We start from the raw sequence: 144,179 nt of genomic DNA on the forward strand, positions 1-144,179 counted from the left end.
AAATACATACAATGGACAATTGTATGAAGATAAGAAGCTCCCAGGATTTTCTTGCTCTTTTTCTTATTTGAAGCATTTTCAGTATTTGCCTTAAAGAGAAACTCCAACCTAGAATTGAACTTTATCCCAATCAGTAGCTGATACCCCCTTTTACATGAGAAATATAATGCTTTTCACAAACAGACCATCAGGGGGCGCTGTATGACTGATTTTGTGCTGAAACCTCTCCCACAAGAAGCTCTGGGACCACGGTACTTTTGGCAGTTTGTTACAATGTAACAAGGTTCACAGACAGGAAATAGCTGTTTACAGCTGTCTCTAACAGCCAAAACAGCTAGGAGCAGCTACATAACCTGCCCACAGTAACAATGTCACCATGTAATAAATGTCAGAATGTAAATCGGGGAGAGGAAAGATTTTACAATGAGCAAACACTGACTAAATCATTTATACATAATTATGGTAAAAATGAAGCACTTTTTTTACTACATTATTTTCACTGGAGTTCCTCTTTAAAGAGAACCTGAACTGAAAATAAAAAGTCAAAATAACTATACACAGGTCATTCTTACCTCCCATGTAGTCTACTCCTCAATCTCCTTCTCCTCTCCTGCAGCCTGTTTGTCCACTGTGATCAATGGAATTCTCCGTCCTCCATTTTAAAAATGGCCATTACCCCATAACAGCTTCCTGGCCAGCACACTATTAAACTGTAATATCACCCACTTGAGCCATATCTGGAGACAAAGTGGGAGAAAGCGCACTCAGTGTGTGGATTATGAAAAGTGGTCAGCCGACCGTAGAATGATCTCACCTCAGTGTAGTGCTGGTTAGCCCATATGGGTGTACCAGCTCGCAGGCTGTGTCCCTTTGAGCCAGGGACCAGGCTCCTGGCAACCGGGATTCCTTTGTTCCTCTCCTCTCGCAGCTGTGGATAGCACCACTCGCCGTGCAGTCACCAGCGTTCTGCACTAGGCAGGTGCTCAGTGGCCATGGCGGGCGCCAATTGTATGAGTATCTTCCCTTTTGTAGAGGGATCGCTGTGCAAGCTGTCTTCCACCTTCCAGCACAAGCGTTACCTGCACTCTGCGGGCGCTTGTTAGCTGGTAGTGTATAATGGACATTACTTGCACATTCAGTTGTAACTGACAGCTGCTGAAATATGAATGACAGTAACTGGTATATTTCAGTTCTCACAAAATATTGTCAGTACTGGAAGGGATCACTGTAAGAAGCAAATGGTGAGCTTCTGAGAGGAACTGATGGTGAGGCTAATATGTAATATTACTTTGCAGCTATGTCATGTGTTTATTTTAAATAATTGTATTCACTTCAGGTTCCATTTAAAGGACAACTGTAGTGAGAGGGATATGGAGGCTGCCATATTTATTTTCTTTTAAATAATACCAGTTGCCTGGCAGCCATGCTGAGCTATTTGGCTGCATGCTTGTTCAGGGTCTATGGCTAAAAGTCTAAATAACCAAGCATTAGAGGCAGAGGATCAGCAGGATAGCCAGGCAACTGGTATTGCTTAAAAGGGAATAAATATGTCAGCCTCCATATCCCTGTCACTTCAGTTGTCCTTTAAGTATATGGGCAGCTTAATGGTGCAAAGTGGTAGAATAGATAAACAATATCTGCAGTATATAGACTGTTTAGGTGCCCATACAGCAGGAAATATTTGTGCAGATCAACCAAGACCATGACCTGTCCCTGTGATCAAATCTGATCAGAGAGGGATCTGCTTCCTGCCCATACACTGCAGAGCAATTTCCGATAGCTTTCAGGATGACATCAGAATCCATCCTGGTGCTGCCCCCCCCCCCCCCCCCAGTTTACAAATGTCCCCTCAGAGTCCCTGCTTCCTGGCCATGTCTGATGTCACAGCGGTTGCCTGTATCACATGACCCCAGGCTTGTGTGTGATGTCACACGTGCGGTTGGTGTCACGTGGTACAGGCTGTTACGATGAAAGCAGTAGTCATGGCGGCAGACAGGTAAACCTTTAATGTACTGCACATGGGCACGGAGGGACATTTTATACTTGGGGGGACACCGGTCGGTGAGACTGTCGGTTATATCGATGGGATATTGAACGCCGTTACTGCCAGGCACCCTATCGAACACTTGCGACCAAGATTTTCCAGCATGTCCAATCAATCAATTTGACCTATTTCAGCCCAGAATCGTTTAAAACATTGATTGGGCTGATATGTTGCGGCACAGTTTTTCCTCCGATTCGATAAAATTATCGAATAATTAAATTATTACCTTGGTGATTGTAGACAGGTGAATCTTAAATGAAGGCAAGAACCATCCCTAATTTCTGAGCACACGGGCTGGGTTTTAGCACTTTGCTCGGAAGATTGCATGAACTGTACATCATTCCCTTTCGAGGAAACACAAGTATAGGCAAAGGCTGGAATTCAATCTTTCGCATTTTATGACTGTAGGGCAAAAAGTCAGCATTGTCTAATCAGCCAAGGAATTATTAATCAGCAGAAACCTCGGTAGAAGAAAAGTTGTTCCAGTGATGGTGTGCACACAACTTAGGCCCAGTGCACACCAAAAACCTCTAGCAGAACCGCAAAATGCTAGAGGTTTTTGAAGCAGATTTTCAGAGCGATTCTAGGCATGTTTAGAGAAGTTTTCTAAACACGTCTAGCGTTTTTCAGAGCGGTTTTCCACTTTCCCATACTTTAACATTGAGGCAGAAACGCCTCAGAAATCTAAAAAGTGCTGCAGCCCCCGAGTTTGCATTTGTAGAAAAAACAAACCGCTCTGGTGTGCACCATCCTATTGAAATGCATTACCCAAGCAGTTTTTTTAAACCGCTAGCGTTTTTAAAGGACACCTGAAGAGAGAGGTATATGGAGGCTGCCATGTTTATTTCCTTTTAAGCAATACCAGTTGCTTGGCAGCCCTGCTGATCCTCTGCCTCTAATACTATTAGCCATAGCCCCTGAACAAGCATGCAGCAGATCAGGGGTTTCAGACTTTAAAGTCAGAGCTGACAAGACTAGCTACATGCTTGTTTCTGGTGTTATTTCGATACTATTATAGAGAAATAGACCAGCAGGGCTGCCAGGCAACTGGTATTGATTGAAAGGAAATAAATATGGCAGCTTCCGTATACCTCGTACTTCAGTTCCCCTTTAAAAACGCTCCAGAACCGCTCTGGTGTGCACCAGCCCTAAGGCCCCGTTCACACTGCACGCGTTTCCAGCCGCGTTTTGGAAATGCGTGCAGGTGCCCGACACGCACGACATCAGACAGTGCATAGAGTGCACTGTCTGATGTTCACACTGCATGCGTTCCGGACCTGTGCGGTCCGCGAACGCATGCTGCACGCATTTTTTGCCAAACCGCGTGGCTCTCCCATTCACTTTTCAGTGATGGGATCAGCCACGCAATGCATACAAACGCGGATGGCGTGCGTTCGCGTTGCGTTCCACGTGCGTGCCCGTCCGCGTTTGTAATGTGAACGTGGCCTAAGATTGTAAAGCACGGGGGATATACCACAATGACATGTCTTCTATCAATTTTACAACTGTTGTTGAACAACATGGGCTTCTCATGTGAGATCCTGTTGTAACACATTGGGGTCAATTCATAAAGCATTACCACATTCAGTAATGCAGAAAACAGCTGACTTTACCGAGCACTTAGGAAAATGTCAATTCATAAACCCTGTTACCGCATGAAAAACTACAGTTAGCAAGCAGTGAGGTAAACTACTGACTTGTGTGGTAATTACCTCAACACGTCAGTAAATGTCAATTCATAAAAGTTAGTAAAGCATAGGAAAATTACCATCAGGTTTAATGTGGAGAAATCAGAGCGGAGTCTGTGCGAGACTGTGCTGGGAGCCGTGACTCTGAAGCAGAAGCTTCTTTGAGCTATGATTGACAGGAGCAGGGAGCCAATAGAAAGAGCCCCTGTCTCCTGCAAGAACCCTGTAATCATATCTGATTGGACCCGCAGGCTTCTCCGGTGGGTCCTTCATTCCTACCCCCCACGCAGCTAGCAGAGAGAACAAAACAAGATGGGGTTGATTCACTATAACAAATAACGTGCCTTATCAGAGTTAACATGCTTTATCAGAGTTAACACGCCTTATCAGAATAGCATAGCGAGCACGAGCATGTCAAGTTTCCTGTCAAGTAACAGGCAGCCTATTGGGCCAATCAAAGTGTGGGGATAATGTCCTTTAAAGTGATTGGACCCACAGGTACTTAGGGCAGGATGAGTGGAGCGCTCGTCATTGCCAGTTAGCAGGCATAAGGTCGTAGTGTTCGCTGTGCTACTCTGATAAGGCAGTTAACTCTGATAAGGTGTGTTAACCCTGATAAGGTATGTTAACGCTGATAAGGCACACTATTTATTATAGTGAATCAACCCTGTTGCCCAGGGGCGTAACTAAGAGCGCCCGGGGCCCCCTGCAGAAATTGTGAGCGGGCCCCGTTCCCCCCAGGGCCCGCTTGTGGCTGTTTTGGGGGGCTGGAGGGGTTGCACCATGAGGGGAAAGCTATGGCCACACTTGGCGCGGAGGGGGGAAGGTCCCCCCCCTCCCTCACCTCGGGCTTTCCCCTCTGTGCTCCCCTCCAGCTTCTAGCTATACAAGTGCAGCGAGCGGAGCGGCTGGCAGCGGCAGGCAAACATACCTTCCGTGCGTCCGGACGCTTCTCGCTCTAGTGACTGACGCGACTTCCTGTTTTATACAGGAAGTCGCGTCAGTCACTAGAGCGAGAAGTTTCCGCGCTGGAACGCACGGAAGGTGTGTTTGCCTGCCGCTGCCCGCCACTCCGCTCGCTGCACTTGTATAGCTAGAAGCTGGAGGGGAGCACAGAGGGGAAAGTCCGAGGTGAGGGAGCGGGGGGGGGGGGGGGACACCTTCCCCCCTCCCCGCCGAGTGTGGCCATAGCTTTCCCCTCATGGTGCGACCCCTCCAGCCCCCCAAAACGGCCACGAGCGGGCCCCAAGGGGGGGGGGGGGCCCGGGCCCCCCCGTGGGCGCATGGGCTGCATCCCCTATTGTTACGCCCATGCTGTTGCCTCTTACTATTGTAATGCTGTTTCTGCACAGAATAGCATGCAACAACATAGACAACTCTCTTTCGCTGTTACCGACAATGGCCTTCGGTAACTTACCGAACTTCTACCGCACCTGTGAAAATTTTTATGAATTAGCACACAAAAGTCTAAAAGCACCACACTAAAGGTGGGTACACAGGTCAGATAAAAGTCTTTGGAAAATGAAAGATCACAGACCAGTTTTACCCCCTTCCATGTAGTATAAGAGCCATACTCTACAGTCTATTCTATGGAGCTGAACTCCCCATCAGATAAAAATCTTTGCAAGATGCTGCACATGAAGATGCTGTACACATGCAACAGATCAGTATCTGAAAAAGATCAGTTCCTGCAAAAGATCAGTTCCTGCAAAAGATCAGTTCCTGCAAAATGCATTCATAGTCTATGACATCTGCAGATCCTCATACACACCTTGTTGAATGGACATTCATCTGCAGATCAGACAATTATCTGCCGATCTGAAGATCCAACCTGGTGGATCTGATCCACAGATAATTGTCCGCGAAACAAGGTGTGTATGAGATCTGCAGATATCATAGACTATGAATGCAGTTTGCAGGAACGGATCTTTTGCAGGAACAGATCTTTTGCAGATACTGATCTTTTGAATGTGTACAGCATCTTTGTGTGCAGCATCTTGCAAAGATTTCTGTCTGATGGGGAGTTCAGCTTCATAGAATAGACTGTGTAGAGTATGGCTCTCATACTACATGGAAGGGGGTAAAATTGGTCTGTGATCTTTCATTTTCCAAAGACTTTTATCTGACGTGTGTACCCACCCTTATCTGCTGATCAGATCCACCAGGATGGATTTTCAGATCGTCAGATAATTGTCTGATCTGCAGATGAATGTCCGTTAAACAAGGTGTGTATGAGGATCTGGAGATATCATAGACTATGAATGCATTTTGCAGGAACAGATCTTTTGCAGGAACTGATCTGTTGCAGATACTGATTTGTTGACTGTGTACAGCATCTTTGTGTGCAGCATCTTGCAATGATTTTTATCTGATTGGGAGTTCAGCTCCATAGAATAGACTGTGTAGAGTATGGCTCTCATACTACATGGAAGGGGGTAAAATTGGTCTGTGATATTTCATTTTCCAAAGATTTTTATCTGATGTATGTACCCACCTTAATTGTGTCACTAATATGCTAAGTAGAGAAAAGTTATTTTATTTGCAAGGCTAAAGCTGGCCAAACGTACCGATTTTTACCTGCAGATTCGATCACTCTGATTCTCCTGGGCAACCATCATAATTTTGATCTATCGGTGAGTGGCGACAATAATCAATCGAAATTACGATGGGACCGGATGATACATTTTAATCAAGTTGATGCTGGGGTTAACACCAGCAGATCTATGGCCCATAGCGTTGCAATGTATCGAGCAGTGCAACATTGCAATTCAATAGATTTTCTACAAGGTGAAATGAATCTATTGAAAATTTGTGTGCATTGCACTGAAAGGGGGGGGGGGGGGGGGAGCTTTCAATTCCTCTCGGAACAGATTCTCTAAATGTGTATGGCCACTTAATGCTGGGCACACGTTCTGGTTGGGATTGCTGGATGGTAAGTTTGAGTAAAGCGATTACATCCATGACAATCAATTTAGATAGTTTTCAATTGTTCTAAGGGCAGCGCAGTTATTATTATTATTTAGTATTTATATAGCGCCAACATATTACGCAGTGCTGTACAGTATATATATATATATCTCTTGTCACTAACTGTCCCTCAAAGGAGCTCACAATCTAATCCCTACCATTGCCATATGTCTATATTATGTAGTGTAAGTACTGTAGTCTAGGGCCAATTTTTTAGAGGGAGCCAATTAACTTATCTGTATGTTTTTGGAATGTGGGAGGAAACCAGAGTGCCCGGAGGAAACCCACGCAGACACGGAGAGAACATACAAACTCTTTGCAGATAGTGCCCTGGCTGGGATTTGAACCAGGGACCCAGCGCTGCAAGGCGAGAGAGCTAACCATTACGCCACCGTGCTGCCCAGTTGCTGTCGACTTTCTTGTGTTTCTTGGCACACCTCGTGCTCCTCAGAAACGTGGAATCAACCCCCTTGAGGAACTCATGTCGCTGAGATTAGGGCTTCTTGATGCCATTTCTGTGCAATTTGCGAGACTGATTGTGAGTGGTGCGATTCTTGAATTTTGCTATAATGAATCCGACTCCTCAGTAGCCACCTATTTGTTTATCCTGTCTTTTGTTGCATAAAACACTTTTGTATATATATAAAAAAAAATTGCATATTCTGGTCATGGAAGGCCTACAGCAAACACTTTTGCAATCATATTGCCCATCCCTTTTGGCCAGTTTGAGTAGTAACTTCATCTTAAACTTGGCATGACCTGTGATTGCTCAGGAAATCTCATAATGGATGGCATTAGGGTAAGGATATCTCATCAGCAGTGTCCTCAAGAGCTATACAATGATTCAGATTGTCAGCATCTTTCTAAACGGGTACGTTTTTCTTGTTGCTTGGTGATTAAGCCCTAAGTTTATACAGACCTCAATAAAGCATCCCTATAACACTCATGTGAATGCCCCACTCATGTCAGTGTACCAGTACATGAGGCATTTTTACAGGGTTACCGTACCTTTCATGACATTTACCCAAATGCAGCACCCTCCATCCAGAGCCCATCTCCCAAAGCTGCATCCAAACATATGCGACCACTTATTGGATGTCCAATCGTTTTATGAAGGCTGAAAAGGGCTTGTTCATTTCTGGGAGATCCTAAGGCCTCTTTTCCATGGATGTCTCAACTGCTTGTTTGGTGAGCAGTTCAGCGCCACCCACGACTGCCATTCGGGTGCAATTTAAATGCAGCTGAATGGCAGCGGTTGTAACACCAAGCGTGTCAAGCGCTGGCACACGGTGGCGTCACCATGCGGCATAAAACCGTCTCATCTGAGCAGCATAGCAACTTCCGTGCTTAGATGCAACTGCATGTTTGCACTAGCAAGCACCCAGCCCATGGACAGCAGCATCTGACAGGCAGTCAATTCACTGCCTGTAAGATACTTGTGGAAAAGAAGCCACAAGAGATGAACCGATTTACTATTTACTCTCATCAGATCATCCATTCTTCAATGATGTGATAGATTGTCATACACTCAAATTGCCAGAATCCTATCTTCCACCTTATCTTCTATCTTCTTGTATGTACATTAGATTTTCAAAATGTAACGCTAGTAGCATGAAACCACATACCCATTGCATAGGCACTGTTGTCTTTAAAAATGAACCCCCAGTAACAGAAATTGCATATTATAAAGCAGGAAACACCTACAGGTAAACTTCCATCAGGTTCCAGAGATGGGAGGAGATAAGCGCAGCAGAGACAGTTGACATGGCCAGTAAAGCAATCACCTTTCAGCCTGGGGCCCACTACAAAGCGCAATCGCTAGCAATTTGTGGTAGAGCTTTGGAAACGCTCCCAAAATGCTGCATAGATTTCTCTAATTGTAATCGCTCAGGTGCAATCTGCTCCATCTACTTTACATTAGCAAAGCATTTGGGGAAATCGCTAGTGATTGAAAGCGATCCCAAAAACTCTGCCAAAAAACTCTCTAGTAGTTGGTCCCAGCCCTTAATCACCTTAGCAGTATGAACAAGCTCAGCTCGTCCATGACTGCCGCGGTGGATTGCTCAGGCCTTGTGGGCCAATTTTCACAATTTTTTTTAAAAAACACGCAGCTAGCACTTTGCTAACTGCGTTTGTACCGCTCGCCGTCGATGCGCCGCTACCTGCCGCGTTACAGGCCCCCCGCCCGAGACCCCTTGCACAACCTGGCCAATCACCGCCAGGCTGCGCTATAGGGTGGATCGGGACTCCCTTCCGACGCCATGACGTGGATGACGTCATCCCGATCGTCGCCATGGCGATGGCGGAAGCCAAACAGGAAATCCCGTTCTGAATGGGATTTCCTGTTTGCTCTGATCGCCGGAGGCGATCGGAAGGGGTGGGGGGATGCCGCTGCACAGCAGCTATCATGTAGCTAGCGCTAGGCTAGCATGCAGCCCGCGAGTCAGACAAGAGTTGAATCATCTGAGATGCATGCTCATTCTGGGGCTGGGACTTTTAAGTTGCCCTTTAAGGACTAGAAGTGGACAATGAGACTAATTCCAGCTTGTGTACAAATACAGTAGTATGCAGTGTGGAAGCTGTCTAATCAAATACACTTCCTGCAAATTTTGACTGGTCCAATTCCAAACTGGAATCATTCTAACATCTCATTGACCATCTCTAATTAGGACCAAGACCAATTACAGATGACTACATTTTCTATCCACCAACAGTCAGCTTTAACCTCCCTCCGCCGGGAGCTCTATGCAGAGTATAGCGTGCAGCGGGTGTTTTTACTCACCTCCCGGGGGATCCAGATGTCGGTAGCTGTTCTCCTTTCTGTCTTTCAAGGCTCTGAATCACTCTGGTGAGATCGCCACCAGTAATCTCACTAGTTACAGCACCACCCTGAGGATGGAGGTAAAACTGCAGCGCTGGAGCCCAGGGAGGTGAGTGAGAGCAGGGGCTGATGCTGGTTTCTGACAGCATGATTATTTTCCTGATTTTAAGGTCCAAAAAGTTTTTTGAAAAGACCCTAAAATCCATAAATAATCGGACTGCCAGGAGGGTTAATGACTGCTGCTTGTAGTGATTTGACACGATCGCTAGGGTGACAATTCAGGACAGGCTGGCAATAATGTCCAACTAGTAATGAAATATGGCATCTGTGGTTTCCTTTTGCACAGGAAGAGCCAAATAATTTATTTTGAGGTGTTTTATAACTGTGGGACTTGTGATGTGAAAATGCTGAGGGGTGAAAAATAAAGGGGAAAAAAAAGGTATTTTCTGAATTTATGGGCTATTCCCCCAACTTAGGATGCCTTTACCCTGGTGAAACTTCATTTACTTTACTTGTGATCAAGTGCACATAGGATTTCTGGGCAGAAACACAAAATGCTCAATGCTGTAATCACTGCAAAACACACTAGAAAACAATAATAGAGTAGAAGATATTTGTTAGTGCAAAAAGTATCTGTAGAAATCCAACTCAGAGACTGTAAAACATCCAGTGAAGAGATGGCAACAAACAATGAATGTGGACTTCAGCTTTCTCTAAATAGGTACGGCATGTTTTAGGGTTGTCCCTAAAGATTGGTCAGTGAGACGCTAATAATTGTGTGTTGGTAACTTTTTTTTTATACATTGTATGCAGGTTGAAGTCAAACCCATCCACTACAGCAGCAGATGGTTTTGATTGGTTCAGTTGCAAGCTGCATAAAATTTGCATCAACTTAGAATGATTAGCATCTTCTTCCTAGCGGTCACCATAGGGATCCACGGCTCTGTTCATCCCTAAAGTGATAAGGTGGGGAAAACTAAGGAATACATACAGTAAAATAGCAAAGCAACTTTACAGGAGTGCTGTCCAACTGGGGGCTCGCAGGCCTCACTTGCTTGTTCGGACTATTTTATGTGTCAATCCCTCTATGGCAGGCCCACCTCTTATTCAGGTATGACTCCACCACCTCCAACCAGATTCCAGCATTCCCCTTGCAGAAGATGGAGTTTGAGGCAATTTTGAGACCATGAATTTTGGGATATTAGAAACTTTTTTTTTTATTGCAGTACAACCAAAAGGGAAGCTAATGAATAGGTGGGTGGTAAAACATTCATGCAAATACAATTTCAAACATGAATACAGGAAAAGGGGAGCACAAAATATAGTATATGGCTGGTAAGGGGAAAAGTGATCAGCCAGGGATGTATACCGCAGAAAGGAGAGCCAGTGTGAACATGCTGAATAGTTGTGAAACAGATTAATCACTAGCTGGTTCTAAAACAAAAACAAACTGGTCAGTTGAAAGTCATCTTAAGTCCAATCTACACAATACGATTCTTTGTGCAATTCAATTACAATTCTATTTCCAATCCGATTAAATCAGACATGTCCAATCGGGATTCGATTCACCATTGTTTTGAAATGGCAAATCGAATTGAATTCCGGACATGTCAGATTTAATCGGATCATAAATAGAATCGTAATTGAATTGCACAAAGAATCATATCATGTAGATTGGGCTTAAAGGGAACCAGAGATGAACGATTCACACAAAATAAACATATCAGTTGATAGCTTGTAAAGAATAAATGCTCTACCTGATAATTTCGCCACTCTGGTGTGCCTTTTTGAGTGTTTTTTATCCATTATTGCTCCAGGAAATATCCAATATGGCCACCAGCTCATATCCCTTCTGCTTCCAGGTTATAAGCTGTTCTGGCTGTGCTGTCTAGCCTCTATGAGACTATAGACAAGCAGGGCTGCTGCAGACTTTCATCTGTCTGCTTTCAACCTTATTATTCTGGTATGCTGTGTGGCTGCCTGTAGGAAGTGTCTCTCATAGAAATGAAACAGCATACAGTAGATGACTGGCTGCACAGTGCACACAGATACACTTGTCTGTTTCAGAGCTTCTTACTCGGCAGCAGCCCCTCCCATGTCAACAGCTCTGAGTAGGGAATTTGAGCCAGGAGGGGGCAGGCTTGGGCTTGAAAAGACTCCACAGAAGAGTGACTCAGCTATAATGATTCCAGGTCAAACCTAGACTGAATCAGTCGGTGGATTCTTATCACAGTTGATAACAGATAGATTAGACTGAGAAGAATAAAACTAAAAGCATGATCGGTGTTTACTGTCATGTTCCCACTGATAAATGTAATAAAATGCATGAGGGTTCTTCGTCTCTGGTTCTCTTTAAAGGTGCCATTATACACAGATTTTCTCTGTTCAATTCCCTGCAGATTCAATCACTCTGAATTGGATGGAAATCCATTCCATTAAAATGTTTGTTTAAAAGTCAATTGATTTTGACCAAAAATTGGACAGGTTGGAAATTCTAGGTCAATCCGGGGTAGGGCAGGAGGAGCAGCAGCAGATCGATGGCCCACAGCACTGCGTCAAATGGAGGCTATTGTGCTGTGTACGGTAGGTATTGACTCATCGTTGGAATTCTATGCAAATTGCCAGCTTACTGTCAAGCTTTTTTTTAAACCTGATATAGTAATACCCATCTTACAGAATCTCTTAGGGAAACAAATAAAAAAAATGCCTATCTAGAGCCTGGATTTCTCATTTGGTAGAGCTTGTGCCTCTTGACACCACTGTTGGAGGCTCTTGCCTAGAGCTACAGTACATACTTATGCTAGATTCGTGATCTGCAAACCTGGCTCTCCAGCTGTTAAGGAACTAGAAGTCCCACAATGCATTGCAGCAGTTTGACAGCCACAGTCATGATTCATAAAGGCAAATGCATTGTGGAGCTTGTAGTTCCTTAAAGTGAACCAGAGACGAAGCACCCTCATGTATTTTACCATATATATCAGTGGGAATATTAGAGAAAACACCTACCCTGCTCTGTTTCATTATTCACTGCTCAGCCTACTTCTAATCAGCCCCGATAAAATTCCCGACTGCTCAGGAATCATCATAGCTGAGTCTGTCTTCTCTGATGTCTTTTCAAGCCCAAGCCTGCCCTTTTCTGGCTCTGCTATGACTCATCTGTAATGATTCCTGAGCAAAGCCAGACTACATGCTCAGTCTGGGATTTTATCAGGGCTGATAACAAGCAGGCTGAGCAGTGAATAATGAAACAGAGAGCAGGGTAGGTGTTTTCTCTAATGTTCCCACTGATATATATGGTAAAACACATGAGGGTGCTTTTCTCTGGTTCACTTTGATCTGCAAGCTTGGCTCTTCAGCTGTTACTGTGCTAGAAATTCTCCTGAAGCAATGTGACAATCTAACATGTACAGAAGTCTCTCCTGTTCAGCAATCCACTGATCCGGAACATGTTGACAACTTCTATTGTAGTTCTCAATGCACGTCAGCAGCAGATTCTCTCCAGCCACCCAATATAAGGCTGTACAGGAATCATCACCAACCTGTCACCTGAAATAATCTATTGAATACACCCCACTCTGTGCTGTCACTTACCAGGTGTGTTGGGATTGGGGGGGGGGGGGGGGGGGCTGGGGGAGCCTGTATTCTATTCTCTGAAATCATGCATCCTGGAGAATTTTATTGCATTCCAAAGGGGTCAATAGAATATTGTACAGAACACTGGGAGGACTCGTGTGCAGTGATGGGCTCACGAGTAGTTACAAGTGGCTAAGCACTCAAATTCGTGATTTAAATGAGGCTTAATTGCCTCAGGTGTGCATCAGAGAAATAAGGGGTTATTTACCCATAAGTCCGTGGTATATCATGCGCTCCAAATACATGCGTCCTATTAGACGCGTGGCAAGCCTCACTACGCTCACTTCCTCCTCCAAGCCGGAACACCTCCACACACCTGAAACAATGAAGCCTCATTTAAATCACAAATTCGAGTGCTTAGCCACCCATAAGTACTTGTGAGTGGCAGTTTCCACTTCAGCCGCACGCGTCTGCTAGATGTGCGGCAGCACTTCCGGGTCTGCGGATCGGCAGACGAATCCCATCAGCTGTACCATGCACGGCTATGGGATTCGCTGCCTCCCGCACCAATTTGGATGGAAATGCCGGCCGAATCGCTAGAGCAAGCGATTCGGCTGGCAGCGCCATTGTCCCCTATGGCAGAGTTTCCGTGCGATTTGCCTGCGGGGAAACACCGCGGATTTGGCCCGGTTTCCAGCCCATGCCTGCTCATGTGTGTGGCACAGAATAGGTAGAATTAGTTGCTGTTGGGGAGAAATGCTACTAATGTGACCACAGACCTTTATGCCTTGGACCCACCAGCAGCACTTTTGATTTGAAAAGCTTTTGCTAATGTAATTATGTTATGGGTGTGATCCCACTTGAGGGACATTTTTTTTTTTTTAATATCCCTCATAGCATTACATTAGCAAGAGCTTTTCAAATCGCAAGTGCTTAGAAAAGCACTGCTAGTGGGTCCCAGGCCTTCGCATCCACTCACATGGGCAGTGACAACAGCTCAGGACAGAAGTCAACAGGAAACCAGTGATGTGCCTGCCAGCATGCTGCATGTAGGAGTCGCATTATACTGACAGCAGGAAGACCCGCCCAGTGTAGCAGAAGAAGTGGATTCTCTACTGAATGAGCCCTAATGGATTTGTAAAAAGGAAAAGTATAAGCAGGTCTTTAATACCAAAAAGTTAGCCACCGTCTGCTTTGCCAGCTGCCTACAAGTCTTAGCATGAGTAGATAAGTGCATTTTAAAGGAGAGCTCTGGAGTGTGAAAATGAAAGTGTTTAGGGACGCATTTATTGTTCTTGAAATTGTCATGCACAAGGCCTGGTTCACACTACAAGAGCTTTTTTTCCAGCTCTAGTGATTTGAAAAGCTCTTGCTAATGCAATGCTAGGGCTGATTTTTATCAAATCACATCGCTCCAGTGAGAGCAAACTCACAGCATTACATTAACAAGAGCTTTTAAAATCACAAAGCGCTTAGAAAAACCTCCAGCAGAGTGAACCAGCCCTAAATGAACTGTTTTTGCTCAACTCTGTCAAAGAGTGAGTTGGAATAGAAAGTTTAAAACTCCTGCAGTTCAGAAATAAGGCCCCGTTTCCACTTAGTGCGCTTCTATCCGCTTCTGTCTGCTTTTTATCAGCACATCAATGTTACAGATTGATACATGTTGCTGAAAAGCAAATGAAATAAAACGGGTACAAATTACAAATGAAACTCCTCGTGAAGGAGTACTGTGAAGGCGTTTGTGCCCCCCCCCCCCCCCCCCCCCAGACTCCTGAGATGTAAATCTGGCTTTGGCCATAGGGGGCTTTCGGAAAATTCCAAAATAAATGTAGACACATGTGGAAATTGACAGAGGCGTGAGGCTGAGACAGACACTTATTGCTGTATGCTCCATCCCCTATTGCCTGATGAAGTGTGGCCACACCTTCGAAACGCGTTGCCATGACCCTTTAGAGTGAGAGTGTGTATGTGTGTACTACTTGATAGAATATCAACATATTTTTGTGTCTGTTAGGAGGGGGCAAGTCCACCACTGCCTCCCCCATTTTTTTTATTTTTAGCTACTTTCATCCTTTTGGCGCCTCTGTTCATTTCCACATTGTTCAAGTCCACCCCTGGTGGAAGGGTGTTAACCCCTTGTTTCCAGATCTACAGAGAGCGACTTCTTAATCCTGAGTGGGGACAGGTCTAATCTCCCCACCTGCCCTTATAATGGTTGCCTTAGTGGTAACCCATGTTTGTATTACTTTACATACTTGCCTCTCATCACCCACATCAATCCAGTACATACTGCACTATACTGGGCTCTTGGTGTTTCTCTCGTTTTCTGGTTGCATATTTAGACACATGGTAGAGACTAAGGCAGACAAGGAAATTACTCCTTAATGAGTGTGTTTGTCAAATCAAGCTTTATTGATAAAATGGAATTCAGAGCTCTCTGTAGCAGCAACAGACCCAGCCAGTGTAGTAATAAAAAGAGGGAAAAGAAAAAACTACAACAAACCACACAAACTGATTACTCGTGAACAAATGTGAGTGTTTAATCTTGGTGTAGATTTGTTCTTAAAAAGACTGCGCTTTTCAGTCACTTCCTTATCAAAGATTTTTTTTTTAATTCATTTGCCATCCACTTATCAAATCTGACAGGATTGAAGGCTGTTTTTAGTCCAAGGAGAAGAGGAAAAAAAAGGGGGAAAGAGGGGGGGGGGGTAGAGGAATAATAACCACTGTACACTAATCTTACAATTCTATAAACAATTTACCAGGGACCCCAAGCTGGTTATGTTGCTGCTTTGTGTCCAATCTAATACCACCACATGAATGTATAGGGTTAGATTATTGGTTGCATCACATAACAAGCTAGATTTCCTATAACCTTTAGAGAGAGATTCGCGGTCCATAATTAAATATGACGATTTTGTACAAGGACAATTGCACTTTACAAAAAAGAAAAAAAAAAAAAATCATACAACAGAATTTTGCTGGAGTCTGATTTACAACATGTATTCTTTGAAAGTACTTTAACAGAAAATTCAATTTTACAAAAAAAAATAATATATATATGAAGAGAAAGTACTAGGGAACGCAGTACAATAGGGGCCGTAGTACTGTGGATTTAATTTTTTTATTGTTTTCATCAAACTCATCCACATCAATTTCCCTTCTTTAAATGAAAAAAAGGTTGAGGATGGATGCTAAGAAGGATCACTGAGGTTGGGCTGTATGTTCATTGAGGATGGATGTAAACTCCATTGCTAAACGGATACAGTTACCACATGTCGTCTGTTGACGCAGAATCCTTCAGGAACAAAGAGGAAGAAGACAAAAAAAAAAAAGTTAGGTTTTACCCACTTCTGGAATTTAAATATTTCATGAACACAAAGGCCTCAATTCTGGTAAGCTTAGCGTCCGCTTCACCGCATACACCATATTTTACCGCAGGCGGTAAAAACAGTTTGCTGTTCTGGTAGATTTTAGTCAATTTACTGCGTGCGGTAAATTACGTCATAAATTGGAGATATTTTCAGAGAATCTGAATTAGTACATATTAGCACAAAATTTTCGGATCAGTTTGAAAGGGCTGATTCACACTACGAGAGCTTATTAACCCCCTTAGTGGTATGCCCGACATGGTGTCAGGCATACCACCGGCTGTCCCCGGGAGTCCCCCAGTATAATCGTTTTAGATCGCATAGTTGTAATAGCTTCAGCTAGCAGTAGGCTAGCTAGCTAGCTAGCAGTGGTGGCATTACCCCCCCCTGGATCCAGCGATCGCGCAGCCTCCCGGCTCAGTCTCCGGTCTTCACTACGGGGAGGATCGGGTCTGCGCATGACCTCATGTTCGATCCTCCCCATAGAGAAGAGTGGAGCTGTCCGGGGAGGCTGCGCCGATCTCTGGATCCAGGCTAGGTAATTCTATTTAGCGGCGTTCAGAGGGATCAAAAGTAATCGGGGTATGACAGCCACCACTGCTAGCTACCCTACTGCTAGCTGAAGCTATTACAGCTATCCGATCGCTGGATCCAGGCTGGGTAATGTATCTAAATACATTACCCAGCCTGGATCCAGCGATCGGATAGCTGATCGGGGGTATCAAAAGTAATCTGGGTATGACAGCCACCACTGCTAGCTACCCTACTGCTAGCTGAAGCTATTACAGCTATCCGATCGCTGGATCCAGGCTGGGTAATGTATCTAAATACATTACCCAGCCTGGATCCAGCGATCGGATAGCTGATCGGGGGTATCAAAAGTAATCTGGGTATGACAGCCACCACTGCTAGCTACCCTGGTGCTAGCTGAAGCTATTACAACTATGCGATCTCAAAAAATTATACTGGGGGACTCTCGGCTGCAAACCCTCCTGAGCGGCTTAACGCTCAGGAGGTTAAACACCACAGATTTTAAAAGCTCTTGCTAATGCAATCCTATGGGAGATTTTTACAAAATCACATCGCTCCAGTGAGAACACACACACACATAGGATAACATTAGCAAGATCTTCTTAAATCACAAGCGCTTAGAAAAGCTCTTGTAGTGTGAACAGCCCTAAGACCTGTGTGTACCTGGCGGTAAAGTCAATTTAGTAGTGTTTAGTGGAGTTTCTATTCAGGCTGTGTAATAGGAAAGAATAGTAGAAAAAAAACTCCAAATATTTGCTGGATTTTTTGTTTTTTTTTTTAAATAAGGGATGCCAATAAATATACTTTTCATAGGTTGCTGTATAATGAAATACAGTAGTCTTTTTAAATGGAAAAACACAGTATAATTTATTTAAAAAGGTGTTTTTGCCCATAGGAAAGCATTGAATGCAAATCTCATGGGGTTCGCATACAGTAAGCAAAATGAGCATCCAGTTGTTGCACATTGGAAAACGCAGAGATATGTATTTTACTCTGCTGCCCATAGAATTCTATTGTGTGCAACATCCCATGCCTGTTCATGCACCCCTGAAAACCGTATGCCGTTCTGCCAGGTGCGCTCCCAGCCTGACACTCCTAGCTGCAGTAGTGTCTGAATCCCACACCTAAATCAAGCATGCAGCTAATATGGCTGCACTTTCATCACCTTAACCCATATTTATACTCATTCAGGGATGATGGCTAGTTTCACACTGCAGCTTTTCCTTGCACACACTGTATAGAAAGGATTGCAACACAACGAAGGGAAAATGTTGCATCAATCATTACAGATGGGATCTATACAAGTAAACATACAGAACATGAAAAGTATGCTTCACCCAAACTGTAAATGTGCACATCAGCAAAGCACAGCGCACCCATGTGAAGGTACCATTACAAAAGCGCATTGTGTTTGCTATGTAATTGCAACGTGTTAGTGTGAAATTAGCCTTAGGATCCGTTCCCACTCGGGTGATTAGCGGGTGTTTACCGCTATACGCCGAATCTCCTAGCACATTGTTAACTAAATGGCAGTGATCCCACTGCCGCGAATGCAAAACTCGCTACATGCAGCATTTTTTTTTTTGCGATTTTAGAGAGAGCACAATGCTAAGAAGCCTTAACTACAAATCGCTTTATATAAAAAAAAAAAAAAAAAAAAAAAAAAAAAAAATCGCAAGTGTACAGTGAAATTTACATGTTAATCGCATAAAAATCGCCCTTGCAAAACGCTAGCACTTATCGCTGCCGTTTTGCATTTGCAAGTGTGAATGGGCCCTCAGAGACACAGGATCAGCAGGACAGCCTGACTTATAAGGGGTGGAAAAGGCAGCCTTCACATCCCTCTCACTAGTGCCCCTTGTCTCTTCCATCACCAGGTGGCGCTGTTACGCTGACAAGGTCTCCTGTTCACGTCATGTGATCGGAACTCAGAAGACCTGTCAGGAGCTCAGAGCCACAGGTGGAGGAAGAGAAGAAGCCATCCGGAACAGGTAAATATAACTGCTCCCTGCCATCCGGCAGAGGTTTACATTGCACAGGAGTCTTCAAATGCTAATGGGTTAATACTTCTCCAGCCAAAACACGTTTGTATCCTATTTACTGCTGTCTGTGACCCGGCATGAGATAATTCCTTTCATTTCCCCTCCCTGTGACAACATGGGCTACACAAAACTCTGGGAATTGTTTAGGGTAGAGTCAGGCGTTGAGCATTTTCATCACATGGCTGAGAGGACAGAGCTGTAAGAAAACATCAATGATTGCTGTGTCATAGCTGCATCCCCTTGCCAATTCCAGCGACATCATGGGACTTGTCCTAGGATGACTGAACACTGCTAATAGAAGGAAAGAGGCCACACTTCCTGTTAGACGGAAGGTTTCAGTCTTAAAGGACATTTATCCGGACAGTAATACTTTTCATTAGCACTGCAGACTTTTACCATCATTGTGAGCCACAGAGAAGACCGTTTTGCTTTGCAAAATATGTGGCTTTATTCCCTAAAAATCTTTCGGTCAGTTTACCTATGGAAAATGTTATGGAAACGGGAGTGGCATTAGCAGTAGGGAGGAGTTCAACTTATGCAACCTTTTTCTGCTGTATGTGAAACCTGCAGAAACATTTGGTAATCCGCATTTCATATCAGTAGTGCATCCCCCCCCCCCCCCCCCCCCGACACACACTACTCTACACACACTGCTTGCAAAGGATCTAAAGAACATGCACTATTTGTATCATCCATCACCACTGAACTTGATCCTGCAGATGAGACTGTGGGTAAGGGGTGCTGTACAGATGCCCAGCTCTGATATACCAGAGTGAAGCATACTGTTGCTATGGGGCATGGAGGAAAGCTCACATTGGGACAAAGGGTAAACCAATACACTTGGGGGTCATTTTAAGATCTGGTGTGCTGGATCGAGCTTGGGGGGACAGTTCTACACACATCAGATTCTTGGCCAAGATGGTCACTTGGATAAGTATGTGGTTTATATGAAAAAAAGACAATAAAGACCACCATAAAGGTCATTCCTACAACTTATGGCACAGCCCTGTTAGCGCTCCACTGAGCTCTTCCACAGAAAGACGGATAAAGGGAAATAATTTGCAAAGTGTCCTCTGACTGTGCCAGTGATGGTAATAGTACACAGTACTAATGAAATGTAACATTTTCACAATAGATGCTGCCCTTTAATGATGGCTTAAAGCCCTGGCCCTGTCATTCTATATGATAAAGTCTAGCCATACAGAACGGTCACTTTCAATGGTACATGCATGCGGTCTAAGAATGCCCAGGCCTGTGCTTGCATGTGCCAATACCTTGGTTATATCTCAAGGTACATTTAAAGAAGGCCAAAAGCAACATTTTTGCTTACAAAACTCAAGCCAAACGAGCAGGATGAGTTCCCTTATATTTCATATAACAAAAAGAAAAATGCTATAAAAGGGAATTTTTTTTAAGTGACATTTAAAGTAAATCTTAAAGGGTACCTGAGACAGGGGAAAGAAAAAAAAATGACACCTGGGACTTTCTCCCCCTCCTAGATCATCATTGGCCCCTGCAAAGTCCTCCGGTCTGGGGCATACAGCTGGTCATACGCAGTACACCCCAGACTGGAGGACTTCGCGGGGCCAATCTAGGAGACGTAGAACGCCGACAATGGAGCGATCGGCGTGGAGGGGGCTGGAGGTATGTATATTTTTTCTCCACTGCCCATCTCAGGTTTACTTTAAAAAGGGGGAGCAAGTTCTTTTTTACTTACTTGGGACTTCTTACAGCCCCCCTTGCCCCCCTTACAGGTCCCAATTTACTCCTTGATGCTGCTGAGCATGTGCTCCTGGCCATGGTGCAAGATCAAGGAGGCACACTGCCGGGGCTATGCATGCGCAATAGCCCGCAACTGGTACAGTCCGCAAACCTTGTGAGGGCCGTAGTGGTGCAGACTTGGAAGAAACAGAGGAACCTCTTAAGACTACAGGGGCTGGAAGAAACTCCAGGTAAGTAAAATTTTACTTGTTCCCCCTTCTCAGGTACACTAAATAAACATGAGCAATATAAGTAATTTGTGAAGTCACCCGCCACAAGAAAAGAACTAAAAGCACAACAGGACGTGTCAAAAAGAGGGGAAGGGAGGCCAATTTTGAGGGTGCATATTGATTTGCCAATTCTACAACTTCCATGTTGAGGGGAAACATATTTTGAATACTATTACGGTACCAGATTATGGAAACTAGCTCTTATACTATGTAGAAGTGGTAAAATTGCTTTTAAAAATAAAGAAAACCCTGAGACCCCCCCCAACGAAGATGGGCTAGTCCAAAATCTGTCGGTAATGTCAGATTTTTTACTACTTACTGTAAGTGACAGCATTATTGGAGAAAAGTAATTTATGGCTCATTTTACTCTGGAAGAAACGGAATTCTTATTTGTATATATTTACATGTATTTAAAATTTTAAGATTTTTGTGACAGAGGTCCTTTAACAAATATCATGCAATTTATAAAAAAAATGTTGGATCGTGTACTTTGATATATTCAGATCAACTTGCTCAAGTTTGCATTAAATTTTCACATTAATCGCACAATATTTTCATCAGATGCGATCTTTCGACGCCACAGCGCAGTGTTCTTTGGTCGAATGGAACTGAAAATTCCATCGATCTGGGAGTTGGATTTCACAATCTTAGCTGAAGAGAGAAAAAGCCCTCATCGACCTGTTTATGGGAACAATCGATAATTACCTTCCGATTACTTTCGATTATAAAAAGTGCATCGAAAGATCGCATCTGATGAAAAAATTGTCACTCTAAAGGTGCCCATTAAAGGTACAATTAATGTTCTCCATTAGCGCATGTTGGCTTAGAAGAAGTTTAATTTTCCTGTCAGATCTATGGGTTGAATTGATAATTTCTGACAGGTCCATTCAGGCTTCCAAATCGATTTCATACCGAAGTGATCGGAAAAAAATTTCAGAAACCTGATCAGACCAGTCCAAAATCGATTTGACCTGCCGTGGCATTGTATGGAGTGGACCAAGCATTAGTATATAAGGAACAGACAAAGCTGCTTTTGGTTCAACATGGAAAAATACAAAATGAGGCCAAACCAGTATTTGCTGCTCAAAACTGCAATATTCAAAAAATTCCTAAAACCGCTCACCCAATATTATACAAAAATGTCATACAAAAATGTCAGCGGTATCACTCCCATTACATCAGAGATATACACGTTGGAAAATATGTCGCTATATTGGTGAGCAAAAGATCTCATCTACTGATGCATGTTCTAATCTGATTAGGAAATAAATGTAAAAAAAAAATGACATTTTTGTATTATTGGGCGAATGGTTTTAGTTTTTTTTTTTTTAAAGAGACTCCGTAACAAAAATTGCATCCTGTTTTTTATCATCCTACAAGTTCCAAAAGCTATTCTAATGTGTTCTGGCTTACTGCAGCACTTTCTACTATCACCATCTCTGTAATAAATCAACTTATCTCTCTCTTGTCAGCCTGTGTCTGGAAGGCTGCCAAGTTCTTCAGTGTTGTGGTTCTGCTATGAACTCCCCCTTCCAGGCCCCTCTCTGCACACTGCCTGTGTGTTATTTAGATTAGAGCAGCTTCTCTCTTATCTTTTACAAGCTGGATAAATCGTCCTCTGAGCTGGCTGGGCTTTCACATACTGAAGAATTACAGACAAGGGCAAAGCTGTTTGCAGGAGAAAAAAGAGCAGCCTGAAACTTCAGTGCATGAGAACTGCAGGGGGAAAGAAACACACAAATGAACTCTTGAGATTCAAAAGGAAGGCTGTATACAGCCTGCTTGTGTATGGGTGTATTTTCTATGTGTGGACATACTGTACATCAACCTACTTCCTGTTTTGGTGGCCATTTTATTTGTTTATAAACAAACTTTTTAAAACTGTTTTTAACCACTTTTAATGCGGCGGGGAGCGGCGAAATTGTGACAGAGGGTAATAGGAGAGGTCCCCTAACGCACTGGTATGTTTACTTTTGTGTGATTTTAACAATACAGATTCTCTTTAATATAGAATATTGCAGTTTTGACTGATTGTTACAATTAAAAAAAAAAAATCTGCCCAATGCACCATACACACCTATGTTCAATTTTCCCCAATCAAAATTGAAAGCTCAGAAAAAATGTATTGGAACTGTGCATCAAGTAATGGACAATCCATCAAACACACCATACAATTTTTGATAAAGTTGGTCTGAAATTTCCAATATGTCCAATCTCCCCAAAAAAATAAACACACACAAAAAATATATGGGAAATGTTATCAGATTTATCGAATACAAAGAAAAGCTCGATTTTTCGGGACAACCGATCAAAATTATCAAATTGGTAAAAATAGGATCTTTTCATTGTATGGTGTGTGGCCACCATTATGCAGAACTGGCCACATATGAGGTAAATTTAAAGGTCCCTGACAGAGGCAGAAGAAAGTATACTTACAGTGTCATCATTTCTATATGGATTCAGTCTGTTGTAAACTGCTTCAATCACACTTCGCCTAGATCAAATTGAAAACACAAATCATGACAAAACTTTTTAAAATCAATTAAAGAAAGAAAATGCAGCTATAAAGATTTCCGAGCATATACAGCAAAGCACAAACATCCTCCTCCCCTCCACCCCGCAGCATAGAAAAGACAAAGCCTCCAGACAGTGTCTTCTAGCCTTCCTGTAGCTCCTAGCAGCTTCCTGGCATCTCTCTTGTACGGCTCCCGGCATGTCACATGACTCGCGTCAGGCCTCATGACATGCCTGGAGCCGTGCACGGACACCGGCAAGCTGCTAGGAGCTACAGGAAGGATGGAAGATGCCGCCCGAAGGCTTGGTAAGTATGTTATACCCAACAACCCCCCCCCCAAAGCACTTATCCCCTCAGGCATGTCGATTGGTTGAGATGTCCGCTTGCCTGAATTCCGGATAACGGCGACTTTGCTGTATATGTCTGACCAGAGGGACGCTTTATGGAGATGAAGATTTCATTTTTCAGCATGACCTGGCACCTGCTCACAGTGCCAAAACCACTGGTAAATAGTTTACTGACCATGGTATTACTGTGCTCAATTGGCCTGCCAACTCTCCTGACCAGAACCCCATAGAGAATCTGTGGGATATTGTGAAGAGAAAGTTGAGAGACACCAGACCCAACACTCTGGATGAGCTTAAGGCCGCTATCGAAGCATCCTGGGCCTCCATAACACCTGAGCAATGCCACAGGCTGATTGCCTCCATGCCACGCCGCATTGAAGCAGTCATTTCTGCAAAAGGATTCCCGACCAATTATTGAGTGCATAACTGAACATAATTATTTGAAGGTTGACTTTTTTTGTTTTAAAAACACTTCTTTTATTGGTCGGATAAAATATGCTAATTTTTTGAGATAGGAAATTTGTTTTTTTTTATGAGCTGTATGCCAAAATCATCAATATTAAAACAATAAAAGGCTTGAACTAGTTCAGTTGTGTGTATTTGAATCTAAAATATATGAAAGTCTAATGTTTATCAGTACATTACAGAAAATAATGAACTTTATCACAGTATGCTAATTTTTTGAGAAGATCCTGTATGTGTTATTTTTATTTTTTATAAGACTGGAGTCCTAAAACTGTTTAATGCATTTGTGTAGAGAATTAATTTTAGCTATTGAGTTACCACCTTCCAAGCACTATTAGTTGTCACAAACAAGGCTCTGTTCCGGGGTTCACGAGAGTCTCTTAAAGGGAGCCTGAAGTGAGAGGGATATGGGGGCTGCCATATTTATTTCCTTTTAAACAATACCAGTTGCCTGGCATCCCTGCTAATCCTCTGCCTCTAATACCTTCTTACAACCTATAATACAGTCCCTGAACAAGCATGCAGCAGATCAGGTGTCTGACATTGTCACATCTGACAAGATTAGCTCCATGCTTGTTTCCGGGGTTTAGACACTACTGCAGCCAAATAGATCAGCAGAGCTGCCAGGCAACTGGTATGGTTTGAAAGGAAATATGGCAGCCTCCATATACTTCTTGCTTTAGGTTCCCTTTAACCTCCCTGGCGGTATGAATCATTTTCTCACTTTTTTTTTATTTATTTTTTTAGCATGTAGCTAGCCTAGCGCTAGCTACATGCTTCCCCCCTCCCGCGGCGTCCGCCCGTCCCCGGCGATCGCCGCCGCTTGCCCATAAGGAAATCTCCTTCTGAACGGGATTTCCTTGAGGGCTTCCCCCGTCGCCATGGCGACGAACGGAGTGACGTCATAGGGAATGCCGACCCACCCCATAGCGCAGCCTGGCGCCGATTGGCCAGGCTGTGCAAGGGGTATGCGGGGGGGGGGGGGGGGGATCCCATGTATCGCGGAGAGTAGCGGCGCATCGGCGGCAAAGTGCTAGCTGCGTGTTTGAAAAAAAAAAATGATGCAAATCGGCCCAGCAGGGCCTGAGCGGCACCCTCCGGCGGCTTACCCAGTGTCCAGCACGGGGTTACCGCTAAGGAGGTTAAGCTTTGTACACACTTGCCATGAAGTTTGGACGTCGTTAGTAGATCTGTCTGTGCCATCTGATAATTTTTACGAATGGCGGTGCAAGATTACTATACACGGCTTTATTTCCAGCGAGACCCACACAAAACACACCTTTTATTGTAGTTTGCTAGCTGGAACTGTGATAACATGAGAACTGTGATAACATGACGTCTGCAGGGACTTTTCTTTGTTAACCACTTAAGATCTCAGTCGTTTTCACTTTATGCATCTGAGCAATGTTCACCTCCTATTCATTAGCCTATAACTATCACTACTTATCACAATGAACTGATCTATATCTTGTTTTTTCCGCCACCAATTAGGCTTTCTTTGGGGGGTACATTTTGCTAAGAGCTATCTTACTGTAAATGCATTTTAACAGTAAGAATAAGAAAAAAAATGAAAAAAATTCATTTGTCAGTTTTCGGCCATTATAGTTTTAAAATAATACATGCCTCCATAATTAAAACCCACGTATTGTATTTGCCCATTTGTCACGGTTATTTCACCGTTTAAATTATGTCCCTATCACAATGGATCGCGACAATATTGTATTTGTAAATAAAAGAGCATTTTTTCTGTTTTGCATCCATCACTATTTACAAGCTTATAAAAAAAAAATAGAGTAATATTTCATCTTTACAGATATTTAAAAAGTTTAGACCCTTAGGTAAATGTGTGTTTTCGTTTTTTTTAAGTAATTTTTTTTTTTTATTAAACATTTTATGTGGGTATTTTTGTGAGGGTGGGATATAAATAGTGTTTTATTTGGGGAAATATTTGTGTATTGTAATGTTTTTTTACTTTTAGATGTAGTTTTACTTTTTGGCCACAAGATGGCAATCTTGAGTTTGTTTACAATGACGTCACTCTAAGCGTACAAAGTACGCTTAGAGGGACAAAGCGTCAGAAAAAGCGTAGCTTCAGAGAGAAGCTGTCGCTTTTTCAGCGGGGGAGAGGAATCAGTGATCGGGCACCATAGCCCGATACATTGATTCCTGGGCTACCAAATCCGCGGCCGGGAGTGCGCGTGCACGATCGGCCGCGGGAGTGCGCGCGGGCGATCGGCCGCGGGAGTGCGCGCGCGATCGGCCGCGGGAGTGCGCGAGTGCGCATGTCCTCCTTGACGTTTTTATACATCAAGGAGGACAAAGTGGTTAAGAACACTCTTCCCTTCAGTGTTACATAGGGGCAGTTCATATGTACAGGTATCCAACAGGCTTGGCTGATCTTTTGAACATCTCAAAACTGTGTCATGCCCATCCAAAAATGCAACAGACCTTTTCCATATAGACGGCATAATCATGTATCATAATTAGCTTAACCTCCTTGCCGGTTCAATTCCTCCGGCAAGGAGGCAGCGCAGGAGGTTTTTTTTTAGTAGTTTTTTTTTTTTTAAATCATGTAGCGAGCCGAGGGCTCGCTACATGATAGCCGCTGAGCGGCAGCATCCCCCCACCCACTCCGATCGCCTTCGGCGATCAGAGTATGCAGGAAATCCCGTTGAGAACGGGATTTCCTGCAGGGCTTCCCCGGTCGCCATGGCGACGGGGCGGGATGACGTCACCGACGTCGGGACGTCATAGGGAATCCCGATCCGCCCCTCAACGCTGCCTGGCACTGATTGGCCAGGCAGCGCAGGGGTCTGAGGCGGGGGGGAGCGGCCCGGCGCGGCGGATCGGCAGCGATCGGAAGTTACAAGCAGCTAGCAAAGGGCTAGCTACTTGTAACAAAAAAAAAAATTATGCAAATCGTCCCAGCGGGGCCTGAGCAATCCTCCTGCGCAGGTTACCCCGAACTGAGTTCGGGATAACCGGCAAGGAGGTTAATACTCAATGAATTTAGTTTTATTTGTACCTCAATGACAATTGCTACTGACTAATATTTAAAGGGGCACTACTGCGAAAAACTGTAAAATTTAAAATATGTGCAAACATACAAATAAGAGGTAGATTTTTTCCAAAGTAAAATGAGACATAAATTACTTTTCTCCTATGTTGCTGTCACTTACAGTAGGCAGGAGAAATCTGACAGAAGTGACAGGTTTTGGACTAGTCCATCTCTTTATAGGGGATTCTCAGGGATATATTTATTTTCAAAAGCACTTAGTGAATGACAGTTACTCTGTCCAACTGCCAAAAAACTGTGTAGGAAGCAGGCAGGCTGGCCAGTATCATTGCTTAAATCCTTTTTCGGGAATAGCTTTATAAAGAATAAAAAGCCTTGCTGAGATTCCCCTATGAAGAGATTGACTAGTCCAAAACCTGTCATTTCTGTCAGATTTCTACTGCCTACTGTAAGTGACAGCAACATAGGATAAAAGTAATTTATGGCTCATTTTACTCTGGAAAAAAATGTACTTATTTGTATAGGTTTGCACATATTTTAAATTTTACAGTTATTCACTGTAGTGCCCCTTTAACCTCCAATTTTCATTTCATTGTTTGTAACAGGTTAGCAGGGGCTTATTCAATTACATAATTTTCATTGTTCAAGGAACACTAATCGATTAACATGTTTTTTTTCAATTGAGATAGTAAATGTATAGGAAGTGCTGCTTTCAGCAATTCTGGAGCCATGAAGGGGGGGGGGGGGGGGGGGGTGAGGGGAGCTTTTGACTGATATTTAACATGAAAAGTAGGAAAATGGTTACACAGCTACTTAGACATTATTTGTAGATTTTAATTTTTGAAACACTTAGTTTAATAGTCTTCCTTTAAAAAGGTACTTGAAGGGAATTTGAAAAAAGTTAAATAGCCTGAACAGTGGGAAGCCTCTGGATATTCCAGATCCTCTTCCAATGCAGGGTTCCTCTATATCTACGCGACTCAAGTGAGTTGAATAGGTTTCTTCTGGCCGCAAGTTGTTGAGTGTATATAGATTGGGCATGCACAAGGACGGTCTGCGCATGCCCAATAGAACAAAGCTCTTATGCATGGAGGAAAAGGACTTTAACTGGGGCATGGCGAGCAGAGATGAGTGACATGAAATTACTTTCATTCGGCTCTCGTCCTCAATCAATGCAGCTGTGCGAGGGGGGGTGGGGGGTGAGGTTAAACTTACCCAGCATAAGTCTTCCTTCATCCGTCACATGGCGCCTCCCACGTTGTGTTCCAAGCCGCGTCACGTGACTACAAACACTTCCTCCTTCAACCCAGAAGAAGTGTTTGTAGTCATGTGATGCGGCTTGGAACGCAGCGTGGGAGGCGCCGTGGGACGGATGAAGGAAGACGTATGCTGGGTAAGTTTAACCTCCCCTTGCCCACCCGCATTAAGAGGATGAAATCCGAATGAAAGGCATTCAGACTTCATCCGAATACAATCTAGAGAGCATCAATAATGATGAGTTGGGCTGCACTCGTTCATGGCCAGCTGCACATCCAGAAGAAGAAGAGAGATCCTGCATTGGAAAATGCCCCCCCCCCCCCATAATGCTCTGATGAATTGCAGAATATTTCAGAGGTTCCACGTTAGGCCTAAACGTTAAATCGTTTTAAAGCCAAAATCACGATGAAAGAAACGACGATTCCGTGATAGTCAAAACGGCGTTTTTTCACGATATCCCGGCGCACTCAGCAGGTCCATTAGCCATTCTCCCGCTGTGCACAGCTTGCTGGTAAGTGCACAAGTAGCGGTGGCTCAGCGGGCCTCACTCCCGCCGGCTCACTCCTTCCTTACATCATCAGTTGAGCGGACGGCAGACACTACAGGCCTGTCGGTCAAGTTTGGCCAGTCAAGGCTTAGGACACATCCCTAACCCGTGTTGCATCGGGTATGGGTCGCCGCCCTGCTGTCAACCCGAAGCCTCTGCTCTGACGGTAATTAGAGCAGGACTGCAAGAAAATGATTGACAAGTCATTTTCTAGATTTATATCTTCTTTAAAAAAATGGGTCTGTAGTATTATACACCACTACGTTTATGGCTTTAGTATTATACACCACTACGTTTATTGCTTTAGTATTATACACCACTATGTTTATGGCTTTAGTATTATACACCACTACGTTTATGGCTTTAGTATTATACACCACTACGTTTATGGCTTTAGTATTATACACCACTACGTTTATGGCTTTAGTATTATACACCACTACGTTTATGGCTTTAGTATTATACACCACTACGTTTATGGCTTTCCTGGAGAAAGGTGGACATGCGGGCCCTATGTGTAAGGGAACATGGTGATAGTCCCTTCTCTCTGTCTTCTCCTCGGGGGTGGGGGGGGGGGGGGGGGGGAGGGTTGATTTTGCTTTTTGTATGAGTATGTAGGAGTGGTTGTACCGTTGATTTTTTAATCTTTATATGATTGCATGTATACTATGTTGACCTATAATGCACATGCCACTGAGGGCACCTCTAGCTGACTACCTATACTGGAGGCACCTATGCCTGGCTACCTATACTGATGCCCCTACACCTGACTTTGCATACTGGGAGCACCTATGCTTGGCTACCAATACTGATGCACCTACACCCGACTTCCTATACTGGGGGCACCTATACCTGGTTACCTACCTACCTAGACTGAGTCAGAGCGTTTTTTTGCACATTATGAATTTTTTGTGCTAAAGCTGGATTTGGAAAAAAAAATAGTGAATCAAACTCACGATTTCTGACAAAAATTGTGCAATTCAATCTTTACCTAAAAACATTCAGCCCTACTCCTTGTGGCTTACTCCTAATACATCCAGTGCTGCAAAACACATTCCCGTGTCCATCGAGGGGTTTATGTCTTGCTTCAGTTTCCAGTGCATAGCGTGGATTTTTCTTCCCAGAAGGGGAGGTGATATGCAGGACGGAGGCCTTTTAGACCCTGGAGTTGGAGGCTTGTTATTTATGGCCGTTTTGTGTTTAGTTGCATTCATGAATGCCATCCCGGTTTCCACACAGCCACATAGGTGGGTTGGAGGCTCGAGCTACCGCTCTTTTCTAGATTTGGTCCAGTTATATATGCATATCTTTGGATTACAATTAAGTATGGCCAGCAGTTACGACTATTTTTTTTGCTTATGCAATAAAGGCGCTATTTTTCGAGACTTAAATTGGTTGCATTGTCGATAGCGCATGCAAGATATCGGGCCGAAGTTTATTGGCCGGGTGCGTGGCAGGAACGGCGTGCAATTTCCCAATGATTGACGAAACCACGAAATCAACACCATGTAATGTAATGTCCCCTTCCCCAACGCCCCCTCCCCGTAAACATTATCCGGCCACGGCCTCCGCGCCTCTTACTAGGAAACCATGTGGGGCGTGCATGTATGCAGAAGAGGAGGATGCACCCGGAGCAGCGGTGGACAAGCCGAGGCTGCGGACCGCTAATGTATACGCTTTGGCACAGGACATTACATTAGGGGGCACAGCGGCGAGACAGCCCACAGAGCCGATTCTGGATCAATTTCAGCATGAAAATGATTGGGAATTGGCCTGTGGTGTATGGGCAGCTGACAGATCTCTCTCTCATCAGATTCAATAAGAGATTATTCTCTTGGACGAATTTTCCCATACATCGCTAGATCTATGGCTACCTTTACAGATAAACACCAAACTTCAAGTTTTTAGAATACATTTTTATACACAGAGCAGGCATTCTGCACCAACCTAAAGTGGCCAACAGAACACTGCACAAAGGTTTGTGGGTATTCAGTACAGGTCAAGGACCAGTAACAGTTTGTACAAATTTTGATGGCAACATTATGTAATGTTCACAAGTGACTACAATAATTCTAACATACCACTGTAGCTATCACATTGATTGAAGGGATGGACACAAGCCAGCCTCTCCAATGACAGGTGAGACTTACAGCTGTTGAAGTACAGATGTGGCAAATAATTCAGGCTTGCATTAAAATTGTATGAAGCTTGGGAATGGGCCAAATTCATTTCCTGCTGATTTTGACTGGCTCAGTTCCAAGCTGCACACAATATGCATCACACTGCATGCAGGCCAGAAATACCTGTATCTAATGGATCATCTCTACCGAAATATTAAAACGTACACACAGATCTCCCAGTCTCCTGTAAACTAAGAAACCTCAGCCTCTAGTCACTCTACTTTCTACATACAGGGCCTTTTCACTGCATGCCACACTATCTCGGTAAGCAATAGAGACTGACTGAGGAACAGGCAACGGCCTTGCTACCTTTCACTCTGTGTGAGATATCTGCCCATCTAAAGGCTGCCTTTCACCTACTCATGTTGCATACTGAACACCACCTTGAATTCTGTTGATTTTCCTGCACTTCTCTAAGCTCTCAGCACACTACAGGTTTACACCAAAAACAAAGCTATCCCATGGTATAAGCAAAGTACCATCTTACACTGTACCTGTTGGAGGGGATAGCTCAATAACCTTAAAGTGATACTAAAGCATAAAAAAAATCCTTATGGGATAATGAAGTGTATGTGTAGTACAGATGATCCTATACAATAAAGTGTCCCCGCGTCATCAACTGAATGGTTGTGTCCCTGGCTTTTTTGTACTGAGCATGTGCGCAGCCAGGGCAGTTAGGACACAGGGCCGGATCTGACAGTTTGCTGTGTGTGGTTCACAGAGGTTCTCATTGCATTGTGGGAAATAACAGCTTTTTCCAACTGCCAAGCAAGCAGCTCCTGTGTGCATATACTTCAGACAGTGGTGGGGAACGAGGAAGCGGGACGCGTATGTGCGCGCATTGCGGAGGGTAGCGGCTGTGAACTAGCGCCCGTTTATTAACGGCCAGGCCTTTTTACTAGTGTTTTTTATAATATTGCATCATTCTGCAAACCACACACTGTATTTCAACTATGAAAGAGCAGAGCTAATGCCCCCATTTGAACTCCCCTAAGAAACTGTATCTGAAGCTGTGCCTCACTGTTTATTTGATGTATAAGTGCTTCAGAAAATACGAACGTCTCAGACCCAAGTTGGGTTGGACAGCTCAGTTCTTTTGCATAGATAACTAAAATTTCTCAACACTTCCAGTACTGGAAATAATATGAGACTCTGTTCTTTGCTACTAATGTTTTATTTCTTAGCTGTATTACACATACAATTCATTTTATTGTAGCACAAGTTTATTTAAAAAGAGCCCAAGGTGCCCACTCCCACCCTAAAAAAGTAGGCTACCTGATCCGCAGGGCTGAGTATCAGGTAGCCACAAAAACCGCCGCTCCTGTGGGCCGCAATGGCTCACTTTCACTTGTGTGACCTCTGGGTCACGACGCTGCACAGAGTGACTGTTGTCTCTCATAGCGTGCAGGGAGGCGGGGGATCGGCAGGGGGCGCGGCCAGGAAGAGATGGCTGCCCAATGACAGCTCAGGAAACCCTGTAGGAACATTTTAAACAAGGAATTCCTCTCCCATGCTTACCTTCAAGTTGGCGACAAATCTTGTCGCTAAACTCAGGGGGCTATAGCGCAGCGGTGGTGGTGGGGGGGGGGGGGGGGGCAGTGAGCGGCAGCGTGGGGACACAGAGGCATGTCATTAGGCAGAGAACCTGGCTCTGCATCCCATCTGCCTCGGGTTCTCTTTATATGTGAGACAAATCAATAATAAAGGTGCACTGCATTACGGATCGCAAACCCATGTTTAATTACTGCCATGTTTGCCATCATTCTGTGCTAATTCAGAGAATTTGCCATATCAACTACAGAGCTTTGGGGGGGGGGGGGGGGGGGGGAAGGGATGTCTGACGAGGAAGCAAAGGTTGGGGAAAATTATTACTAGATCACATAAATACATGTGTGCTGGCTTAACTTGTTCTCATGATCATCTGTACTGGTTGTACTGTATTTAAAGGGAACTAGAGACGAAACAGCCTTGTGTATTTTACCATATATATCAGTAAGAACATTAGAGAAAACACTTACCATGCTCTCTGTTTCATCCTCACTGCTAAAAGTGTTATCAGCTGTGATAAGAATCCTGGACTGAGAATTCAGTCTGGCTTTGCAGGGAAGAATTATAGCTGAGTCTTTATAGCAGAGCCACAAGGGGGAAGGCTTGGGCTTGAAAAGACACCAGAGAAGACAGACTCAGCTATAATCTTTCCGTTGCAGAGCTAGACTGTGTGCTCAGTCAGGGATTCTTATCAGAGGTGATAACAGTCAGATTAAACCAGGGCTGTGGAGACGGTCCAAAAATCCTCCGACTCAGTTTAGGATTCCACCGACTCCGACTCCTCTAATTTGCATATTACAATTTTGTTGACTAACAGTATGTAACGTGAAATTCGTCTCTTAACTGCCAACGCTAAGGAATTTTACAAGACAACTGAAGTGAGAAGGATATGTAGACTACTATATTTATTCCCTTTAGACTAAAACTAGTCCTTGGTAAGCGTACTTGTAAAAAGGTACAGACCGGAACAAAGAACATCTATCAGGCCCTAGGCAATGTAACTGTGGGTACATGTAAGAGTGAGGTGCAGGTACTCTGCAGGGGAATGAGGAGATTCTTCCTCTATTACACATTCTTCTTGCACAATCTGAACAAGGTTCATGGGTGACAGACAACACCTCTGTTCAATGTGCACAACATTCTCAGTTGACTCCCTGCAGCTCTGTGGGGAGTGCATATGTAGAGTATAGTACTACGGTGTACCAAAGTAAACCCGAGACAAATGAAATTAAAGTTTTATACATCCTGGGTCTTCCTCCAGCCCCCTTCAGGCTAATCAGTCCCTCGCTGTCCTCCTTCGCCACCTGGATCTTCTGCTATGAGTCCAGGTACTTGAGCCAGTCTGGTGTAGTGTGCATGCACACACTCCGCCGCCGGGGGCGTACTACACCTGCGCAGCACTATTGCGCAGGTGCAGAATGCTCCTGGCTGTGGAAGCGGCACGTAGCCAGACTGCTCTGACTGGCTGAATTACCGGGACTCATAGCAGAAGATCCAGGTGGTGGAGGACAGCGAGGGACTGATTAGCCTGAAGGGGGTTGAAAGAAGCCCCAGGTATGTACAACACTTTTCATCAGTCTCAGGTACCCTTTAACCACCCTGGCGTTCTGATAAGATCGCCAGGGAGGCTGTGGGAGGGTTTTTTTTTAATAAAAAAAAAAACTATTTCATGCAGCCAACTGAAAGTTGGCTGCATGAAAGCCCACTAGAGGGCGCTCCGGAGGCGTTCTTCCGATCGCCTCCGGCGCCCAGAATAAACAAGGAAGGCCGCAATGAGCGGCCTTCCTTGTTTTGCTTAGATCGTCGCCATAGCGACGAGCGGAGTGACGTCATGGACGTCCTGACGTCAGCCGCCTCCGATCCAGCCCTTAGCGCTGGCCGGAACTTTTTGTTCCGGCTACGCTGGGCTCAGGCGGCTGGGGGGACCCTCTTTCGCCGCTGCTCGCGGCGGATCGCCGCAGAACGGCGGCGATCAGGCAGCACACGCGGCTGGCAAAGTGCCGGCTGCGTGTGCTGCACTTTATTTGAAGAAAATCGGCCCAGCAGGGCCTGAGCGGCAGCCTCCGGCGGTGATGGACGAGCTGAGCTCGTCCATACCGCCAGGCTGGTTAATTTGTAGTCACCAAACCAAATTTTAACAACATATCAAATTATTTGATTCCTCTTTGCATGAATCAGCATCAACGCAGAATTATTTCCATCTCATTGACCATCTCTATTAGTGACACGGCTACACATCAGGCTTTATTCTTACAGCATAGACGTTATTTAGTATATAAGAGATTCCTGTGTCATATATACAGTCACAATCAGATGTGTATATCTGACTTTAAAAATACGGGGACTGCTTTATTGAAGCAGCACAAGTAACTCATTTTGATTGGTTTATTTCATTTTTGTGGACTGAGCACAGCTATTACTGTATATATACTGTATATATACACATTATTTTTAATGACTTATCTGAGAAATAGAACATTTTATCATATTTTCTATTATAATTACAGTTCCAAATTCATTAGGGAGTCTGAGCATTTTTTCCCGACTCCAGGCACCCAAAATTGCTCCGACTCCACAACTCCGGATTAAACAGAGAACAATGAAACAGAGCAGATTAGGTGTTTACTGTCATGTTCCCACTGATTTATAAGGTTAAATACAAGAGGGTGCTTCATCTCTGGTTCTTTTTAACACTGACTTTTATACAGCCAGTCATTTCTGGACCACCTAAACTGAGGGCTGAGTACATCAAATTTAAAGGGACTCTGAGCTCACCCAAAAAAAGAAAGTTGTACTCAACAGGGGCTTTCTCCAGCCCAGTGCTGGTCGGGAGATCCCACGCCGGCGTCCTGGCTCCTCTCCTTCTCCCCGCTCCGGAATGGCTGACAGGCCGCAGCCCGGGCGACACTCGGCAGAGTGTCGGGCTGCTCCTTCCACGTATGACGCGGCTGACGTCACACGCCGGCCGCCTCGCGTCATCACGGCGGCCAGCGTAACAGTACTGCGCATGCGCGATTAAAGCGTGAATGCGCAGTACTTTCACGCCGGCCACCGTGATGACGCGAGGCGGCCGGCGTGTGACGTCAGCCCCCTTCAGGCTAATCAGTCCCTCGCTGTCCTCCTTCGCCACCTGGATCTTCTGCTATGAGTCCAGGTACTTGAGCCAGTCTGGTGTAGTGTGCATGCACACACTCCGCCGCCGGGGGCGTACTACACCTGCGCAGCACTATTGCGCAGGTGCAGAATGCTCCTGGCTGTGGAAGCGGCACGTAGCCAGACTGCTCTGACTGGCTGAATTACCGGGACTCATAGCAGAAGATCCAGGTGGTGGAGGACAGCGAGGGACTGATTAGCCTGAAGGGGGTTGAAAGAAGCCCCAGGTATGTACAACACTTTTCATCAGTCTCAGGTACCCTTTAACCACCCTGGCGTTCTGATAAGATCGCCAGGGAGGCTGTGGGAGGGTTTTTTTTTAATAAAAAAAAAAACTATTTCATGCAGCCAACTGAAAGTTGGCTGCATGAAAGCCCACTAGAGGGCGCTCCGGAGGCGTTCTTCCGATCGCCTCCGGCGCCCAGAATAAACAAGGAAGGCCGCAATGAGCGGCCTTCCTTGTTTTGCTTAGATCGTCGCCATAGCGACGAGCGGAGTGACGTCATGGACGTCCTGACGTCAGCCGCCTCCGATCCAGCCCTTAGCGCTGGCCGGAACTTTTTGTTCCGGCTACGCTGGGCTCAGGCGGCTGGGGGGACCCTCTTTCGCCGCTGCTCGCGGCGGATCGCCGCAGAACGGCGGCGATCAGGCAGCACACGCGGCTGGCAAAGTGCCGGCTGCGTGTGCTGCACTTTATTTGAAGAAAATCGGCCCAGCAGGGCCTGAGCGGCAGCCTCCGGCGGTGATGGACGAGCTGAGCTCGTCCATACCGCCAGGCTGGTTAATTTGTAGTCACCAAACCAAATTTTAACAACATATCAAATTATTTGATTCCTCTTTGCATGAATCAGCATCAACGCAGAATTATTTCCATCTCATTGACCATCTCTATTAGTGACACGGCTACACATCAGGCTTTATTCTTACAGCATAGACGTTATTTAGTATATAAGAGATTCCTGTGTCATATATACAGTCACAATCAGATGTGTATATCTGACTTTAAAAATACGGGGACTGCTTTATTGAAGCAGCACAAGTAACTCATTTTGATTGGTTTATTTCATTTTTGTGGACTGAGCACAGCTATTACTGTATATATACTGTATATATACACATTATTTTTAATGACTTATCTGAGAAATAGAACATTTTATCATATTTTCTATTATAATTACAGTTCCAAATTCATTAGGGAGTCTGAGCATTTTTTCCCGACTCCAGGCACCCAAAATTGCTCCGACTCCACAACTCCGGATTAAACAGAGAACAATGAAACAGAGCAGATTAGGTGTTTACTGTCATGTTCCCACTGATTTATAAGGTTAAATACAAGAGGGTGCTTCATCTCTGGTTCTTTTTAACACTGACTTTTATACAGCCAGTCATTTCTGGACCACCTAAACTGAGGGCTGAGTACATCAAATTTAAAGGGACTCTGAGCTCACCCAAAAAAAGAAAGTTGTACTCAACAGGGGCTTTCTCCAGCCCAGTGCTGGTCGGGAGGTCCCACGCCGGCGTCCTGGCTCCTCTCCTTCTCCCCGCTCCGGAATGGCTGACAGGCCGCAGCCCGGGCGACACTCGGCAGAGTGTCGGGCTGCTCCTTCCACGTATGACGCGGCTGACGTCACACGCCGGCCGCCTCGCGTCATCACGGCGGCCAGCGTAACAGTACTGCGCATGCGCGATTAAAGCGTGAATGCGCAGTACTTTCACGCCGGCCACCGTGATGACGCGAGGCGGCCGGCGTGTGACGTCAGCCGCGTCATACGCGGAAGGAGCAGCCCGACACTCTGCCGAGTGTCGCCCGGGCTGCGGCCTGTCAGCCATTCCGGAGCGGGGAGAAGGAGAGGAGCCAGGACGCCGGCGTGGGACCTCCCGACCAGCACTGGGCTGGAGAAAGCCCCTGGTGAGTACAACTTTCTTTTTTTGGGTGAGCTCGGAGTCCCTTTAAGTGTTCTAAGAAAAGGAGTCCTCTAGTGCCTTATACATTCCATGTTACATCTGTTTGCTTGACCACAAGTCAAAGTACCACATCTAGTAATTGGCAGACCCTCTCCAGGAACAAAGGAAAACACTGTAAAGGTGTGAAAAGACCACTAGATAGGTACAATGGAAATTTTGTCCAAATCCCTTTATGTGGCATATGGGAGCGTAAAGTGTGTAAGTCAATTTATTAACACAACTGCCCTCAAACAAAATGCAGTCTTAAAATATTCAATATAAGGGGTTACATGAAAATGTGCACATAGCAGGCAACAAGGTGGGATGCGGAGACAGAAACACGGTCACAAACAGTATCTGTGGCAACGAGGGAAGTGTTAGGGGATTTAATAAAAAAAAAAAAAAAAAACAGCACAGGGACAAAATATAGGAACACCAAAATGCAGTATTCATTATTAAATGGAGAAAGCTCAAATAAAAGTGAGGGGGGGGGGGGGGGGCTTTAAGAACAAAAGGGGGCAAACCACTTTGCACAACACGTAGCGGAACATGCTACACACACAAATGCCACAGTTAAAAATAATAAGTTTCTAAGCGGGTGACCAGCAGCCCTGTGGTTGGTTCGCAGCCACAGCGCTATTAGAGCAGGATAAGTCCTGCCCATTGCTTTTGAACCTGCTAGCCCATTGGTGAAGCCAAGGGAAGAGGAGGAGCAAGGAAAGCCCTCATGGTTCTGTGAAGAACCAGCTTCCTGCAGTTCATAAGTTATTTCATTTGTGCTAGTGACATAAGGGGATTATGAAGGCTAGCAGGTCATAGCTTACTTTTGAATTTTAAAAAATGATCATCATGGTAAAATGATGTAGTTATTTAAACTTATTCATTTTAAATGTGGCATATTTACGTCTATGTAATTAAAACAAGTCATAAAACGCTGAGGTTGACTCACTTGCTTGCCAATTCACCCCCAGGTGGGAGGTTAGGGATGGTCTCAGTGGCTAACGTACGCATCACGTGGACTAAGTCTGGTACACCTTCTTCACCCTGCTTCTTTATGATCTCTAGGAATCAGAAGTACTTGTTTTGTAAGTGCTGTTCAAATTCAGCCAACAGTGTATAGTAGTACATCGTCACCAATATTTTTAAAATCACATTGGAATGTCATTATAGAAAAAAAAAAAAAAAAAAAAAGGATTTGGAACGGACAACAAACTTTCTTTTGGACAGAATTCAGAAGTTAAGCAAGCTTCAATTTATCACGAATACAAAAACAGGAGTGACATGCTTTGCAGACTGCAGTTTTTGGGTTATGTAACCTACTGATCTTAACATTCAGACCACCCACACCTAAATATCACTGACATTGGAGCCAATGAACACACCCAAACCAACTAATAGATAACTTTTTTTTTTTTTTTTGAATAAAATGCAAAGATCTCATATGGTTTGCCAAATTATTTTATTGTAACATAACATCTAAAATCAGGTCTACAAGAGTTTCTTTTCTAAAATTAAAGCTATACAAAAATAAAAAGGAAATTTTTTCTCTAGACAATTTACATCCTTAAAAGTAGAATACAAATCACATGACTCCACTAAACCAATACATTAGTAGAGTAAATCTAAGGATACAATCTGCAGATTACAGAACACAATTAAAATAGGTATTGCCAAAAAGAAAAATTGTCATGACTACCAGGTTATTCCCCCAAATCACACATTTCGATTATTGACACAAAAAAGTTGTTAACATTTGAGAAAGGGGAACTCATGCTGACAAAATGATTAACATTGCCAAAACATTTTGCCATGTATACATTGAGGTATACATTGAGAAGGTAAGGGTAGGATCAGCAAATGTAACCGCTTACTTCTTACTGTCTGATTATATAAAAGTAGAGAGAGACGCCTATTCTTTACCAAGACAGCCAACTAATTACCATTCATCTGCCAGGCATGCAAAGTGGGAACAAATGGTTAGCCAAATTAACTATTTAAATCTGAAGTTCCACACCACAGAAACACCAAGGCGCTAGCTGTGACATGCACTACAGCCCCCATACTCACACGTGCAAATAGCCCAACAACCTTCCCACCATCACCACCCAGTCTGATCACTTTGGGCTTGAGTGCAAACATATAGGCCTCAATTCACTAAGCTTTATCAAACACTTTATCGAACGTTTGATAATTTACCTCATGAGTAAAATCTAATTTTGAATTCACTAAGGTGTTATAGGTTTATTGACCATTTTAATCGATAAAACATTTGATAAATCTATAACACCTCAGTGAATTCAAAATTAGATTTTACTCATGAGGTAAATTATCAAATGTTCGATAAAGTGTTTGATAAAGCTTAGTGAATTGAGGCCATAGAGTGGTATTTTCGTGAGGGGTGCCAGCAGCTGTCAGCATTTTCAGAATTGATTATGTAGTGATTACCAAAAATGTGGCCAATATGCAAATACTGGTTTAAAACTAAGACTTAAACGCAGAACTTCATCTTTGCTCTAAATAAGCAACAGCATGATAGCCTTTAAAGAAAATCATTTTTACGTTACAACTTATAGCACTCCTACAGAGATCTTATAGCATTAGCCTCCTGGAATTCCTAGGAGCACAGAAAGGGTTAATCCCCAGTGTTTACATATCAGTACAGAATGGCAGCACAATGTAGACACAGCTGACAGCCCTGAATTACACTTGCTGATTACTTGCTAATAAGTGGGAATTAGATAGGCTATTCTCTGCAAACACATGGGGAATTTCTCAGCAACTATATGTGCTTTCCTTGTCTGCTGTGAAAGAGTTTAGGTCCGCTTTAACAGGAACCAGAATTTTTTTGGGGGCCAATCTGAAAGTATATTGGCAATTTCAGAAACTGAATAGGCCCTGCAGATTCCCATGGCTGTGTATTATGGTATACTTTGTAAAGGATAATTTCTGCCATACCTTCCAGCTGCAACCACATGCAATGGAGGACTGGGGGCCGCAAGAGCCTACACTGTTAACGTATCCGCGTGTGCTCCTTCCATGCTGCGCTGCCTATTACTGTGCATATATGCGATGTCCATTCTATTGAACCAAATTAAGAGTCTAAAGCTAACTCAATAGCGCCAACCAGTGATCAGAATGGCAACCGGCGCTTCTTGCAACAGTGGCAGCTTTTGCGCTCACTAGGTATAAAATTAACCCATTCTTTAACCTGGCAGCAAAGTTGCCTCATTGAGACTTCTATCCATTAACCTGTCATAATCAACTAATGCCATAGCTGTAACTTCCATGGTAACTCTTGGTGCACTCCCAATCACACAATGCTGATATCTATACTTTCTATGATGGTAAAAGGAGTCAATCCACCAAGCTAAACAACCATGCGTTTCACAAACTGCATTGTGATGTTCAGTCACCTCACTGACACGGGTGCCCTACTACCTGAAACTAGTATACAGAGTAAAGCCTTGTATACATGCTTTGATTGATCTCTGCCGAAGCTGCTTTCAGCAGCTCCCGATCCCCATTGATATGCCGGCGAGCGATCAGCCTGATGGCCAGTTGCAGGCAAAGGACACTGTTCTACTCACCCTGCCTGCTCTGTAGGCCCTCCTACCCTCTCCATAGCAACAGAATGCATTGCTAGCCTGAAGACTACCAATGAGTCTGTATAGAACTCATTACCAAACGGTCGCCCACAGAAGGAAATCCCAGTCCCCACAGGAGCTGGGCATTTTGCTCAAAGTGAAAATCCCACCATTCTATTTTATGATGTTGATAAAGTGGCTGATTCACTAAAGATAGATTTTTTGCTAGGAGTTCTCACTTCTAATATCCAATCAGGTTTAAGAAAAATATATTTGTTTTTGGTCCCGTTAAGTTCATTTTATATTAAAGTGAAAATAAAAGTCAACATTTGGCCATAAAATAGCGAAGGGTCTAACTCATGGGTCAGGAACCTTTTTGGCTGAGAGTGCGCATGCGCAGTAGAGGACTGTCCCTGTTGCCATGGTGATGTGTACACCGTTGATCCACCAGGCAGCGGAAGTGTCAGACACGTCTTCAGCTTCTCTTGGGTTTCAGCAACATCAGCAATTTCCCCAAGAGCCAGACAGCAGAAATACAGACTAACAGCTTGTACAATTAGCTAGCTGACTTGGGGGTTGATTCACTTTGTAAGACGAGATCCCCACACTTTGGCCCAATAGGCAGCAGGCTGTCAAGTCACAGGCAGCCTATTGGGCCAATCAAAGTGCAGGGAATCTCGTCCTACAAAGTCACTGGACCTGATGGGGTCCAGAGTGGGACAATTGGAGCAGCTGTTCGTTTTGGGGGAGCATGAGTAAGATAGTAGTGCATGCTACAGCAGTAGCATGCCTACTTTGAAAATGTTACTTGCGCTGCCACACTAAGCTGCGCTGCTTGAGCAGTGTGTAGCTTAGTGAATCAACCCCTACTGCTTTGTATATAAGCCAGATGTAGCCATCAAGAGAGCCACATCTGGCTCCCTACCCCTGGTCTGACTATACACCAAAATTGAAAAAGGTAAATTTCCACAGTAATCATGTTGACCAGTATTAAGTATTAGCTTTGGAATAATCTTTGGAGCTGTCTGTGCCTTCACAGAGGATGCACTGCCAGTACAGTGGCTGACAAAGGCCCATGCCAACATATATACAAGATTGTATATAGATAATGTGGAGCAGCTTGAATATTTAAATATTCACCATGCAAGCTGCCAGTTTTACATAACCCATCAATAATGTTGGTTGAGTAGATTGGTTTGCAAACAAGAGTATTTAAAAGTCTTAGGCCTCTTTCAGACAGGCCGCTGACAAGTGGTGAATTCACCACTTGTGGGCAGCTCTCCTGCACAAACTGGGCACATGTTAGTGCTCAGTACTGGCAGTATACAGGCCCCCCATAGAATTTGTTTAATTTTGGGTTCTGTTGGTTCTTAACCACTTCAGTACCAGCACCCTCTGCCCCCTTAAGGACCAGAGGGTGCCGGTACAGTAAACCGCCGTTTCCTGACAAATCGCCGCTAAAATCCGCCGCTCGAGACGGTCACATCCCTGTCCCCACTGCAGCCTGCTCTCTCTGCCGTCGCTATGACGGCAGAGCGCTGTGCGCTGGTCAGGAGCCGCTTTTTATTGGCTCCTGACCCTGTCACTCAATGTAAGCCAATGGGAACGGCTTACAGGAATGACAGGGCCAGGAGCCAATGAAAACGGCTCCTGCCCGGCTCACAGCGATCTGCCGTCAGAGGCGGCAGGGCAGCACATTGCGGTGGGGACAGAGCGGCGAAAGCGGCGGGGACGCGCGGTCAATGGGACGTAGAGTTTACGTCAGGTCAGAACCGCAGCGCCACCCGCCCGCCAGAGATTTAAACTGCGTCAGTCCGCAGGTAGTTAAAGCAGACCTGAACTCAGAACTTCCTCTCTGCTCTAAAAGATAAGAACATTTGTAACATCTTACTGAACTCCTGTAATAAATCTGCGTGTGTCTATTTCCTGGTTTTATGGAAGCAGAAAGCGTTAACCTCCTGTGTTTACATATTAGCTGTGTCTGCCAAGATTGCAGACACAGCTGAGAGCTCAACTTACACTTGTAATTTCTTTCACATGAGGGGAAATAAGACAGCCTCGTCTCTCTAAACACACACAGGGTGGATTTTTCTGTGTTTTCTTTATGTCCTATGCAAGAGTTCAGGTCCACTTTAACTTTAAACATGGTCATGTGAAAGTTGTCTAGTTAAGTACAGCTGCACTATGATTTTCAGCATGCATTTACATGATATGAATCACATTAAAGAACTCTGTATATAGATGTAAAAATACTCCTGTAAAAACGCATATTTTGCTATCCCCAGTGCAATGTAGCTGTGATTATTTACATGGATTAATTCCTATATTATGATAGCATGCTAGTGATATGCACGTTTCACACTTCAGTTATACAGTGTACAAAGCAAACCTCTGCAGCAATGTCCCCCATACATAAAACCCCCTCCAAGCTACACTGAATTGCTGACTTCTGACTCCACTGTATTCCGATCAGTTTGCTCTTTAAAGAGAATCTGTATTGTTAAAATCGCACAAAAGTAAACATACCAGTGTGTTAGGGGACATCTCCTATTACCCTCTGTCACAATTTCGCCGCTCCTCGCCGCATTAAAAGTGGTTAAAAACAGTTTTAAAAAGTTTGTTTATAAACAAACAAAATGGCCACCAAAACAGGAAGTAGGTTGATGTACAGTATGTCCACACATAGAAAATACATCCATACACAAGCAGGCTGTATACAGCCTTACTTCTGAATCTCAAGAGATCATTTGTGTGTTTCTTTCCCCCTGCATCTCTCATGCACTGAAGTTTCAGGCTGCGTGTTTCTTCCTGCAAACAGCTTTGCCCTTGTCTGTAATTCTTCAGTATGTGAAAGCCCAGCCAGCTCAGAGGGCGATTTATCCAGCTTGTAAAAGATAAGTGAGAAGAGAGAAGCTGCCCTAATCTAAATAATACACAGGCAGTGTGCAGAGAGAGGCCTGGATGGGGGAGATGCATCACAGAACCACAACACTGAAGAACTTGGCAGCCTTCCAGACACAGGCCGACAAGTCTGACAGGGGAAAGATACATTGATTTATTACAGAGACTGTGATAGCAGAAAGTGCTGCAGTAAGCCAGAACACATTAGAATAGCTTTTGGAACTTGTAGGATGATAAAAAACAGGATGCAATTTTTGTTACGGAGTCTCTTTAACACTACATGGGAATTAAGTGCAACTAGTGCAACAAAATATTAGTACAGGCATAAAAATCTTTAACTTCTATGCAAGTCTGAAAGGCTCAACCCCTCTGTGCAGATTAACATGAACTACGTACATGGCAAACACAATATGGTCAGTTTTTAAATGAGCAGCCTTGAGAAGGTAGTGTGCTCTACACAGTAGATAAAATAGTGTTTCCAAAGTAAGTGTGCAAATATAAATTGTCAGTACAGTGATGAGCAAGGTTAGTGTTTTCTTTAGCACAGGTAATAAAACTGTAAACATACAATACATGAGGACTGCAAAAAAAAAAGTCAAAAAGTAGGTTTCCTTTTCACTATTATCCCCCCCCCCCCCCCCTCAATGTCAGCTGATCACCACAATCGTACAGCAGTGGCAGGTCTTATTCTCAGCTGCACCTCCATATAGTGCTGTGCTGAGGATCACCCCTCTTCATTATATCATCATTTCACCTTTGCACCAATGCAGAGGTAGAAAACGGTCATGTAACCAGGACGGAGTGAGGACAGATCACTTGCGGCTGTTTCACACCACGTGAGTCTGCAGCGTTCACGCTGCAATCAGTAGTGCAGTGCCTACCTATGGGAGGAGCATTCACACCGCATTTACGGACGCTAAAAATTGCAGCAAAAATGTAAAACACTGCAATTTTTTTGGTGTGAAGCAGCCCTAAAATCTTCATAATGGAGACCTGCTGAGGCTCACAGGGGGCTTGTCTTATGAAATGGCCAGTGGAACTGGAGGATGATCAGCAAAACGGCTAAGGCAGCCCAGTTTATTTTCTGTATCCGAGTTCAGGTACACTTTAAAGTGAACCTAAACCCCCCAAAAATAAAATATAGCAGCGGCTATGGCTCGTTTTTCAACAACTCGCCAGTCCATTGGCCAATACGCCTGCACAGCCCTGGATCGGAGGATCGGTGAGTGACGGTGGGGGCACAGGAAGTCTGCAGGGGCTGGTAGAAGCCCCAGGTAAGTGAAACTTTTTTCAGTTAGGTTTAGGTGTACTTTAAAGGGCCAAATTCTAAGAGGGTTAAACCCGGAATCGCATAACACTTTTTCCTTGGTTTTCATCTGAAGATCCATGCAATTTATAAAGCCTATTAGTCATCACTTGAAAGTGACATTATACTTTAATGATCAGGGCTCCCTCTGACATGCATTGCACTGTCCACATGTTTTGCTGTGCTAACTGTTTGGCGATTGATAACTCTTCCCATTACATATTCGTTATGGGTGAATGCTCTTCATAGCTATGGAATTGGAAATCTCCTATGGATTCTCTGAAAGCTTTGTCTGCTGAACATATCTGCCTTATACAACATCGTTCCCAGTGTTCTCCCCAGGCTTTTTTTGCCGGGTGCTCCACCCGGCTAATTCGAGTGAGCACCCGGCTGTCATCGATTCACCTCCTCTTTTGCTGTAAGCAGAGTTTTGCACAGAAGCACTGGCCCTGCATTCTCTCCTCTCGCCCCACCCGGCTACTTTTTCATGCCACCCGGCTGGAATACATTTCTGGGGAGAACACTGGTTCCCCCAGCGAGTTTCATCAACATATGCTGGCATTACCAATAAGCCATGTTAGCACTGTATGTCACCTCATTACAGTACAGAGATGCACCTGCCCAGATATAATGGTTTATAAATTAGCCCCTTACAGTGTACCTATACTGAAAGACACTGATCCCTATCATGGCTGACTGTTCTCTCCAATGCTGCTCCGAGTTTGCTGTAAAGATTCTCTGCCTCCTCAATGAGTCACTAGCTCAGAACTATGCAGATCAGGTGCTCTGATGGGGGCGACCTGCACCTAAATTAGCTGCACAGTTACATCAGGTGTGTGACTCAACCACTGCCGCCAAGACATCAGCACGATATCCAGGCAAAAGTGCTTCTCAGGATGAGGTCATCAGGGGCAGCTTTCAGAATCTCCAAGCAGATGTTTGTTAAATTCAGCAAGACTGATCCATTCAAATTTCCCAGATGTTGAAAGTACATACAGATTGCAACAACAGCAAAATGGTGCATCTGAAGTATATTTATAGTGAAGGACCAATATGGGAGAAAAAGAACAAGCCTTTCTTTATGCCGATCCTTCTCATATCACGGTCAGTATACTTTTTTGGGGGAGGCTAGTTTAAAGGACACCCGAAGCGAAAATAAACTAATGAAATAAACGATTGCATCCATCTTCCTTCTCCTAAAAATAACTTTTTAAGATATTCCAGTGTTTTAGGTTTAAATCTACTTTAAGTTTTAACTGTTTCCGCTTAATGACACATTCATTGAAGTATACCAAAGCTAAAATCTATGAACTATTGACCCTTTTATCCCTTTCCTGCTCTCAGAAGCCAGGACTGAGTCAGCCACTTATATACCTGATATTTAACTTTCAGGTAGAGAAAGCGAAAAGGAACACAGCATAGTTATTTGTGTGCTAGCCACTGTACATACCCATGTTTATCTCATGTCACCTCGGGTTTCCTTTAAAGTGTACCAGAGCTGAGAGAAATTAAAAGTGTTATACGTACCTTGTGCTTCCTCCAGCCCCATGCGCACGGATCGCTCCAACGCCGCCGTCCTCAGTCTTCTCCCTCTTCGGTACTGGGTCCTGTAACTTCGGACAGTCTGTGCAAAAGAAGTGCGCCCTCTACGTATCTCTACTGCAGGTGCTGGAGAGATACATAGAGGGCTCACTTCTTTTGCACAGATTTTTCACGACTGGCTGAAGTTACAGGACCCGGTACCGGTGATAGAGAAGGCTGAGGACGGCGGCGGCGTGGGAGCGATCCGAGCACATGAGGCTGGAGGAAGCCAAAAATATGTATAAAACAATTTCTCTCAGCTCTGGTTTCCTTCCATCTCTTCTGTCTACATATGGACATTTGTATTGAAATAGACAATTCCACTCCTAGATCAGTTACCATACTCGCAACGAAGCAAAACAATTTGGCACCGGCAAATTTGGGTGCACCATAGACCGTAATGTGAATTACGACTATAGCAGCGCTCAGAAGCTAATATGGGCGCCAGTGAAAGACTGAGCCCAAATTGCTTAAAAACAGTGTAATTCATCCACCAGCAATAGCCTGCAGCTGAATTACGTCTTTCCCCCACTATCCATGGCGGCCTGGAGAGGGAATAGTAATTAGTGCCGCCGAGACTTGTTCAGGCCCAGAGTAAGCAGCTTATTGGCTTCAACTTGCGCCCAAATTTGTTGGTGCCGATTTTACAAGTATCCACTCACAAAGCTGAAGCTTTCTGAAAGCCAGTTAGAGTCACATTCATAGGTCAACACAATAAAGAATACTGCAAAACGCTGATGTACTGAAACCGTGCTTGAAGTTGTGCTGTGACTGCAGAGTGCACTTCCAGGGTCCATGTTCCTCAAATGCTGCTGCATTTCTTGCAACAACAGAATTTCTTCCTATTCTGAATATAAATGTCACTTATAATGCATCTGCTTCAGTAAACGCTTACTAAGGTGTTAAGGCATTGCTGTTTAAGATATAAAAAGAACTCGGGGGCCACCCTAAAGCAGACCTGTCATATAAAGTGCTGAACCTAGTGACAAGTCTAAATACGGTGTTAAGTTTGGTTACCTTTTTGGCGGTATGATTCCTTCTGATTTTTGGGTCTAAAAGCGGTCCAATTTTTTCATGTGCGTTTAGATCCTAAAATCATGAAAAAGAAAAATTCATACCAGCAGAGATCTGCATCAGCCCCTGCACTTACCTCTGTGGGCTTCAGCGCTGCAGTTTTCCCTCCGTCCTCCAGGTGGCACTGTAACCCTAAAGTGAGATTGCCAGCTGTTGTCAATCTCACCAGGGAGAAGCAGAGCCTCGGAGGAGCGGAAGAAGAATGGCGGCCGACATCGGGAACCCCCGGGAGGCGAGTTGAAACGCTCTGCATAGAGCCTATGGCGTTTACCCCGAGTGTAGGTCAGGGTTACCGCTCTGAGCTGCGGATTTTCACCCTGACCGTAGCTCAGGCTTACAGCCAACCAGGTTAACAATACTCTCCTCTCCAACTGAACTCTGTATAGACTGAAGCCATACATTGAGCCAACAAAGCCAATTTCTGGTTCTTTTAATCTTTTTAGCAGCCCTGCCTAGTGGTCTCATTTCAACCAACTTGTGGCAGGGCATACGCTGCCGGCTAAATTCTACTGCCTAATGCAGCTATGCAGAGTTGGTGCAGGCAGCTATCATAGTTACCTGTCCGGACCCCTGGATCGGCTTTCTTCTCTTCTCCTCCACCCATGGAGGCTCTGCAAGACAGACAACCTGTTCTGGGTCCCAATCACATGATGTGATTGGGGCTCACAGGATGGTGTCAGTGTTACAGCGCCACTCATGGTGGGAGAGGGGTGATGAAAGACTCTTCCACCAGAGTGGAGCTGTAATGCTGACACCATCCTCTGAACCCCAATTATGCCATTTCATGTGATTGGAAGTAAGAAATCAATGTCGGGATTGCAGCGCTGCGGGTGAAGGAGAGGAGAAGCCGATCCAGCCATCTGGACAGGTAACTATGACCGGAAGAATGTAGTCCTGCAGCCACATATAGTTTTACTATATGTGGCTGCTAAAAGGTTAGACGAGTGGACTACTAAGAGCTGGCTGACCACTGCGTCTGGGTGTTGCACTGTAACGCAGCAGACAACATTGTGAGCAAGACAAATGCTTTCACAAATGTACACAGATGTACTGCATTACAGTACAACACTACCCATTTTTCTGGGAAGCTGGATGTGCGGATTTTTATTAAATCCATGGCATGCCTCCTCAACAGGCTCTTCATGCAACCCATCTAAGCTTTGTGTAGAATGCTGAAAGTGTTAGTGCGGCGATATACGTAAACTGTCCTCAGGGAATGGCTGCCTGCAACATTATAATCCCCTCTGCAATGCTTGTTTTTAGAAAAAAAGGATGCTACAGAAAGCTCCAACAAGTCATATTGCATCTCATTTCCATGATAAGGGGTGGAAGAGCCCAAACTATGATTGTCAGAATGTATGTAAGTGATAGAAAATAATAGAGACTATAAAAAATGAGGTATCATGCCTCTCCAGATGACAACCCAGTCAAAAAAGTAGTTTTAGATCAGGTCAGACAACGCATTTCAATGGTCTCTGCCTGCTTCCTCTGGTCAATACAATTGCCTTTAGGAGTTCAATTTTAGACCAGGGTGCCAAACATAGCTTCGCTCTTCTGAAGATCAGTGCATGAGTGGCACCGTGCTTGCGCAGTGCTCCCGTGCTCAAGCGCTGACAGGATCGTGGCCACGCAATCCTATCTGACAAGATAGTCCCGATGGTCCCATCTCTGGAATGGTGAGCTCAAGAGGGAAATAGGAAACCTCAGGACTTTCCAAAGGCTTCCCTCTAAGCTGCCCAGCTTTCCCCCCAAAATTTGCTTCAGGTACACATAAAAATAACAGGAGTATTGTAACAAAATTCATTTTCCCACATGTATAATGATAAAGAAAAAACCATACTGGTACTCCCCCATTTACCCCTCTAACACGTACCCCCAAAACCTAATAAAGTTTATTGCTTATTTTCTTAAACATACAAATAAATATTTTATTTATCAACATATCTGCTAAATATTAGTTTGAAATGAACACCTGAGAGCAGTAAGAGAAAGCGATAGAAAATAGTATGGAACAGAACTACAAAAGTTGATGGACTGCTACAAATAAAGTTATTGGGAGTTCATTTCCTTCAAAAATACCTACCAAAGGAGGGGGCAATATTAAAAATATAAAAATTTGTTCAAATCTAATATTTCAGCTATGCAAATCTCACATCCTAGTGAAACAAAGTCACAGAAAATGGCTCTGTACAGCCATGTGGCCATCCTGTAAACTGATATTACAGACTTAACTGCAGACAACACTTGTCCAGAATGTGCTGTAGACCTCTCCTATGCTATATACTCTCTGATGTCTAACTACAGATCGAAAGAGAGATCTCCCCAGAGACAACGAGCGCAAATACAAGATGACATAGCTGCCATTCTAATTGCCCGATACCTAACATGCAATTTCCCGTCAGATAGGCGGTTGAAATCAATTTCCTATTCTGATGAATTTTTCAATCATTTCTGTACAAAATCGATCAGAAAAAAAACGATTGGAAATCAGATTAAACCTGTCAGAAATTATCGATTTGATGGGAAATTGCACGGTGTGTTCCAGACATTTCTGGATGTTCTTTCTTGTTGTCTGGGTCCCCAATTATACACTTCCTGCAGCTTTTAGGGGATGCAAGTAAGAACTACAGGAAATAAAGTGAATTTCTACACAGTGGACAGAGAGCCATAAGAACTTGGCTGAGGTGCTCACTCTACCTTGATCTATCCAGATTAGAAGTAAAAGCTTAAGGTGGAGTTGGGTTTTTAACATGTTTGGGAAAACTGCTAGAGTATGTAGAAAATCAGGAATAATAAAACAGGAGCAAGTAACGAGACCCACAAAAGAAGAATCTGGGTACCGCAGAGGAGCATTATAGCCATACTTCTACTGTAATCAGTGTCCCCCATTCAAGAGAATCTTACAAACTTTCCTCACTTCCTGTCTAGGAACAAAAAAAGTCTATTGGCCGGCAATACTTTTCTGTCCCGTTACTTGTTGTAATGTTTTGTAGCATTCACATCTCATCATGCTGGTAAGTCTCCCAGGAAGACTGCATACTGCACTTTTGCTTCACCTAACTGATAAAACTACAATGTGCTAACAAATTAGGGTGGAAGGTTTAATTAATTACCAATGCCCATTCCTGCCCTGTCTTAATTCTGGTGTGCTGTTCCAAACAGAAAGGGATAGATAATGCCGCTGGACCAAAAAATAGAAATTTTTAAACCATGTTAACCTTAAAAATAAATTACAGCAATATCCATTAGATCTTCAACTCCTGTCCAGTGACAACAGCACCAGTGATTGCAATCTAGGCCTCATACAGAGTATGCATTGCAGGGGGCAGTGTGTTAAAGCGGTATCGTCACCATAAAAATCAAATTTCAACAGCAACTGGTCTGAGTATTAAGTGATAAAGATGCTAATCCTGCATTCAAAAATTTCAAAACTTGTTCTGCTGTTATGATTTGGAGTTACCACATACGTAAGGAACACTGGCCCTTTAGTAGTCGTGCCAAAGAATTGCATGCTGGGGGTTCTTTTTTATCTATAATCTATTTCTCCTCTTCCCTTTATTTCCCTGCCAGCTTCTTATCTGAAACCTAATCCCCTACTCACTTGTGTTTACAAGCAAGGCTGAGGCGACTCAGCGATTGGAGGAGACTAGAAAAAAAGTAAAGGGCAGAAATGACATCACGAGTTAGCCTTAAAGGAATACTATCGATACCCAAGTGTTCTAAAATGACAATGTACAAATAATGTCTAAGTAGCTGTGTGAAAATTTTCCTAATTTTCATGTTAAATATCTGTAATTTATTGAGGGTAGGATTTAGCTGTATTGGGACAAATCAATTGCAGAAGGGGTGTCTGCTTCAATGCCCAGCCAGAGTTGCATATCAGACTACAGAAAGAAAATATCAAACATATCAAACTCTGAAAGCAAGAACGAGCTGCGACAATTAGTTACATTTCCTCTTCTCTCTTCAGACACCTCAGTCAGAAACAGAGCTCCCAACAGCTGCAGCTCCTGTGTCCTGTCTCTCTCTGTCACACACAGAGCTACACAGAGTTAACTGATCAGGTGAGAGGGGAATTTCCCCTCTCCTCATGGCTCAGTCAGCCGTCAGTAAACTTTGAATGTATTTTGCTAACAGTAAACAAATAAGTTGCTACTAAAATGTATACACCAGTACTTAGCAGCACTTCCCAAACAATTCCTGTGTCAATTGAAAAAATGTGAATCGATAGTATTCCTTTAACTGTGGGCAAAAAGACATGGCCCCCACCAGAAACAGAATTCTTGTAATTTACTATATAACATTCACTGAAATCAAAACGTGGACAGTATAATACATGTGTTATGTAAGTAGAGCAAGTATTTATCCCTGGCATAGTATGGCTGATCCTACTGCTTTAATGTAATGCACTGCACCTGCATTTCTCTCCCTTGCGGTGCTGGTACCACTCACTGACAATGAACGAGTCAGTGCTGCATTTGGAGAAGTGCTGTAAATGAGAATATCAGACAGTGCAGTCTGTGCTTCTGATGTCCTTGCTTATCGTACACTATAGGACGTTGGTAAAAAAAAAAAAACAGTCCATCCATCGCTATATACAACCCCCTAAAACAGGTTTTGTCAGTACATGGTGAAGATTAATATTGGGGCCGCTAGCCAAGGGTCTCTTTTCTGTGCAAACACGAGTTCACATTTTTAACCTTAAAGAGAATCTGTAACGACAAAACGTCCCCTGGGGGGTACTCACCTCGGGTAGGGGAAGCCTCAGGATCCTAATGAGGCTTCCCACGCCGTCTGCTGTCCCTCGGGGGTCTCGCTGTAGCCCTCCGTACAGCGGTGACGTAATATTTACCTTCCTGGCTCCTGCGCAGGCGCTCTGGCAGCTGTCGGCTCCGAAGGAGGCGGAAATACCCGATCGCCGTCGGGTCCGCTCTACTGCGCAGGCGCAAGTCTCCGGCGCCTGCGCAGTAGAGCAGACCCGACTGAGATCGGGTATTTCCGCCTCCTTCGGAGCGAAAGCAGCCACAGCGCCCCCGCTGGAGCCTTCAAAGGTAAATATTGAATTAACAGTCGGATCTGTCGGCGGCTGTTCGGAGGGCTGCAGCGAGACCTCCGTGGGACAGAGGACGGCGTGGGAAGCCTCATTAGGATCCTGAGGCTTCCCCCACCCGAGGTGAGTACCCCCCAGGGGACGTTTTTGATGTTACAGAGTCTCTTCAAAAAAAAAAAGGCTACCTGATCCAGGGAGCTGAGCGGATCAGGTAGCCACAAAAACCGCAGCTCCCCACTCCTCCTGCGGGCCGCACTGGCCCACTTTTACTTTCGTGACGTATAGGTCATGACGCTGAAATTATAGATTAATTCTCTAATCCAGCGTGCAGGGAGGCGGGGGAGCGGCAGGGGACATGGCCAGGGAGAGAGAGCTGCCCTATGGCAGCTCAGGAAACCCTGCAGGAACGACCCTGGCGGGCGTATTGAACAGGGAATCCCTCTAGCTGGGTTTACATCCTAGATAGTGACAAATATTGTCGCTAACCTTTGGGGGGGCTATATCGCGATGGTGGGGGGGACAGAGCGGCGGTGTGGAGGCACAGAGCCAGGTCATGAGGCAGAGAACATACCTCTGTGTCCCATCTGCCCACCTTGGGTTCTCATTTAAAAAAGCTAAGATTAAACTAGTATACTGTATTATTGTGAACTAGTGTCAAACTTGTCCATGCCGGAGGTGGCAAAGCTGCATTCTATCCACCCTTGCCATCTTCTCCATAGTATTCAGTCTGCAGAAAGCAATACTGGGTCTGTGTATATAGAAATGGCACCTGTCATACACATACTCTGCAGTTTCATTGCAGAGATGAGCCTTGTGGCTTCAGCCTTAGTGGTCAGAGAACACAACAAGCGCACTAAAATTTTAAAGTGTACTCGTGACCATTTAAAAATACAGTAGGCTTCAATTCGGGGAAACAAAATAAAAATCCTCAGCAGAACCCTTCTTAAGACCTCCTCGCCTCCCATTCAGAGAACCACCACAGGCAGCACCAACATTCTACAACATCTCGGCCAGCAAACCAGGACAGTTGCTGGACGATGAAAAGTCCATGTAACCCATATTTATAGATTAGTCTACTGCTCAAATACTACTCTATCACTCTAATAGCTTATCAAAAATTTCATGTGCAACAATATGGCACAAGTTATAAAAGGATCATCAGTAGTTCTAAAAGTAATTGCTTTGAATGAGGTAAATTTCTCAAAGAGCAAAGATCTGTCGAGATACACATTTGTTTAAATAACATGATGGTGGACAGTGACCAAGTTATATAAAAATTGTCCATCGGTGATGTCGGATAAAACCAAAATCTTAGGAAGAAGAACTCAACCATGTGTTACATTATGTTAAAGGAGAACTCCATGGTGTGTTATTGCACTAGGTATTAAATAGGAGAAATAACATTTGTATATAACCTTTTATAAACTGCCAGGCTTCAGCTATCTCAATGATCCTGACAAATAACTATAGACCACGGCTGGACTCCCAGATTGCAAATTGCTATTGCTCAGCATTTTGCTAGTGCTTTGTACAAGCATTTTTTTTGTAGTGCTTGCGCCTGCAGAGCAATTGCAATTTGCAAATTTAATTTATTTTTTAAATTTTGCTCAGGTAGTAAAATCACTGCAAAATTTCTTTCACAAAGCAAATGCAAAGCAATTTTGCAGCATTCACATATTTTGTACTGAAGCACAAGTGCAGCAAAAATTCTGCAGGACCAGCGACTGCGATTTCTGTAACTGCAATCTCTCCTGTGGGCTCACCCCCATTAACTTTCATTAGCCTGCTGCTTTTGAAATTGCCAGTGCTCTAGTGGGCCATAGCCCTGGGAAAATCTTTAAAGCCATAGCCCTAGGTTTATTTTTAAAGTGTGGGAGTTAATATATAAGGGTATTCAGTGTTCTTACGACTGCGTTAAATCAGTCAATGCAACTATACTGTACTGTATATAATGTTTCCTACATTTCCAGCACTGCCTCAGTCTTCAGTGCAGCCGTTCTCCAGCAGGGTGCTGGCAGATCACTGACGTGTGTGCTGGACAGAGGGGTAAACAATGCAAATAACTCAGGCGGGCATACAGAATTGTATGCAGTTTCAAACCGGACCAATCAAAAGCACTTCCTGCTGATTCTATTCCATACTGCATACGATCTGCATGCAAGCTAGGATTTAAAACATTTGTGGGAGTGTCTGTGTACATGTCTACACTTCTTGGAAGCAGGAGAGCAGTGCTATGTTTTCTGGGAGGGAGATGTAGTTCTCTGCTACACGTGTATCTGGCTGCAGATGTGACAAAAAGAGGATCCTTTCCATTCCTGATGAAGGGAGGGATCATATTTGTGTTTGCAGAAAATCCCCGCATTTTTTACGTGGACGATTTTGCACATGTATTGTGCGTTGTAACTCACACATTGCCCCACCATAGACTGCTGACAGTATATGAGAATCGCAGGTACTTTACGATTTTACGCACCGGGGACACACTGCCACACAGGCATTGCGGTCTATATATCGTTGGGATCCAAACGAACAGGTGCACCATTAAAGGGGTTCTGTGGAGGGTTAATAAAAAAAAAAAAAAAAAAAAAAAAAAAAAAAAAAAAGGACTGACACTTACCTGGGGCTTCTATCAGCCCCCTGCAGATGTCATGTCCCGCGCAGTCCTACGATCCTCCGTTCCCCACCGCCAGTACCGGTCTAATTACTCATCTAACTACACGACTACAACTGCGGCTGCACGGTTATAGGCGCGCTCGCTCCTATGTGCATCATCGGGAGCTTATTGCACAGGCGCAGTACAAAAAAAAATAAAAATAATAAATTTGTGCTGCGTCTGTGCAGGAAGCTCACTATGACACGTGTGGGAGTGAGCACTATTGGTCTCTAGTTAGATGAATAATTAGCAGGTTACTGGCAGCGGGGAACGGAGGATTGTAGGAGGACGGTGCGGGACATGACAGCTGCAGGGGGCCGATCGAAGCCCCGGGTAAGTGTCAGTTTTTGTTTTTATAAACCCTCCACAGAACTCCTTTAAAAAGCATCACATGTGATTTCACATTATGTGAAATTATGCAGTCCCAACCTCAATATAGGTTCTGCAGCAATACTGATCCAATGAGGTTTACTAAAAACTGCTCTTCACCAATTTGTGTAATGCATCACCTTTTTAAAACAAAAAATTAATCATAAGGATCTGTAAATAGTGAATTGAGCACCGCTAGTTATATTTTTCAAAGCCATAGGTATGAAAAACTCGCTCCATAAGACACACAGTTACAAGTTGAAAATACAGTTTTTGCTTACTTATCTTTCAAAACACAAATTGCAAGCAAGTGAACATAGCATTCAAAGATGGATTGTTCCAACTTGGATATTTTCATTTACGGTAATACAATAGATACTTTAACACACCATGGAGTCCTTAAAGGGAACTGGAGGTGAGAGGGATATGTAGGCTGACATTTATTTCCTTGTAAACAATGCCAGTTGCCTGGCAGCCATGTCGATCTGGCACAAGTAGTGTCTGAGTCAAAACCCTGTGACAAGCATATGGCTAATCCAGTAAAACCTGAGTCAGAGTACCTGATCTGCTATATGCTTGTTCAGGATTTATGGCTAAAAGTATTAGAGATACAGGAACAGGAGGACTGCAAGGCAACTGGTATTGTTTAAGAGGCAATATGGAAGCCTACATATCCCATGCACCTCTGGTTCCCTTTAATACAAATCTGAAGTGGGAAAAATATGGAGACTGACATTTATTTCCTTTTAAATAATGCAAATTGCCTGGCTGTCCTGCTGATCCTCTGCCTCTAATCCTTTTAGCCATAGACTTTGAACAAGCATGTAGATCAGGTGTTCTGACTGAAGTCTGACTAGATTAGCTGCATGCTTTCAGGTGTCTGATTCAGTCACTGCCAACAAGATCAGTAGAATGCCAGGTAATGGGCATAGTTTGAAAATAAATAAAATATGGCAGCCTCCATATACCCCTCACTTCAGGTTACCTGTAGCAGCTCTCTTACTGGAACACATAGGGAAGGAAAAAAAAAAACCTAAAAAAACAAACAAACACTAACATGGAAAATGTGAAGGTTTTCACACAAGAACAAAGGATTATACCATATAAGTACATTTTAAACTAAACCAAATGACTAATAAATATACTGTAAATCAAACTGAATACTCTGTTTAAACCTGGTTACAATAATATCTATAAAATATTGTCTTTGGACTGTCCACCCTGAACACTAATGTAACTCAGCAGGTGTTACAGTATTAATGAGCTGGTTTTTATTTCAATGAAAGTAATGGAGTGATGTGTGGACGTAACATTGTCAGGAGACAAAGCTCACCTCATGTAGACAACAGTGCCCTTTGAACTCCACATTTAAATGGCACTTGAAGGCATTATTTTAAGAACAACAATTACACTATACATTAGGTTACTTATTTTGGTTAAATGATCCACCTTCTACTCTGCTTTCCAGGTATTTGTCCAACTCCGCTTCTCTCTTCACTGCGTCTGGCGACACTTTCGGAGCGCTTGGAAAGCAGATCACTATTACGCTCATGTTGTCTCGGCTTCCCTAGAAAACAAAAACATAGGATTCTTTAAAAAGCCCTAAAAAGAAACTATTTGCAGACTGGGATGTCTTACACAAGGTAACATTTGTGGTTAACCACAATGCACCACTACTGAATATGCAAATTATCCCTTTTCGCCCCTGTAATCTAGACAAGCATCCAGAATTAATGGTGTATAGCAAGTCTATTGCTTTAAAATATTACACAGCCACACCAACCTTTCACCAAGCATTGCTTATTAGTAGGAGGGCTTTTCGGTGTCTTTTATCCCCCTATACATTCCTAGTGGTTTGGGTCACCCCGAGCTGCTTGGTTGCTCTGTTACACAATGTACAGTGGGAGATCAGGTAAATAATATCTTTAGCTTCCTTTTATCAATTCTTTATCTGTTCTACCCCTTTTAAAACCTCAGACATTAGACAAGATTAAAGCATAAAGGTACAATGTAATGAGAACACCGCTAACGCTGCAGCTACCAGCCATTTCCCCATCCTTTCCTGCTGGTAATGCTTGATAAGGAACAAGTATTGCCAATCAATATATTGATCACATAAGCAGGGCTATGAAACCACCGACAGACTCCAGGTACCCTAAATTCCTCCGACTCCACAGCCCTGCACAAAAGTATCAGGAATGTCCTTGTGCTTGATAGATCAGATTTTCTGTTCATATCAAACCTAACAGCTATTAACCACTTCGCATCCAGGCCTCATTTCCCCTTATGGACCACAAAAGTTTTTACATTTTGGCTATGTCCCTATTTAATCAGCAATAACTTTATCCCTACTTATGACACCTAAATGAAATATATTTTTTTCAAGACAAACTAGACTTTCATTGTATAGCATTTTTCAATTGAACAATTGTTTTGTATGTATTTTAGAGGGGGGGGGGGGGGGGGGGGGGCGGAGGGAAGAACATTTCAGTTTCACCAATTCCAGTTTAAAAATTAAAAAAAGGCTACTGTAGATAAACAAGTTTTGTTTTAGCTTTTTCTACTGTTTATCACAGATTATGTTCCTGTCACTATTTATAGTGAAGTGAATATAGTGAATATTTGATTTTGAAATACAGGGTGCATTTTTCACTAGGATTTGAGAAAATAAAAGTATTTTTAATAGTAAAAATCAATCTTATTGGTACAGGGAACATATATTCCCTTTCACCAATTAGTGCTGCAGCAGATAGTGCCAGAGGTGTGCACATGAGCAAACCCAATCGTGCACAGATAGGCTTCTGCTGCAAGACGTAGATCTACGTCCTCGTGGCTTAGATGAAGTCACAGAGGACGTAGATATACTGTAGTGCTGGATAAAGTGGTTGAAGAGAATCTGTAACTTGATAAAAAAAAAAAACTGATACCCCGGGAGGGAGAAGCCTCTGGTTACTAATGAGGCCCCCCCTGTTGCTGGGACCCCCTCCCCCCCATACAAAAAAAAAACAAAAAAAAAAAACAACAACAACAACAACAAAAAGCACACATACACTAGCAGCTCTCGGCTCAGGTTCCAGCAGACATGGCAGCGCCTGATCAGGTCTGCTCTACTGAGCAGGTTGCCATTTCCACCAGAGCCCAAGTGGAGAAGCAGCTAGTGTGCAGGCATGCAACGGTGACAAGCAGACTGTCGGGGGTCCCAGCACTGGATTGCCTCTGCTGAGGACGGATGGAGCCTCTTTAGGATACAGAGACAAGTACACCCCTAGGGGCACTTTTTTCCTCTTCAGTTTCTCTTTTAAAAATTAAATTCAACAGTGCGTAGCTAACATGACAGGTGGAAATAAATTAATTGTGTTTATAATAGCAAGATCAAAGTACTGTATGATTAGTCATTGTACAACACCCTATTGGTTCATTTGCATTCTAGCCCAAACCCCCACATTTTTTTTTTTTTGTGTGCTTAAAGTAGAACCCAATATGGAGTCTGAAGCAATTTAAAAACAAAAAAAAATACTCACCGAAGGAGAGGGAAGGCTCAGGGGTCCTATAGAGCCGTCCCATTCTCCTCCCGGTGTCCCCCCCCCATTAAGTCTCTTCCTTGTTGGGTGGGGTTTGGCAGTCTTCAGAGGCACTCAGGCTTCCAAAGACGGGCCGCTCCGTACTGCGCAGAACAGAAGCACCGGTCTTCGGGAACCAGAACGCTTCCGAAAGCTGCCAAAGTCTCCCGCGGCAGGAGATTCAAAATGGAGAAGCCTCTCATTCATATGACAGCAGAGGTAAAGACAACTCTGACCACCTCACCTTTCTCTCTGCCTTCACTGTACCTCCAACTACTCAGAAGCTGCAGCTCTCACTTTACAAGTGTGGCTGCCCTATGCTATGCTCCTCATGCTCCAACCCTCACCCATTTAGTCCATACAAAGGACCCTGGATTAAAGAGAGTCTAAGGGCTTGTTTCCACTGTTGCGACGCGATTTCGGCCGCATTCCGACGCTTGTAAAAACGCATGCGGATGCGTTTCCACATGCGTTTTTACCCGCGATTTCGCCTGCGATTTCGCATGGCAGGGTGCCATGCGAAATTAACCATGACACTGCCAGGGCTAAATAAAATTGAAAAAGGTGCGAAATCGCACGCGAAATCGCGGGTAAAAACGCATGTAACAAACGCATGCGTTTTTACTATTAAATACATTAGCGGCGATTCGCACGGATTCCCGACGCAGGCGAAATCGTTGGCTCTTTTGTGCGTTTTTTTCACGCTGAAAAAAACGCACCTCAACAACGCTACAGTGGAAACAGGCCCATCCACTTGTATTACATGTGCGGATCTGCATGCGTTGGACGCATGCAGATTCGCGATAGTGGAAACGAGCCCTAAAGTGTAAATACAAATAAAAAAAAAAAAAAAGATACCCAAGGAGAGGGAAGGCTCTGGGTCCTATAGAGGTGCCCCGTTCCTCCTAGGTCCCCAAGTTCCACCGTTGGCTTCCCTGCTAGTTTACGATCGATGGGTCGGAGACTGCACTCTCTGCTGGAGACTTTGACAGTCTCCAGATGGCCCGCTCCGAACTGCGCATGCGTGAGAATGCGTGCTCGCGCATGTGCAGTATGGAGTGACTCCCGCAGCGGCAGAGAGAGCAGTCCCTAACCCACTAACGTGAAACGTGGGAACCGTAGGAGGAACTGGAAGGCTCTACATGACCCAGAGTTTTCTATCTCCTTAGGTGAGTATATATATTTTTTTACATTTCAGACTCCCTTTCAGGAAAAAGGAGCACAGTACCAAGGAGCCAGGAATGTACTAAGTGATAGATGAGATCAGTGCCATGGCAGTGACAGGAGAGGTTAACTGTTTGGTGCACTACAGAAGCAGAGACTAGCAGGAAGCATGCTTAAATAGTGGTGCCTTGTTGTAAAATGTAGTCAAGTGAGATCAAAACTCATGTGGAGTTTGTGCTAGAGCTGACAACAGTTACTTGTATTGCATACATTTAAAAATTGGCCGTGCCAAAATTTTAAATGTAGGCAACCCAGCCACCTGGCTACGGCCCGAAAGGGCTTGCACGTATTCTCCCACATGTGCCCCCTGCAGCATCCCTCTGCTCTTCATCTCAATCAGTGGTCCTCAGACTAAGGCCCGCAGGCAGAATGCGCCCCCCAAGGCTTTTTCACTGGCCCCCAAATACAAAATGTATAACTATAGATGTGGCCCAGTGTCCACTGTACCTTTCAATATCAGCAGCCCGCATATAGAAAAGCTGTGCTGGTACCACCCATCCGCATACTGTAGAAGCCAGCGAGCAGTCATTCGCTGGATTCCAATCCAATTCTGGTGACACTGCAGTCCAACTGGACAGCAGGTTATCACCTGGATATGCTTCACTGTCTGGTGCATAGACGCTCTTTGGGCGCCACATGACTGAATGGCTGCTGCTGGGAGACCTCCTCCAGGCATATTTGGGGGAATCAATACCTAGAATTTAATGTTTTACAACATCATTTTATGTATGTTCCAGCCCCTCAGCAGTCTGAAGTATGTTGACCTGGCCTCTCACTGAAAAAGTTTGGGGACCCCTGATCTAAATAGTATTAACTGATCTGCCTTATTAGATACCCACATTTTAACAGTAACCTCTCATGTTAGCAGCGACAGGCTTGCATGGCCAATAGGGTGCTGGATCAGCTTCCTAGCCAGTAGTTCTTAGGTTTGATCCAATAAGTAGACCCAATCTTCATGTCACTTTAAATCTGCTAAGCTTTAGCAGTAATTACATAGTTACATAGTCATTTTGGTTGAAAAAAGACATACGTCCATCGAGTTCAACCACTCAATCATACGTCCATCGAGTTCAACCATTTTTTAAACAATGTTTGAGGTGCCATAAACAAAAAAGTCGGAAGATTTATGTACCAACTACATGGTCCTGAATGACACACATAAGGCACCAACTGAAGACAAGACATCAGAAAAATGGATAAAATAAGGCGGGGCGATTCACCATACAGGGATCACTGGCCAAGAAAAATGCGGGTAGCATGTGGGGTCAGGGAGAACAAAGGTTGCTCCACTGAGCTCTCTGCAGTTTAGAACAGAAGAGGACCACCGTACAGGCAACGAGGACCAAACTAATGGTACGGTCCATGAGGGAAATAGCATGCCAGCATAAGCAGAGGTGGAAGAGTCCCCTCAGTATCCCGAACCAACCATTTTAACCTGTTCTTTCAGGTAAAAGTGGGGGCTTGGGGGCTTAGTTTTTGCTGAAATCGGTCAATTGTGGAATGCAGTGTGACCAAGCGTCTGTATAGATGCAAAACGGCCGTCACTAGTCTTGCATTTGTGCTAGTAACTCTCACCTCAGCACGCCACCCCACAAATAGGCACCCACCACAGAGGACAGCCTAGCAAAACGATCTAAAGTAAAATGTAAGTTTGGATGTTTATGAAACAAATCAAGGTGTTTCTGAAGATGGGAGGTGCACAAATTCTTTCTTCTTGATCAGCTTTTACTCAAATCAGTTTATGTTCATGTACAATAAACCTCCCACAGCATTAAACAGAGGTATAGATATATAGATATATTGCTCATGTAAACACAACACAGTCAAGGGGGAGCAACCCTTTCTTTCAGGGTATATGAAAAATCTGACCAGACCGTTTGGAATGGACCAGCTGATGGAAGGCTGCCATGTTTTGGTCCACTACTTCCAATCACAGCCATGGTCAACCTGGAGTTGGGAGGTTTTATAAACTGAGTAAGATGATTTTTGTACCGACTCCACAGCCCTGTCCTAAAGGCCACTTGTGCACAGTGCCATCTCACCTTGCTGGCCTGAGCTGTAGGAAATGCTTTCTCTGTTTCACAGGGCCTGTGTTACTTATTTTATTCTAAGCAGAAAGGCTTATTAAAGAGAAGAGAGCTCATTCTGACACAAAAGTGCAATCAATGCCTAAGATTCCTGGACATCGGTCAAAACAATATCAAACTGTCCTGCCGAGCTATCTAGAGCCCTACAGAGATTCAAGAAAAGAATTTCTCCTGAGACACTTCTCTTATGCAAGGTATTTGTGAAATGAGGTTTCAGAGAGGAACTCAATCAGTATTTATTTGAAAAAGAGTTTGTGTTCAGGTACACTTTAACCACTTAACGGCCCCCTAACGCCGATAGGCGTTGGCGGGCCGTTAGTGGTTTTGCATGGAAACTTTCCATGCTAGTTCACGAAGGGTGTCTCCGTGAACAGCGTGCGAGCTGTCGATCGCGGAAGAAATCCCCGCTGTTTACATCATACGGCGCTGCTGCACAGCAGCGCCATAAGGCAGATCGGCGATCCCCGGCCTCTGATTGGCCGGGGATCGCCGCATTCTGATTCGCCGGCATCTATTCTAGGCGGCGCAGGACGGATCTCCGTCCTGCGCTGCCCATAGGAGGAAGGGGAGGGACGGAAGGGGATGGAGGCGGAAAATGGCTGCGGAGGGGGGCTTTGAGCAGCCCCCCCGCCGAACGAACAGAGCCGGCGGCGATCAGACCCCCCCCAGAAGGACATCCCCCTAGTGGGGAAAAAAAGGGGGTAAGTCTGATCGCCCAGCCTCCTTGCTGATCTGTGCTGTGGGCTGTAGAGCCCACGCTGCACAGATCAGCCAAATCACCCCTGGTCCTTAAGTGGTTAATGTAACTTTTAGCTAACACAAGGTGTCTGCATGTAGCTTTATACTGTACTTCTCTTCAAACATACACCCATTAAAAGGACAACTGAAGAGGTATTTGGAGGCTGTCATATTTATTCCCTTCTAAGCAATACTAATTGTCTGAATATCCTGCTAATCTTCAAATACGTTTAGTCATGGACCCTGAACACAGGAGATAGTTTCTGACATTGTCAGATCTGACAAGATTAGCTGCAGGCTAGTTTCAGGTGTTATTCAAAACCCTACTGCAGCCAAATAGATCAGGAGGGCTGCCAGACAGCTGGTATTGTTTACCAGGAAATACATTTGGCAGCCTCCATTGTCATCTCACTTCAGTTGTCCTTTAAAGTGAACCAGAGATGAAAAACTAATGAGAAACAAATTGCATCTGTCCTACTCCTAAATATGACTCTTATGCTGGGCATACACGGGTCGATCCAGCGGCCGTTTAGCCGCCAGATCGATCCCCGCTCGTCTGCGCGAATCGATTCATGCTCGTCCCCGCTGGCGGTCCTTATCAGCCGCTCGATTCCCTGCCATTGTCCGCCGTCGGGAATCGTGCGCGGGTCGAGCGGCATGATCGGGCCAGCTGAATATTATCAGCTGGCCGGATCAGCTGGTCGATACACGGTACAGAAACGTACCGTGTATCTCCAAGCATTAGATATCTTAAGGTTTTATTTTATGTGTACACATTTACAAAGCAGATTTAATGTTTCATAGTCTCTGCTCAATTGCAGTGTCTCAAGAGTCCCAGAGTAAAAATACATGAACTATTGACCTTTTTATGTTCTCTCACAGTAAAAAGCCCAGGCATCTGCTTAGGAAAGTGGTAAATAGCTGTAATTTATTATCAGTACGCCGACTGGGTACTGACTAGAGAAAAACTGTCAGTTCCATAGCTAATTATAAACTCTTTCAGCAGGGTAAAAAGAAAAGGAGCACAGCATGTGTCTGTATGCTTGCCACTGTATATGCACATGTCTATTTCATCATGTCATCTCTGATACACTTCAAGTCTCCTATCACAGAAACCGTGTGAGCATTCCTTAGCTACAACTGAATTAAAAACGACGGGAGGTGTTTGGAGACTAGCGCAATCGGTTCAGCCTTAGAAAATTTAAATACACAGCAATGTGCACCCACATTCTTCAGACAGGCTTTCCTGCAGACCATTTTAGACAGTAGCTACTTGGAAATTTGTTTTTTGAATGTTTGAGGGAGGAGAATCGGTTAATCTCCCTAGTGGTGGGGCAGTAGCAGGTAGTCCCTAAGGTGGTGGGAGTATTAGGGGGAGGGAGGGAGCTGCCTGCGCTGCTCCTAACCCCTATTGGGGAGTGGTTTGCAGATGGCAGTCCCAGGTGGTATGACCGCTTGTAAGGAACAGAACTCAGATTGCTTCATGTACAATAGGAGAAGAGTAAGTAAGTTCAAGTCAAGTATGTTTAAGTCCCAATTCAGTGCAGGCCTAAAGGAGTCATCAGGCACCCCCCCCCCCCCTCTACTTACCAGGGCTTCCTCCAACCCCTTGCAGCCTACGCAGTACCCTATGAACAACGTGGACTTGATTGACGGCGGCGCTCGCATAGGCACACTAGAGGTGGGGGACCACAGGCCAGTGCCCGAGAGCAGAGCTGTGGGACAGGTCAGCTGCAAGGGGTTGCAGGAAGCCCCAGGTAAGTAGAGGGGGGGGAGGGTTTGCCTGATGACTCCTTTAAAGTCTTGTACACATCTGCCAAGAATCTAGCATGTGCACAGTGGCCCCTAACCCCCTTTGTCAGCTCAGTGAGTGATCACAGCCTGGCAGACCGATTTAGCTGAGCGATGACCAAGGGCATGTTTCTCCTTATTTACCCCTCCCACTGCATCATGCTCCTTGAGCACCACTATGTCACCCCTCCTTTACCCTGCATAGTGGCGCATTGCTACAGCTTCGGCCCTGCAGCATATCCTTAGGGATCGCGCCCTGATCTCTGCCGGGCGACACTGTTCTCACACAAAAGACTATAGTATTACAGCAAAGGTGCTTGAAAGGCATAGTGTAGCATCTAGAAAAGTAATAAAGTGGAAAATGAATTCTGGCAATTATGTACTGTACCTTGTACAAGCAGGTGTCTACAATTTCATTGCACACTTTTTCAAGATCTTCAGTGACTTCTAGTCTGGACCTTACAAACTCGCACAACTCTTCATTTCCCATGACATCCCAGATTCCATCACATGCCAGAATGATGAACTGATCGTCTTCCTCGGACCGCTCAATTTCATAAACTTCAGGCTCAGGTGAAACCAGCTGCTCCGTAGGGCCTTTTCCATGGACACATTTGTAATCAAAGTCACCTAGAGCCCTTGAAACTGCAAGTGACCCGTTTACACGCTGAATCATCACCGAGCCACCGGCATTCTGAATACGCTCCTTCTCAAGTGGATTGCTTGGTTTGTGATCCTGTGTAAAGAAATGAACTTTCTTGCTTCTACAAAGTAATCCTCTTGAGTCTCCACAGTTGATGAAATAAATGTGATTGGGGGAAACCATAACGCCCACTGCTGTTGACCCACTTCGATCAGCACCGTGTTTCTTCTCAGAAATTACTCTCATGTGTTCATCAATTTGAAGAAAGCCTGTTCGGATGCCGATTTTTACACTCTCTACAGACGGCTGACCATCAGTCCCTTTGAAATCCTGGTTGCTCGTGATGTGGTCCAGCAAATGCTCGCAGCAGTACTTGGCAACCTGGGAACCAGCGTGACCATCATAAACAGCAAAGAAGGACCACCTATCAAGTCCATTTGGCAAACCAATCACAGCTGTATGTGCATCTTCCATCTCAACCCGCCAACCTTGCATGCTACTAAGCCCATACCGCAGTCCATTGCCATGCCCTTGGGCATTGTGTTTTTCCATCTTTGGCTTGTCTAAAAATGCCCCCATTGTTTATTTTTTTCTTTTAAATCTGTGAACAGGAAGAAGACAAGAAAAAAAAAAGTTAACATCTTAAGATAGAAGTAATTGCACAAAAGTCCTTATGTTCTATTAAACCTATAATAGCCTTACAGTCTTAAAGTGAATGGGAACTGCATTTAAAAAAAGAGACAGATACTTACCCAAGGAGAGGGAAGGCTCTGGGTCCTATAGAGCCTTCCGGCTCCTCTCCTGGTCCCCTCGTTCCAGTGCCGGCACGCCCGGTAGCAGTATTTGACCAATTTAGTCAAATTCTGCTTTACCCGGCCGAAGGAAGCTTCAGAAGTCTTCAGGGAGCTCGAGTGCTCCTATAGAAGGGCGGCCCTGTACTGCGCCTGCGCAAGCACGCTCTCTTGCACGCTCACACCTGTGCAGTATGGAGCCGCACGTCTTTGGGAGGACACGGCTCCCGAAGACTTTCAAATACCCTTTCGGCGGGGGATTGAAACGGGGTGGGGGGATGGGGGGAGGCAGCACAGGATAGAGGGCACCGAGAGAGGAGACGGAAGGCTCTATATGACCCAGAGCCTTCCCTCTCAAGTATTTGCTTCATTTTTTTTTTACAATGAGGTTCCCATTTACTTTAAAAAGGGAAGGTCCAGGAAGAATAAAAAAATCTACTTACCTGGGGCTTCCTCCAGCCCCTGGCAGCCACCCTGAGCCCTCGCCACAGCTCAGCTCCCAGCCGGTGGCCCGGGTTCCCTCCGTTACACTTTAGAGCATGCATGTTATTTTTCGTACTAAGAATTGTTAGGTAACATGCACACTTTCCCATGTTATCCAGAAACACACTGAAGAAAGTGTGTTAGGATAACGTGATTACATTACAACCCGGAGATATGAACACGCCCATACAATTGTACTGGGCCTCTTACTTGTGAGGTGACTGCTCCGTGGCCCGATCGGCCCCCTGCGCATTCGCCAGGTAATGCGCATGGTATGTCAGGGAACATCAGGTACTCATACCACACCCTCTGCACCAACTGGAGGGCAAGGGAGCACATCAGAACAGGAGGCAGGGGATACAGATTCTGGATGTGCAGCAATAAAGACTTGATCATGCAAACATACATTTTCACATTGAGGCCCCTCACCCAATCAGGCATTTTAACCACTTAAACCTGTGTGCCGTTTTCACCTTAACGAGGACCTGAACTCTTGCACAGGACAGAAGGAGAAAGCTTTGAGAAATGCACCCGGCATGTATTTAGAGAGCCTGTCTAATGCCCCCTCATTTTTGTCTAATCACAAGTTGTAATTTGATCCCTTGTGTCAGCTGACAGCCACAGCAAAGAGCTAATTGGTAAATACAGGATGTTAATGTTTGCTTCCATGAAAGCAGGAAGTAGAAACACTGCAGATTTATTGCAGGATTTGTATCAGCTGTAACAAATGTTTTTCTTTAAAGGTTAGTCTTATCCTGTTGCGTATCTTTTTAAGCAGAGAAGAAGTAGAGTTCAGGTCCACTTTAAGGTTGCAAGCATTTTCACATTTCAGCTCTCCCATTCATTTACCAACAACTATGTCACTACTTATCACACCTAAATGATCTATATCTTGTTTTCTCAAAAGAGTTCACAATCTTATCTCAACCATAGTCATAATCTACCATGACTACCATATTCAAGGGAAAATGTACTTTTGGGGCAGGAATCCAATCGATTGTACTAGGATTCTGGACTGTTAATAGGAAACCAGAGTGCCCAGAGCAAACAAATGTAAACATAAGAAATACATGTCAACATCAAACGTGGCACCCAAACGTTTTTCTACTGGTAATTATAAATCCTTACAAGCCCTTACCCGAGAGGTACTGCTGGCCTCAGACTTGCGTGCAGCATTGCAATGCTGAGGTTTTAACACTGGACAGGTGGAGGCATTCCTCAGTATTGTTCCTGTGCGTTATGAGAACACTGGCCAAACAGAAATGAGTAATTTACATACCCCGTGTAGGTTTAAGGTGGCTGTGGCCATCACAGAATAGGAAGTGAACCAACAGTAAACCTTCATACACACCTTGATAACCCATTGCATATTTTTGGCCACACATCAAGAGCATGTCCCCAACTGTCACTGCCCTCTCCCCCAGCATTCCCTTAGGGCCGGTTTCCACTACTAAATGATGCGAATGCGGCTACCTAGCCGCATCACTTCCGCATTGAGAGATGCGGAATGTAATGAAGGAGATGGGACGCAGCTGCGGGCGGATGCGGCCGTGCGAGAATCTGCAGCATGCTGCAGATTCTCGGATCGCTCCGCACAACATGCACGCAGTGGAAACTCTTCCATCGGTGTGCATGTGTTTCAGGACACCTGCGGGACGATGTGGCTTTGTAGCCGCATCGCACCGCTTCTAGTGGAAATGGACCCTTAAAGAGGAACTCCAGTGAAAATAATGTAATAAAAAAAGTGCTTAATTTTTACAATAATTATGTATAAATGATTTAGTCAGTGTTTGCCCATTGTACAATCTTTTAAATCCCTGATTTACATTCTGACATTTATTACATGGTAACATTTTTACTGTTGGCAGGTGATGCAGTTGCTGCATGCTTTTTTGGCAGTTGGAAACTGCTGTAAACAGCTATCTCCCACAATGCAGCAAGGTTCACAGACAGGAAACTTACTGTCAGGAAGTACATACTCAGAGTTTCTTGTGGGAGGGGTTTCACCACAATAGCAGTCATACAGCGCCCCCTGATGGTCTGTTTGTGAAAAGGAATAGATTTCTCATGTAAAAGAGGGTATCAGCTACTGATTGGGATAAAGTTCAATTCTTAGTCGGAGTTTCTATTTAACCTATTTTGGTTCCTAGTTTCCTAGTTTCTACGTCCAGGAACCATGCGCGCTACCGTGCGCCCCCGCAGCCGATCGTGCGCGTGCACGCGCACTCCTGGCCGCGGATTAGGTAGCCAAGGAATCAATGTATCGGGCTATGGAGCCCGATCATTGATTCCTCTCCCCCGCTGAAAAAGCGACAGCTTCTCTCGGAAGCTGAGCTTTTTCTGGCCATCTCCTTCCCGATGCGTCACTCTAAGCGCGTGCTACGCTTAGAGTGACGTCATGTAAACAAACTCATGGCCGTAATTTTTTCAGGTGTAGTAATACTACACCTGAAAAAAAAAAAAAAAATTAACACACATTTACATTATAAATCTATTGTTTACCTCCCACCCTCCCAAAAGTACCCAAATAAAATGTTTAGTATAAAAAAAACAACCATTGCAATAAAAAAAACAACAAAAAAAACATGTAAATATTTACCTAAGGGTCTAAACTTTTTAAATATCAATGTAAAGATGAAATATTTCTATATTTTTTTTTATTTTAAACTTGTAAATAGTGATAGATGCAAAATGGAAAAAATGCACCTTTATTTCCAAATAAAATATTGTCGCCATACATTGTGATAGGGACATAATTTTAACGGTGTAATAACCGGGACATATGGACAAATACAATACGCGAGTTTTAATTATGGAGGCATGTATTATTTTAAAACTATAATGGCTGAAAACTGAGAAATAATGAATTTTTCCATTTTTTTCTTATTCTTTCTGTTTAAATGCATTTACAGTAAAGTGGCTCTTAGCAAAATGTACCCCCCAAAGAAAGCCTAATTGGTGGCGGAAAAAACAAGATATAGATCAGTGCATTATGATAAGTAGTGATAAAGTTATAGGCTAATGAATGGGAGGTGAACATTTCTCACGTGAAAATGACGGAACCTGAATGGGTTAAAAAGGGAAGGTCCAAGCAAAATAAAAAAAATGAGTTTCACTTACCTGGGGCTACTACCTGCCCCATGCAGCCATCCTGTGCCCTTGTAGTCACTCACTGCTGCTCCAGTCCCCCGCTGGCAGCTTGCCGACCTCGGAGGTCGGCGGGACACATTGCGTACATTTTTACGCATTCCCGCTAGTGCAGGAACATTAACAAATACATTTTTACGCGTTAGTGGTTCAATGCGTACATTTTTTCGCATTGAACCACTAACGCGTAAAAATGTATGCGATAATGTTCCTGCACTAGCGGGAATGCGTAAAAATGTACGCAATGCGGCCCGCCGACCTCCAATGTCGGCATGCTGCCAGCGGGGGACTGGAGCAGCAGTGAGTGACTACAAGGGCACAGGATGGCTGCATGGGGCTGGTAGAAGCCCCAAGTAAGTGAAACTCATTTTTTTATTTTGCTTGGACCTTCCCTTTAAGGTGGTTAAATTTCACCTAAACAATTAACCATTGATATTTTAGCTAAATGTCTAGAGTGGGCATAGGTGTACCCACGTCACCGGTCTTATCTAGAGATCACAGAACACTCTCACTCCACTATTAATTAACTTGAAGGTCTTTCAGAAGTTTCCACAACATAAATAAATGTTTGTAAGCTATTACCCTCTGAGTAAGCGCACGTGTCATGTCTCGTTTACGCTGAATATTGTACCGAATTTGCAGCGATTTTGCAGCACTTGTCATTCAAGTGAATGAGAATCACTGCAGAAATGTTGCATGCAGCGCTTTTAAAAAAGCAAACGCAGCCAGTCTGGACCAGGCCTTAAGCGTTTCAATAAAGCACTTTTTGTATGCAGCCACCCATAGATTGATGTATAACAAGCTGTAATAGCCTTGTGTCTGGAATTTTACATCACAGACCCTAGGTTTGCTAACTAGGCCAATTCTTGCTCCAACCCATCATAATGATTGTTAGTGTGGCTATATAGGTCCCAAATTGTACTTCACTGTTCAGCAGACTTGCATCTTGTGCAATTAATTGATGATGCAGCACTCCGCCTATACAGACTTAATTATGCATTTTTTGCAGTTATTACCTAATAAATGATTTTTTTTTTAATGTGCTTGACGGATATGTTATGGCCGCACTCTTTGCGCACGAACATGGCCACGCCTACAGGCTGAGTCTGTACAGCTTTGGTCTAGTCACCTGGGGGAATCAGGTCCTGATCCCAGACAAGCTTACAGTGTGTACACACACCTTACGGTATCTGGCCTCCCTGCCCTTGTTTATGCCCTTTCATTGCCTCTGCGGGTATCCGGGCTCCATGAAAATCTGCAAAATCCAGACTCTCCGTTCAGTTTTCTAAAACAGAGCCCATGGATCCATTTTTTTGAAGTGTGTGAAGACAGCCGCTATTTTTAACATTGGCATCCGTGCCCATGGAAAGAAAAAAAAAAACCACAAAGCCACGCATACGGTTTTGAACCGTGTGAACCGACCCTAAATCACAAACTGAACAGCTAAAACTGTTACTGCACTAAAGCTAGCCACACATGGGACCATGACGCATCACTTCACAACAAGGAATAAGCTATATGCAAATTACATGGATGCATACCACCTTTATAAGCAAGGTGTACATCCAGAACTACTTGGTTATCACAAACCTCTGGATTATAGGTCATAATACAGCTGTTCTGGATTTAAAACTAGCTGGTATTATTTGCATATTAAAAAACAAAACAAACCACTGCCTTGAAGTAATGTATTAAGAGCATTACGTTTTTTTCCACACCTAGAACTGAAAAACAAATACCTTCTACTCCGAAAAGGTAAAAAGGAAGCTTGCAGAACAGGCAGCAGACACCAAAATCAAAAGTCCCTCCATGCATACATTCCGAGTGATTGACTCAGAATGTGCAAAGTCACATGGTTGAATCCCTTGCTGGTGAATGAACCCTAGAAAGGAATGACTTGCACAAAGCTGCTTTAATTGTAATGATCACTAGCTATTAGAGCGGTTTGCTCCTGTTACTGATATTAAACCTAGCTATGAAGCTACACTAGCTAAAAAAAAAATAATAAAAAAAAAAATAAAAAAAAACTGCACCATACACCAGTGTAGCTGCTTTTGGGCAATTCCTTGACACGCCTTCTGATCTCAATTTTTTTTTTAATACATTAAAAAAAAACTGCATTTACCAGCACACATACAGGCCGTGTGTTCTCCCCAGGCTCTTTTAGCTGGGAGTTCCACCCGGCTAGTTTTGGTGAGCACCCGGCTGTTATCAGCTCACCTCCTATGCTGTAAGCAGACATACGCACAGAAGCACCGGCCCTGCATTCTCTCATCTCGCCCCACCCAGCTACTTTTTCATACCACCCAGCTGTAAAAAAAAAAAAAAAATTATAGGGAGAACACGGAGGCCATCTGCGAAACCAAACCATAAGCATCTAGATCAGGCATGGGCAAAGTTGGCCCTCCAGCTGTTAAGGAACTACAAGTCCCACAATGCATTGCAGGAGTCTCACAGCCATGACTCAAAGGCAAATGCATTGTGGGACTTAGCAGCTGGAGGGCCAAGTTTGCCCATGCCTGAGCTAGATTATAAAATTACCAGAGGACGACTTTTTTGGCATCGCAATAATATTTGTTACTCTGTAACCTGTGGCAAAAATGATCACTGCTCGCTGGGACCCTCTTTGTGGTCATGCGCCCATCTGTGTACAATGCCAGCCGCTCTGTGCAGATGTAAGTTTAGTCCGCACTTACACAGCAGTACAACACTGCTCTTGTACAGAGGAAAAAGCAGTGCATGAGCAGCCCCATGTCACTGCACAGGCCATACTATCTTTCCTTCTATTAAGGGGGGGGGTACGCCTTCGGGCTACTGCAGATTTCAGTTGCGCTGCGTGGTCTCCTCGTTCATATCACTGCATGTGCTCACTCTGATGTCAGGCCAACAGCAGAGCTTCTGTATCTTGGTCAGGAGAAGATTCCAATAGCTCCTGGCCTTGTGATTACTTTGAGCCAATCACATTAATCACATAACTAGGCGCAAAACGTGGTTTGCTCACTGCGCAGGACGCTCCCGGCGACAGAAGCGCGAACAAAAGACGCCCGCAGTAAGAGCCACGCAAGCACAGTGGTCGTCGACTTGTAAGTCAGCAAAAGTAAAACGGAGCAGTGACTGGGGACCAGAGGATCGCTCCAGGACGGCGCGGGCACATGGGGGCTACAAGAGGGTGGCAGAAGCCCCAAGTGCAGTTTATAAAAATTAAGAACTTGCTGCCGCTCGTAGGACTTGACTGTATAAATACCTTTATTAAGTATAGAGAATATAAATCACCAATCCTGCCCTAAAATCAATTAAAATAATGTGGAGCGCTCCTTAACACCACACTGCTCAGCACACCCGCACACATCCCATTCACTCTGGTACCGGTACCAATCCTCTAATATCCTCAGAGTGTTGGATAATGTGGCTGCTGGATAAGTATTAATGGTGATAATAAGCCGTTGCAAGGCTCAGGCTGCACGGATTCCTCCCAGCTATACAGGACACAAACTGCAGGGCAACTGGCTCTTACCTACGCACTGACAGGTCGGCTCATCCGTTCATCTTGTCCCGCTGTGTTCCCACTGAGTAAGTACCTCCTTTCGTCTTCAGCTCAACCCTACCCACACCTCAGCGGGGAGCTTTGTCAGCTGTTAGCTCTACCCCGGGTAGCAGGTATTAGCGGGGAGCCACGAATGACAGGGGTTTCCTTTGCTGCAGCACGGCCCGGCCGGCTAGTTGGGGCGCTCAGAACACATGTCGCGATGAAGCCCCGCCCACCGACACGTTGCGTCCGCCCACTGCGAGCTTCGTCAGGAAGCCCCAAGTGACATTTTAAGTTTATTACAGGTTTGCTTTAAATGTATATGCAGAGTACATCATACAAAATGCTGGATTGGATGAAGCAAAAGCTGGAATTAGATTGCTGGAAGATATATCAACAACTTCAGGTATGCAGGTGATAACTCTTATGGCAAAATGTAAAGAATTAAGAAACCTCTTGATGAGGGTGAAAGAGAAACGTTGACCTAAGGATCAATATATAAGGAAAAAAAAAAAAAAAAAAAAGCTAAAAGCTTGGCATTCAAGACTCACTGCCTCCTGGCATATAGAGGGGAAAGAAATACAGTATTATACTGTGTTCTTGGGTTCAAAGATCACTGCAGACAGAGAATGCAGCCATTAATTTGAAATGTTTACTCCTTGGAAGGAAAGAAATGACAAACTTGGGCAGTGTAATAAAAAGGAGGAAATGCAGATGTTCAGCTTCAGGACCATACAAAAATCCTTAGTGGTCCAAGATGACCGATTGTAGAAGACAGGGAGATACCCAAGACATAAGCACTACCCAAGACTGTCAACCACTGAACGTTGAGGGCAACAAACCTAAAATAACAGGGCTGTGGAGTTGAGGAATCGGAGCAATTTTGGATACCTGGAGTCGGAGGTTTCATACACTGAGGAGTCGGATGAGTTTTGTTTCAAATCCACAGCCCTGGTAAGTATTAGACTAAGGAGTCATTTTGGGTACCAGGAGTCAGAGTTGAATTTCACAATATGAGGAGTCAGAGTTGGATGATTTTTGTACCGACTCCACAGCCCTGTAAACTAACTTTTTTCCATAAATAGATGTAGATCTTTTTTTTTTTTTAAACCGACCCCCACAAAAACAAAAAAACACTGGCCCCCATATACACAACTGGCAATAATGCCATACCATTATACAGTATATTGACAATTATATTTTACAGAGCACCAACTTTAATTACCATCCTTCTAAAGGCCTCAAAATCTAATGTCTCTCCTGCATTCTAGGGACAACTTGAAGGCGAGGAAATCAAAACACCCTAGCATTTTTTCTGTTGCCCTGACACATCATCTTGGCTGAAAGCATTCTTCTCACTTGGCACGCCTGCACCATCGTGCACCAAGCTGTTGGCCCTTCAGAAAACAGCTGACTTTACCAGCAGAACACCAGGCAACTAGATAGATAGATATATAGATAGAGATAGATATATAGATAGAGATAGATAGATAGAGATAAATAGATAGATAGAAAAAATAAATAAATATGGCAGCATCTAAATTGTGTTCCTTTCATATAGTTTATAGGGCATTCCTCAAGCCAAATACTTTTGTTGTTTTAATTCTCTAATTCCCTATAAACTAAACAAGCCTCGCCACAGCTCCTTTTGTACCTTGGCACTGTAGCAAGGGCTTATGGGAGCTCAGTCTAGGCAGGAGGAGGAGGTTACTAGCCAGAGATTTCAGAGGCAGAGGGGAGGAGGAGAGGGGACTGAATTTACACACAGGAAAGCAGATAGCATCTCCAGCCCTCAGCCTGTGATTAACAGAACATGGCTGCCCTCATTGTACCACAAGAATAGATATCAAACCTTTGAAGCTGTTTGCAGCTAGATATGCTGTGCAAACTATCTAAACTTTATAGTAGATATAGACAAGTTACTAGTTAGTAGATATAGACAAGTTACTAGTTATAGTTAGTTTTTCATCTCGGATCAGCTTTAACCACTTTACCCTCCACTACAGTATATCTACGGCAGCTGTGGCACCCTCCAAGCCACAGCGACGTAGATATACTGACCTGGCTGCAGCCCTGCTGTGAACGGTCGGGTGCTCTTTAGAGTGCACCCTCCGGCACTGTCAGCTGCAATACTAATTGGTGGAAGGGAACATGTTCCCTTTTGGCCAATTAGTATACCCTCCTCCCATGAATGATCGCTGCAGTAGTGAACTGCAGCGATCCTTCACCTGTCCCCCTCGGCGCACATATAGTTAATAAAAAGGCACAAACAGGCAGTCTCACTCACCTTACCTCGGTCCTGCGACTATCCTGAAGCCTGATCCTCTGATCCCCGCTCTGCAGTCAGCCGCAAATTGGCGGAAACCTGGGTCCCGGCTTGATGACGTCATCAAGCCGGGACCCGGGTTACTGGCAATACGCGGCTGACTGCAGAGCGGGGATCGGAGGATCAGGCTTCAGGACAGTCGCAGGACCGAGGTGAGGTGAGTGAGACTGCCTGCTTGTGCCTTTTTATTAACTATATGTGCACGGAGGGGGCTGACTCATGGGGGGGGGGGGGGACATCTGGCTATAGTTTCTTGGAGTGAGGGGAGCAAATATGCAAAGGGGGGTATACATGTTTACTGGGGGGGGCATCTGAGGAACCAAGGGGAGGGGGGGTTTTACAAATTTTGCACATCTGGGCACCTGGGGGGGCCCATAACTTAATACTGGGGGCACGTTTGGCTATAATGGGGGGCAGCGCTAATCCTGGGGGTACATCTGGCCATAATGGGAGTAATCCTGATCTGGGGACACATCTGGCTATAAAGAGGGGCACTATTCCTGGGGGTGCATCTGTCAATCTATTCTGGGGGTGGCAAACACGGGACACATCTGGCTATGCTGGGGGGGCTAATTTTGGGGACACATCTGGCTATACTGGGGGGGTGGGGTGATACTGGGGACACATCTGGATATCTATACTGGGGCGACTTTAACTGGTGGCACAGTTTTTATGTCAATCGCACTTTTTATTTTTAAACAGAAATTGGTCAAAATTGAGAAATAGCTATTTTTTTTTTATTTCTCCCCCCTTTTTGCCATTAACATGCATAGAGAGGAACATTTTACTTGGGACCAAATACCCCACAATGAAAGCTTAGTTTGTCTTGAAAAAAAAGATATATAGATCATTTATGTGGCACGAGTACAGATTAAGTTATTGGTGATTAAACAGGGACACCGCTAAAGCGTCAAAACTGCTCTGGTCAATAAGGGGAAAACAAGGTCTGGATGCGAAGTGGTTAAAGGGAATCTGAAGTGAAAATAAACTTAAAGGGGAACTGAAGAGAGAGGTATATGGAGGCTGTCCTGTTTATTTCCTTTTAATCAATACCAGTTGCCCGGCAGCCCCGCTGGTCTATTTCTCTGCAGTAGTATCTGATTAAAACCAGAAACAAGCATGCAGCTAGTCTTGCCAGATCAGACTTATAAGTCTGAACCACTGAAACACCTGATCTGCTGCATGCTTGTTCAGGGGCTATGGCTAATAGTATTAGAGGCAGAGGATCAGCAGGGCTGCCAGGCAACTGGTATTGTCTAAAAGGAAATAAACATGACAGCCTCCATATACCTCTCTCTTCAGTTTCCCTTTAAGATAATGAATTGTATGTGTAGTACAGCTATGAAATAGAACATTAGTAGCAGAGATATGAGTCTTGTATTGCTTAAAGTACAGGAAGAGTTAAAGCAGGATTGTCACCATAAAAAAAATCAAATTTTAACAGCAACTGGTCTGAGTTTAAGTGATGAAGATGCTAATCCTGCATTCAAAACTATTTCTGCTCTTATGGTTTGGAGTTATCACATACCTTAGGAGCACAGGCCCTTTAATTGCCATTGCCAAATAGTTGCACGCTGGGGGTCTTTTTATCAATGTTCCGTTCAGAACCCGAAGTCTGTCTACTTCGGGTTCTGGCCGGTCAAAACTAGAAGTGGCCGTCACACTGTGACCAGTACCAAAAATGAAACTATTCCTGGCGGCTCAGTACTGTGTTACTCTGGCTCCTCCCCTTTCCTGTCTCCAATTGATAGCCGGGGAAACACGCAATGCACCGAGCTGTTCACCGCAGAGCGGGTGCTGGCAGAAGCAATGTCTGCGGCGTTCCCGCTCTGCTTCCCTGCCGCAACGAACGACTCTGGCTCCATGTCCCCCCGGCTGGCGGCGAAGGGTGGTTAAGCTAGTCTGCTGCGCTTCAGCCGAGAGTAAAGCTGCCAATAGGAGAACCACAAGGGGAGGAGCCAAAGCCGTAACAGCCAAAGCCAGGAATCATTTCATTTCGGGTACTGGCCGCAGTGCGGCGGCCACTTCTAGTTTTGACATCCAGGACTGTGGAGTCGGAGCAATTTTGGGTCCCTGGAGTCAGAGTCGGGAAAAAATGCACGACTCCGAATGAATTTAAACTGTAATTAAAATAGAAAATATGATAAAAATGTTCTATTTCTCAGATAATCGTCATAAATAATGTATATATACAATAATAGCTCTGCTTAGTCCACAAAAATGAAATAAACCAATCAAAATAAGTTACTTGTGCTGCTTCAATAAAGCAGTCCCCGTATTTTTAAAGTCAGATATACACATCTGATTGTGACTGTATATATGATGTATACACAGGAATCTCATATATACTAAATAACATCTATGCTGTAAGAATAAAGCCTGAGGTGTAGCTGTGTCACTAATAGAGATGGTCAATGAGATGGAAATAATTCTGCTTTGATTCTGATTTATGCAAATGTACTCACTCTCTTTGCTCATGAAATCAAATAATTTGATATGTTAAAATTTGGTTTGGTGACTACGAATTAAATGGTACCTGAGAAGGATGAAAAGAAAAGTGTTACCTGGGGCTTCCTCAAGCCCCCTTCAGACTAATCAGTCCCTCGCTGTCCACCTCCACCACCTCGATCTTCTGCTACGAGTACCGGTAATTCAGCCAATCAGCGCAGTCCGGACGCATGCCGCTTCCACAGCCAGGCGCGTTCTGCGCAATAGTGCTGCGCAGGTGTAGTACGCTCCCGGCGGCAGTGTGTGCATGCGCTCTACGCCAGATTGGCTCAAGTACCTGGACTCATAGCAGAAGATCCAGATGGTGGAGGACGACAGCGAGGGACCGATTAGCCTGAAGGGGGCTGGAGGAAGCCCCAGGTATGTATAAAACTTTAATTTCATCTGTCTCAGGTTTACTTTGGTACACAGTAGTACTATGCTCTGCATATGCACTCTCCACAGAGCTGCAGGGAATCCACTGAGAATGTTGTGCACATTGAACACAGAGGTGTTGTCTATCACCCATAAACCTGGTTCAGATTGTGCATGAAGAGTGTGTAATAGAGGAAGAATCTCCTTATTCCCCTGCAGAGTACCTGCACATCACTCTTACATGTACCCACAGTTACATTGCCTAGGGCCTGATAGATGTTCTTTGTTCTGGTCTGTACCTTTTACAAGAACTCTTACCAAGGACTAGTTTTAGTCTATGACTAAGGGGAATAAATATGGCAGTCTCCATATCCTCACTTCAGTTGTGTTAAAATTCCTAAGGGTTGGCAGTTAAGAGACAAATTTCATGTTACATATTTTCAATCAACAAGACTAATATGCAAATTAGAGGAATCGGAGGAATCCTAAACTGAGGAGTTGGACTATTTTTGTACCGACTCCACAGCCCTGGTAACATCTATAATATACTCCTCTTCCCTTTATTTTCCCCTCCTAATGACATGAGTGCACTTCCTAGTATAGACCTCAGTGGGAGTGTCTGAAAACTCTGGAAGGAGGGTGGGTAACGAATACACAATTAGCAAGAGGGGAAAAAAAAAAAAAATAAGTGAGGAAATGATGTCAGGATTAGCTTAATTCATAGGTAACCAAGATGGAAACTGTCTGGAAAATTATTCTCTGATTTTCCTTTATATAATTCACTGGAATCATACAGTGGACAGTTCAATACATCTGTTATGTAAGTAGAACTAGTATTTATCTACTTATATATGTGTTTTTTTTTATTTCTAGGTTAGCATGGGTGTCACTTGTTCTTTTCAGTTGATATCTATGCAAAAGAGCTTATCTGAGCTTTGGGTCGTTGTTTTCTGATGCACTACACATCTCATACACACGTCCAACATGACAAACCACACGCCCTGTATATCCACACGCCTAAACAACCAACTCAATTAACATACTGGGCATGCAAGAGGATTGACGGACTACACATTCAAACAAGTGCAAGTCTTTTAAAAATTTGTACACGCACCAACTGCATGATATCAGACCAACATAGATTCGACAGTTTGATCAGGCAAGCCGCCTATTATCAGCTGCTCATCAAGTTGTTTGCATGCGTACACATGCCTGATTATCGTCCAAGTCAGATGATAATCACGCTGCAGGTTGGTCCGTGTGTACTTTATGACAGACAGCTTCAGATAAGGTTTTTACTTCAGAGAAATTCAAAGGTTCATTAGCTCTGCAAACCACACTATTTTAAACTATAAAACAGAGCAAACTGCAAATATGACAATGTATATAACTGAAAACAACAATATGAGACTAATTTCTTTGCTACTTATGTTCTAGTAATTATCCGTACTACACATACAATTCATTATATCATAAGATTTTTATCACTTTAAGAAAACCAGTAATTTTACTAGGGCTGTGGAGTTGGTACAAAAATCATCTGACTCCAACTCCTCAGTTTATGAAACCCCTGACTGACTTCAGGTACCCCAAAAAAATGCCCCGATGCATCAGCAGAGATCTGGAGTGTTGGATCATCTCGTCTGAGTGAATTGTTCCCCCTACATACTGGGGATGATCAGTGAGATGCAGGATTCATTTTGTACGCAGCTTGAAAATGGACCAATCAAGTCACAACAATATTTCAACCGATTGGTACATTTTCAAGCAGCATATATTTACACCCAGAAGTTATATAATTCTGCATGAACTCAGAATTTGCATCTTATCGATCATCCCTACTCCTTACCCCGCCTTGCTTATTGCTGCTCCATTGTCCCTCCTCCCAAAGCCTTTAAAGCACTGCGCCCCAAACTTTCCAAATCTCTGTTGGTGGCAAGCTTTATGCATTGGTATGCACCTGAAAAAGTAATGAAAATGGCTTCAGGCAAATTTAATCAGCCAATTAACTGGTAGCTGAAAATTTTTCACCACTGATAGTTGGGAGATAGTCTTGTTGAGAGGACCGACAGCCACTTCCTGTTCTTGGCAATTTGATTGTGACTATTTAATGACCACTGTAAACAATAGGGGACCCAGCGGGAAACTAAAATTGCACATCAGGACCCTCACCCGCAGCCACTAGGCTTCAGCTACCGCCTCCACTAATGCACCTTTACTAAATCTATTAGGTTGGTGGCGTGGATAGTGTTTCCCACTGGGTCCACTATTTCTTATAAAATTAGTGGTTACAACAACCAGATTTCCCATGAGCAGGGAGTGGTTGTTCGTCTTAGAGGAGATCGCTGGATCCAGTCAACTAGACTAGCTCTGCTGGTTGACTGGTAGATCACAGCTTTCCTCATAGCCATCACTTCCTGCTGAGCTGAAAATCTGCCCAAAATGCAAATATTCTAGTTCAATTATATATTGCACAATTTGAGAGGAGCAAATCATTCAATCAATATGCCAATTCCTGGTCCTGCTCCTAATAGTCATGTCTCCTCTCACCCACAGCAGCAGCAATGGCCTCAATTCACTAAGATCATGCTGGAGATAATAAGGCAAGAGAAAACTTACCTCCACACAGTAAGGGCTGATGCACACCGAGCGGCTTTTTCAGCGTTTCTGCAGCCGCTTGCGGCTGCGGATACGCTTGGTCAATGCATCTCAATGGGGTGGTTCACACCAGAGCGGGAGGCGTTTTGCAGAAACGCATACTCCCGGAGTGAGGCATTTTTTGGATTGTGGATGCGTTTCTGCCTCAATGTTAAGTATAGGAAAAACGCAAACCGCTCTGAAAAACGCCTGTTCAGAGCGGTTTTGCCAGCGCTTTTGTTACAGAAGCTGTTCAGTAACAGCTTTACTGTAACAATATATGAAATCTACTACACCAAAACCGTTACACAAAACCGCAAAACGCTAGCTGAAACGCTACAGAAAAATAAGAAAAAGCGTTTAAAAATCTGCTAGCATTTTGCGGATCTGCTAGCGGGTTTCGGTGTGCACCAGGCCTAAGAGAGTTATCTTATCTCTTCATTCCTTACGTTACCTCTTCTGTAGTTATTTTCACACGCAGTTAATGAACAGCCTGTCTAACTCTGGAGTTATTTTAAGGATTAAAGAGTTAACTTAAAGACAGAAGAGTTAACTTTAGGTTTGCCTGAGGTAAAATGTTTCCTGAATACTACATGCCTTATCACCATGGTAACAACTGTAGAAGAGTTATTAAAGACAGGAGATAAGCTTAGTGAATTGAGGCCTATGTCTTCAGGTGCCTCCAACTCTGCAGCTTGTAGTCCCAGCAGTTATTACTGGGCAGTAACTCAACTGTTGCAACCTCCTTGCATTACCATAGTGCCAAATACTAAAGAGGGAGGGATGTGAAGGGCGCATTGCAAAATGCGCCTTTGGGATATTAACAGATGTGATGGGTGATTAAAGTTTTGAAGTGAGCAAATTAGATTTAGGAAATTTCACTTGATTAACCAGCAGTGTGTATGTAATTACCCAGCCTTGCCTAGATCTGATTAGCCTCTTGCAAAGTTCTAGTTCAAATTTGAGATATCTGCTAAAAAAAAAAAAAAAAAAATTATTACTGTATATACTCCAAGATAGGCCCATTTGTAGTTAAGCCCCTAAGTTTTGCTCTTGAAAACTGGACAAAAGGAGATCTAAACATAGCTGCCACTCTTCTACACCAACTCTGCAGCACATTTATGCTTCCAATGCATGCTCTGCATGGTGCGGGGGGTCCCACAAATAAACCAAATCTTAAAAAGGAAATCCTGAAGCGGAAAAAAACGTAAACAAGTGAGATACTTATTCCAGTAGTGGGAACCCTCAAGATAGTCCAGAGACTTTCCGGATCCTTACAACTCACCGTTCCAGAGCTGGAACCCTCTATATCTATTCGACTAAGGACCTGTTTCCACTACTTGCAGATTGGATGCAGAAAAACTGACCCCAATGAAATGCCTATGGGCCTGTTTCCACTAAATGCGATTTTCTAATGCAGATTTTCCCATAGGCATTCATTGGAGTCAGTTTTTCTGCATCCAATCTGCGTGTAGTGGAAACAGGCCCTAAATGGGTTTAAAGGGAAGGTTCAGGGACAGTTGAAAAAAAAATAAAAATCCGAATCCACTTACCTGGGGCTTCCTCCAGCCCGTGGCAGGCAGGAGGTGCCCTCGGCGCCGCTCCGCAGACTCCCGGTGGTCTCCGGTGGCCGACCCGACCTGGCCAGGCCGGCGGCCAGGTCGGGCCTCTTCTGCGCTCCACGCCGGCGCTCTGACGTCATCGGACGTCCTCCGGGCTGCACTGCGCAGGCTCAGAACTACTGAGTCTGCGCAGTACAGCCCGGAGGACGTCCGATGACGTCAGCGCGCCGGCGTGGAACGCACAATGGAGCGCAGAAGAGGCCCGACCTGGCTGCCGGCCTGGCCAGGTCGGGTCGGCCACCGGGAGCCTGCGGAGCGGCGCCGAGGGCACCTCCTGCCTGCCACGGGCTGGAGGAAGCCCCAGGTAAGTGGATTCGGATTTTTATTTTTTTTCAACTGTCCCTGAACCTTCCCTTTAAGGACTGGAACCCACTAGATCGTTTATGGATCACTTTCAATCGCTAGCAATTTCCCTAAATGCTCTGCTAATGTACATGGGATAGATTCCACTAGAAATTCAGCACTTTGGAAGCTTTTCCATTCCAATGAATTGTATAAGAGCAGGGAAAGCTCTCCCAAAAATCACTTGCAAAGCGCTTCCACAAATCGCTAGCAATTGCAATAGTGCTTTGTAGTGGGTCCCAGGCCTAAGAGGTTTCTTCTAGCCACAAGTGCAACCGTGGGCAAGTGTATCTGCACTAGGGATATGAACATACAATCCATGCATTCTCAGTCGAGGGTAGTGCTTGAGCATGGAGGAAAACCATGTTAGCGCATGCTCAGTGGAAGCATGGCCAGATGATATGGAGAGCCCCATAGCTGGACTGGTGATCTGTAGGAGAATACGGAAGCCTGTGGACCATCCAGATGCTACCTTCTACTAAAACTCTAGTTATCTATATTAATCCTCCAGATATAGCACTAGAGCAAACCAGAAAGTATGTGTAATGATCCGCTCAGCTGCCTGCGCAGGCAGGCAGCTTTTTGACCACTGTTCAGGTCTGCATTCTGCAGATCTCTGGAAAAGAGACCTTTTTGTCAGTTTTGCAGCTTGCTGCTGCTGAGGGATTTGCATACGTTTGTCATGCAAATTGCCTAGCCACATCCTTTGTAGGATTGCTCTATATATACACACCATGTGATTCCACAGTACTTTGCTGGTCATAACGGTTTGTCCTGTGAAACACTCCTGGAGTGTCAGCCATGCTTATAGTTTGAAGATTAGCTTAGAGTAATTCCTGGGACTGCACTAGGCATCCTTGCTAGAGCAGTCAGGATTGTATTATTTGTATTGCCTGTTCTGTCTGTCTGTGGGGTACTAACCAGAGCAGCGGTTGTTACTGGTAGGCCCTTCTGTTCATCTCTCGGTCGTGCTTGGATCGCACTAGCCTCTAGCGGTAGTGGCTGTGGATCCTTCTGCTCTACAACTTTCTTGCTGTACTTGGATCGCACCTGCTCTGGCGGGAAGAGCAGTGGATCCAGCTCGCTCTGTTTCTATACTTGGATCGCACTCGCTCTGGCGGAAAGCGCAGTGGATCGTATCTCTCACTTATTCCTGTTTTAGTGTATCTGTCTTGTCTGATACGAACGCTTGCTGGAGGCTCGGTGAGGTAACCGTTAAACAAGCGCTCGCGTTCTTTGTTTTGTGTTTGTCTGTCGGTGGTTAGTTAGGCGTGCTTGTCTCTGTTGTGCTTAACACGCGGAGACCGCGCGGTAAACGCGTTCGCTGTTGCGAATGAGTGCGGTGTTTGCGTTTAGTTAGCGTTTGTTATTTTCCTTATCTTCTCATTGTATGGTTTGCTGTGCCTTTGCTACTCTCGTCCCCTGTCTTGCTTAAACCTTCAGTCACCTCTGGCAATCGCCTCTCTCGCGATTGCGTTCCTACTTTGTTTCTGCTGTTGTGTGTGCACCGTCGCGGGTTGGCGACTAGATTGGTGCACATACATACATTCTGTCCCTGTGCTCATTGTCTTTTGCAATCGCTTCTCTTGCGATTGCGTTCTCACTTGGTTTCCTCTGTTGTGTGGCCACCGTCGCAGGTTGGCGGCTAGATTGGTGGAAATACATACATTCCTCATCTGTGCTTATTCGGTCTTGTGTCGCTGTTAGCAATCGCCATCTCTGGCGATTGCCTTCTCACCTGATCTTCATGGTTGTGTGTTCATCGTCGCAAGGTGGCGACTAGATTGGTGGACACACATACCCTCTGTCGCTTTGATCTCTCTATCAGGGCTATCTTGCCCTGCGTTTCATCCCTTCGTACAATTCCTGTCTGGCGTCTGTGGCAGGGCAGAGGAGCTGTTTCTCTGCACTCCACAGCTCCACCTGCCGACAGGAATTTCCCTCTACAGGTGCGTTGCACCTTTTGCTGGGTTCCCTCAAATTATACGCTTGTGGAGGATTTCCGCAGTGTCAGCGCACGTCCTGTGCGCTGATCACGGAGAGAATTCCACAATCGTTACAGTATGTTATGCACGCAAACGTGTTTCTAAAAGAAAAAAAATGTTTAAATGGCCACTGACAAATCAGATGTACAGACTGGGGATGGTCAAGGAGGTGGGAATAGTTCAGAGTTGGTGCAGAATTATGCAAATTATGCAGTTTGAAACTGATCCAATCGAATTCTACCTTGGTGTGGTCCATTTTGAAGCTGCATAAATGTATTTTTTGCATCTCACTGACCACCTCTAATGCAAACAGAAAAAGAATTCAACGAATGGGTAGGATGGAGGCCCCCAATGTGTCAGATCTCCTTTGTAGGTAATAGCCTTGCAGTTTTTCTGGAAAGTCTATCATACTACAGGAGAGTGACCATCCAGTGTCCAGCAGGACATGGAGTACCGAGCAGGGACAGTTAATTCCCTGCAGGCCTATACGGTGGTTGCAAAGACTGCAACCCACCTTTGTGAGTATAGATCTATATAATTTTATCATCCCTTTACCTGACAATACTGCACCATTGGGCTCCCAGTCTCTCCCTGCTTCTCACCTAAAGGTCCACTGGGGAATTGCACACCACCTCAGAGGTGCTGGATTAGCATATTCGTGCAAAGAAGATCAAAAGAATCCGCACACTCTTGATGAACCTAGTTCAATGTTTTAATTCCAAAAAAGTGACACATGCCATTCCATAAACCAACGATTCGTTTCGGGGCCCCGTGGGGTCCCCTTTGTCAAGGTAACAAAACACAGAATGGTGACATTGTGTGAAGCAGCCTAGCTGCTTATAAGCACTCCCTCAAAACAATAGCCACTCCCATAGTACATTCAAATTTGCCGCTGCAAGACATAATTAGCATATGTACACAAAGCCTAAAAAGCTTATGCATCTAACATCAGCTGCACATCAGAGAAGAACACTTCCGCCCTAAAGTGTAAAGAGACACAATTACCAATTGCTGTCTCCCCCATGTCGTCCCTCGGCTCGTCATGTTGCAAGGATTCCCATACTAGCACTCTGTTCCAACCGTTGGGGCGGAAACCCCGCCTCTCCGCTGTGAGTGAGCCTGCCCGATCGGTGCACCGGACTGGCCTCTGCCAGCGTCACTCAGCATCGGGCAGACCCCTCCCCGCCTCGCTCATCGGTCCGTTGCGCATCGCGGCTGCGCACTGCGATAGGGCACTGGGATAGGTCGGCACATGAGTCCGGCCCATCCACGTGACCCTCCGTCGCCATACAGACGTAAACAAAAGCGCAACTACGCGTCCCTGAATGCCAGAGGCGTCGTTGCCTTAGCAACCCAGGCTCAGGCAACAGTTCCACGTAACCGCCGGTCCTTAGTGTGCAGCATCCTCCTAAAATAAACGCGTACCTGAACGCCAGCTGCCGCAGCAACCTCAGTTCAGGATAGCACGGAGCTGTGCTCAGACAGTCAGCTACACATTGGTCAAAAAACGTGCGCTACATGCTTCCCTGCTAAATATCAAGGAAGACACATAGTAAACAATGAACAGGTGCCAGTAAACATGGCAAATCCCCGCCCCACACAAACCGGACCTGTTGCCTGAGCCTGGGTTGCTAAGGCAACGACGCCTCTGGCATTCAGGGACGCGTAGTTGCACTTTTGTTTACGTCTGTATGACAACGGAGGGTCACGTGGGTGGGCCGGACTCATGTGCCGACCTATCCCAGTGCCCTATCGCAGTGCGCAGCCGCGATGCGCAACGGACCGATGAGCGAGGCGGGGAGGGGTCTGCCCAATGCTGAGTGACGCTGGCAGAGGCCAGTCCGGTGCACCGATCGGGCAGGCTCACTCACAGCGGAGAGGCGGGGTTTCCGCCCCAACGGTTGGAACAGAGTGCTAGTATGGGAATCCTTGCAACATGACGAGCCGAGGGACGACATGGGGGAGACAGCAATTGGTAATTGTGTCTCTTTACACTTTAGGGCGGAAGTGTTCTTCTCTGATGTGCAGCTGATGTTAGATGCATAAGCTTTTTAGGCTTTGTGTACATATGCTAATTATGTCTTGCAGTGGCAAATTTGAATGTACTATGGGAGTGGCTATTGTTTTGAGGGAGTGCTTATAAGCAGCTAGGCTGCTTCACACAATGTCACCATTCTGTGTTTTGTTACCTTGACAAAGGGGACCCCACGGGGCCCCGAAACGAATCGTTGGTTTATGGAATGGCATGTGTCACTTTTTTGGAATTAAAACATTGAACTAGGTTCATCAAGAGTGTGCGGATTCTTTTAATCTTCTCTGCTTCTCACCTAGGTATGCTTGGTCCCTACAAGAATCACCAAAGAAAACCCCCTACAGAAAAACTGACACCACTGCCAGTATACTTGTAGTTTGAAACTGAATAAATTCGATAATTTCCTGAATAACTTTCACAGTCATAAATTTCCTGTTTAACCACTACTTGTGAACGAGTGGCTGAAAGTAGACGCTGAAAATCACGGTGACTCACTCTGAGGAAGAGGTGACAATGATAATACTGCACAAATAGCCAGCACAAACCAGAGGAGCAAGCACTGCGGGTGATTTTATTAAAGGACATTTAAAATAAGACATATGGAGGCTGCTATATTGGTTTCCTTTTTAACAATACCAGTTCCTTGTGTCCAGATGATCTTTAATGCAACAGTAGTGTCTGAACCACACACCTGAAACATGCATGTGGCAAAACCACTCAAACATCTGGTATGCATGCTTGTTCAGGTTTCTATGGTTCAAGGGAGGCAGAGAGAGGAGAAAAAAAAAATACCCACCTGGGACTTCTTCCACCTTCTAGAAGTCCATCAGTGCCCACGCTGCAGTTCTCCTCTTCTTACAGAGGGCAAAGCGGTGGCCTGGAGATCATGACCCGAGGCTGAGTCAGGATCTTCTGTGCATATGTGTGGCTCTCGTGATCACACTTGTGGCCAGGAGCGCTCTCCGCTTGCACAATTCAAGTCTTCTTGAACTATGCAAGAGCGGAGCACTCACAGAAGCCTCTCTGGTCCCACACTGCAGTTCAGTATTCCTCCAGGGTCCCACTATTGCCTGCGTAGAATGCTCCCAGGAGCGAGACAGGGGAGCCAGGGCAAGGAGTGGGCGGACAAGGACACCGTGGGAGTGATCAAGCTGGAGGAAGCCCCGAGGGTGTATATTTTACAGCTAAACCCCCATCTCTGGTACACTTTAAGGATGCAAGCAAAAGCAATTTTCCCATTTCAGTAGTCTTCTCATTCATTTGCAAATAACTATCACTACTCATCGCACCTAAATGATCTACATCTTGTGTTTTTCACCACAAATTAGGCTTTTTGGGGGTGATACTTGTCTTCAGTAATCACTTTATGTTCTATGCATTTTAAAGGAGAAAAATATTTTTCTCCAATTCCATGCCCTATCATTTACAAGTGAACAATGCTGCTGTAAATAAAACCCACACCTCAGACACTCGTCACTTCCTGTACCACAGACTCTCAGAGTGCTTGACTGCAACCTTGTTAGATAGGGCTAGTTTCCACTATAGCGAATCCGCATGCGGGCACTGCATGCGGATTCGCATAGTCAATGTAAGTGGATGGGGCTGTTTCCACTTGTGCGGCGGCGGGAGCGTTTTTCGGTGCGGCAGAAATCTGCACGGCAGAGCCGTCAGATTTCGCGTGCGGGAGGAATGCGGGCGAATCGCCGCTAATGCATTTAATAGGGAAATCGCATGCGGCTTTGTCATGCGGATTTACCCGCGATTTCGCATGGTTTGCTATGGTGCTTTACTCAGGCAGTGACATGGTTAAATTCGCCTGGCTCCTTGCCATGCAAAATCGCGGCTAAATCCGCATGCAGAAACGCAGCCGCATGCGATTTCTTCTGCGGTGGAATCCAGGCGATTCCGCACTGCAACAGTGGAAACGAGCCCATAGATTCAGTCTGCGTCACCCCCATTCAGATCAATGGCATTATGCAATCAGAGCAATGGAAGCCACACCCACAAGCCTGAAAACTGACTCCTGTACTCATGTTTCTGGTCATGTGATCAAAACTTCAGGAGAGCATTTCTCACTGCAGAAGCCAAAAAGAAACATGTGAGCAATACAATTACTGAGATATAAAATAGTAATTTGATACGTTCCTGGACATGGGTTTTAACTGAAAAGTGTACTGCATACAGAATGGATATTTCACTTTGCAATGCTCAATATTACATGTCATGAACTATTACATTTACATATGCATGGTTGACTCATCCGCTATAGTAAAACCTGTGTCTCTGCGTCCCGTGTGTGTCCCTGCGTTTGTGCTACTGCGCATGTGTTGCAGGGACACCCTTTGGACAGGGAGCGGGAAGGCAGGCGGAAGTGTGTGCGCGCGTTGGCAGCGGTGACGGACCTAGCCCGTTTTTGAACAGGCTAAGGTCACTAGTGTCAACTATAATACTCATAAGAACAGCAGTTCAACAAATTTCAACTACAGCAGATACCATTTTTTTTTTTGCAACAGATACACCTTTATTGCAACGTGCTCCTTCCTAGCCTCTGAATACTCCGAGTAATGTTCTGTTTTGTTTCATGCCAGCCTAGAATAACATGAGGTACCCCCAGGGGCAGCATGGTGGCGTAGTGAATAGCATTCTAGCCTTGCAGCACTGGATCTCCTGTTCAATTCCCAGCCAGGGCACTATCTGCAAGGAGTTTGTATGTTCTCCCCATGTCTGCGTGGGTTTGCTCCCAGAAACATACCAGTGTTCCCCCCGGATTTTTTTTCCAGCCAGGTGGCATGAAAATGTAGCCGGGTGGGGTGAAAAGAGAATGCAGGGCCAGCACTTATGCATAATTCTGCTTACAGTAGAGAAGGTGAGCCGATGACAGCCGGGTGCTCACCAAAACTGCCTAGGAAGAACACTGCACACAGATAAATTAAAGTTGGCCTGAACATAAGTTAAGGTGCCCATACACTCGTCAGATTGGCAGCAGATAGATAAGAAATGCATCTGATGATCTATCTGATGCGTTTTTAGAACATTTTTTACCAGGATAGAATTCCAATAGATTTCAGTTTGAAATCTATTGAAATTCGATCTGATGACATTTTTTTTCCATCAGATTTCCATTAAGGCCAATGCAAACTGATAAGCAATCTCATCAGATCGACCTAAATTTTCCACCCTGCCAGTTCGATGGAAATCCATCGAAATCGGCCATCGATCGGTCGATTGGCCAACCGATTTGCAAACGATCAATCGATCGGGATCGATCGGCCAGAAAATCGGCTGAGTGTATGGGCCCCTTTAATTGGCTTGCCCCTTAAATTGGCCCTAGACTATGGTAGGGATTAAGCAGCCCATACACTCAGCCGATTTTCTGGCCGACCGATCGATCGATTGCAAATCGGTTGGCCAATCGACCGATCGATGGCACTTAGCATAGTGGCATGATCGGAAAGGAAAAAGGCCACAGCTGTTTCCTCCATAAAGCAACCCAGGCAGTTGCCTTTCGGCCTGGTGCGTGTTCTGGGGCCTGCCTACCACCTGTATTTTATGGCCAGTTCACACCGACTTCTGCCCGGCTTTCAGTGGCTTCCCCTCACAATCGTCAGGAGGACATGAAGATGTGTCGGTAATTAACCCGAGATGCAGCATGTAGCGTCCAGGGTCGCCTGAAACAATGGGGAAAATCGGGATCAGAATGCCGCATTCACTTAAATGGGATCAGTAGAGGGAAGGTTCTGTATGAGATTAGGGAGAAGTTGCATTTTATGATAGTAATAGCTTTGAGCATTTAGTTAAGCTGCATTTTATGAAAGTTCCAGCTATATATAATTGCAGCAGGTTGCAAATCTGATGAAGCTGCAAACATTTTCATTACAGTGGTCAGGCAGGGATACAGCAGGCTGGGACAAGGTATCCCGAACTCCGCATAGCAGGACCAGACAGGCCAGGATTAGATAACGTGAGATACCCTGGGGGACACTACATAGCCCAGCTTGGCAGTCCCAGTCAGGCAGGATTGGCTAACATGAGGTTACCCTGGGGAAGTACATAACCCAGCTTGGCAGTCTTAAAGTGTAGCTGTCGGGCATAAAATCAATTCTTTATTTTTTATCTGGTAAACAAGTATTAAGGATGCTAACCAGGCAATCCAAAAGTTAAAATCACTATTACTTTTCTTGCTGATAAATGATCATTCCCCAGTTCACCTGACTCTTATTTGGTACATTGCCACACAAAGGATGTTGCTTGGCATGCTGGGTTGTCCGTTTTTGCTTCTGTACATTAGTTTAGTCTGAGGGGAAATAAAAAAAAAAAAAAAGCAAAAAAAGACAACCCAGCATGCCCTGCAACTTCCTTTTTGCAGCAACGTCCCAAATAAAGAGTCAGGTAAACAGGGGAATGATCATTTATAAACAAGAAAAGTAATAGTGATTTTAACTTTTGGATTGCCTGCTTAGCATCCTTATTACTTGTTTACCAGATAAAAATAAATAATTGATTTTTGATTTTATGCTAGACAGTTACACTTTATTCAGGCACAGGAAGCAGAATTGGATAACATCAGGTACTCTGGTGCACCACATAGCCCAGCTTAGCAGTCTTGATCAGGCAGTGGAGGCATAACATTAGGTACTCTGGTGCACTACATAGCCCAGCTTGGTAGTCCCAGTGAGGCAGGATTGGATGACATGAGGTACTCTGGTGCACTACATAGCCCAGCTTGGCAGTGCCAGTCAGGGGGTGAGCAGGCCAGGCGGGCAGGGAAGGCCCCGGTGGTTGCGCAGTGGGATTGGTGTCGGTCACACGGCTCTCCGCCCAGGCTGAGGCCCAGCAGTGCCATAGAGACGCGGCCTTCCCTCCACCTGCCGCCCGCGCACGGCTCCCCCTCCCCCCGCGCGTTGCGCACTTGCATATCACACAGGGCCTCACCTGCCGGTAGAAGAAGGAGAAGCAGCGCCGCCGCTGTGCTGCCGCTTAGGAGAAGCCGCCGCCGCCTCACACCATTCAGGTGACGAGCAGCAGAAGAAGCGTCTCTCGGCCCTGGCAGGACGGGCTCGTCGTCATTCCCCTTCCCCCACCCCCACGGGGGACTCGGTGGGAGCAGAGCGGGCCCGGGGGTGGTCGCACGCGGCTCTCCGGGTCACTCAGAAATGTCGCCGCCGCCGGGGAGAGTCAGCCAGGGAACTGTGCTCGCGACACCTCCTGAGAGCGCGCTTCCCGCCGTGCGCGAGCTTCTCCGGGCCGGTTACGCGCGTGCGCGCGCCCCCTTCCTTCTTCTGACGCGCTGCGTGCGCCGCCAGGCTTCTCCTTCCCGCCCTGTTTCTTCAGCTCCTCCTCCTCCAGAGCGAGCCGAGGTCCCGGATGTGCAAAAGGAGGGGAGGGGCGGGGAGAGCAGAACTGGCTGGGGATGCGATGACGTCATCTTGTTAGGGGCGGCTTGTTGGACAGGTTGACAGCGTTGTCAGAGTGCCAAGTAGGAGTGTGCGGTTGCCTGGGCGGTTCCATCGCAAGTCGTGCTGGCCTGTATTGATGGAAGAGATGTGGTCATAGGCGACGTGCAGCCGTTCAGACTTCAGTTTGTTTACTATATTAAAATGAATGTGTGGATCTTTTCAAAATGTGAGTCTGCAGGAGGGGGTGTTTACTCATTTAAATAGGAACCGCAGTGAAAATAATGTAATGGAAATAAAAATGTTAATTTTTACAATAATTATGTATAAATGATTTAGTCACTGTTTGCCCTCTGTAAAATCTTTCCTGTCCCTGGTTTACAGTCTGACATTTATCACATGGTGACATTTTTCTGCGGGCAGGTGATGTCTGTGAAAGGAGATGCTGCTTTTTTGGCAGTTGGAAACAGCTGTTATTTCCCACAATGCAACAAGGCTCCCACAGGAATTTCACCACAGTATCAGCCATATAGAGACCCCTGATGTCTGAGAAAAAGGAAAACATTTCTCATGGGAAAGGGGGTACCAGCTACTGATTTGGGATGAAGTTCAATCCTTGGTTAAAGTTTCTCTTTAAAGGGAAGGCCCAGGGAATCTCTATATATGATTGGCAAGTATCTCTGCATCCGTTTTTGTCCCTGTGTCAGTGCTTTTTAGCACTGTGCATGTGCAGGCACAAGACGCAGAGACACTGCCAACAGCGGGCGTCACGGGGGGGGGGGGGCGGCGTGTGTGAGCATGCGTGCGGTGGTATAGTGAAAGACCTAGCCTGTTTTTAAACGGCCTTAGTCAATAGTCCTATATAATAATACCTAAGTGTCTCTGCGTCCCATGTCCCTGTGTGTGTCCTTTTGTTGCAGTGTGCAGGGAGGGACGCAGGGACATAGAGAGCAGCTTGCAGGGGAATCTCTATATATGATTGGCAAGTATCTCTGCGTCCGTTTTTGTCCCTGTGTCAGTGCTTCTTAGCACTGCGCATGTGCAGGCACAAGACGCAGAGACACTGCCAACAGCGGGCGTCACAGGGGGGCGGGCGGCGTGTGCGAGCATGCGTGCGGCGGTATAGTGACAGACCTAGCCTGTTTTTAAACGGCCTTAGTCAATAGTCCTATATAATAATACCTAAGTGTCTCTGCGTCCCATGTCCCTGTGTGTGTCCTTTTGTTGCAGTGTGCAGGGAGGGACGCAGGGACATAAAGAGCAGCTTGCAGGGGAAGACGGGGCCAGAAGGGCGGACGTACGCTCGGCGGCGCGTGTGCGCACGCACGGTGGGCTTGTACAGCGGTTGTGCACACGCGTGGCAGTGACAGACCTAGCCTGTTTTCAAACAGGCTAAGGTCACTAGTTTAAAAATAAAAAGTTTACTTACCTCGGGCTTCCTCCAGCCCATGGCAGCTGTCCTGTGCCCTCGCTGCAGCTCCGGTGGCTCCCAGTCCCCTCCAGTGCAGATGCCGACCTCGCCAGGTTGGCATCTTCCTGCGCTCCAGCGTGCGGCTCACGGAGTCGCACTGATGTCATCCGGGCTGTACTGTGCAGTACAGTTCAGATGATGTCAATGCGACTCTGAGAGGCGCTCGCGCAGGCGCAGTCGGCGTCTTGAACCGGAGGGGACTCTGGGCTACCAGCAGTGAGCAGAGCTGCAGTGAGGGCAGAGGATGGCTGCAAGGCGCTGGAGGAAGCCCAAGGTATGTAGATTTTTTATTTTTGTAGTAGCTAAAGAGATTCCGAGGGGGGTTAAAAGTATCCCCTTTTCTTAGATCTCTCTCCTTTAAACACAACAAGGCAATGATAGCTGAGTGAGTTGTGCGCCCCCTCCTATTCTGTGTCCTGAGGCTGGAGCCTCTCTTGCCTCGGCCCGGCCCTATTCAGATGGACAACTGAACTGCAAGCTTGCTGAACAATTCAGCGGCATGTCTGCAGCCATGACGGCAATGAGTGCAATTCGGGTGCAATTTAAAGGGACCCTGAGTAGTACCGAATAATAAAAAATGTAACTTACCTGGGGCTACCTACGCATCATCGCGGCGGCTAGCGTGACAGTCCTGCGCATGCACGGTTTAGAGTTTTAAAACCGTGCATGCGCAGGACTGTCACGCCAGCTGCTGCGATGATGCGTAGCGGGCGGCGTGATGACGCGGGACATCAGGAACCAGGAAGAACCAGAACGATACCCGGCCGGGTTGTTGCCGGTAATGGATCTGCCAGAGGGACACGGACAGGAGCCAGAAGGACGCCAGGGGACCTTGCAGCCTACGGTGGGCTGGAGGAAGCCCCAGGTAATTGAAATTTTTGATTATACGGTACTGCTTAGGGCAGGGACGGATCTAGAACAAGTTGCCCCAAGTTGCGCCTGGGGCAAGGTCAGGTTTTGGCGCCTAAAGTGCCATTCCCCATCCAAATTTTGCCGCCTTTTTAAGAATTCAACAAACTGCGCCTGGGGCAAGAGACCTGCTTGCCCCCCCCCTAGATCCGTCCCTGGCTTAGGGCCCCTTTAAATGCAGCAGAATGGCAGTGGTTGTAACATCACACATGTCAAGCGCTGAGCCGTGGTGGCGTTGCCCGGAGTAGAGCAGCACGACATGTTGTATCTGAGTGCGGCTGAGCTCACTTGTTATTCTATGAGGGGGGGGGGGTGAGCACCTGTCTATCGCCAGTATTAAGCACTAACAAGCGCCTGTCCAGTGTAGGAAAGCAGCTGACTGGCGGTGAATTCACTTTTTACTGCAGGGACTTCATCTGCACAGGAATCACGCTAGAAAAAATTGTGCCGTTCTGAACGAAACAGAAGTTTTAGGGCTCGTTCGCGGTAGGATGTTATGGAGTGAGGTTAGGGAGGCATTGCAACACGGAACGACGCAATGATAGGTCTACGCAACGTTCACAGTGCAACGTTAGCATTGCGGTGTAATGTGCTGCGTTATGGTAACGCACTGCTGCAGAAAGTGACTGCTAAACGCACACGTAAACAAGTACAGGGAAGCATACTTTTCATTGTCTGTATGCTTCACTGTACCTCACTGTGTAAGACAAAGCGGCCGTAAGATGTGGTACAACTTATTTTGTTCCGTCCCTCTGTGAATCTAACCTCAAGGTTAGAGTGGAACTGAACTCTTGCACAGGACAGGAGGAAAACAGAGAGAAATGCACCCTGTATGTATTCAGAGAGTTTAGCCTCTCTAATTCCCCCTCATCTGTGATTAATCACAACTGTAATTTGCGCTCTCAGCTGTGTCAGCACAGGAATTCTGCAGAGCAGCTAATTTGTAAACACAGGATGTTAACGTTATGTTTGCTTCCATGAAAGCAGGACGTTGACACGCTGCAGATTCATTGCAGGATTTCTATCAGATGTAACAAAGAAATGTTTTTCTTTAACCCTCCTGGCGGTCTATTAAAAACCGCCAGGGGGCAGCGCAGCAGTTTTACATATTTTTTTTTTTAAATCATGTAGCGAGCCTAGAGCGTTCAGGATATCCCGAAAGGACGGGATTTCCTGGAGGGCTTCCCCCGTCGCCATGGCGACGGGCGGGATGACATCATCGACGTTGTGAGTTCCGATCCACCCCTCAGTGCTGCCTGGCGCTGATAGGCCAGGCTGCGCAAGGGGTCTGAGGGGGGGGGGGGGGGAGCCTGGGCGGCGCAGTGGGTAGCGGCGAATTGTCGCGGAGCGGCGGCAATCGGTGTGCACGCGCAGCTAGCAAAGTGCTAGCTGCGTGTAGCAAAAAAAAAATTGGCAAATCGGCCCAGCAGGGCCTGAGAAATCCTCCTGCGCGGCTTACCCCGAACTACGGGTTACCGCCAGGAAGGTTAAAGGTTATTATGCTAATGCTTATCTTTTAGAGCAGAGAGGAAGTTCTAAATTCAGATCCGCTTTAAACCCAAACATCAAAGCTCACTGACTAGCTTGTGCGACTCCCTGTCCTGACACACCTCCTGCGCACCTTGAGGTATTTCAAGAGGATGTCAAGTTTTCTGTAGTGTGTCCGCAGTTATCCAGTTTTCTGTAGTTTGTCCGCAATGATCAAGTTTTCTGTAGTGTGTCCGCGGTTATCAAGTTTTCTGTAGTGTGTCCGCAGTTATCAAGTTTTCTGTAGTGTGTCCGCAATGATCAAGTTTTCTGTAGTGTGTCCGCAATTATCAAGTTTTCTGTAGTGTGTCCGCAATGATCAAGTTTTCTGTTGTGTGCCCGTAGTTATCAAGTTTTCTGTAGTTTGTTCGCAGTTATCAAGTTTTCTGTAGTGTGTCCGCAGTTATCAAGTTTTCTGTAATGTGCCCGCAGTTATCAAGTTTTCTGTAATGTGCCCGAAGTTACCAAGTTTTCTGTAGTTTATTCGCAGTTATCAAGTTTTCTGTAGTGTGTCCGCATTTATCAAGTTTTCTGTAGTTTGTTCGCCGTTATCAAGTTTTCTGTAATGTGCCCGCAGTTATCAAGTTTTCTGTATTTTGTGCGCAGTTATCAAGTTTTCTGTAGTGTGACCGCAGTTATCAAGTTTTCTGTAATGTGCCCGCAGTTATCAAGTTTTCTGTAGTGTGTCCGCAGTTATCAAGTTTTCTGTAGTTTGTTCGCCGTTATCAAGTTTTCTGTAATGTGCCCGAAGTTACCAAGTTTTCTGTAGTTTATTCGCAGTTATCAAGTTTTCTGTAGTGTGTCCGCAATTATCAAGTTTTCTGTAGTTTGTTCGCCGTTATCAAGTTTTCTGTAATGTGCCCGCAGTTATCAAGTTTTCTGTATTTTGTGCGCAGTTATCAAGTTTTCTGTAGTGTGACCGCAGTTATCAAGTTTTCTGTAGTGTGTCCGCAGTTATCAAGTTTTCTGTCGTTTTACAGCAATTATCAAGTTTTCTACAATGTGCCCATAGTTATTCCTGGCAGTTATCTGTTCCCACCTTTAAATGCGTGGAATTGTAATACCAGATGCATAAATGCTGATCCTGCCACTCACAGGCTTTTTGTAAACTAAGATGTAAAGTGGCTGTCCATGTTTGTTGCTAAGGATGTATCACAGTAATCAGCGCTGGAAAATACTGGCAGCGAACCCGAGTCTGCTGTAGAAGTCTCAGCCAGCATTGTGTAGCAGTTATTATCGGATCAAGTTTTCTGTAGTGTGTCCGCGGTTATCAAGTTTTCTGTAGTGTGTCCGCAGTTATCAAGTTTTCTGTAGTGTGTCTGCAATGATCAAGTTTTCTGTAGTGTGTCCGCAGTTATCAAGTTTTCTGTAGTGTGTCCGCAATGATCAAGTTTTCTGTTGTGTGCCCGTAGTTATCAAGTTTTCTGTAGTTTGTTCGCAGTTATCAAGTTTTCTGTAGTGTGTCCGCAGTTATCAAGTTTTCTGTAGTGTGTCCGCAGTTATCAAGTTTTCTGTAATGTGCCCGCAGTTATCAAGTTTTCTGTAATGTGCCCGAAGTTACCAAGTTTTCTGTAGTTTATTCGCAGTTATCAAGTTTTCTGTAGTGTGTCCGCAATTATCAAGTTTTCTGTAGTTTGTTCGCCGTTATCAAGTTTTCTGTAATGTGCCCGCAGTTATCAAGTTTTCTGTATTTTGTGCGCAGTTATCAAGTTTTCTGTAGTGTGACCGCAGTTATCAAGTTTTCTGTAATGTGCCCGCAGTTATCAAGTTTTCTGTAATGTGCCCGCAGTTATCAAGTTTTCTGTAGTGTGTCCGCAGTTATCAAGTTTTCTGTAGTGTGACCGCAGTTATCAAGTTTTCTGTAATATGCCCGCAGTTATCAAGTTTTCTGTAATGTGCCCGCAATTATCAAGTTTTCTGTAATGTGCCCGCAGTTATCAAGTTTTCTGTAGTGTGTCCGCACTTATCAAGTTTTCTGTATTTTGTGCGCAGTTATCAAGTTTTCTGTAGTGTGACCGCAGTTATCAAGATTTCTGTAATGTGCCCGCAGTTATCAAGTTTTCTGTAGTGTGACCGCAGTTATCAAGTTTTCTGTAGTGTGTCCGCAGTTATCAAGTTTTCTGTCGTTTTACAGCAATTATCAAGTTTTCTACAATGTGCCCATAGTTATTCCTGGCAGTTATCTGTTCCCACCTTTAAATGCGTGGAATTGTAATACCAGATGCATAAATGCTGATCCTGCCACTCACAGGCTTTTTGTAAACTAAGATGTAAAGTGGCTGTCCATGTTTGTTGCTAAGGATGTATCACAGTAATCAGCGCTGGAAAATACTGGCAGCGAACCCGAGTCTGCTGTAGAAGTCTCAGCCAGCATTGTGTAGCAGTTATTATCGGATCAAGTTTTCTGTAGTGTGTCCGCGGTTATCAAGTTTTCTGTAGTGTGTCCGCAGTTATCAAGTTTTCTGTAGTGTGTCTGCAATGATCAAGTTTTCTGTAGTGTGTCCGCAGTTATCAAGTTTTCTGTAGTGTGTCCGCAATGATCAAGTTTTCTGTTGTGTGCCCGTAGTTATCAAGTTTTCTGTAGTTTGTTCGCAGTTATCAAGTTTTCTGTAGTGTGTCCGCAGTTATCAAGTTTTCTGTAGTGTGTCCGCAGTTATCAAGTTTTCTGTAATGTGCCCGCAGTTATCAAGTTTTCTGTAATGTGCCCGAAGTTACCAAGTTTTCTGTAGTTTATTCGCAGTTATCAAGTTTTCTGTAGTGTGTCCGCAATTATCAAGTTTTCTGTAGTTTGTTCGCCGTTATCAAGTTTTCTGTAATGTGCCCGCAGTTATCAAGTTTTCTGTATTTTGTGCGCAGTTATCAAGTTTTCTGTAGTGTGACCGCAGTTATCAAGTTTTCTGTAATGTGCCCGCAGTTATCAAGTTTTCTGTAATGTGCCCGCAGTTATCAAGTTTTCTGTAGTGTGTCCGCAGTTATCAAGTTTTCTGTAGTGTGACCGCAGTTATCAAGTTTTCTGTAATATGCCCGCAGTTATCAAGTTTTCTGTAATGTGCCCGCAATTATCAAGTTTTCTGTAATGTGCCCGCAGTTATCAAGTTTTCTGTAGTGTGTCCGCACTTATCAAGTTTTCTGTATTTTGTGCGCAGTTATCAAGTTTTCTGTAGTGTGACCGCAGTTATCAAGATTTCTGTAATGTGCCCGCAGTTATCAAGTTTTCTGTAGTGTGACCGCAGTTATCAAGTTTTCTGTAGTGTGTCCGCAGTTATCAAGTTTTCTGTCGTTTTACAGCAATTATCAAGTTTTCTACAATGTGCCCATAGTTATTCCTGGCAGTTATCTGTTCCCACCTTTAAATGCGTGGAATTGTAATACCAGATGCATAAATGCTGATCCTGCCACTCACAGGCTTTTTGTAAACTAAGATGTAAAGTGGCTGTCCATGTTTGTTGCTAAGGATGTATCACAGTAATCAGCGCTGGAAAATACTGGCAGCGAACCCGAGTCTGCTGTAGAAGTCTCAGCCAGCATTGTGTAGCAGTTATTATCGGAGACTGACAGAACTTGTTGGTATGACAGCCCTCTCTCCTTAGCAACCAGCAGCACCCAGAGCATGGGAGACCGAAAGCTGTGAGAAGTATGGGGGAAGGGATCTATTACAGTTATGAACTAGCGGCTAGAGGTGGAATTTTCCATAATAGCAAAACTTAGAATAAAATAAGTAAACTGGTCATTGGAAACAGATGGGGCTCAGTTAATAATAGTAGCACAAATAGGCCCACCCCAATTCTTTGTTAAAGGAATACTGTAGGGGGGTTGGGGGAAAATGAGTTGAAGTTACCCGGGGCTTCTAATGGTCCCCTACAGACATTCTGTGCCCACGCGGCCACTCACCGATGCTCCGGCCCCGCCTGCGGTTCACTGCTGGAATTTCAGACTTTAAAGTCTGAAAACCACTGCGCCTGCGTTGCCGAGTCCGCTCCCGCTGATGTCACCAGGAGCGTACTGCGCAGGCAGAGTACAGTCTGTGCCTGTGCAGTACGCTCCTGGTGACATCAGCGGGAGTGAGGACATGGCAACGCAGGTGCAGTGGTTTTCAGACCTTAAAAGTCTGAAATTCCAGAAGTGAACCGGAGGCGGGGCCGGAGCATCGGTGAGTGGCTGCGCGGGCACAGGATGTCTACGGGGGTCCATTAGAAGCCCCGGGTAAGTTAAACTTATTTTCCCCCAACCCCCCCTACAGTATTCCTTTAAGGGCCCATTCACACTTGAGCGTTTTGCCGGCGATTTCGGCAAAACGCTCAAATGCTAGCGCTTTTGAAAGTGCTAGTGTAATAAATCCCTATGGGCCTATTCTTATTTGGGTGATTTGCGCTAATTGCCGCAAATAGCCAAAAATCGCAAAACGCAAACGCGCAGCCTCACCATTTTCAGACGATTTCCCGGCGATCGCGTTTCAGTGCTATAGCAGCGCTAAACGCGATCGCAGAGAAATCGCTGCACTGTCCAGTGATTTTTCCTCGTGACATCGCGGAAAAATCACTCCCGCAAAACGCCGGCAAAAATGCGCTTCTAAGTGTGAATGGGGCCTCAGTGCTCTTTACTTTACCATACTTTAATTTAAAGTGAAACTACAGGCAAAACTTAGTGGCCTATTCAATAAGACCTGCCAGTCTTCTAACAGATCGGCACAAGTTTGATCGCCACCTTTTTTTTTTAAAACGTTGGCCCTTTCACCCGCCCCCCAAAGACCAGGCCATTTTTCACAAAAATGGCCGCTGCAGCTTTAATAGCTCGCTGCAGGACCGCACAACTCAGCACAGAAGAGATTTTCCCCCTCCCCTCCTTTTCTCCCCACCTCTCTGATCGCTCCCCCTATTTATTTTTATTTCCACAAATATTTATTGTATTAATTTTATAATAAACTTCCTTATTTATTTATTTTTTTTCTGAGCGGCCTTTCCATGTCAGTTCACGGAGGGTGTCTCCGACCGTGAACAGCCGGAGAGCCGCCGATAGCGGCTCGCCGGCAAAATGTAAACAGGCGGGGAAGAAATCCCCGCTGTTTACATGATACGGCGCTGCTGCGCAGCAGCACCGTAAGTCAGATCGGCGATCCCCGGCCTCTGATTGGCCGGGGATCGCCGGCATATAATAGGCTGAAGCCTATCCCACAATGGACAGATATCCGTCCTGCGCAGCCCAGGAAGGGAGAGGGAGGTAAGGGGAGGGAGGGAGCGCACAAAACGCTGCGGAGGGGGGCTTTGAGGAGCCCCCCCCCCCCCGCTACCCACTAATGGCCGGCGGCGATCAGACCCCCCCAGCAGGACATCCCCCTAGTGGGGAAAAAAGGGGGGTAGTCTGATCGCCCTGCTGCACTGCTGATCGGTGCTGCGGGCTGTAGAGCCCACGCAGCACCGATCAGTGAAAATTCCCCTGGTCGGCAAGTGGTTAAAAAAATTGTGCAGATTGCAGATGTGTTTTTCCCCACACACATGAATAGGAAGTAGCCTATAGAAATCAATAGGCTGTAGTTTTCATGTACAGTAGAACCTCGTTATAGTAAACTCCAAGAGACCAGGAGAAGTGGTTTACTATATCAGAAGCTTACTGTATCAGAACTTGTCATTTTCATGCGCATAAAGTATACCATAGTGCTGTATTTCAATTCAGTCAATAATTGGGAGTCATTTTTTCATTTCTAATGGCATTTAATTGAAAATGCAAACCTAAAATAAAACCTTTCATTTCAATAGCAAAAATGCACCACCAGCGATCGGCACCACACAGTCAGTCAGACCACACATAGAGACACGCAGGCGGCCAGAGTCTCAGATATTTTGGCCTTACTTGTAGTATACAATACTTGTGGCATACAGTAGTGGATAGCACCAGTTACTCTTTAGCAAGGATGCACATTTGGGAGACAGACTACAAGTGTCTAGAATACGAAAAAACGAGAGGAGAGAGGCAGGCACTCTGTGTAGTGACGTGGATGTCAGCAGCTGCATGGATGGCTGCTGTGTGTGCACCCCCAGCAGTAACTACGTGCTCCAGATAGTGTCGAAACGAAGTAGCAAACAATCTGGAGAGAAAAGGTTATTTGGCACTGTAGCTTTTATAGAACGTGGCAAGTGTACATAAAAGGATGAACACAAATCACAATGAGCAGTTCAATAGTGAAAGTTCCTTGTACTTATCATGCGTCTGATGGAGTGAGGGAGATGGCTGTGGGCGCCAGTGGGTGCACGGCCTGACGACCGTTTCGCTACGGGGTGAGCCTTGCTTCTTCCAAGGCCTGAGTGCACGGTCGTAAGGCCGTGCACCCTCTGGCGCCCACAGCCATCTCCCTCACCCCATCAGAAGCACGATAAGTACAAGGAACTTTCACTATTGAACTGCTCATTGTGATTTTTGAAACGTGCGCTTTGGGTCCTCAGAAAGAAAAGCACTTTACAAATGTTTAATTGTTGTTGTTGTGTGAAAAAAGCCTAAAGCTACGTACAGACATGCGATAACGATCGTTCGTAAGCAACGACGAACGATCAATTAAGGAGAGAAATGAAAAGGTCGTTAGTAAAGAGGTGCTGAAAGTGGCAAACGATCAGATCGTTTCCGAACGAACGATGCGGAAGTGACGAACGTATGATACAGCGCATCTATTATGCTAAACGTTATTCAGATTAATGAACCCGGAACGAACGTCATTGTTAATGGCCAGTAGGAAAGAGGAAGTTGCGTACAGATATATATATATACACAGAGAGAGAGAGAGATATAGATAGATATATCTCTATCTATATACATCTATCTACATCTATATATACATATATATATATCTATATACATATATCTATATACATCTCTCTGTCTCTCTCTCTCTCTGTCTGCGCATGTACGGTACTTAACGAACGATCGTTTTTGTAACGATCAGCATACACACGTACTTTTGCTAACGATCGTCGTTACAAAAAATCCGCCAGGACGGATTTCCAGTTTGCAACGACTTCAGTCGCTGATCGTTACCCTTAACGATCGTTAGCGGTTATTTTGTAACGATCATCGTTATAAACGATCGTTAGTCGTTCGTTACCAACGACTTTAGTCGCATGTCTGTATGCCCCTTTAGACGGACCCTGTGTTGGAACGGTGGGCTGAAGAAGGATCCAGGAAGCCTCTGGACTGCCCAGAGGCTTCCAACTAATGAGGTAAGTATCTACTTTTCTTTTGTATTTACTTCAGGAATGCTTTCATTGAACTGAGCTGTGTAGAAATTATATCAAATACAATACTGTGTGAAACAGGTGAGTGGATTGAGCACCTGAACTGAAAGTGGTAGCTGGATGTGTCTACAGATGAGCTGTTCAGAGCATGCACAAACAGAGTTCCTAGAAACTTCGATTTTTTTCTTGCACCTGCCTTGAACAAACTTAGGTCATTTTAATTCTTGAATCTTCTTAGGCCTTGTTCATGTCTAAAATCGCAATCGATGACGCCACCGTTCTGCGATTTTGTAAGCTATTATTTTTAGCACCTCCCGGCTCTTACCTGCGTGTTGTGATTTTTTATAAAGCGCTTTGCTTTTGCAGAGCGATTTGTTTTTTCACTTCCTGACACAAGTCAGGAAGTGAACTCTTTGATAAATACAATGGGCCTGATTCACAAAGCGGTGCTAACAGTTAGCACGCTGGTGAAAAGCCCTTTATCATGCCTAAACTCAGTTTAGGCATGATAAGTTTAGGTGTGATAAGTTTAGGCGTGATAAGTTTAGGCGTGATAAGTTTAGGCGTGATAAGTTTAAGCACCAACTGGGTTAGCAACGCAGTGCACAGCTGATCAAAAGTTTTGCGCTAGCAACGTCTGGTGCACTTCGCATAGAATTTAATGACGCTGCTTTGCGTGCGGGACTTTGCGCGCGATCTAAACTTATCTAAACTTATCATGCCTAAACTTATCATGCCTAAACTTATCACGCCTAAACTGGCTTTTCACCAGTGTGGTGCAATGGTTATCACGCCTAAAGTCTCTAACTGGGTTAGCACCAGGGCCGAGCCTGGGCGGGTGCTGCGGGTGCAAGGCACCCAGGCGCCTGCCTCTGAGAGGCGCCGCCCGGCCGCCGCTCTCCCCCTGTGGCCGATGCTCGCTCCCTCTAGCCGCCGCGTCAGACCTCGATCAGGCGGGCGGGCGCTAGGACCTAGCACGCCGCACTGATATGCGGAAGTGACATCACTTCCGCATATATAGAGCGGGTTAGTCCAGCGCCCTCTTACTGGTCTACCTAGACTGGGCACATATACCTCCTGGCTACCTATGCTGGGCACATATACCCCCTGGCTACCTATGCTGGGCACATGTACCCCCTGGCTACCTATGCTGGGCACATGTACCCCTGGTTACCAATGCTGGGCACATGTACCCCCTGGCTACCTATGCTGGGCACATATACCCCCTGGCTACCTATGCTGGGCACATATACCCCCTGGCTACCTATGCTGGGCACATATACCCCCTGGCTACCTATGCTGGGCACATATACCCCCTGGCTACCTATGCTGGGCACATATACCCCCTGGCTACCTATGCTGGGCACATATACCCCCTGGCTACCTATGCTGGGCACATATACCCCCTGGCTACCTATGCTGGGCATATATACCCCCTGGCTACCTATGCTGGGCACATATACCCCCTGGCTACCTATGCTGGGCACATATACCCCTGCCTTCATATGCTGGGACATATACCCCTGCCTACATATGCTGGGACATATACACCTGCCTACATATACTGGGACATATACACCTGCCTACATATACTGGGGACATATACCCCTGCCTACATATACTGGGCACATATATCCCTGGCTATATATTCTGGGGACACTGGCTGTTTGTCATTATGTGCATTTGCTGGTGAAAAGCTGTCTTATTATGTGCATTTGCTGGTGAAAAGCTGTCTCTTATTATGTGCATTTGCTGGTGAAAAGCTGTCTCTTGTTATGTGCATTTACTGGTGAAAAGCAGTCTCTTGTTATGTGCATTTACTGGTGAAAAGCAGTCTCTTGTTATGTGCATTTACTGGTGAAAAGCAGTCTCTTGTTATGTGCATTTACTGGTGAAAAGCAGTCTCTTGTTATGTGCATTTACTGGTGAAAAGCAGTCTCTTGTTATGTGCATTTACTGGTGAAAAGCAGTCTCTTGTTATGTGCATTTACTGGTGAAAAGCAGTCTCTTGTTATGTGCATTTACTGGTGAAAAGCAGTCTCTTGTTATGTGCATTTACTGGTGAAAAGCAGTCTCTTGTTATGTGCATTTACTGGTGAAAAGCAGTCTCTTGTTATGTGCATTTACTGGTGAAAAGCGGTCTCTTGTTATGTGCATTTACTGGTGAAAAGCGGTCTCTTGTTATGTGCATTTACATGGGGAAAAGCTGTCTCTTGTGTGCATTTAGTGGGGAAATTTTGTCAGTAAAAATAATCTTTTGTCAGTAAATTTTTAGGTATTTGTCAGTAAAAAATAACGTGAAAGGGTGGCAACACTGGCAGTCTGCGTGGCGCAACGGGAAAGATACAGGCAGCCCACCTTGGGCTTGGCAGGGGGGAGGAGCCGACGTCAGCGAGCGAGAGTAGGGTGGCCGCAGGCAGCCATAAATACGCAGTGTGTGACTGCGTCGCACTCGCAGAGCCTCTCAGCCTGAGTCAGTCCAGAGACTAGCAGACTCGCAGGAAGCCAAAGCCAGCCAGGAGCAAGCCCATGGAAGAGGGGTAGGAATGGGGTATCACATGCATGCGTAAAGAGGTAGAAGGTGTGGGTGTGATTAGGCAGGACATGGGTGTGGTTATGTGGTTGGGCGCGGTTAATTTAACCACTCCCATAGGCGCCAGAGAAAATCTTGCACCCAGGTGCCAGGCACCCCAGGCTCACCCCTGGTTAGCACCGCTTTGTGAATCGAGCCCATTGGGCCTGATTCACAAAGCGGTGCTAACAGTTAGCACGCTAGTGAAAAGCCCTTTATCACGCCTAAACTCAGTTTAGGCATGATAAGTTTAGGTGTGATAAGTTTAGGCATGATAAGTTTAGGTGTGATAAGTTTTTAGGCGTGATAAGTTTAAGCACCAACTGGGTTAGCACCGCAGTGCACAGCTGATCAAAAGTTTTGCGCTAGCAAAGTTTGGTGCACTTTGCATAGAGTTTAATGGCGCTGCTTTGCGTGCGGGACTTTGCGCGCGATCTAAACTTATCTAAACTTATCATGCCTAAACTTATCATGCCTAAACTGAGTTTAGGCATGATAAAAATGGTTATCACGCCTAAAGTCTTTAATTGGGTTATCACCGCTTTGTGAATCGAGCTCATTGTATTTATTTTTAAAGGCACTGGGGAAATCGCTATACCAAGTGCCTTTTCAAGCATTTTGCGATTTCCCTATCGCATACATCGAGGCAAATCTCCCCAAAAATGGTACAGGAAGCGCTTTGGTGAGCAGATCAAATTGAACTGCTCATATGGGAACAGTCTCATAGGGAATCATTGCACAAGCATTTTTTTAAAAAAAAAAAAAGCCAAAAGCACCCTAGGGGCTTGATTAATAAAGGCATGATAACACTAGAGATGTTGCAAACTGTTCGCTCGGCGAACATCTCTGGGGCTTTTACTACTTCCGGGTCGCTCTGACCCGGAGTAGTACGCCTGCGCTGCCCGGCGAAGCGCGTCCTAGATCGCGCTCCTGTTGCCGGGCACTCTCTGCGCATGTGCGTGACGTCGTTCATGATGTCACGCACATGCGCAGAGAGTGCCTGGCAACAGTGCCCGGCAACAGGAGCGCGATCTAGGACGCGCTTTGCCGGGCAGCGCAGGCGTACTACTCCAGGTCAGAGCGACCCGGAAGTAGTAAAAGCCCCATGTATTCAGAGATGTTCGTCGGCGAACGGTTCGGGAACCGTTCGCCACATCTCTAGATAACACTTATCATGGTCTCACTAGCATTATAGCGCGGATAACGTTTTTCACGCGCAAATTTGCTTTTGCGCACAAAAACGTTACATGCATTATAGTGTGCGCAAAACGCTAGTGCGATCATGATAAGTTACCACGGCTTTGTGAATCAAGCCCAAGGTATGAACAAGCCCTTAGGGATGTTCTCAGTTCTTCAATAAAAAGTATGAATATATGAGTTGTACTTATGTAACGTTACATAATTCTGCCATTTGAGTTTTTTCCATGTCAATAAACCATTGAGTTTTGCGTTGCCGAGAGAACAAAGTAGGTTGCAGAAGCCTTAGCAGATAATCTGCCCGGTCATCCAAGAAAAGAGGGATTAGCCATGAATACTGGAAAAAAAAACATATTTAGTGCAACGGCATGTGACATGCTAAATTTGTAAAGATTTCACCCAAGGAGAACAATTCCAGCTCTACCAAAACTGAAAGAAACAGTGCGATTGTAGTCACTATTTTTTTTTTAAAGTAAACCTGTAACTTTGAGGGAGGCAAAAGTTAAGGTGGGTACACACGTCAGATAAAAGTCTTTGGAAGATGAAGGATCACAGACCAATTTTACCCCCTTCCATGTAGTATGAGGGCATACTCTACACAGTCTATTCTATGGAGCTGAACTCCCCATCAGATAAAAATCTTTGCAAGATGCTGCACACAAAGATGCTGCACACATGCAACAGATCAGTATCTGCAAAAGATCCGTTCCTGCAAAATGCATTTATAGTCTATGATATGTGCAGATCATCATACACACCTTGTTTAACAGACATTCATCTGCAGATCAGATCCACCAGGATGGATTTTCAGATCTGCAGATGATTGTCTGATCTGCAGATGAATGTCAGTTAAACAAGGTGTGTATGATGATCTGCAGATCTCATAGACTATGAATGCAATTTGCAGGAACGGATCTTTGTCAGGAACAGATCTTTTGCAGATACTGATCTTTTGTGTCTGTACAGCATCTGTGTGTGCAGCATCTTGCAAAGATTTTTATCTGATGGGCAGTTCAGCTTCATAGAATAGACTGTGTAGACTTTAGAGTATGGCTCTTACACTACATGGAAGGGGGTAAAATTGGTCTGTGATCTTTCAATTTCCAAAGACTTTTATCTGATGTGTGTACCCACTTTTAGATATTTAGTGCCCTGTTCCACAGGTGGCTGTACTGCATGTCAAGGGGCTCGATTCACAAAGCGGTGCTAACAGTTAGCACCGTGGTGAAAAGCCCTTTATCATGCCTAAACTCAGTTTAGGCATGATAAGTTTAGGTGTGATAAGTTTAGGTGTGATAAGTTTAGGCATGATAAGTTTAGGTGTGATAAGTTTAGGCATGCTAAGTTTAAGCGCCAACTGCGTTAGCACCGCAGTGCACAGCTGATCAAAAGTTTTAATCTAGCAAAGACTGGTGCACTTTGTATAAAGTTTAATGGCGCTGCTTTGCGTGTGGGACTTTGCAAGCGATCTAAACGTATCTAAACTTAGCATGCCTAAACTTATCACACCTAAACTTATCACACCTAAACTTATCACGCCTCAACTGGCTTTTCACCAGCATGGTGCAATGGTTATCATGCCTAAAGTCTTTTAGGCATGCTAACTGGGTTAGCACCGCTTTGTGAATCGAGCCCAATGAGTAGTTACCTGCCAAGAACCAGCGAGCAGTTGGGCCCTTTTCCAAGAGCAGTTTATAGACAGTGAAAAGACTGCCTAAAGGGGGGCTCTGGCTACCTAAAGGAAGGGTGGGCTCTCTGATGACCTCAAGGGGGGGCTCTCTGGCTGCCTAAAGGGAGGCTCTCTGGTCACCCAAGGGAAGGGGGGGTTCTGGGGTCTCTGGCCACCTGAACAGGTGCTTTTGGGCTACCTACAGGGTGGGGGGCTACATCTGGATAAATAATACTGGGGCCTCTGGCTAGCTATATTGGGGCTACTTAATACCAGGGCACACCTCTCACAACAGTGTGCCCAAGTAGGGGGGGAGGGGGTTGGGCACAGTTTGGTCTGAACTGATTCACATCTAGGCACAGGGATTAGATTATGAGCTCCTCTGAGGGACAGTTAGTGACAAGACTATGTACTATGCAAAGTGCTGTGTAAATACAGTAATAATTAATAATAATAATAATAAAATAATAATCATCTAAACTATTACTACGACAACTAAGACTTGCTAATGCTGCCAGGTGTTTAGACAGATATACAATTATTTTTATTATGTACTGAAAATAATTATAAAGAAAATGGATATTGAAAAATACAAACAAAACAAAACTAGACATTTCCTTTAAGCTTGTACAGCTGAGACAGTGAAAATGTGCTGATCTGCAGAACTGGAGACAAAAGGGCCAGTTAATTACACATCTAGGCCAGCAGGACAATTTAGCCTAGAGTTAAAAATCTGCCAGTGTGCCCCTTGTTGCTAGGCAGCCGTGTTTGTTGACAGTGAATCCAGCCTGGGCCCAGCCTGTCAATGAACGCTGAGGGAGGCCCCCGTCCTGTATGGTAGAGCCTGATGATTTATACTGGTCAGTAATAAATGACTGGGAAATGCCATGAAAGCCTGCATATCGCATGACGGCTTCAATACATGTGTAGCAAACAAGAAATTCTGATCATTTGTGTCAATATTACAAATCTACTAGATCTACAGTATAATAATTCTAATACTATTTAAGTCTCTGCTAGTAGCCCTGCATGCTATCCTGCATTCATTATTTGTGCAGCTCTCTATGGGCATTTTATTGTGTCTAAAGGTGGCCATACACTTATAGATTTGCAGCAGATTCGACCATCAGATAGATTTCTGTCAGATGCCTGTTAGTGATGTTGCGAACTTCCGATTTTCGGTTCGCGAATCCGGTTCGCGAACCTTCGCGGAAGGTTCGGTTTGCGGAAAAGTTCGTGAACCGCAATAGACGTCAATGGGGAGGCGAAATTTGAAAAATAGAAAAAATTATGCTGGCCACAAAAGTGATGGAAAACATGTTTCAAGGGGTCTAACATCTGGAGGGGGGCATGGCGGAGTGGGATACACGCCCAAAGTCCCGGGGAAAAATCTGGATTTGACGCAAAGCAGCGTTTTAAGGGCAGAAATCACATTGACTGCTAAATTGCAGGCCTAAAGTGCTTTCAAACATCTTGCATGTGTATATATCAATCAGGGAGTGTAATTAGAGTACTGCTTCACACTGACACACCAAACTCACTGTGTAACGCACCGCAAACAGCTGTTTGCGTAGTGACGGCCGTGCTGGACTGATGCGCAACATGGCCAGAGTGTAGGCCGTGGCAGTTTTCCAGCCCATATGGTCGCCGGGCTGTGTTAGCTCAATGATAGAACAACAGTGACTGTCCAGCTGATCAAATTTGGTCTGTCCACAATGAAGCAACGACCTTATTATCTTCTTGTATGTAGGTAGGCATAGGTAGGAGTCCCAGTATAGGTAGGTAGGCATAGGTAGGAGTCCCAGTATAGGTAGGTAGGCATAGGTAGGTGTCCCAGTAGTTAGCTAGGCATAGGTAGGAGTCCAAGTATAGGTAGGTAGGTGCCGCAGTAGTAAGCTAGGCATAGGTAGGAGACCCAGTATAGGTAGGTAGGCATAGGTAGGAGTCCCATTATAGGTAGGTAGGTGCCTCAGTAGTTAGCTAGGCATAGGTAGGAGACCCAGTATAGATAGGTAGGTGCCTCAGTAGTTAGCTAGGCATAGGTAGGAGACCCAGTATAGGTAGGTAGGCATAGGTAGGTGTCCCAGTAGTTAGCTAGGCATAGGTAGGAGACCCAGTATAGGTACGTAGGCATAGGCAGGTGTCCCAGTAGTTAGCTAGGCATAGGTAGGAGTCCCAGTATAGGTAGGTAGGCATAGGTAGGTCCCCTAGTATAGGTAGGTAGGTAGGTGTCCCCGTATAGGTAAGTAGGTGCCCCAGTAGTTAGGTAGGCATAGGTAGGTGTCCCAGTATAGATAGTTAGGCAGGGCCTTGCTCGCACAGTAATAACAATTACCAAGGTCCAGCTGCAACAGATAGGGCTGTATAATGTCAGTGTCAGTGAGCAACACACATACAAAAAAAAAACACATCTGGAAACCATTAGCTCTCAAAAGAGCTGTTGAGGGGTGCTATTTTAGCAATAACAATCAGCCAGGAGCAAGCCAAGAACCTAACTAATGTTTCCCTAGGAGAAAAAATCTGCAGCAGCTCTCCCTAGTCTGTCTATTTGCAGCAGGCACACGAGTGAGTGTCATGGCCAGCGAGCCTGCCTTATATAAGGGGGGTGGGGCTCCAGGGTTTAGTGTAGCCTGAATGGCTACAATGTGCCTGCTGACTGTGATGCAGAGGGTCAAAGTTGACCCTCATAGTGCATTATGGGGCGAATCGAACTTTCGAAAAAGTTTGCCTGCTGCAGGCGAACGCGAACCACCAAAGTTCGCCTGGAACCGTTCGCCGGAGAACCGTTCGCTACATCTCTAATGCCTGTCAGGTCAAATCTGACAGGAATCTATCTGATGTGTGCCACACACTAGGAACAGATTTCCAATAAATTTCAGAATTAAATCTATTGGAAATCTATCTAAATGCATTAGATCCAATGCAACTCTATGGGCCATCGATCTGCTGCTGGCAGATTTTCCATCCTGTCAGATAGATCAAATCGATCAAAATCGGCCACAAATCGATCAATTTTATAGAATCTATTTCTGATCTATGGCTGAAATTGACCAGTGTATGGGCCCCTTAAAGGACTTACGAGCCCAAACAGCTAAAAAAAGATAAGTACCTTATTCAGTTTTAAATGCACGGAGGACGCCGTTCGCGCCCTCCGTGCAGTTCCGCCGGGTCCCCGCAGTCTGATCGCCCCCCGTGCCGCTCCCGACCCCACGGATGGGGTCGGGCTCCCCTTCCTCTCCTAAGATGGCCGCCGGAGCCGGCCGCGGCTGCGCAGTCCGCATATGCGTTAGTGCGGCTGCGCAGCTCTAGGGCCTCCCCCCTCGATCCACGCTACTCTGCGTGGATCGGGGGGGAGGGCCCTAGAGCTGCGCAGCCGCACTAACGCGTATGCGGACTGCGCAGCCGCGGCCGGCTCCGGCGGCCATCTTAGGAGAGGAAGGGGAGCCCGACCCCGTCCGTGGGGTCGGGAGCGGCACGGGGGGCGATCAGACTGCGGGGACCCGGCGGAACTGCACGGAGGGCGCGGACGGCATCCTCCGTGCATTTAAAACTGAATAAGGTACTTATCTTTTTTTAGCTTTTTGGGCTCGTAAGTCCTTTAAGACCTCTTTTCCACAGGCAGCTGAGAGGTTACCAGGCAGCAGCAAGCAGTGGTGAGAGCTTGAGAGGTATTTCACTGCCTATCAACTGTCCATGGAAAAGAGGCCTTAAAGTGTACCTGAGACAGGGAGGGGGATAGAAAAAATGTAAATGTACCTGGGGCATTCTCCAGCCCCCTTCGGCCTGATCGCTCCTCGCCGCCGTCCTCTGCCTTCTCGATCCTCTGTAAGGGCTTCTGTAAGTTTTGCAAGTTGGCGCATGCGCAGTGCGGTTGCATGTGCTCCCCCGTCTTGCTCCCGTGGCTGGGAGCGTTCTGCGCAGTAGTACTGTGCAGGCGCAGAATGCTCCCAGCCACGGGAACACGATTGGGGGCATGTGCACGGACAGGCCGCACATGCGCAGTAAGCCCCGACTGGCCAAACTTACAGGGAACACTTAGGGAGGAACGAGAAGGCAGAGGATGACGGTGAGGGACGGACCAGTCCGAAGGGGGCTGGAGGAAGTCCCAGGTATGTATACATTTCTTCTATCCCCCGTCCCAGGTTCCTTTTAAAGAGGAACTTTAACCAAGAATCAAACTTCATCCGAATCAGTAGCTGATACTCCTTTTCCCATGAGAAATATTTACCTTTTCTCAAACAGATCATCAGGGAGGTCTGCATGGCGGATATTGTAGTGAAATCCCTCCCACAGTGTGATGTCATGACCATGGTCCTGTGAACTGTCTGTGAACCTTGTTGCATTGTGGGGAAATAACAACTTTTTCCACTGCCAAGCAAGCAGTATCTCTCTCTGTGCGTAGAACTCTCAGTAACAAACATTCCGTACAGATCACCTGGCAGAACTAAAGATTTCGCCACCAGTGATACATTTCAGAAGGTAAATCAGGGAGAGGAAAGATTTTACAATGGGCAAACACTGACTAAATAATCTATAAATGAATATTGTAAAAAAAAAAAAAGAGCAATTTTATTTATTGTGTAAAGTTATTTTCACTACAGTTCTTCTTTAAGGGCTCTTTTACACTTTTGGCAAATGGGAAGCAACACGATGCAACTCAGTGCAACACATTAAGTGTAAAACGGCCCTAAAAGATACATTCAGGCCTCGTTCACAGTCAGACGTTGTGTTGTGTTCAGGAACACAACAGGACAAAAAATCCGTACGGTGCATTACGGCCACTCTACGTCACATACAGTGAGGTACAGTGAAGCATACAGACAATTAACAGTATGCTTCCCTGTAACTGTTAACAGGTGCATTTATTAGAAACACACTGCATGTAGTGCATTACCATACGCAACACGTTACACCACAACGCTAACGCCGTACTGTGAACGTCGCATAGACTTATCATTGAAGTGCATTATTCCATGTTGCAATGCCTACCTTATTGTCCCACTGTGAACGAGGCCTCAAAGTGTATATACAGCTATTCAGGTTTTTACCTCTTCCCCTGCATAAAGCCTTAAAGTGAATGGGAACCGCATTTAAAAAAAATGAGACAGATACTTACCCAAGGTGAGGGAAGGCTCTGGGTCCTATAGAGCCTTCCTGCTCCTCTCCTGGTCCCCTCGATCCAGTGCTGGCTCGGCCGGTAGCAGTATTTGATTAAATTAGTCAAATACTGCTTTATCTGGCCAAAGGAGGCTTCAGAAGTCTTCAGGGAGCCCGAGTGCTCCTGAAGAAGGGCGTCCCTGTACTGCGCCTGCGCAAGCACACGCTCTCTTACACCCTCACGCCTGTGCAGTATGGAGCCGCACGTCTTCGGGAGGACACGGCTCCCGAAGACTTCCAAATACCTTTTCAGCAGGGGGTTGAAACGCAGAGGGGGGGGGGGCAGCACAGGATAGAGAGCACCGAGAGAGGAGACGGAAGGCTCTATATGACCCAGAGCCTTCCCTCTCCTTAGGTAAATATTTCCTTCATTTTTTTTTAAATGCGGTTCCCATTCACTTTAAGCCTATACCTTTACGACCATCCTTTTTTCACTCAAGACACAACTAAAATGTTAGTACATGCTCTTATAATATCTCGTCTGAACTATTGTAACATACTACTGTTGGACTACCAACTAACAGATCGCCACCGATCCAATCCATACTGAACTCGGCTGCTCGTCTCATTCACCTTTCTTTTCGCTCTTCCTCTGCTGCTCCTCTCTGTCAAGCTCATCATTGGCTATCAATTAACCAGAGGATCCGGTTCAAACTCGAAAGCCTCATCTACACGGTACAATTTTCCGTCATATCGGATCGCCACGGAGTATGTTGGAGCTTTATAAATCTTTAAATCTATATATATAAAATCGGATGTATGTATGTATGTGTGTATGTGTGTGTGTATGTGTGTGTGTGTGTATGTGCCGCGATCACTCGAAAACCCCTTGACCGATTTGAACGAAACTTGGTATGCAGATCCCTTACTACCTGGGATGATATGTTCTGGGGGTCTCGCGTCCCCCCTGCACATGTGGGCGGAGCTACAAACAGCAAATCAGATTTCACCCATTCAAGTCAATGGAAAAAATGTAAAAGGCTGCCATTCTCACAGTAATCAAGCCAGAGTCCCCACACTTGGCACAGTTGGTCACTTGGTGACTGAGGTTACAAATCCAGGAAAAGCGTGCGGAGCATAAAACAGCCAATCAAAATTCAGCCATTCATTTTAAATGGGAAAATGTAAACTGCAGCCATTCTTACACTGTTAATCGCAGGGTTCTCAAACTTGCCACACTTGGTCACTGGGTGAATGAGATTAAGATTTTGGAAAGTGGGTGGAGCCTACAACAGCCAATCAAAATTCACCTATTGCATTTAAAGGGGAATATTTAAACTGCTGCCATTCTTACACTGTTTATGACAGAGGCTTCAGACTTGCTGCAGTCAGTCATTGGGTGACTGGGGTCCAAATTCACTAAAGGGGCGGGGCCACAAACAGCCAATCAGATTTCTTTGCTGGATAAACTGCTTCCATTCACACATTTTTGATGCCAGGAACCTGAAAGCTCACAAAATTGGTCATTGAGTGACTGTGTGACAAGGTTACACAAAGTGGGTGGAGCCAAAAACAAATTTTACAGGGAAAATATAAACTGCAGCCATTCTTACACTGTTAATGGCAGGGTTGTCAAACTTTGCACAGTTGGTCATTGGGTGAATGAGATTAAGATTTTGGAAAGTGGGTGGAGCCTACAACAGCCAATCAAAATTCAACTTTTGATTTTCAAAGGGAATATTTAAACTGCAACCATTCTTATACTGTTAATAGCAGATGCCTCAAACCTGGTACAGCTGGTCACTGGGAGACTGGGGTTCAAATTCAGAAAGGGGCGGAGCTACAAACAGCCAATCAGATATACAAAGTATTGATACCAAGGACCCCAAAGCTGATAAACTTGGTAATTTAGTGACTATATGTCAAGGTTACAAAAAGTGGGCGGTGCAAGAAACTTAATTTTTTACATGGCAGGGTTCCCAAACTTGACACAATTGGCCACTGAATGCCTGGGATTATTATTCAGAAATGTGGGTGGAGCCTACAACAGCCAATCAAAATTCACCTATTGATTTTCATGGGGAATATTTACATTGCTACCATTCTTACACTGTTAATGGCAGAGGCCTCAAACCTGATACAGTCAGTAATTGGGTGACTGGGGACCAAATTCACTAAAGGCGGTGGAGCCACAAACAGCCAATCAGATTTGTTAGATTGATTTCAGCCATTCTGTTGTTGGCAGGGTTCTCAAACTTGACACAGTTGGCCACTGGGTGACTAGGATTAATATTCAGGAAAGTGAGTGGAGTGTACAGCAGCCAATCAAAATTCATCTTTTGATTTTCAAGGGGAATATTTACATTGCTGCCATTCTTGCACTGTTAATGGCACAGATTATTATACAGAAAAGTGGGTGGAGCCTACAAAAAGCCAATCAAAATTCACCTGTTGATTTTCAAAGGGAATATTAAAATTGCTGCCATCCTTGCACTATTAATGGCACAATCCTCAAACCTGATACAGTTGGTCATTGGGTCACTGGGGTTCAAATTCAGAAAAGGGGATAGAGCAGGCATGGGCAAACTTGGCCCTCCAGCTGTTGAGGAACTACAAGTCCCACAATGCATTGCAGGAGTCTGACAGCCACAGTCATGGCTCATAAAGGCAAATGCATTGTGGGATTTGTAGTTCCTTAACAGCTGGAGGGCCAAGTTTGCCCATGCCTGGGATAGAGCCACAAACAGCCAATCAGATGTGTTTCATTTCACTGGGAAAATACAAATTATTGATGCCAAGGACCCAAAGCTCACAAACATGGTCATTGAGTGACTGTGTGTCCAGTTTACAAAAAGTGGGCAGAGCCAAAAACAAATTTCACTGGGAAAATGTAAACTGCAGCCCTTCTTCACTGTTAATGGCAGGGATCTCAAACTTTGCCAAGATGGTCACTGGGTGACTGAGATTAATATTCAGGGAAGTGGGTGGAGCCTATAATAGCCAATCAAAATTCACCTGTTGATTTTCAAAGGGAAAATCCCCCCCCCCCCCCATGGAGCCAGGCATAGGTGCCCACAGTACAGGTTGTACAGGTTAGCTACGTAGGTGCCTCCAGTATAGGGTAGCCTGTATAGTTGCCACCAGTGTGGGTTAGATAGGTAGGTGCTCCCAGTATAGTTTAGATAGGTAGGTGCCCGCAGTATAGGTTCGATAGGTAGGTTCCCGCAGTATAGGTTCGATAGGTAGGTTCCCGCAGTATTATTATTATTATTATTATTATTGATTTATAAAGCGCCAACATATTCCGTGGCGCTGTACAAAGTAAGAAACAAACATGGGGTACATAATAATACAGACAATGGTGTACACCAATATACAAGATACATAATTAGTGACAAAATACAAAGAATGATACAAAATACAAATTATAGAATTGGTAATGACAGTGATAAAATTAACATGATAAATAAAATGTATAATGGTTACCAAGACACAAAAGGGGGAGAGAGCCCTGCCCTTGCGAGCTTACAATCTAAAGGGAATGGGGGGAAACAAGAGGAGGGGTAGTATGCAGCAACTATATAGAGGCTTTGTGTTTTAGGATACCTAGTAGGAGTGCAATTTGGTCTTAGTACAAAGGGAAGTGGCCTAAGGTAGAGCATATGCTTGTCGGAACAAGTGTGTTTTTAGAGAGCGTTTAAAGGTAGCAAAGGTTGGCGAGTGACGGATGTGTTGTGGGAGGGCATTCCAGAGGAGGGGTGAAGCGCGTGCGAAGTCTTGTAAACGTGAATGTGAGGAGTTGATTCTAGAGGAGGACAACAGAAGATCATGTGCCGATCTGAGATTGCGATTGGGTTTGTATCTGGAGATTAATGAGGATATGTACTGGGGGGAGAGATCGTGGAGAGCTTTGTAGGTTAGGGTTAGGAGTTTGAACTGAATCCTCTGGTTTATTGGCAGCCAGTGAAGAGCTTGACAAAGAGGGTCGGCAGAGGAAGATCGAGAAGAGAGATGAATGAGACGAGCAGCTGAGTTCAGTACTGACTGGAGCGGGGCCAGTTTGTTAGACGGTAGTCCACAAAGTAGTACGTTGCAGTAGTCCAGACGAGAAATTATGAGAGTATGTATTAACATTTTAGTTGTGTCTTGAGTGAGAAAGGGACGGATGCGAGATATGTTTTTGAGTTGGAGATGGCAGGAGCTGGTTATGGAGTGAACATGAGGAATAAAAGAGAGAGATGAATCGAATATCACCCCCAAGCACCGAGCTTTGGGAACTGAAGTTATGGGAGTGTTATTAACATTTATTGTTACTTCAGGCAGGGAGGTGGACAGAGACGGTGGAAAAATTATTAGTTCCGTTTTACTCATGTTAAGTTTTAGGAAGCGAGAGGACATGAAGGAGGATATAGCAGACAAGCAGTCAGGAACACGTTTAAGGAGGGAGTTAAGGTCTGGGGCAGAGAGGTACAGTTGTGTATCGTCTGCATAGAGGTGGTATTGAAACCCGAATGAGTTGATTAAATCACCAAGACCATGCATGTAGATGGAAAAGAGGAGGGGACCAAGGACAGAGCCTTGGGGAACCCCGACAGACAAAGCATGAGGAGAAGAGATCTGATCTGAGTAGGAGACTGTGAAGGACCTTCCAGAGAGGTAGGAAGATAACCATGTGAGAGCAAGGCCCTTTATTCCGACATTTGAAAGTATTTGTAGGAGTAAGGTGTGGTCGACAGTATCAAATGCTGATGACAGGTCAAGAAGGATGAGTATGGAAAATTGACCTTTGGATTTGGCTGTAAGAAGGTCATTGGCCACTTTGGTAAGGGCTGTTTCCGTGGAGTGGTTAGAGCGGAAGCCAGACTGGAACTGATCAAGTAGGGAGTTAGCAGATAAATAATGGCTTAATTCTGCATGTATATGGCGTTCAAGTAGTTTGGATGCAAATGGGAGAAGTGACACTGGGCGGTAGTTGGCAAGTGTGGTAGGATCTAGAGAGGGTTTTTTAAGTAGTGGTGTCACAACAGCTTTTTTGAGTGGGGACGGAAAGATGCCAGTAGAGAGGGAGAGGTTAAATAGCGTTGTTAGTGCAGGCAAGAGAGATGAGGATAGCTGCGGAATGAAATGGGAGGGAATAGGATCCAAAGAACAGGTGGTTAGATTAGCTTTGGCAATTTTAGAGGAAAGAGAGTGTTCAGAGAGTGGAGAGAAGGCAGTTAGAGAACAGTCAATGAGAGGTGTGGAGGTGGGATTTGAGGGCCGCATGGAGAATTCACTTCTGATTTTGTCAATTTTATCAGTGAAGTATGTTGCAAATTCTTCAGCTGATAAGCAAGATGAAGGAGGAGGAGGAGGGGGATGGAGAATGGAGTTGAAGGTGCTGAACAAGCGTTTTGGATTGTGTAAATGGGCGGATATTAGGTATAGGTATAGGTATAGTATAGGTTCGATAGGTAGGTTCCCCCAGTATGGGTTAGATAGGTAGGTTCCCCCAGTATGGGTTCGATAGGTAGGTGCCCCCAGTATAGTTTAGATAGGTAGGTTCCCGCAGTATAGGTTTGATAGGTAGGTTCCCCCAGTATGGGTTAGATAGGTAGGTTCCCCCAATATGGGTTCGATAGGTAGGTTCCCCCAGTATGGGTTATATAGGTAGGTTCCGGCAGTATAGGATAGTTAGGTAGGTTCCCGCAGTATAGGTTAGTTAGGTAGGTTCCCGCAGTATAGGTTAGTTAGGTAGGTTCCCGCAGTATAGGTTAGTTAGGTAGGTTCCCGCAGTATAGGTTAGTTAGGTAGGTAGGTTCCTGCAGTTTAGGTTAAATAGGTAGGTTCCTGCAGTTTAGATTAGCTAGGTAGGTTCCTGCAGTTTAGGTTAGTTAGGTAGGTGCCCCGCAATATAGGTGTTAGGTAGGATCCCGCAGTTTAGGTTAGTTAGGTATGGGCGGCATGAGTTGGGCGCAGGAGCGGGGGGAGCGGACATAATAGTAATAACTCACCTGCTTCCGCCGAACCCGCGCTGCTTCAATGTCCTTCCTTTCCCGGCATCTATCTAATTAGTAACAGCGCTTCCTGTGATGACATGCGGTACGTCATCACAGGGGGCGCTGTTACCAGGCAACAGACGCCGGGAGAGGAAAGATATTGAAACTGTGGGGGAACGGATGAAGAAGGTGAGTTATAACTATTATGGCCGTTCCCCCGCTCCGGCGCCCCCCCCCCCCTTCCTGCAGCACAATAAAGCGCCCCGGGTGATTGCACGTATCGCACGCCCATAGAAACGGGGCTGTAGCAGATGCCTCAAACCTGCTATAGTTGGTCATTGGGTGACTGGGGTTCAAATGTTGGAGAGTGGCGCAGCCGCTAACAGCCAATCTGATTTGTTTAATTTCTATGGGAATATACAAATTATTGATGCCAAAGACCCCAAAGCTCACAAACTTGGTAATTAAGTGTTTGTGCATTAGGGTTAGTAAAAGTGGGCGGAGCCAAAACCGGTCAAATACATACACGGTCGGGCAGTTCCAGGTCATTAGTGGGTGGAGACAAATACAAATTTCACTGGGAAAATGTATATTGCAGCCATTCTTACACTGTTAATGGCAGGGTTCTCAAACTTTGCACAGTTGGTCACTGGGTGACTGGGTTAAATATTCAGAAAAGTGGGTGGAGCCTACAAAAGTGACTCAAACTTCACCTATTGCTTCTCAAGGGGAATATTTAATTGCTGCCATTCTTGCACTGTTAATGGCACAGGCCTTAAACCTGCTACAGTTGGTCATTGGGTGACTGGGGTTCAAATTCAGAAAATAGGGTGGAGCCACAAACAGCCAATCAGATTTTTTTCATTTCAATGCAAATTATTGATTCCAAAGACCGCAAAGCCCACAAACTTGGTTATTGAGTAATTGTGTGTTAGGGTTAGAAAAAGTGGGCGGAGCCAACACTAGCCAAATACATACCCGGGCAACGCCGGGCAATCAGCTAGTCAATAATAATAATACCGGGTGAAAAACTGAATTTGTAAAAACTGATCCATTTCAAAGGGATCAGATTGTTACGTTGGCATCAGTTTTTCATCCATTTATTTTGTTAGGTATAGATATATTAGGTAGAAGGCCCGGTTCACATTAGCGTTCCCTGTCCGGATCCGCCTGATCGGATCCGGACCGTATACTGTACAAACGGAACTTACGTTCCGCATAGCAATGCAAAGTCTATGCGGACGTTCACACGCTTACGTTCCGTACAGAACGGAGCCGGATCGGATCCGGACTCCGGACACTTTTCCAACATGCGCTATTTTTCGGGTCCGGATCACCGGCCCACGCACCCGGACCGGAGCCTGACTGCACCATCCGGAAATAGAAGCCTATGGGGAACGGAAAGCACAGAACACACAGGATACAAACACCTGACCACTTCCTATGCGTATTCTAGCAGCCATTTCGGATGGGGACACATGGGCACTTGGGCAGCGGTGACCTTACGTGCTGGAGCTGTTTGGCAGTATGTCGAAGGTGGAGATGAGGCCAACAGCGGAGGACTTGATATTACAGGTGCACCTTCTGCTGACCCCAACAATTTTGTATTTATATTTCTCTGTTTTTACCACACGGATCCAGATGGCAGCCTGATGCATGCCTGATGCAAACGGACCGGATCCGGATCCGGATAGGAACCGTTACGGTTCCGATCCGGATCAGGTCCTAATCCGATCCGGATCCGGTCCGTTTGCATGCCAAAACGCAAGTGTGAACGGGGTCTAATGGTTAAGGGCTCTGCCTCTGACACAAGTGACCAGGGTTCGACTCTCGGCTCTGGCTGCTCGGTAAGCCAGCACCTATTCAGTAGGAGACCTTGGGCAGGTCTCCCTAACACTGCTACTGCCTAGTGGCTGCAGCGTCCTAGTGGCTGCAGCTCTGGCGCTTTGAGTCCGCCAGGAGAAAAGCACGATATAAATGTTCTGTGTTTGTTTGTGTTCTGTGTTTGTATTTTCATCCGCATCGCCACCGGCTTGATATACCTGTCACCATGACATTCACATTCCTCCGCCGCTGCTGGCCCCACCCCTCGGGTTCACTACCTCCGCCAGGGCATCTCGCTAGGCCAACTGCGGCTATTAATAGCAGGCGCCCATTTTCGGTGCGCGCTTTTTTTTAGCTGTTTCGCTTGCAAGGGATGCTGAAGCCTGTATTGATGAATCCTGTGCATATCAGATAAAATTTCAAGAATTTGTGAAAATGCTGAAGTACTAACTTTCTACAGCAACCCTGTACAAGAATCTGCAAATCAACATTCTTTCTGTGTTGCTGGGGGCACATCACCTGCAATCCCTGCTATGATCACAAAGATATGCTGCAGATATACAGCACAGCTATATGAATCAACCTGAATACTAGTGTGTATCAGTAACCCTAAGCATGCTTCATACAAGCAGAAGGAAGATACAGAAACCAACATCTCTAACTGATTCACTGGGACAGAGTAGTTGATCAGGAAGGCGGGATATATCCTCAATATTATTGGGGGTCCCTTCACCTGTAGAATGAGGGAAGACAGGAGCCTGGTGGTGCAGTATCGTTATTGTAAGTGGACTAAAAAGGGATTATTATACTCACAAGATTGGGGTGCCGTCCTGCAACCACCTTATGCGCATGCAGGGGAAAAAAAAACCCGTTTCTTGGATCCCTCTAGAACTGGGCGGTCGCTCTCCTTACGTATAGAGTTGTCTCAAACCTTCCGATTTTAGGTTCACGAACCTGCGAACTTTGCGAACCGCAATAGACTTCAATGGGCAGGCGAACTTTCAAGACTAGAAACACTAATTCTGGCCACTAAAGTGATAGAAAAGATGTTTCAAGGGGTCTAACACCTGTAGGGGGGCATGGCGGAGTGGGATACACGCCAAAAGTCCCGGGGAAAAATCCGGATTTGACACACAGCAGGGTTTAAGGGCAGAAATCACATTACATTGCTAAATTGGAGGCCTAAAGTGCTTTAAAACATCTTGCATGTGTATACATCAGTCAGGTAGTGTAATTAGTGTACTGCTTCACACTGACAGACTAAACTCACTGTGTAACGCACCGCAAACAGCTCTTTGTGTAGTGATGGCCGTGCTGGACTGGTGCGCACCATGGCCAGAGTGCAGGCGATGGCAGTTTTCAGCCGTCGGGCTGAGGTAGCTCAATGACAGAACAGCAGTGATTGAGTGTCCAGCTGATCGAATTTGGTCTGTCCACAATGAAGCAATGACCTTATTATCTTCTTGGGTCAGGTGTGCCCCCCAACCCCAACACAATCATTTAGCCGGTCATTGCTTCATTGTGCTACGCAAGCCCCTTCACCGCAGCAAGTTAACGATCACAAAGGGGAATTGACACACGTACATGCCTTTTGTTTTGTTGTTGCAGCCGCAGTGCAGCCAGAAAAATTAGGCAGGCATGTACACGCACCAGAAAAATTATTATAGCGGCCGCTGCTAGCAGCGGCCTTAAAAATTCAGGAATCCACCTGGAGTCCTGGGCCCTGTTGGTGGTGGCGGAGAAGGCAGTTAAGCGGCCTGCAGGCCTGCGTGGGGACCAACTTAGGTTCGGGGCAGGCAGTCACACGGTGTGCAGGCAGAGATGCTGTGTGAGGGGACTGTCTTCCGGCAGGCCTGACCATGCTTTGCAGACCAGGCATCTGTGGTCAGATGGACCCTTGACCCAACGCTGTGTGCCAGAGATGATACCACTTGCCTTTTAACATCACAGTACAGTTTGGGTATCGCCTTTTTTGAGAAATAATTGCTTGATGGTATCTTACACTGCGGTGTGTGGCTTTGCTTTTGTGTGCTGCTTTTCCTCAGGTGGTCATCCCATTGCAGTTTGTGCTTTGTAATCATGTGCCTTCTTAAGGTAGTTGTCCCTACAGGGGTCTTTCCACGGCTCAATTTTCTTTGGCAGAGAGTACAGATGGCATTGCTCTCATCTGAGGTAGACACACACAAAAATGTCCACACCACTGAGCCCTGGGATGATGGCACTTTGGTGATGGCTGCCGACGGAGTGTTAAGTGAGGTGCCAGAATCAGAGGAGGAGGAGGAAGATATGTCACGCTTCCGTGCGGAAGCTGAGGAAGATGAGGTGTTCTGTGTTAAACAGTCAACTACGTCCTGACAATATTGGGGGTTGATGGCACGTGCCTTCTTCTGAACACTGTACTTTGGTCGAGGGCCGCACAAAATCTCGACAGCACGACCTCGAAGAGACCTGCCGGGTGGCCTGCCTCTGGCTCTGCCTCTGCCTCTTGTTTTGTCCATATTTGGGGGGATGAAGTGAAAGGTATGCACTGACTTGACTAATACGATGTGCGGTTACACAGGTGCAGTGAAAAGGTTGCAGTGACTGTTGGTACAACAATGTGCGGTGAAAGGTATGCACGGACTGGTATTACACAATACAATGTGCAGCTGTCACATACGCAGGTCAAGTGAAAATGAATGCACTGACTGCTGGTATATAATACAATGTGTGGTCAGTCATAGGTGCAGTTACAGGTATGCATGGACTGGTATTACACAATACAATGTGCAGCTGTCACATACACAGGTCCAATGAAAATGAATGCACTGACTGCTGGTATATAATAGCTATGTAAATATTCCCCTTGAAAATCAATAGGTGCATTTTGATTGGCTGTTGTAGGCTCCACCCACATTTCTGAATATTAATCCCATTCACCCAGTGGCCAACTGTGTCAAGTTTGGGAACCCTGCCATTAACAGTGTAAGAATGGTTGCAGTTTATACTTTCCAATGTAAAAAATTTAGTTGTTGGCGCCGCCCACCTTTTCTAACCTTGACATACAGTCACTTTATTACCAGGTTTATGAGCTTTGGGGTCCTTAGTATCAATAATTTGTATGTTCTCATTGAAAATAAACAAATCTGATTGGCTGTTTGTGGCTCCGCCCCTTTCTGAGTTTTAACCCCAGTCACCCAGTGACCAACTGAACCAGGTTTGAGGCATCTGCTATTAACAGTGTAAGAATGGCAACAATTTAAATATTCGCCTTGAAAATCAACAGGTGAATTTTGATTGGTTGTTGTTAGCTCCACCCATTTTCCCGAATATTAATCCCAGTCACCCAGTGACCAATTGTGCAAAGTTTGAGAACCCTACCATTAACAGTGTACGGACGGCTGCCGTTTATATTTTCCCAGTGAAATTTTTTTGGCTCTGCCCACTTTTTGTAACCTTGACACACAGTCACACAATGACCAAGTTTGTGAACTTTTAGGTTCCTGGCATCAAAAATGTGTGAATAGAATCAGTTTATCCACCAAGGAAATCTGATTGGCTGTTTTTGCCCCCGCCCCTTTAGTGAATTTGGACCCCAGTCACCCAATGAACGACTGTAGCAAGTTTGAAGCCTCTGCCATTAACAGAGTAAGAATGACAGTAGTTTAAATATTCCCCTTGAAAATCAATAGGTGAATTTTGATTGGCTGTTGTAGGCTCCACCCATTTTCCTGAATCTTAATCTCATTCACCCAGTGACCAAGTGTGCCAAGTTTGAAAACCCTGCGATTAACAGTGTAAGAATGGCTGCAGTTTACATTTTCTCATTTAAAATTAATGGCTGAGATTTGATTGGCTGTTTGTAGCTCTGCCCACTTTTCCTGGATTTGTAACCTTAGTTACCAAGTGACTAACTGTGCAAGTCTGGGGACTCTGGCTTGATTACTGTGAGAATGGCAGCCTTTTCCATTTTTTCCATTGACATGAATGTACGTTTGTAGCTCCGCCCAAATGTGCAGGGGGCCATGAGACCCCCAGAACATATCATCCCAGGTAGTAAGGGATCTGTATACCAAGTTTCGTTGAAATCGGTCAAGGCGTTTTCAAGTTATCGCGGCACATACACACATACATCCGATTTTATATATATGTTACGGCCAGAACCCGAAGTATGGCCGCTTCGCGTTCTGGCCAGCCACTTCGGGTTCAATGTGCGAAGTGGCCGCAGCGCAGCGGTCAATGTTAGAAATGTTATGTTTATGCCGTCTCGCTGCGGCCAAATTGATGACAACCTTGCTTAATTGAATTAAATATAGCCGGCGGCAATGTGAAGCCGCCGGCTTTCGCACTGCCTCTCTCCTCCTCTCCCCGCCTCTCTCCTCTCCCCGCCTCCCATACAATAAGTAGCAGCCGGCGGGGACACGCGTGTCCCCGAGAGTTGTTCGTCGCGACAGGGGAATCCTGCCGTTCCTGCAGAGCGGGTGCTGGCAGAAGCAATGTCTGCAGCCTCCCCGCTCTGCTGCCCCTGCCGTGACGAACGACTCTCTCCGGCTGCATGTCCCCGCCGGCTGCTACTTATTGTATGGGAGGCGGGGAGAGGAGAGAGGCGGGGGAGGAGGAGAGAGGCAGTGCGAAAGCCGGCGGCTTCATCTATAACATTGCTGCCGGCTATATTTCATTAAATTAAGCAAGGTTGTCATCAATTTGGCCGCAGCGAGACGGCGTAAACATAACATTTCTAACATTGGCCGCTGCGCTGCGGCCACTTCGCACATTGGTCGGCCAGAACCCGAAGTGGCTGGCCACCAGAACGCGAAGTGGCCACACTACGGGTTCTGGCCGTAACATATATACAGGGAGTGCAGGATTATTAGGCAAATTAATATTTTGACCACATCATCCTCTTTATGCATGTTGTCTTACTCCAAGCTGTATAGGCTCGAAAGCCTACTACCAATTAAGCATATTAGGTGATGTGCATCTCTGTAATGAGAAGGGGTGTGGTCTAATGACATCAACCCCCTATATCAGGTGTGCATAATTATTAGGCAACTTCCTTTCCTTTGGCAAAATGGATCAAAAGAAGGACTTGACAGGCTCAGAAAAGTCAAAAATAGTGGGATATCTTGCAGAGAGATGCAGCACTCTTAAAATTGCAAAGCTTCTGAAGCGTGATCATCGAACAATCAAGCGTTTCATTCAAAATAGTCATGTTTAAACTAAAAGAAAAGGCGAGCATGCATTATTCAGCAATAAATATTGCTTATTGTATTAATCAACAGGGGAAAAGGGTCCCAGACCCAACATTGGACATAGAACAAGAGAAAAGCAACCCCTCAATATATACCAAATACAAAGAGCACTAATTGGACCAAGATTCAAGGAAGTATAATATATCTTTATTAAAGCCAAAAAGTATGATTAAAAACATCTAAAACAAAGCAAGCCGTAACCAGGCCTGTAAAAGGCCCCCAATAATGACAATAATACAGGTGGCCTTGTAAACAGTAACATGTACAGGAAAAAGGGGGTAATAGGATACACTAGTATCTAGATGGTGCAGTCCTCTCAAAGCATTGCGTAAAGAATGATACTTCAATATTACTGTATAATTAAATAATCATGTTTAAATAAAATACTGAACCACACAATGCATGAGGAGGGGCGCACCTATGTTAGTATATATATAAAAACACTGTACAACAAACAATTCCCTGACTAGTGCTGCATAAAGTTGCTGATATATAGATACATCAATCACAAGCCAATACATGGATCAAAAGTGCATATTAGTGCATATTTAGTGCATATTTAGAAGCAATGGCTCAACAATGTATAAAGTGCATAGTGCTAGGAGGTAGTGAATTACCAATTAGGAACAAACAGGTGTAATGACAACCAATATGAAACAAAGAAAATAAGTGAAGATATATCAGTGTAAGGAAAGAGACTGATGAGTACAACATGTATTGTCATGAAAGAGGAATAAAAGAGTAAGTTAAGGAGCAAGTATGATAGCACAGGGAGAAATAACGAGGCTCAGGAGCGCCCATGCAGCCGTCCCCAGGCCTCATTTACTTCATTATTTAGGTGAGCCTCGTATGTATTGGCTTGTGATTGATGTATCTATATATCAGCAACTTTATGTAGCACTAGTCAGGGAATTGTTTGTTGTACAGTGTTTTTATATATATACTAACATAGGTGCGCCCCTCCTCATGCATTGTGTGATTCAGTATTTTATTTAAACATAAGAGTAACCAAGCAGCTCAGGGTGACCCAAACTACTAGGAATGTATAGGGGGATAAAAGGAACCAAAAAGCCCTCCTACTAAAAAAGCAAAGCTTGGTGTAATTGCCTTCTTAAAACAGAAGGAAATTTGCAATAATTCAGTTATAAGTGAACATATGTGGTTACCCACAATGCTCTACTGAATATGCAAATTATCCCTTTTCTCCCTTGTAAGCCAAGCAAGCATCCAGAACCGCTGGTGTATAGCAAGTTTATAGCTTTAAGTTTTACACAGCCTTATCAAACATGATTATTTAATTATACAGTAATACTGAAGTATCATTCTTTACGCAATGCTTTGAGAGGACTGCACCATCTAGATACTAGTGTATCCTATTACCCCCTTTTTCCTGTACATGTTACTGTTTACGAGGCCACCTGTATTATTGTCATTATTGGGGGCCTTTTACAGGCCTGGTTACGGCTTGCTTTGTTTTAGATGTTTTTAATCATACTTTTTGGCTTTAATAAAGACATATTATACTTCCTTGAATCTTGGTCCAATTAGTGCTCTTTGTATTTGGTATATATTGAGGGGTTGCTTTTCTCTTGTTCTACATCATTCAAAATAGTCAACAGGATCGCAAGAAGCGTGTGGAAAAACCAAGGCGCAAAATAACTGCCCATGAACTGAGAAAAGTCAAGCGTGCAGCTGCCAAGATGCCACTTGCCACCAGTTTGGCCATATTTCAGAGCTGCAACATCACTGAGGTGTCCAAAAGCACAAGGTGTGCAATACTCAGAGACATGGCCAAGGTAAGAAAGGCTGAAAGACGACCACCACTGAACAAGACACACAAGCTGAAACGTCAAGACTGATTTTTCTAAGGTTTTATGGACTGATGAAATGAGAGTGAGTCTTGATGGGGCAGATGGATGGGCCCGTGGCTGGATTGGTAAAGGGCAGAGAGCTCCAGTCCGACTCAGACGCCAGCAAGGTGGAGGTGGAGTACTGGTTTCGGCTGGTATCATCAAAGATGAGCTTGTGGGGCCTTTTCGGGTTGAGGATGGAGTCGAGCTCAACTTCCAGTCCTACTGCCAGTTTCTGGAAGACACCTTCTTCAAGCAGTCGTACAGGAAAAAGTCTGCATCCTTCAAGAAAAACATGATTTTCATACAGGACAATGCTCCATCACATGCGTCCAAGTACTCCACAGCGTGGCTGGCAAGAAAGGGTATAAAAGAAGAAAAACGAATGACATGGCCTCCTTGTTCACCTGATCTGAACCCCATTGAGAACCTGTGGTCCATCATAAAATGTGAGATTTACAAGGAGGGAAAACAGTACACCTCTCTGAACAGTGTCTGGGAGGCTGTGGTTGCTGCTGCACGCAATGTTGATGGTGAACAGATCAAAACACAGACAGAATCCATGGATAGCAGGCTTTTGAGTGTCCTTGCAAAGAAAGGTGGCTATATTGGTCACTGATTTGTTTTTGTTTTGTTTTTGAATGTCAGAAATGTATATTTGTGAATGTTGAGATGTTATATTGTTTTCACTGGTAAAAATAAATAATTGAAATGGGTACATATTTGCTTTTTGTTAAGTTGCCTAATAATTATGCACAGTAATAGTCACCTGCACACACAGATATCCCCCTAAAATAGCTAAAACTAAAAACAAACTAAAAACTACTTTTAAAAATATTCAGCTTTGATAATAATGAGTTTTTTGGGTTCATTGAAAACATGGTTGTTGTTCAATAATAAAATTATTCCTCAAAAATACCACTTGCCTAATAATTCTGCACTCCCTGTAGATAACAACTTCTATTACTTTATATCAGCAGCTTTCTTCTGCATACACAACTGTATCCTCAGCACAAAGTCTCTGTGACTGTACAGCACTCTTACATAGGCATAGAGATGAGCGTAATGACCTAATTACGATTTTGCGAAATTTCGCGTAATTAGTGTAATTACGATTATGGCCGTAAGTACATAATCGTAATGAAGAAGGTTTTCGCGAAATTTCGCGTAAGCGTAATTTTCGCGTAATTTTCGCATTACAGTCGTATCATGCCGTAATTTCGCATTAAACGCTACCGTAATTTCGCGTTAAACCGTAACGCTCCGTATAATATAAAAAAGCCGCCGACTTTAAGGGTTAATAGCAAAGCCCCCTTAAATGCTAAGAGCCTCAAATTTGGAGAATATATTAAGGAGATCAGGAGGAATAAGAGGAAAATTTTTTTTTTCAAAAAGACCTTATAGTTTTTGAGAAAATCGATGTTAAAGTTTCAAAGGAAAAATGTAAACATTTAAAAACCCGCCGACTTTAACGGTTAATAGCAAAGCCTGCTTAAAGTTTAGGAACACCAAATTCCCAGGGTATATTAAGGGGATCAGTGGGAATAAGAGGAAAATTTTTTTTTTCAAAAAGACCTTATAGTTTTTGAGAAAATCGATTTTTAAGTTTCAAGGGCGAAAATGTCTTTTAAATGCGGAAAATGTCAGTTTTTTTTGCACAGGTAACAATAGTGTATTATTTTCATAGATTCCCCCAAGTGGGAAGAGTTTTACTTACTTCGTTCTGAGTGTGGGAAATATAAAAAAAAAACGACGTGGGGTCCCCCCTCCCAGACCTCTTTAACCCCTTGTCCCCCATGCAGGCTGGGATAGCCAGAATGCGGAGCACCGGCCGCGTGGGGCTCCGCACCCTGACTATACCAGCCCGCATGGTCCATGGATTGGGGGGTCTCGGAAGGGGAGGGGCAGCCAAGCTTTCCCCTCCCCCTCCGAGCCCTTGTCCAATCCAAGGACAAGGGGCTCTTCTCCACCTCCGATGGGCGGTGGAGGTGGAGGCCGCGATTTCCTGGGTGGGGGGTTCATGGTGGAATCTGGGAGTCCCCTTTAAAAAGGGGTCCCCCAGATGCCCACCCCCCTCCCAGGAGAAATGAGTATAGAGGTACTTGTAGTACCCCTTACCCATTTCCTTTAAGAGTTAAAAGTAAATAAACACACAAACACATAGAAAAAGTATTTTAATTGAACAAAAAACATAACCACGAAAAAAGTCCTTTAATATTCTTAATTAACCATTAATACTTACCTGTCCCTTTAAATAAATGATCCCACGCAATATCCTCGGAAATGTTCTATCAGTTACAATGTAACAAAGTTATTATGTAACAACTTTGTTACATTGTAACTACGCCGCACCCGACGCCACTCGCCGCTCAGCCGCCGCATACGCGTCCGTGCAGGACGCTAAGTCCCCGCAGCTCCCGCTGTCCACCCCGCCCACATCTGTCACCCACATGTCACCCACATGTGGGTGACATGTGGGTGACATGTGGGAGAGGCGGGGAGGGCAGCGGAGCCGGCGGGGACTTAGCGTCCTGCACGGACCCGACAGATAGCTCAGAGCTCTGAGAAGCATCTTTGTATTTGGGCTCCAAGGAGCCCCATTGGTCCTTAGCAGACCAATGGGGTTCCTTCAAATCAGAAGGAACCCCATTGGTCTGCTAAGGACCAATGGGGCTCCTTGGAGCCCAAATACAAAGATGCTTTTGAGAGCTCTGAGCTATATAGCTCAGAGCTCGGGTCCTGCAGCGCAGACGCGGTGGCGGCGGCGGCGGTGAGTGACGTCGGGTGCGGCGTAGTTACAATGTAACAAAGTTGTTATATTGTAATAACTTTGTTACATTGTAACTGATAGAACATTTCCGAGGATATTGCGTGGGATCATTTATTTAAAGGGACAGGTAAGTATTAATGGTTAATTAAGAATATTAAAGGACTTTTTTCGTGGTTATGTTTTTTGTTCAATTAAAATACTTTTTCTATGTGTTTGTGTGTTTATTTACTTTTAACTCTTAAAGGAAATGGGTAAGGGGTACTACAAGTACCTCTATACTCATTTCTCCTGGGAGGGGGGTGGGCATCTGGGGGACCCCTTTTTAAAGGGGACTCCCAGATTCCACCATGAACCACCCACCCAGGAAATCGCGGCCTCCACCTCCACCGCCCATCGGAGGTGGAGAAGAGCCCCTTGTCCTTGGATTGGACAAGGGCTCGGAGGGGGAGGGGAAAGCTTGGCTGCCCCTCCCCTTCCGAGACCCCCCAATCCATGGACCATGCGGGCTGGTATAGTCAGGGTGCGGAACCCCACGCGGCCGGTGCTCCGCATTCTGGCTATCCCAGCCTGCATGGGGGACAAGGGGTTAAAGAGGTCTGGGAGGGGGGACCCCACGTCGTTTTTTTTTTATATTTCCCACACTCAGAACGAAGTAAGTAAAACTCTTCCCACTTGGGGGAATCTATGAAAATAATACACTATTGTTACCTGTGCAAAAAAAACTGACATTTTCCGCATTTAAAAGACATTTTCGCCCTTGAAACTTAAAAATCGATTTTCTCAAAAACTATAAGGTCTTTTTGAAAAAAAAATTTTTCCTCTTATTCCCACTGATCCCCTTAATATACCCTGGGAATTTGGTGTTCCTAAACTTTAAGCAGGCTTTGCTATTAACCGTTAAAGTCGGCGGGTTTTTAAATGTTTACATTTTTCCTTTGAAACTTTAACATCGATTTTCTCAAAAACTATAAGGTCTTTTTGAAAAAAAAATTTTTCCTCTTATTCCTCCTGATCTCCTTAATATATTCTCCAAATTTGAGGCTCTTAGCATTTAAGGGGGCTTTGCTATTAACCCTTAAAGTCGGCGGCTTTTTTATATTATACGGAGCGTTACGGTTTAACGCGAAATTACGGTAGCGTTTAATGCGAAATTACGGCATGAACGAAACGCGAAATTTCGCGTTGAAAATTACGCTTACGGTATTTTCAATTACGATTTTAATGGCAATTTCGCTACGCTAATTTCGCATCGTAATCGCAAATTTCGCATGCGTAATTATAGTAATGCGAAATTACGAAAATTTCAGCTCAACTCTACATAGGCAGTCTTTAGCAATACCACTCAGGGATACAATCTGGCCCTCTACAGGTTCTACAGGATCTTCTCAAAAAATTAGCATATTGTGATAAAGTTCATTATTTTCTGTAATGTACTGATAAACATTAGACTTTCATATATTTTAGATTCAAATACACACAACTGAAGTAGTTCAAGCCTTTTATTAATATTGATGATTTTGGCATACAGCTCATGAAAATCCACAACTCCTATCTCAAAAAATTAGCATATTTCATCCGACCAATAAAAGAAAGGTGTTTTTAAAACAAAAAAAGTCGACCTTCAAATAATTATGTTCAGTTATGCTTTCCATACTTGGTCGGGAATCCTTTTGCAGAAATGACTGCTTCAATGCGGCGTGGCATGGAGGCAATCAGCCTGTGGCACTGCTCAGGTGTTATGGAGGCCCAGGATGCTTCGATAGTGGCCTTAAAGAGACTCTGTAACATTAAAAACATCCCCTGGGGGGTACTCACCTCGGGTGGGGGAAGCCTCCGGATCCTAATGAGGCTTCCCACGCCGTCCTCTGTCCCACGGGGGTCTCTCCGCAGCCCTCCGAACAGCCGGCGACTGTGCCGACTGTCATTTCAATATTTACCTTTGCTGGCTCCAGCGGGGGCGCTGTGGCGGCTTTCCATTCCGAACTACACGGAAATACCCGATCTCATTCGGGTCCGCTCTACTGCGCAGGCGCAGGAGACTTGCGCCTGCGCAGTAGAGCGGACCCGACGGCGATCGGGTATTTCCGTGTAGTTCGGAATGGAAAGCCGTCAGAGCGCCTGCGCAGGAGCCAGGAAGGTAAATAATGACGTCACCGCTGCCCGGACTCCACGGAGGGCTGCAGCGAGACCCCTGACGGATGGAGGACGGCGTGGGAAGCCTCATTAGGATCCGGAGGCTTCCCCCACCCGAGGTGAGTACCCCCCAGGGGATATTTTTATGTTACAGTTCCTCTTTAAGCTCATCCAAAATGTTAGGTCTTGCGTCTCTCAACTTTCTCTTCACAATATCCCACAGATTCTCTATGGGGTTCACTGAACCCCATAGAGAATCTGTGGGATATTGTGAAGAGAAAGTTGAGAGACGCAAGACCTAACATTTTGGATGAGCTTAAAGAGAATCTGTATTGTTAAAATCGCACAAAAGTAAACATACCAGTGCGTTAGGGGACATCTCCTATTACCCTCTGTCACAATTTCGCCGCTCCTCGCCGCATTAAAAGTGGTTAAAAACAGTTTTAAAAAGTTTGTTTATAAACAAACAAAATGGCCACCAAAACAGGAAGTAGGTTGATGTACAATATGTCCACACATAGAAAATACATCCATACAGAAGCAGGCTGTATACAGCATTCCTTTTGAATCTCAAGAGATCATTTGTGTGTTTCTTTCCCCCCTGAGGGGAGAGTGCATAGCAGAACCACAACACTGAAGAACTTGGCAGCCTTCCAGACACAGGCCGACAAGTCTGACAAGGGAAAGATACATTGATTTATTACAGAGACTGTGATAGTACAAAGTGCTGCAGTAAGCCAGAACACATTAGAATAGCTTTTGGAACTTGTAGGATGATAAAAAACAGGATGCAATTTTTGTTACGGAGTCTCTTTAAGGCCACTATCGAAGCATCCGGTTGGCAGGCCAATTGAGCACAGTAATACCATGGTCAGTAAACCATTTACCAGTGGTTTTGGCACTGTGAGCAGGCGCCAGGTCGTGCTGAAAAATGAAATCTTAATCTCCATAAAGCTTTTCAGCAGATGGAAGCATGAACCCACTTTTGACCCAGAAACAGCAGCAGAAGCGCCTGACCTGGGCTACAGAGAAGCAGCACTGGACTGTTGCTCAGTGAATGAAAGCAACTTTTACATGTCATTCGGAAATCAAGGTGCCACAGTCTGGAGGAAGACCGGGGGTGCTCTGGGAGAGGGAAATACCAAAATGCCTGAAGTCCAGTGTCAAGTACCCACACTCAGTGATGGTCTGGGGTGCCATGTCTGCAGCTGGTGTTGGTCCACTGTGTTTTATCAAGGGCAGGGTCAATGCAGCTAGCTATCAGGAGATTTTGGAGCACCTCATGCTTCCATCTGCTGAAAAGCTTTATGGAGATGAAGATTTCATTTTTCAGCACGACCTGGCACCTGCTCACAGTGCCAAAACCACTGGTAAATGGTTTACTGACCATGGTATTACTGTGCTCAATTGGCCTGCCAACTCTCCTGACCTGAACCCCATAGAGAATCTGTGGGATATTGTGAAGAGAAAGTTGAGAGACGCAAGACCCAACATTCTGGATGAGCTTAAGGCCGCTGTCGAAGCATCCTGGGCCTCCATAACACCTGAGCAGTGCCACAGGCTGATTGCCTCCATGCCACGCCACATTGAAGCAGTCATTTCTGCAAAAGGATTCCCGACCAAGTACTGAAAGCATAACTGAACATAATTATTTGAAGGTCGACTTTTTTTGTTTTAAAAACACTTCTCTTTTATTGGTCGGATGAAATATGCTAATTTTTTGAGATAGGAGTTTTGGGTTTTCATGAGCTGTATGCCAAAATCATCAATATTAAAACAATAAAAGGCTTGAACTACTTCAGTTGTGTGTATTTAAATCTAAAATATATGAAAGTCTAATGTTTATCAGTACATTACAGAAAATAATGAACTTTATCACAATATGCTAATTTTTTTTAGAAGATCCTGTAGTTTGCTATCTTCAGCAAGTGACGCTGGACACTGGCTACTACGGTAACTGGACACACTTTATGGCTTAGATGTGGCTCTCAGGCCTATACTCATCTGACTGCGAATGTCTTTAGGTAAAGGTTAGTCCGGGTCTGCCACTCTGGCTCCGGGTAGTGTCCTGGCTGACTGCCGCTGTCCTTACTGTGTGGCCGCCGGGTCCCCTTAGCTTCCAGGCGACTGCTACAGCCTTTCTCTGGGCTGGTCTGGGCTCCCACCCTGCTCCGCATCGCTCGCTCCTGCTCAAGTCTTCTCACCTTCTTCCACGCTCTCCAAATGATTCCAACTAGTTCCCACCGGTAATCCCTTCTAGACTCTGCCCCCTGCGCCTGCGCTGTATGTCTCTAACAGGCTGTGCGGGACGCTTGGCAACAGTCTAGGTGACCTTACCTTCGCTTACTGGGCCTTCTCATGCGCCGTTTTGGTTCTAGCGGCATGGGACTTAGTCTTAAAGGCGCCACACACATGGGAATGCTTAAAAAGAACCTGAACTGAAAATTAAAAGTTAAAATAACCATACACAGGTCATACTTACCTCCTGTGTAGTCTACTCCTCAATCTCTTTCTCCTCTCCTGCATCCCATTTGTCCACTGTGATTAATGGAATTCTCCCTCCTCTATTTTAAAAATGGCCATTACCCCATAACAGCTTTCTGGTCAGCACACTGTTAAACTGTAATATCACCCACTTGAGCCATAGGGAAACATGGACATTACCTTGCACATTCAGTTGTAACTGACAGCTGCTGATATATAACTGACAGCAACTGGTATATTTCAGTTCTGACAAAATGTTGTCAGAACTGGAAGGGATCACTGTAAGAAGAGAATGGTGAGCTTCTGAGAGGAACTGATGGAGAAGTAAGTATGTAATATTCATTTGCAGCTACATCATGTGTTTATTTTAAATAATTTTACTCGCTTCAGGTTCCCTTTAAGTAATCTGTAACCCCTTTTGGGGGGGGTTACACTGGTCGGCGTAGGCACAGTGTGGCGCCTGCAGTCGACTTGGAGGGGCTGGAGGAAGCCCCAGGTATGTATAAAACTTTCCTTTCATGTCTGTGCAAGAATGCGCTGAAAGTCGCATTGCACTATTGCTAAGCGTTTAGCGATTGCGTTTTGTAGTGTGAACTAGGCCTCACTTGGGTTTTAAGGCTATCTTTTCCCATCCTTGTATTTTTATTTGTATCCCTTGTGGGTATATTTTATTCCATAGCACTTATGCAGTCACGTTTCTGTTTGCTTTTCTAGTGGTTTGTTTATTTCCATGTTCGAATCTGAATTGCAAAACCGTGATTTTCCCTTCTCTCTTCCGCATCAGCCAGCAGCGCACAGATATTCCTGCCTTTTCCAGGCTCACCAGCCGCTTAATAATCACTCACAGATTTCATCATGCCTTGCCTCTATTTATAAACAGCTGAGTCACCATATCAACATGTTGGAACGCATACTCACCCTCCACGCTCACACACGCCGTCATTGTTTGAGGTTTTATCTCGTTCATCTATTTCTGCAAGCCATCAGGCTGATTATAGATGTCTTTCGAGTGAAAACTGTGTTTCTTCTAATAAGCATTTCTGCATGCAATTTAACCAAAGAGAAATGCATGATAAACAAAGCAGAACTCAAAACGCCAGTTTAAAAAAGCTTAGTGTAGAATAGGGGTGTCAAACTCAAATACAAAGTGGGCCGAAATTGTACACTGTCTGGGACCAAGTCACAGGCCAACCTCGATGTCTACTGGAAACTTCCCTCCCTTATAAGGTTCCCTCGTGTCTAATGGCCTACCTCCAGCCCATATACAGTTCCCTGGTGTCTAGTGGTCATCCCTCCCTTATACAGTTCCCTGGTGTCTAGTGGTCTTTCCTCCCCTATACAGTTATCTGGTGTCTAGTGGTCCTCCCTCCCCTATACAGTTCCCTGGTGTCTAGTGGTCTTCCCTCCCCTATACAGTTCCCTGGTGTTTAGTGCAGTGGTCCTCAAACTAAGGCCCGCGGGCCGAATGCGGCCCCCTGAGGCTCTTTTACCGGCCCCCCACACACAAAATGTATTACTTATAGGTGCGGTCAGCTAGACAGCTACATCTTTAAATATTGGTGGTCTACATATAGAATAGCAGTGCTGGCACCACCCATTCACATGGAAGCCAGAAAGCAGTAATTTGCTGGTTTTCAATCATATTCCACATCAGGTGACACCGCTGTCCAATTGGACTTCAGGTTGTCACCTGGGTATGCTTCACTTTCTGGCCTGCAAAGACTTCTACATCATTTTATGTTTACTCCGGCCCCCCAGCAGTCTGAAGTATGTTGACCCGGCCCTCGACCGAAAACGTTTGGGGACCCCTGCTTTAGTGCTTTCCCCCTCCCTTCATCATACGGCTTCCTTGGTGATCTAGGGTTTCACCTCCAATATAGCTTCCCTCAAGGTCTAGAGTGGGCCAAACATAATGCAAAGAGAGGAAACCACTTGAGGGCCAAATTTAATGGCTCTGAGGGCCAGATTTGGCCCACGGGCCGAAGTTTGACATGTATGGTGTAGAAGGTGTAATGGCTTTTGTGTAAATAGTTCTTGAAATACCAACCACATTTTCATTCAGTATGAAAAATAATAAGCTTATTATTCTAATATGAGATCCCCAGCAGTAAACCCATGTGTCTGTTCTATTGGCATCATGAGCTGGGTTTCTGCCAAACCTGGTTAAAGAGGACCTGTAGTGAAATATTGTAGAATTCAGTAAATTATTCAGGATACACAATTTTACATTAAATATCCTTGTTGCTGCATCAGAAACACTTCCTATAGCTATTACTGTATATTGTTATGTAGCCCTGCACTCTCCTTAAAGGGACTCCGAGCAGTGCGGTTCTGCTGAATGGAGCTGCTGACTTTGAGAAAAAGTCGCCCTGTGTAATACAATACAACTATGGAAATATATGGATATCATTTTAAAGCTCTCTTTCTCCTCTTTCTGACGACACCTAAATCGTCGCTCTACGCCTTTTAGTTTTCTCTATTTTCGTGATCGAAATCGCGGCCGCTGCAATTTCGATCGCAAAAATAGCGAAACTTAAAAGGCGTAGGGTGGCGGTTTATATATCATTGGAAAGAGGAGAAAGAGAGCTTTAAAGTGATATGCATCTTTACATAGTTTCTGCACTGCTCAGAGTCCCTTTAAACCCTCCCATACCCACTGAGGCTTAGCCTAGGCTGTTTACTATGTAGGATTTTTCCCTACCCCCCTCCCCCAAAAATATGGTAAGAGACAAGAAATATTTTCTACTGGCTTTAGAACTCTCAGTTAACCTTTTGGGGACCGACATAGTTTGAATCTACGTCCAGCAGGTGGTGCTGCCGCTCTGGCTGGACGTAGATTCAACGTCCATGATAACGAACCGTCCCAACGCGATCGTGCGCACCGGAGAGGAGAGATTAAGCTGTCATATGACAGCTGACATCTCTCCTCAGTGATCAGAAGCCATCCTGTATGGCTTCTGATCACGTGATCACTATGATCGCCGGCGGATCATAGTGATCACTAACAGAGCTGCGGTGGTAGAGGGAGAAGGAAGAGGATCCACTCACCTTCCTTCCGTTCCCCAGACGACCGGCGCTACCCTCCGCTCTGGCCGGCATCCCTGCTGTATTGACGCTAAGTGCCGGGTCCCGGCTTGATGACGTCATCAAGCCGCGACCCGGAACTTGGCGTCAGTACAGCGGGGAAGCCAGCAAGAGCGGAGGTGTCCACAGCTGCTCATCGCTGGAGTCTGGGAGGTGAGTAAATACTGCCCAGCAGGGATCCAGCTGCCTGACCCCCCCCCCCTCAAATGCAACTTACATGGAGAGGGGGAAGCCTCTGGATCCTAATGAGGCTTCCCTCTTCCTCCTGTGCAGTATGGATCAAGCGCTGGAACCCCCGGACAGCAGCAGGCGGTAATATTTACCTTCTGGATCCAGCGCAGGCGCAGTACCATCCTCCCGATTCTCAGGGGGATTCTCAGCAAGGCTTTTATTCTTTATAAAGATATTCCCTAAAAAGGATTTAAACGATGCTGGTCAGCTTCCCTGCTCGCTACACAGTTTTGTGGCAGTTGGACAGAGCAACTGCCATTCACTAAGTGCTTTTGACAATAAATAAATCCCTGAGAATCCCCCCATGAAGAGATGGACTAGTCCAAAACCTGCCGCTTCTGTCAGATTTCTACTACCTACTGGAAGTGACAGCAACATAGGAGAAAAGTAATTTATGGCTCATTTTACTCTGGAAAAAACATACTTATTTGTCTCTGTTTGCACATATTTTACATTTTAAAATTTTTCACCATAGTGCCCCTTTAACGAATTTTAACTGAAACATTTTCCATAATGCACTGCTATGGAGGAGGAAAAAAAACACGTACCAACTGATTAAGTGTGAACGGGGCCTCAGGGGTTCACAGTGCTCAGTCGTGGCGTCACAATGGAGCTCTTTTAACTGAGAATATCGCACAGCAACGAAAAGTAAAAATGCGACGTTCACAATGCATGCGGTGCGATGCAGGTCAATAGGGCAGGTCAAATAAGGCAGATCTTCTCTGCATTTATGCAAATATATGCGCTGACGCGTTCAGTGTTAGTATATGGCATGCATATTTGAACGTTTGCGCTGCGTCGCACTACATTATAGGCATTGCACATCTGTTTTAAAAAAGGCGGAGCTTTATACTCTAAAATGTGCGACACAAGCTTCTCACACCTATGATGCAATTTTCATTCTTATGCCTCCGTTACATCGCATGGCACCGCAACCACATGACTTGCCACTTTGCGTAGCGTTTTATCTGCGTTGTGTAGCAACGCAAGGTATGTTGGCACTGTGAATCAAACCCAAGTCTAGGTTCACAGTAGTCAGTTGCACAACTGATGCTGTTATAATGAGTGTAAACTGCAATGGAGACCGGACATAGACTTTATTATAAAGTCTGCATGCAGCGTGTTAGAATAATGCAATCCGTTACAACTTAAAGAGACTCTGAAGTCTCTAAAAAAAACTTCTTTTTACTTCATAACTCTGTTTAATACATTAGCCCTAACTAAACCGCCGCATCCCCGCCGCTGTAAACTATCTAAATCCCCCTAACTCCCCCCTCCCTCTCCTCCGCAAAATTCACGACTTTCTTGGTCATGGATTTCGCCGCCCTAAGCGCTTCCCTGAAGGAAGACTGAAAGGGGCGGGGGAGAGGCGGAGATCCGCCGCTGACAGACGCGTGTGAGGCAGGGCTGCAGCTCATAGCCCTGCCTCACACGAAGCGCTCCCCGTAGTGTGCCCCGGGGAGTTTGGGAGGATTTAGATAGTTTATAGCGGTGGGTTTAGTTAGGGCTAAAGTATTAAACAGATTTATGCAGTGAAAAGACTTTTTTTAGAGACTTCAGAGTCTCTTTGAGGGCTGGTGCACACCGAGCGGCTTTTTGGGCGTTTTCAGATCCGCTTGCGGCTGCGGATCTGCTTGGTCAATGTATCTCAATGGGGTGGTGCACACCAGAGCGGCAGGCGTTTTGCAGAAACGAAAAATGCCTGGGTGAGGCATTTTTTGGATTGTGGATGCGTTTCTGCCCCAATGTTAAGTATAGGAAAAACGCAAACCGCTCTGAAAAACGCCTGTTCTGAGCGGTTTTGCAGGCGTTTTTGTTACAGAAGCTGTTCAGTAACAGCTTTACTGTAACAATATATGAAATCTACTATACTGAAAACCGCAGCAGCAATCCGCAAAACGCTAGCAAAACGCCTCATAAAAATAAAAAAAAGCGTTTAAAAATCTGCTAGCATTTTGCGGATCTGCTAGCGGGTTTTGGTGTGCACCAGCCCTAATACTGTGAACAGGCCAGCAGAATTGTATGGGCAGTGAGTTGACACGCAGAAATATTCTGCAACGCAACTGAGCACTGTGAACTAGGCCAACAAATAACATTTGTAAAGTGCTTTTCTACCATATGACTGAGGCTTTGTTCCCAGGGCTTGGGTGGGCGATTCGTTTTTGTGCTAAGCGGTTTTCTAAGCATTTTTCCCAATCGGTTTTTTTAATTTACTCCTAGACGCAAGTCAGGAAGTGAACTCTTTGACCCGGAAAATAATAAATACAATGTATTTATTCTTAAAAATGCGAACGCAATTGCTGCACAAAGCGATTTTGTGAGCATTTTGCGTTTTTCTTATACCTTCCATTGAGGCCCCGAAAATCGTCCAGGCACCGCTTTGCTAGCCGCACAGCGCACGACCCGCCCTGATATAAATGTTCTCAGGGCCCTTTTCCACTAGAGCGATTGTGATTGCTGAATCGCAAAATCGCAAATCGCTAGTGATTTTTAAATCGCTAGAGTTGTTACTTTATCATAGAAATCACGAGAAGTATTTTCTACAGTGATTCGATTAGGAAATCGCTAATCGCAAATTGCAATCGCTTGCTGGAGCGATTTTTACAATGATAATGCAATGCAAATGAAAATCACAAATCGCAATCGCATAACAGAATTAATGAAAAATCGCAATCGCTGGCGTTTGTGATTTGTGATTGCGATTGCTAGTGGAAAAGGGCCCTTATAGACATTTATTGTCCACACGGTCGGGGGGGCGTTTTTAAAAAGCGCACGCGGGTGAAAATAAACCCGAAAACGCCTGCAGTGTGAAACAGTCCTCAAAGCACATAAGCATAATGACTGTGAACTGCAATGGAAACTGAACAGAGACTGAATGCCGATCTGACTGATGTAACTTGTACTTTCCATATCCAACCGTCATCTGAAGCTTCTATGTAACAACTATACTGTAGGTATTGGTAAGGTGGATTGACCGCATTTCTGTCTACATGCACAGGAGAGCGATAGGGGCTGGACTTATACTTCTTGCTCCCCTAGGCATAAATTCCTGCGCAGATTCTGCCACATGTACAGCTGCTCTACTGTTCTTGCTATGACTACCAGCCCTCTATCCACCTTCCACATCTCCATGATTGCATTATTATCAGCATCTCACTGACCATCCCTTCCCTCCATTTACCAGCATATTGTCATTAGGGACACAGCAAAAGGCGCTACTCCAGC

General features: G+C 45.1%; 1 protein-coding gene across 1 annotated transcript; it reads right to left on the reverse strand.

Moving 5' to 3' along the window:
- Nucleotides 1-15,482: 15,482 nt before the first annotated feature.
- On the reverse strand, nt 15,483-93,641 carry PPM1A (protein phosphatase, Mg2+/Mn2+ dependent 1A). The gene is made up of 6 exons (XM_068254429.1): nt 93,247-93,641; nt 66,307-67,162; nt 57,968-58,085; nt 38,950-39,061; nt 23,465-23,522; nt 15,483-16,391 (listed from the first exon to the last, which is right to left on the reverse strand). Exons 2-6 carry the CDS (start codon nt 67,138-67,140, stop codon nt 16,362-16,364), a joined length of 1,152 nt encoding a protein of 383 aa, XP_068110530.1. The 5' UTR covers nt 67,141-67,162; nt 93,247-93,641; the 3' UTR covers nt 15,483-16,361.
- Between the last annotated feature and the right edge of the window lie 50,538 nt (nt 93,642-144,179).

The sequence above is a fragment of the Hyperolius riggenbachi genome, chromosome 9 (assembly GCF_040937935.1).
Source record: "Hyperolius riggenbachi isolate aHypRig1 chromosome 9, aHypRig1.pri, whole genome shotgun sequence".
Classification (NCBI taxonomy): Eukaryota; Metazoa; Chordata; class Amphibia; order Anura; family Hyperoliidae; genus Hyperolius; species Hyperolius riggenbachi.

What these genes read in the sequence shown, in the direction of transcription:
- PPM1A (XM_068254429.1), bottom strand. Translation starts at nt 67,140, where the DNA reads ATGGGGGCATTTTTAGACAAGCCAAAGATGGAAAAACACAATGCCCAA. An exon ending in CCTGGAAAGCAGAGTAGAAG is followed by an intron (nt 39,062 to 57,967) that starts GTGGATCATTTA and finishes TCTGATTCCTAG; the next exon opens with AGATCATAAAGAAGCAGGGT. An exon ending in CATATAGAAATGATGACACT is followed by an intron (nt 16,392 to 23,464) that starts GTAAGTATACTT and finishes TTGTTCCTGAAG; the next exon opens with GATTCTGCGTCAACAGACGA.